At 40.6% G+C, this 144,179-nt stretch overlaps 2 protein-coding genes across 4 annotated transcripts; both read left to right on the top strand.

Annotated features, from left to right (window-relative positions):
• Positions 1-10,772: 10,772 nt before the first annotated feature.
• Positions 10,773-84,775, top strand: LOC119894006 (voltage-dependent calcium channel subunit alpha-2/delta-1). Of its 3 annotated transcripts, XM_038706483.1 has the most exons (38): positions 10,774-11,067; positions 18,666-18,747; positions 19,013-19,129; positions 40,967-41,026; positions 41,719-41,754; positions 42,696-42,825; positions 47,433-47,564; positions 48,589-48,658; positions 49,085-49,135; positions 49,348-49,447; positions 55,071-55,229; positions 57,682-57,786; positions 58,315-58,393; positions 58,863-58,912; positions 58,989-59,078; positions 59,216-59,290; positions 59,393-59,473; positions 59,708-59,782; positions 66,083-66,154; positions 66,446-66,517; positions 67,088-67,149; positions 67,594-67,670; positions 70,474-70,534; positions 70,629-70,720; positions 72,834-72,915; positions 73,527-73,589; positions 74,183-74,286; positions 74,816-74,905; positions 75,006-75,073; positions 75,176-75,214; positions 75,409-75,480; positions 76,697-76,849; positions 77,795-77,847; positions 78,211-78,266; positions 78,413-78,542; positions 79,313-79,425; positions 79,949-80,031; positions 82,711-84,775. In XM_038706483.1, the coding sequence occupies exons 1-38, from the start codon at positions 10,979-10,981 to the stop codon at positions 82,819-82,821; spliced, it is 3,234 nt and encodes a 1,077-aa protein (XP_038562411.1). In that variant the 5' UTR covers positions 10,774-10,978; the 3' UTR covers positions 82,822-84,775. The 3 variants fall into 3 exon arrangements, with proteins under 3 accessions (XP_038562412.1, XP_038562411.1, XP_038562413.1); XM_038706484.1 differs by lacking the exons at positions 70,474-70,534; positions 70,629-70,720 and having other exon boundaries at positions 10,773-11,067; XM_038706485.1 differs by lacking the exons at positions 10,774-11,067; positions 18,666-18,747; positions 19,013-19,129 and adding an exon at positions 38,724-38,845.
• A 12,090-nt stretch (positions 84,776-96,865) lies between these two features.
• LOC119893453 (hepatocyte growth factor) lies at positions 96,866-118,729 on the top strand. Its single transcript, XM_038705623.1, is given in 19 exon segments — positions 96,866-97,024; positions 98,579-98,611; positions 98,614-98,737; positions 99,025-99,137; positions 99,776-99,890; positions 101,697-101,845; positions 103,319-103,439; positions 104,466-104,584; positions 106,969-107,134; positions 107,239-107,372; positions 108,228-108,321; positions 109,526-109,656; positions 110,380-110,409; positions 111,000-111,105; positions 115,150-115,224; positions 115,475-115,624; positions 115,719-115,825; positions 116,253-116,395; positions 116,942-118,729. Coding segments are annotated over 19 exon segments (2,139 nt in total). The 5' UTR covers positions 96,866-96,975; the 3' UTR covers positions 117,122-118,729.
• Positions 118,730-144,179: the final 25,450 nt, after the last annotated feature.

Consider the following 144,179-nt stretch of genomic DNA (forward strand, 5'->3'; position numbering starts at 1 on the left):
AAAGGTTTTCTTATTTGTGTGTAGAGTTTTGCAAAAATAGCCAATAGTTACAAAAAATGTGCTTAAGCAATCAGAAAAAACTGTAACTGATGACATCAGAGCTACAATAGTGGACCATGTCATCAACCATGGGATGACCCTGAGGGAAGCTGGCTAACGGGTTCAGCCTAATTTGAGCCGCTACACTGTGGCAAGCATCATTAGGACATTTCGAAATCAGAATCGGTAAGTACTTTGTAGCACTGCCATACTCTAATGAGAAACACAACAGTACCATACATGCAAAAATACTGAAATTGTTACTTTACAGAATTGCTAGACGTCCACATGTTGGGGGCAGAGGAAGAATGTTCACTCCAGAGCAAGAGACCCATATAGTGAACATGGTGATTGCCAATAATGCAATAAGACTGCACGAAATACAGCAGCGCATAATTGATAATGACACCATCTTTCAAAATATACACAGTGTAAGCATTTCTGCACTAAGTCGTGTACTTGCGCGCCACAGAATAAGAATGAAGCAAATTTACAGAGTTCCTTTCGAGAGAAACACAGAACGTGTAAAGCAACTGCGATATGACTATGTGCAGGTAAGCTATAGTGTCATTGGTTCTGAATTTGGAAGTGCATACTGTAGTGCTGTGCATGGGCCTGATGTGTTGCATTTGTTTTGTCTTGTCCAGAGAGTGATGGAACTAGAAGCAGATGCCATGGGACATGAGCTACTTTTTGTAGATGAGGCCGGTTTTAACCTCAGTAAAACCAGGAGACGTGGCAGGAACATTATTGGATACCGTGCCATCATCAATGTCCCAGGACAACGTGGTGGTAACATAACCATGTGTGCAGCTATAAGCCAAAATGGTGTTGTTCACCATCATGCAACCATAGGCCCATACAACACTGCACACATTATTGCATTCCTGGACACCTTACATGACATGCTCACTGTTCAGAGACCAGAGCAGACCCAATATGTCATCATATGGGACAATGTTAGTTTCCACAGGGCTGCTTTGGTCCACAACTGGTTTACAGACCACCCATTCTTCATGGCACTCAACCTCCCTCCATACTCTCCATTCTTAAATCCCATCGAGGAGTTCTTCTCTGCCTGGCGCTGGAAATTGTACGACTGTCATCCTCATCAACAGGTAGCCCTTTTACAGGCAATGGAGGAGGCATGTGGAGATATTGACCAGGCATCATGTCAGGCCTGGATACGGCATTCAAGGAGATATTTTCCCCGGTGCCTTGGACTGGAGGATATCGCATGCGATGTGGACGAAATTTTGTGGCCGGACCCAGAAAGACAACATGATGTAGGCTGATTGTCTTTTTTTGTGAAATTACTATTTTGTGTTCTGACTTTATCTTGGTTTTGATGAGTGTGAATAAACACCAATACTTGAAGTTTGGATCCTTGTATGTTTACATGACACTATGACAAAAGTATGACCTCAAATTGACATCTGTACACAGAGAAAGCAAAAGCCAGATGTGTTTTGTATTCATACCATCAGTGTGTAGTTGGCACACTGCGTGCTTAGTAGATGATGGCTTGTGTTTACTGTTTGATACGAAAACACCATTTTTACGAAGGTGTAAAGAGTTAATCTAGCTGTGTTCGCTTTTGCAAGAGAACTACAATGTTTTGATAATTGGGTGAAAGGTTTTCTTATTTGTGTGTAGAGTTTTGCAAAAATAGCCAATAGTTACAAAAAATGTGCTTAAGCAATCAGAAAAAAACTGTAATAAAAGCAGTTAACTCCGAGCTCCTCCCGCGAGTAAACGGTGTAGAATCCGACCGACTACGGGTGTTTATTTGTTTAGCAGCTCTCAGACGGCCAGCAGATTTTCAATCCCCAGCTCTGCCTCGCGACTCAGCGTCATGCGACTTTCTCACTTGAGTTGAAAATATTCAACTCATGCAGATTCCTTCGCGTTGCTGGTCCCGCCCCCACGCTTTGCTTTTGGTCTGAAAGCACCATAAGAGTCAAACCCAACTTTAGTTTTTTACAATGAAATTTGCAACAATTTACAATTTACACAAGATACACTTGTCACTCTAGAACATTGTATGGGAACGTGCACATAAGCCTATGAAAAACAAAAGAGCTTTAGATTTAAAACGACAGTGTGTAAATCCAATAATTTACTATTATGGAAAAAGTGTTTGCCATTTGATGCAAGTGCTTCATTTTGGGATGTGTTTATGGTATTTTGAATGCAGTGTTTCATTTTGAAGGACATATGAGGCATTTTGCATTTTGTGTGAGCAGTTGTGGGAATTGTGTGTAGAGTTTTAAAAAAAGGAGACATAGTTTTGAAAATGTGTGTAAGCAGTTGTAAAAAACTGTAACAGAAAACATAGGGCCTACAACTTACAGTTGCAAAGTCCAGTTCCAAACACGGGTGTAAATGACTTCCTTTATACCTCTTTCAAACCACCAATCCTCTGTATCTAAAATGTGCACCTAGTGGTCCTCAATTGAGTGTCATTCATCCTTCTAATGTCGATAAACTGCTGAGGAGTTGGCCCTTCTGTGTTGGGCCATGCGTTTGTGTTGAACCAGTCTCTGGTTATAGAAGTGTGAAATACTTACTTAAATACTGTTCTGAATCCAGCAAAGAACAAAAATTCAAACAAAAAGGGTGATTTAACATCCAAAATCCAAAAACATGCAGACATCCGCACTCGTCATGAATGACGACAGACTGAACAGTAATGAGGACTATACATAGCTTACACATACAGGGGCAGAGAGGAACAAACATGCGAAACACATTAGGGACTAATCTGACTAAATAGGAAACAATTCTGGACATGGACAACAGACACAAGCCGCTTTCACACAGAGATTCCGCAATAAGCGCGGAAAGAATGTCCACCAATATGCTGCATTCGCTCATTCATAATGAACAAAATATTGCCCGCACCCATGTGTGCTTTCATGTAGCGCTCCGGCCTTCTGGGTTACCTCCACTGAGTCCGCCTACGGCGCGGCTGCGGGAGCTCATCCGGTCAATTTTCAAAATAAAATAGCCTGTGCAGATATCCGATTGTAAAACAACAATAAACACTGTAAAAACAGACAAAAAAGAAACCATTTAACTACGTAGCCTACTTAATCATAGTAGAAGCACAAAAGCACTGATTTCCAAATCAATAAAATCTTAACATGTCAGCAATATCAGGAAGGCAAAATGCTGTTATTCTGAAATGCTCCCTGTGGATATGTAGCCTGAAGTTGATGTGATTGAGAACAACACGGGAGCAGAGAGCGCTGTGGAGAAGGTAGTAGAAGCAGCTGTAGTCGGTGGATTTAGACCGATAAAAAACAAGACCGCGACTGGTAACACAACAGTAACGTCACTCCTGTTCCGGTATGCCGGCTGTGGCTTTTCACACAGACATCGGTCCGCCTCTGTTACTACCAACATTCCCGGCTCAGAGGCGGATCAAATCGGACCCCCTTTCCGGCTCGGTACCTTTCAACCAGTGCAGCGAGATGCCATATTGGCATAATAATAAGCCCAGAAAACTGGGCAATGTGAAAACGCCTACAGACAACTTCAAACTAAAACAGGAAACAGGCAGACACAGACCAAAACCGTAACATCCTTGCTCATATGTCTTGTTTCCCACTGATAGCTCTTGGTTTTATTTTATTTGATTAGGATATGATCTCCTCTTGCTATGTTATCTGTTATAATGATCACACCAATTAATGTGGACACCCCACGGGTATCTGGACATCCTGCTTTTTTGCTATTAAATATTGGATATCATTACATTTTAAACATCTATCTAGAAAGGTAAACACCCTATTAAGATGAAATGAAGGCAAATTAATAAACAAGAAGATGCTTGGTAGTTAACTTTAACTCATAATTTAAATACTGAGCCTCTTGCTTACTGATTCTGTACACAGCAACAACAGCTAATGAAAGGGAGTCCCCTAACACCAAAAAACGACTGTCACCCAGCACAAGACAGACTCCAACACAAGCTCCATGTGCAGATAAAAAACAAAAAAGTTAAAGCCCGTCAGGCCAAATGAGAATTAGACATCAGGCGAATACACGGTCAAAATCAGAAAAGCGTTTGAGTCATGAAGAGACCTCTGCTAAGTTTTGGAAATGAACACTGACTCTGAGTTGGCTTTAATCCTATTGGACAGGTAAATTAACATTACTGCAAAACATGTAAAATATATTGTGATTTTCTGCTTTAGTTGGCTCACGTTAGATAACGTTAGCTTGGCGGCTAACACCAAGCAGTTGCTAAAGTTATTCGTTGCAAAATACTACAGTTGTAGCTTTCCACATTACTATTCTGTGTACAGGTATTATGTCAAAGTGTTGATTTTAGCCTGCAAGAAAGTATGTACTGTAGGGCTGTCCTCGACTAAGGATTTACATAATCGAACAGAATTGTCAAGTCTTGCCTATAGAGAGCCTAAGTCACTCGCTTCCGCTTCCAGCCCATGGGACCTTATTTCATAAAAAATATGTATGACGAGAGACAACTTATTTGCCCTGAATTACACACATGATGTTTGTCCATTTAAAAGATAATTTTGTCCGTCAAGAAAGTTGCAGTTTGTCATAAAACAATAAAGCTACATGTCGTTTTATGTGAAAACAGTTCAATGAACTACATCTCTCGTCTCGCACCATATACGTCACCAACATGTTAGCACAGTAATGCTAGCTAATGTTGACTTTTGCGTTTGTGGTCTTTGTAATTATGTATTTTCATGGTCTTATACCTCTACAGTTTTACATCAAACTGCAACTTTCTTGACTTTTAAATGTATATTTTAAATTGATCATCATCATATGTGTAATTCAAAGCACAATTCAAACAGGATCTTGTCCATGCCATTGACTACCATATATTTTTTCTGAAGTTCGGTCCCACGTTGGTCCACCGGAAGAAGAGGGCTCTTTATAGTCGACTGATATGAATGAATCATATGTGTTTGTGTGGCAGCGATTGTCGGGGGGAGGGTACACACTGTAGCTCCACTGAAATTGTGAGAAGCCTCACGATGTTTCACTGGTCTTGTGCTGAGTTTTGCGTGTGTCATGCACTGACAACTGCATGCACGACATACTGTTTAAAAACTATATAATATTCTTTGTGTGGTTCATCAATGGTGATAAATGATGCGAACGTCCCACGAGGCATAACACCGGCAAATTCGGCTCTGTCTCTTCAGCCACTACACACATACCAACACATCAACACACACACAAACCGACACATCCACACACATACACGCTACGCCCACACATGCACATTGACTCCCTTCTTTAAGCGTTAGGGTTACAATTTTAGATTTATTCACACACTTTAAAAACATTCATTAAAACCTTCTTTCTTTTGACATTTTTATTTACAGCATCATACAGTATGTCAAAATTGATATCGTAATTGGCTGTATATTAACTTATTGGGATAAAACTGTAAAATCAGACGTTGAGCACCCCCATATTGCCAAAATGGTATGATCCTCGTTTCATTCAAGAGATTTGAATGAAACAGGCTCTGCCCATCAAAGCGTCAAATTGACTATTCGGGTTCAGCCCTAATGTACCGGTACAAAACAAATGTCGAGCAATTTGTTTATACAAGCCTACAGTGATGCAAGCAACATTATCATGGTTCTGGTGTTGTTTGCTTCCTAACGTTCAATTTAGATTTATTGTCATCTTACTGATACTCACTGGTACACAGCTTTTTTGCCAGTCTCAGTTGCTGTAACTTCCGTGACCCACATAGAATCAGAATCAGAATCAGCTTTATTGCCAGGTATGTGTACACATACAAGGAATTTGACTCTGGATTGTACAATGCTCATGATGTGCTTAATACAATAAAACAATAATAAATATATAAAATCTAACACAGGCTACAGTATAGAAAACATATATACACACTATAAACAAAAACAGACAGATTGAGACAATAGTGCAATAGTGCAATGAGCAGAGTGCAAAGGAAGCAGGAGAAAATTATTATTACCATTAACGTTATTATTATGTACATGTTGGAGGTAGGTGTGGTACACAGGTGCACATACAGTACAAGCATAGGCTACATGTACACAGTGTGATGAGTGCAACGAATGCTAGAATAATTATTATGTGCAGGTGGATTTGGTATACAGTATCTACAATATGACAATATGAACAGTATGAACAGCTTTGAAATGGAGAATGATGAATAAATAAATAAATTGTAAGTGGTAGCCAGTAAATAGGAATTATTACACAGGAATGGTTCCTGACATTGTGAGTCAGAGTCAGCTGTTCATCAGAGTGATGGCTTGTGGGAAGAAACTGTTCCTAAGTCTGTTGGTTTTGGCGTACAGTGCTCTGTAGCGCCTACCAGAGGGGAGAAGCTGGGACAGGTTGTGTCCGGGGTGAGATGGATCTGCAGTGATGTTTCCTGCCCGTTTCGTGACTCTGGAAATGTATAAGTCCTGAATGGAGGGCAGGTTGGCACCGATGATCTTTTCTGCAGTCCTGACTGTCCGTTGTAGTCTGTCCTTGTCCTTTTTGGTGGCAGATCCAAACCAGACAGTGATGGACGTGCAGAGGACAGACTGGATGATGGCTTTGTAAAAGGTTGAGCTTCCTGAGCTGGCGCAGGAAGTACATCCTCTGCTGGGCCTTCTTGATGATGGTGTCAGTGTTGGGCTCCCAATTTAGATCCTGGGATATAGTGGATCCCAGAAACCTATAGGATTCCACAGCAGCCACAGGGCTGTTTACAATGGTGATGGGGGCAGAGTTGGGGGGCTCCTCCTTAAGTCCACGGTCATCTCCACAGTTTTGAGCGTGTTCAGCTCCAGTTTGTTCCTCCCGTCTGTAGGCCGACTTATCACCATCCCGGATGAGGCCAATGACCGTTGTGTCGTCAGCAAACTTCAGGAGTTTGACGGATGGGTTTCCTGAGGTGCAGTCATTGGTGTAGTGGGAGAATAGCAGGGGGGGAAGCACGCAACCCTGGGGGGCGCCAGTACTAATAGTCCAGGTGCTGGATGTGATGTTCCCCAGCCTCACCTGCTGACTCCTGTGAGTAAGGAAGTTTGTGATCCACTGACAGGTGGAGGCTGGCACAGTGAGGTAGGTGAGTTTGGTGCTGAGGCTGTCCGGGATGATGGTGTTGAACGCCGAGCTGAAGTCCACAAACAGGATCCTTGCATATGTCCCTGGAGAGTCGAGGTGTTGCAAGATTTAATGCAGTCCCAAGTTGACTGCATCATCTACTGACCTGTTAGCCCTGTAGGCAAATTGCAGGGGGTCCAGCAAGGGGCCTGTAATGTCCTTCAGGTGGGCCAACATCAGTCTTTCGGAGGACTTCATGACTACAGATGTCAGGGTGACAGGCCTGTAGTCATTTAGTCCAGAGATGGAGGGTCTTTTGGGGACCGGGATGATTGTGGAGCATTTGAAGCAGGAGAGAATTTCACACAGCTCCAGTGATCTGTTGAACACCTCTGTGAAGATGGGGGCCAGCTGGTCTGCACAGATTTTCAGGCACGATGTAGACACACTGTCTGGGGCAAGAGCCTTGGATGTTTAGATTATTGGTTTTATTAATATCACTATCAACTTTATTTATATTGCACACTTAAAACAACCAAGGTAAAGCGATAAAATATTAATTAGAATAGACAGTATATTATAGACTATATGATATATAATGATGATAAAATCTCTTAGGATTGGTTCAGATTGTATCAAGCGTGTATAACGCCAACCAGGTGAGGAGTACAAAGACAAGTGTGTCTTGCCTACAGTCAAGCATGGTGGTGGGAGTGTCACCACCATGGGGCTGGGGCTGCATGAGTGCTGCCATCTCCGGGGAGCTACAGTTCAGTGAGGCAACCATGAATGCCAATGTGTACTGTGACATACTGAGGCAGAGCATGATCCCCTCCCTTTGGAGACTGGGCTGCAGGGCAGTATTCCAACATGATAATAACCCCAAACACACCTTCTAGACGACCACTCCTTGCTAAAGAAGCTGAGGGTAAAGGTGATGGACTGGCCAAGCATGTCTCCAGACCTAAACCCTATTGAGCATTTGTGGGGCATCTTCAAACGGAAGGTGGAGGAGTGCAAGGTCTCTAACATCCACCAGCTCTGATGTCGTCATGGAGGAGTGGAAGAGGACTCCAGTGGCAACCTGTGAAGCTCTGGTGAATTCCATGCCCAAGAGAGTTAAGGCAGGGCTGTAAAATAATGGTGGCCACACAAAATATTGACACTTTGGGTCCAATCTGGACATTTTCACTTAGAGGAGTACTCACTTTTGTTGCAAGGGTTTTAGACATTAATGGCTGTGTGATGTGTTATTTTGATAATGTGTTATTCAAGCTGTACACTCACTGTCACAGCGGATGTAGGACAGAGCAGGTTGGAGGACCCAAACACAGGACAGAGCAGGTTCAGTTCGTAAAGGTTTATTAACAAAAAGCGAGTGCACTTACAGGCAGTGGCTGAGTCCAATGATAAATCCAAAAAGAGGCATGGGTAAACAGATCCAAGGTACAGGCAGGGCATGTTACAGGTAGATATCCAAGGCTGGCAAAGTACACAGGAGACTGATCATGGCAGGCTACAAACCACAACACACTGTAATGACCAGGCACAGACTGAGGAAAAAAGCGAACATATATACACACACGGGCTAATGATATATTATATGTGTGTATTTAAAGAGCATCAGTCTTTAACAGTAACTGACAACTGATTCCTCCAGATGGCAGTATCCTCTATCAAATAACCTCAGCCTCTGCAGTACAGTATAACTGATCTATAACCAGTAGTACTTTAAAACATTATTACATTATTGTCAGTACCACAGATGCCCATGTCTACTGGTAGTTTTACCGTAAGTCAGGATTGGCCTATTTAGCCGATATTTAAAAAGGTTCTGTGATCATTAACCATTACCCATTATGTTTAAATAGTAATGTTTACATTATTATTTTGAAATTCACACTTTGTGTGGAGTAAAGAAATACAGAACTATAGTTTAGGGCAAACCAGGTGATTGGTCTTATATGTAAAACTGTTGCATTGACCATTTTTGTTTATACAAGTGAAATCAATTTTATAATTGTTGTTAATTTGAGTCACATAACTGTATAGATTCCATGGAATGCATCAGTGTTGTTAAGTGTCTTAGATGGAGATACACTGTCTGCCAGGGTCTGTCTGACAAAAGCAATTCGTTTTTATTAAAGTCTTTTACTAATATCCATTTTTTAGATCATATACATGATGAGAGATGTAGCGGTGCAGGCATTAGTCTGACACCTCTTCCTATTTGGGATGTAGTGTAAGATGTTCCCAATTAATGAAAAAGTATTGAATGTGGATGTCTGCAGAGGAGGCCTCCGCCGCTCCATCCTCTCCACCCTTCTCGTATTGTGTTCCTCCAATTCACGTCACCTCTCCAGTTCTCACCATTCACTTACTTTTCATCCATCCCATCAGCAGGCGCATCTGCTCCTCTGCTGGGGGAAATGAGTGTGAGACAGGTGTTGTGAAAGAAAATGTGGAGAGGGTGATGTGACAGGGGAGTGAAGGGATGAGAATAGTGGAGAAACTGAGAGGGAAAGAGCAACAGTGCAGTAGAGTGAGAGCAGGGGAAGAGTTGGGGATGGGAGAGACAAAGAGAGAAAGGGGATGGGGGGAGGGTGAGAGGACACAAGAGATGGTGTGTGGTTGCCAAGCAACGATTGATAACCAAATCCCCAAGCATCCTGCTTGTGCTGCCCTGCCCTCCCTCCAGGCCTGAGGTACACACACATACACACACACACACACACAGTATGTTTATGTTCTTGCTTTCTTATTCAATTATTCAATTAATTCAGTGTTAATGATCTTTTATTTTCAAATGATGATCAAAACTGTGATTTTTACATACTGCAGTGGTGTAGAAGCTTCTATATCTCCTATTTTCTATATCAAGTTATATGTTAACATTAGGATGCCAGCACATAGTCGCAAATTCAATCTTATAAAACAGGCGTGATTGATGGCACTGAGATTTATTGGGCTTTTACTGTAGGCCTACTTTGCTCATAGGATTTTACACTCTGTGTGGAATCAATAGATCGTTCACACCAGCACTGATTCCCATGTGGGACAGTTTCTCTGCTTTCTGCCAATCATGCTACCAGAATGACTGATGGCAACTGGCAAAGATTGTGCTATCACAGCCAGTAAATTTCCCAGTGCCTCCAGGTTGTAGGGACTGCAAGGTTGTAGAGCATTTTAAAGAGCCAACCCTGCATCTGTATTCAGTTTGGATGCACTTGTGTGTGTGCTACCTGTAGTACCTGTGTACCTGTGTACCTTCCTTTTAGCAGGGATTTCTTTATAGCGGGCAGGTAAAAAACTATTTGTTGCTCCCAATATGAAATGATGTAAAACTGGAGGGAAGGAAAAAAAATAGAGAGATGCTTTTTGTACCAAAAAAAATATCACAGGTTCTTATGAAATTTCAGACCTTTCACTGTTTTGGTTATATTTTGTAACCCTACCACTAGAGGATCTTAATAACATACAAAAATTGGGATAGTTTAAATTGCATTAGGTCAAGTCACTACAGAGTATTACTGACAATGAAAATTCATATTAGAACATAAAAGGAGCCGATGTGATTTCTTTCGCTAGGTTTAAAAGGATGTGGGGGGGGGGGGAGCACGAGAGGAGGGGAGAGAGAGACTGAAATATCCAGCTTCAGTACCTGTTAGAGCGCTGGATGGCCGGGTGATCAGATTAGAGGCGTTAGGGTACATTAATCTGTGAGGGAGCGACAGACTGCCACTCACGCTGCTCTGCACACCGCTCCCATTAATCGGCGGCGAAGGGGAGCGGAGCACATTTGGTGTTGACACGCGTCGGGGACTTACCTCCCCCCACCCCTTTTTCTTTTACAATGGATACCTGCAGGGTACGAGCCTGGGTGTTTCTGGTCCTGTTGTGCCAGGATGGGTCTTTGGCATCGCAGTTCCCGACACAGCTCATGTAAGTATAGCCCTTAATCCAATTTCCAGCAGTAGCCTAAATGTTCTGGTGGGCAGACTTCTTGTTTCAAGTGTTCGTCGTTTAGAGACAAGTAGCCTATTATACATCTAATGAGCCACTCACGGTGTGTAGTGCCTTACAGTAGGCTACGTGCGCACCAGAGGGACAGGTCTTTTCATTCATGTACCTAGCAGTGGTCATGTTCTGGTAGACACGTCTGAGGGTAGACAATATTTCAGCTTTTCTCTGGCAGCACGCTTTCAGGCAGTGATTAATGTTGGTTACCATAATGGGTAGTTTGTCGCCAGTGGATGGCTCCCAGGGAGCGCCGTGACAGCTCCTCCATGAAGTTGTAGAGGAGTTTTACAGTGGCTTTAACTAGTCCTTTTTCCTATGTAAAAATGACAAAAGTTGGACATCGTGTGGCTCTTGCGAGTTTGGAGTTTATTAATTCCCCAGTAATAATACAACAATGTTCTGCCCAAATATGACAAAATAATCGTTTTATTAAATGCAAAGTCAGAGCTATTGGACTATTATGTTCCTTTGTGTTTTAGATTTCATACTGAGTTCTCTGGAAATCCATTACAGGTTCAGGATGTTTGCATTGTTCTCCAGAAAAGCTAATTCAGAGCCACCCGAACAGTCATTTTGTGACAATATACGTTTACGGTGTTTTCATAATTGTCTAGTTTGAATCATAGAAAATCTTGCTGTGTTTACAACAATAAACATTACTTTTACAGCATCAGAAAAGATTTCACTGTTTTCGAGTGTTATAATACCCATCAATCCCTTTTGGACAGGTTTTAATCATGTGGGAGTCTTGGTGGGGTTGAACCTTTATTTAGGCCTACATTTGGATAATAATGCAGATAACCACAAATAAAGACTTTTAAAAATGTGTTTAATATATTTTGACAACCAATCAGGACAAAGAGCCAGCACTGCGGATTGGATTGCTTTAGCAGAAAATACACATCTCTATATGTACCCTTTGGTATACACACAATTAGCAAAAAATACCTGCATTTGTGCAGCCTGATGGTGAAAGCAAAGAACTAGCCTACTCAGTAGTTAACAGCTCCTAAATTTGCTTGATGCTCAGTGTGAAATGCATCCATCATTTTACAGGTGAAACTGATTCAGAGGGTATAGGGTACAATATAAAAAATTAAAACACCATTTGACTGCACCTTTTGTTGCTACACGTTCTCACTCCTAATGCCTCGTGCAGACTACACGACTTTCAGCGTCGGCCGATGACCGTGCTGTTCACACTTCACAACTTGCCGCCTTGTGACGGGAGTCTTGAAGTTGTTGTGTCGTTCACACTACGTGGCTGATCGGTTTCAGGGGGTCACACACTACACAAGCTGACAAGGACTCACCCGACGATCTCCAAACCACGTTAAGAAAACACACATGAAATGTGAAACAGGAAATGCGAACCTACACACGAAACAGCTGTTGTTTGTTATTATAAAGATACCAATTATAAAGACAAAAAATATGGGTGAAAGAATGGATTAGCACACACAGGTAGCAGGGATTGTCTGTGCTACAGAGAGCTGGAGGTGAGTAAAAAGTGGTTTGCGGTGAAAAGTAGCTGCCTGCTATGCCAGCTGCCTGCTGTCATTGGCTGGATGTGGATGTCGAGTCGGCCGACTCTTCCAGATATTTAGCATGCTAGATATCTGGCAGATGTCGGCAATGTGTCAGAAATGTGTGTGGGAGCCGTTTTGATGCGTCGTTGTGAAGTTCACACATAACGACTGCCGACCACCAATCGACTGCTGATTTACCCCGATCACAGCCGGGCTAAAAATCGTGTAGTGTGGCTTAACTCGTCAAATACTACCACTTGGTCAGTGGCCCTTCGCTTCAAAATTTGACACTGTAGGTAACCCTCTCGCATTGTATGCAATGTCCAATTATACTTTCAAAATTAAGTTTGCATGGTTAACATTGTGAAACAGTCACACTTACGTTAGGTTTAGGGACAAAAACTACTTGGTTAGGTTTAGGAAAAGAGTTACGTTACGTACCTGACGCAACAAAAGTAGGGTTAGGGTATGTTCACTTATGTATGTTATTTAAAAGAAATCATTTACTTTTGGTTTCACACCGTTATACAGCAGTCTCCTGGGTTAAAGTCCTGTGTTTGCTTATCCCATCCATCCATCCATCCATCCATCCATCCACTTGACTCCATTCCTCAACATGCCAGAAATTCCACTATAGGGGTACCTACAGGTCATATTTTGAAGCGGAGGGCCAAGCGGCAGTATTTGACCACTTGGGAGTGAGACTGGGTTGTAGTGCTTCTATTGGATTTGAGTGCGAAGAAAACTTGCAGATCCCTGCATCCATTCTAATTGCACATTACACTAAGCTGACAGTCTGCCTTGGGTTTGCTATGGCAATGGTGACCATTCAATACGACCTTTCTCACTACCTTTATATTTCTGTTGCTTCCCTTCTGTTTTGAGTGGTTGCTGAATTCAGTTTCTCTTAGAAGTAGAGGAGGTTGTAGGAGGCTCTTCTTTTGAATCCTGTGCCGAGTAAAATCTGCAGTCCAGATAGTTCCTCTTGTTTATCACTTTTGCAGTAAAAAACAAATATTCCTGAGATATATATTCCTTAATGTTGAACATGTAAATGAGAAATAAGAAGCAGTAACATTATAATAATAGTATAATAACAGTTTTTGTTTGGACTGTGCATATTGATGAGTGTTTGAACATAGACATGACTAACATGAGCCAAAATGAATTAAAATTAACTGGACACAAAACTCCACTCCTCAAGCGCATTCTCCTGGAATACAGTGATCAAATGGATGGAAAGAAAAATAACTACTCTCTCTAGTGCCAAAGTGATGGTACCATAGCATCTCTCTCTTTCTTGTATTGTCTCTCTGCCTCTCTTTCTGTTTTGCTCTCATTTGCTCTTCCTGTGTCTGAAAAACAATGTAGGGCAGTGTCTGACCCAGTTGCCATTTGTATGTGAGTTTGTCTGTGTGTGTGTGTGTGTTTAATTATCCAGCGTTGTACCAGAGGCTGCAGTAATCAAAGCCCAGCAACCAGAGCAGAAAAATTTTGCTACCTCAGCTCAACAACAATGACTTTATTACTGTTTAGGCATCTTTGAATCACCATGTTACTTTACTTTTTTTTTACTTTACCATTGAAAAGTGCTTCCATTGTACTGATATCAGTGTGATGAGTTTTTCCATATGGCCATTTAATGCCAATTTCACAAGAAGATGTGACTGCAAAGGTTCATTTTAAAGTACACAGTGAAAAGTCTATGCGTTCTATATTGAACATACAGAATAACACATGCACACATGCACCAAGGCCTGAGAGTTTATTTTACAGAGACTTGTACTGGTAGCAGTAGATAGAACAGAAGCTAAACTCTGGAGAGATGGCCCTCTGCTTCTCTGAATGTCAAGTCCCTCGAAGCACAAGTGGCCTTTCAGGCTTTGGGGTCCAAGGTCTACTAAAATACCTTACAGTCAGTTTGCTGTTTGTAGATTTGGGCATAAGGAAGGGTGGGGCCGATGAGAGGAGAGAAGAGGATCAAAAGAAGAAGATAATTTAAGAGGAGAGAATAGAGTCAACGAGAGCCGAGAAGGGGAGAGACATTTTCTCAACACATCATGCATAGTTGTAGTTAGTTGAACTACTTTGTAGCATGAATCATAAAGAATTTAATTTACTGGCCAAGCATCATCACATATAAGTAATCTGACTGGTTCTGTTGCTCTCAAATGCACATTGGATGTACACGTACAGTACATGTATCCGCAACAGACTAAGCACAAGTAAATAAGTGAGTAAGTGCATTTTGTAAAATATAGCACCTTTCGCAAAGAGGTCACAAAGGGCTTTACAAGAGTAAAATATTAGAAACAAGACCATGAAAACAGTAAAGAAAAAACAATAAAACATAAGCAACAACACCATAAAAAACAGTAAAAAAAATTAAATAAAACAAAAAAACATAAGAAATAACAGACCTTAAAAACTCACAAGATTACGCACATTAGACAACACAAGGCGAGACAAAGACCAGTTTGAGTAAAATGGTCTTCAGAAGAGACAGCAGAACTTATGTCAATAGGAAAAGCATTCCACGGTGTGGGAGCCGCCACTTCAAAGGCACGATCACTTTTAGTTTTTAGTCGAGTGGGAGGAAGACCTAAGTGACTTACTGATGATATAATAGTGGAGCAGGTCAGAGATAATGTATATTGATATATCATTATTAACAATATCAATTGAGAAAACAATCTCACCACAAGGTCTATTTAGTAGCTATTCTGGGGCTTTTGATTATATCATGCAATCTTCATGGGAAGATAGAATTTGCGATTATGGACTTGACATAATGGAAAAGACAACATGCATGAGAAGTGTTCAGAAGAAATGAAAAATTAAATATCTAATAGTCAAGAATGAACTTTGATGCTCAACATCCAATCAACTGCAAACCAGTGTATTAGGATCAGAAAATAATTGTTTTTATTTAATATTAGTTGACTGGTGTGCTAGTTAGATAGTAGCAAAAAAGTCACAGTCGTATCCACCATATTAAAAGCATAATGTGAGTGATTTAGTATAAAATTTCCATGATGAGAATTGGAGCAGCAGAGGTGTATATATCCTGACTTTTAGTTGCTAGTTTGGTTCAAGCTCCAAAAATCCTGAATCCAAAATAATCCCCTCCTAATACAACTCAGTTGGGTCTTTTCCGATCCTCCCTTAACTTCCACACCTTTCAAACTCCATGCTTGAGTTTGCAACACATGGGTTCTAACCCTGGTGAAATCACAAATGTATCGGCTGATATTAGCTTATCACTAGTATATCAATATTGCGGTATATGTTGGCCAATAAGTAACAAACAACTGAAGTACAGAAACAAAGATACGTTTAAGTTAATTAGGAAACAGTGTCATTACCTAGTTTGACTTCCACAGAGCACTGACAAGTTTTATTTTCAATTGTAAAATTTTACGGGATTCTCGACAAAAATGTTGCATGTTGGATGGAGTATGCGATTCTAAAGAAATCCAATACCATGCAACACCATGATATAGAACAAACCACTACACATCAAGTAATATCACTAATGTTAGCTAAGTTCTGGGTTACCAAACTGTTGCTACAGTGGCTGCTGCAAAGCTAACATGCAGAGAGGATGAGATGGTTTCCCAGAGCCAGCACAACAGCTTCAGCTGCTACTATAGCTAACATCACAACAACAGCATATCTTGGCCAAACTAGAAAGTAAGTTTAGTGTCCGTGGGCAAGTCATTTAATGTTACCTGACACACAAATTATGACTGGAATGGGTGGAGTAGCGTTGTGTGGCTCTGTCCAACAACAAATATTGTGAAATATCAATACTATCTGTCTAGAAAACAGTATTAGGCAATATTCCCCACTCTTGTTTCTCAGATGTTTTAGAAATGGATAAACAAATCTCATGCTGCCTTTATGGTTGCGGATAAGCTGGTTGGCAGTTCCTGGTCAGCCAGCACCACTGGTACTTTTGTATCTGTTGGCAGCTGAAAGATGAGTACCCATACCACACCATAACATAAAGTACTACAGTAGCTGGACATCTATGTTAGTTTTCCTTCACATAGCCATAACGTTCTGCCAAGCCCCAGTCTGCAGTGTTGTCCACAAACCCTAAACCAAGGGTTGGCAAATAAGTGTGGCATTGGGCCAAATTTTTTTCAAGTCGTTACATGGCGGGCCAGGGCATAAGTTAGTCAAATTATTTCATATCCTTAAATACCTATGTGTACGTTTATCTCAGTTGGTAGGAGTGGGGCTCCCGTTGGGAGGGTTGTATGATCGATCCCAACATACGGTGGATATTGTTTTCTCCCTTGTTAAACAAATTCATTATAAGGACACTTTCACATGCTCGCAATAAAGCATATGCTGCAGTGTGTGTGCGTCCCAGCGTTTGATCCGCATTCATAAACCTATGGACACTTCATTTCCCTGAGGAAATTAATCAGGGGAATCCAATCACACGTTTACTGACAGCTTTTTTAGAGGTTTGTCAAGCAAGCCAGAGACTCTTTTGAATGTCCTTCAGAAATTTTCAGTTAAGTAAAAGCTCTCAATAAACTCAACATAAAGAATTACTTAAGAAGAAGTGATTATGTGAGTAACTGTAGCTGTCATGACTGAGATCTATTTCAGCACCAGCTGCTATCAATTTTTAAAAGTTTTTATTTTTCTGCTATCAAAGCAATCTGCCCGTGGGCCGCCTATTGCCAACCACTGACCTAATCATTAAGGGGTAGCAGCTGAATTATGGCTGACCCTGCTCTAATATCTCCACCTACCCTTTCTTTTCTAAAACAATTTCACACTGTGCTATCCCCTCGGGTATTCCCCCTCTTGCAAAGCGTCTCATATTTTTCTGTAAGCGTTCTTGCGCCAAATTTTCCCCATCCACTGTTTATTTTGTGTCCCTGATGCATCTTTTCCATTTCTTTCTTGGCTTCTTGATCTTCTGTATGTTTTTTTCTTTGTTTGCATCTTACCCACTCCCTCTGCTGTCTTGCTTCAGAGTAGGTACACATACTGTAACTTGCATGACAATCATTGCACTATTGAAATGACAATTTGTGAGGAATATTTTCTATGTATGCACATCTGTTTCTCTATGCTTATTCCAGTTTGTATATGTGAGTATAGTAATAACAAAGACGCATAAGAATAATACATCTTTGCCATTCAGGAGGATCATGGCTGAGTCTGCATTAGTGTGAATTCATGGCAATGAGAGCATCTGTATCCCATGCCAACCTGTTATCATTCTCATAAAATATTAATGGCACTGTCTCAGTGTGCAGTGTAGGTGTGTGCAAGCATGTTCAGCTATATGGTGAATTAATGCATCCACACGCACACAAGTAGTTTGCTCCTGCAATCCTCTCATACCAGGTGTGCTTCAAGATGAGTCAGCCAGGTCTTTGTCATTCATCTCTCGCCTATCTCTATCCATGGCCACTGTGTTCAAAAGGAACAGACTGACATACTGTGTCAGTGTATTATAATGCATGCTGTGAGCTTATTGTGGTTTGACAAGATGATTGGAGGATGATGAGAGGAAGGTATAATCTAGTGTGGGGCACCAGCAGACTGGACTTGATGTCCCTGGAGCTCTTTGATATACAGAGAAGCACGTCTGTCCTGGCCATTTCCCACCTCTCGCCTGTCCACTCACATCACTGTCTAGTCACAACACTGGCTGACACTTATTGGTATTGGTTGACTTCATGTTTGAACTTTCAGAAAGTAATCGTATTGGTTGACATCCAATGACATGTGTTTGATTAGATGTTCCTGGTGGTTCGTTTGGTTGCCGTTTTGCTTGACCTATCAGAGTGATTCTCTTTGGCCTTGTTTGTTTGTTACGCTGTGATCATCTTGTTAGATGATGGATGTAAGATAGCTTGACTGACAGTTTAATTGCACTGTGAAAAGTCTGTGATGCCTCTTCTAAACTGGTTACATCTCAGTTACAAGATTGGTTGTGTGCATTGCTTTGTCCCATAGGATTAAAGAATGGGTTGATCAGATGCAGAAAGAGCTTGTCACCCTGGCAGACACAGCCACAGCTGGGAAGAGACTCACTCAGGTATAAACACTACACACACATGCATAAAGAGAGAGAATAATCCAAATTGAACACTTGTATGGACCATCACATATATCAGTGGTTCAAAGAAGTTGCACCATATCTTACTACTATACTATATATACTATATATCTATACTATATATCTTATATATCATACTCAGTTGTTATACAGGTAGATTTTTTGTGTGAAATAAAACTGATCATCATCATCAAATCATCAAGCGTGTGATTTTATATGTTCACTACTTTCCATTTCTGTCTAGATCTTTCTGAGAAACCAACATCTGTACAGTGTGGAGCAAAATGATGCGGAGGAGCTGGTGGCCAGAGCAGCCACAAAAATTGAACAGCTGCTGCGGAAGAGGTCTGCTGCCTTGGAGGTACGACTCACCCCACTTAGAGGAACCAACTGACATTTAATATAGTACTATGGCTTTTTGTGATATGGTAATGTTTGTGAACGTCTAATCATACAAATTTAATGATTAAAACAAATTATATAATTATTTTCAGTGGCTTTATTGACGTGAACAAGCCAAGTGCATTTAGCTTACATGTGAATTTTGGTGGACTGACAGTACGATTACCAGGCTCCTGGACAGATAGAGTAAACTAAGAAAAGATATTTAAATGTTCAGACTTTCCACTGGAAAATATGCCTGTTGTTCTCAGCAGTTTGACATCAAAAAAGGACAGACCTGGATTGAAACCACAACACTGAGCCTGAGGGCTTTAGCTGCAGCATACAACTCCTCTGATAGTTCAGTGTGAGAGAAAAGTTGTAATCCAGAACTCTAGTAGATATTAAAATTGAAAACATCTTTTTTAATTTTATGCCTCTATTTCTTTATTTGGTCTTTTTATATTTTGCATTTAGATAGCAAATGTACAACCCATTGGACTAATCATTGCTATATTCAGAATAGATAAGAGTAAATTAAGTTGAGTTGAATGTCTATTGGATATCTACTGATCTTGTTATGGTAAGTGGTGTGGAGAGGCAAGTTGGCAAGGTTGGAGGACCCAAACGCAGGACGCAAGGCAGAGGAGGTACAGTTCAATGGGGTTTAATACAAACTAAAGGCGAGCACACTTACAAGCAGAGTGGTTGATCAAAAACAGGTTATCCAAACAGAAATCCAAACAGGTGAAAATCCAAAATCCGACATGAGCAGGGAAACAGAGAGACACGACGAGGAAGACAGGCAACAAGACTTAATACTGGGGAATCCACGCACAGAAGGTAACACGAACATCACGGTGGCCCAGCCGGTTCCTATTCCTCGTGCTCCACCGGTGGTCCGACCGACTCCTGGTCCCTCGTCGGTGGTCAGGCCGACTCCAGCTCCTCGTGTCCGGTCCATGGTCCCCAGCCCAGCTGTCCAGTCGGTGGTCAGGCCGACTCCAGCTCCTCGTGTCCGGTCCATGGTCCCCAGCCCAGCTGTCCAGTCGGTGGTCAGGCCGACTCCAGCTCCTCGTGTCCGGTCCATGGTCCCCAGCCCAGCTGTCCAGTCGGTGGTCAGGCCGACTCCAGCTCCTCGTGTCCAGTCCATGGTCCCCAGCCCAGCTGTCCAGTCGGTGGTCAGGCCGACTCCAGCTCCTCGTGTCCAGTCCATGGTCCCCAGCCCAGCTGTCCAGACGGTGGTCAGGCCGACTCCAGCTCCTCGTGTCCAGTCCATGGTCCTCAGCCCTGCGGTCTCGCCCGTGGTCCTCAGTCCTGCAGCTCAGTCCGAGGTTCCTAGCCCAGCTCTGCCTCCTGAGGCCCCAAGCCCTCTACGCCGGTCTCCTGCCCGACCTCTGGAGAGGTCTCATCTTCTTCGACCTCTGGAGGATCCCCGCAGTCATCTGCGACCCCTGCCGAGAACCCCGGAGAGCCGCTGGCCACCTGCTCAGCTTCCAGAGAGTCCTCGCTTTCGCTGCCGGCCTCCAGGGAGGATTCGCCTTCGTCGCCGGCCTCCTGCTCGGCTTCCAGAGAGGTCTCATCTTCGAAGGCCTCTGGTGGGCTCCCACCATCGCCTGAGATCTCTGCTGAGTCTACTAGGGAGGTTTCACCATCAGTGCCGACCTCCCGTCTGGCCCCCAGTGGGTTTCCAGCCCCATTCTTGGCCTTCCTGCCGACCCCCTGAACTCTGCCTGAACTGTTCCTGCACCTCTCTACGTGTCCTGCATTTGGGTCCTCCAACCTGCTGAACCCTGTCTACCACCACTTACCGTGACAGATCTTTGAAACTCCTGCATTAAAGGGACTATATGTAAGTTTTTCAATGACATTAATCAAATTTTCATTGCCTTATTGTCAATGGGCTCAAAACTCACGCCTGTTTTCTCCGTTACTCAGCCACTATTCTGCTTTTAATGTGAGGTCACCAGGTCAGATTCAGCCCTGTGCTTGCTCCCAAACCTCTCTCGTACTACAGCAACAACACAGCAGCTAACGACATGTCCACTAACACCATAAAATAACTGGCTCACACCAAAACACAGGCTCCACGTAAGGATACAAAACAACAATAAAGTTTTATGTGCCATCAGACCAAACAGGTTCAGATGATGTCGAGTAAGAACAAAGTGAACATTAGTAAAGCTAAAGAAACACAGAGAAAGTCACGTTAGCTCGCCGGCTAACGCCGAGCAGTTGCTGATGTTATCTGGTGCAAAGTTATTTCCACATTACTTCACCAACTAATGTGACCCATGTTACTTACATCCTGTGTACCACTGTTGATTTAGCCTGCAAGAAAGGATGTAACGCAAAAAGCAAATGTGGAGCAATTTGTTTACTAATGTTAGCCTATAGTGATGCAGCCAGGAGCAGCCAGCTAACGCTACGCTACGTATTTACCAATACTCAGGTACACAGCTTCACCACCTGTCCATCGCTGTAACTAACGTGACCCACATAACATAAAACACTGCAGCAAAACGGTCACAACAACACAGAGCAAGAGCCATCCACTATCACTAGTTGCAGTAAAGTTACTTACTGCGGTCTAACTGTTATAAAGTGTGACACAATCTCATTATAATATATAGCTATTCCAGCTCACTAGCCGTTTCATTATCATCCAATACATGTAGCTGTGCTGATATTGCTGAACCTCCAGTGACAGATTCACAGATTGTAAAGATGGTTACTGAAAAGTAGCAGGCGAGCTAACGATGTAGCACGTCGGCTAAATGCAATAAATGTAACGTTATCATGTAACGAGCATGGATTATTTCAACCTACAGTTGATAAAACTATTACTGTAACGTTGCAGTGGGAGTTTACCTGAGTTTCCAGCTCTGTCTGTTCTCCCTGTCTGTCTATAGCCGCTGTCACTCTATTGTGGAGTATTGTGCCGATATGCGGCTGGCCGCGCTGAATGAAAGGTACGGAGCCGGTGTTGATCTGCCTCTGAGACGAGAACGCTAAAGTAACAGAGCCTGAACATGTCTGAATGAAAAGCCACAGCCTGCATGCAGGTGTTCCTGCGTTTATTGTTGTAGTTCTGCATGAAAGTGGTTTCGTGTTTCGGATTACGCTCGCTCATGAGTTCAAGTGAGCACGCGTACAAGCACACACCTGGTTGCAATCATAGAACCGCACCGCTAGTGGCAGCTGAAAACTACATAATGCCCCTTTAATAAAAAAATTGGGGGACAAATTATATATTATGCCCATTTAGGTCAAATTGAATCGTAGCTGTAAATAGAAAACTATTATATAAATAATTAATTTTAAATTAGCTGATTCACAAATTATTAACCAAAACATAAAGCATCCTATTGCAGATACACCCCCATGTGGCTATTTATTTCTTTATTTATTTGTCTGGTTTCACACCAGTGTAATAGCTGTGGGTAGGGTGGACGTCATCCTTTAAATGGAAAATATTTCACTGATCTTATGGCAACAGGATCCCTGGTCACATTGTTATAAGCTATTGTTTGAATATATATATGTGTGTGTGTGTGTGTGTGTGTGTGTGTGTGTGTGTGTGTGTATTGTGTGACTTTATGAATGATAGCTAATCATGGTGGTTGAAGCTTGCACAAAAAAAGAGTAGATAGCAAGAACTGAGATCTTCTGTAGGATTCACTGTGATAATGAGAGCTCTAACACCCCCGCCCTGAAAGTGGGTCAGAGATGTTAATGTATATCAGGAGAACTGTTTTTATCCAGAGGGAGTTCAGAGCACCCTTTACTCTGCCTTTATAAGGCATCACCATTGTTGTCTTATTAGTAATGGAGAGGGAGTATTTATGAATGTTCATAAACACATCCCCTGCCAAGTGTCTGTCTTGTGTATGTTAAGTAAACACCCTGGTGTTCTTATCATTTTTCCGAGTACTGGTTTCATAAGATGCGTAAGCAGCAAGGACAAAATTAGCTTCAGTGCATTAACCAAGTGAGAGAGATGGTTGCTCACATGTTCATGTGGATTCGTTTTAGTGTGTGTTAAGGGTACGTGGGAGGTGGTAGGTGGGGGGTTAGCTAGTCCGATACTGACAGTCCTTCCAACCTCTGGACATGGATCAATTCTCGCTCTTTTTTGTGTCTTTTGTTTCATCCTCTTCTATGACTAACCTCAAGGCACCCTGATATTGAATTCTCTGTCCTAAGATGACTGGATGAGGAGATAAATGGATGAATGGATGATATGACAGAAGGGCAAAAAGCATGAACATGATGGATGTATGGAGTGATGGACAGACTGTGCAGAGAATGGTACAGTGAAAGAAAAAAAAATTCTTTGAGCTCAGATTGTAACAGATTTCCTTTTTTAAGTGTTTTTTTAGAGTCAATCAGAACATATACATACAGTGTCCCAGGAGATTTTATAGTTGTGCTTTGAGCTGATTTTTGCTGACCAACCTTCTAAGTTAAATGAAGGGATTTGGCTGTAAAGTTGATCAGACAGAATACAGGAAGAGAATCTTCATTGCAGGTGGGAGATCCTTTCTTGTACAATGCCTTTGATATAAGGTTGGGAGTGACTCTCAATGTCAACATGATTGGAGATAGCCCAAGGCACTTGAGCCACTTTCACTTAGTTGTCAGCTGCTTTCAAACTTTCATCGTCCCTTTGCCTCTCTGTCTTTCTCTCTCTCTCGTCCTCCTTGTCTCTCCGTCTCTGATCTCTAACTCTGCATGATGGATGACCTTTGAAAGGCCACAGTTTACCTAGCCACAGGTGTGTGAAAAAAGTATGTGTCTATGTGTGTCTACTCATGCTTCCATAAATAAGCGTGTGGCAGAGTGTAATATGCATTATTAATGAGTACTTGGCTGCACACTGCTTGAAGAGATCACTTTATCAAAGGTTTTACAATGCATACTGGGTCTTGATCTCAACAGGAAACACTCGCTGACACTCACACACCTACTGGGACGTGCACACACAGTGGCTATAGTGTCTCAAGCCACTTCCCCTTTTCTCTCTCTGGCTAAAGTGCCCTTCTTGACCTAATAATCTTTATAATCACCTACTGTAACCGTTTCCTGTGGAAAGTTAAGGTTAATGTAGCTTTATGCTAAAAAGAAAGTAATGACAAGTAGGGTGGTCCAAAAATGGTTCAAGTAGTTCTACTTGTTGACCTATTAGCTTAATCTGCATATAAATACGTTTTTATTAAAGAGCAAACATAGTATGCATATTTACTTTACCTGAATGTCCTCTCTAACTCAGACCACTTACTGTAAATTTCCAAAGGCCCCTACTCTGAATTATAGTTTTTACCAGACCAAATTAAGTTACCATTGTTATTAAAATAACACGCCATCATTTAAGTAGGCAATTATAACAGACAGTATAGTGCACATACTGTATACATACTAGCGACATGTTTACTTATCCTAAGACAGTATGGAGCTGTGCAGAGGTCATTTGAGTCAAAATGTTCTATTACCACTTAGAGAGAGAGACAGAGCTGCACTTTCTAACCTCATGCCCCAAATATAAAACACTAAGACAAAAACACTTTGCAAACATTTCCCAAATATACCCCGAATTCGAATTCATATCAGACACAAACTCCCCTATTTACTGGGAGAAATGCCCAAATGTGAAATAATTGCTGCAAAATATGTCTCCTCATGCCATGAAGTGAGGACAACCAGTGGAACCTCAGACTGATAAATAATTGTACAGATTTTCAAATTATTATTTTGATCGTTTGATATTTTAGTAAACTCACGGGACATTTTGCACTCCTGCGTTAACATCTTCTTACAGCTCATTGCTCCAGTTTTGGCTTTTTTTTTAAATGTATTATTATTTTTTAATCAATTAATTCTTTTTTGTCTATTAATACACACACACATGTTACTGTTTCATTTATTTATTTTATTTAAATTTTTTAATATATTTTTATTTTTTAACACACACACACACGCTTACTGTTTTATTTATATATTTTATTTTATTTTTTTTAACACACACGCTTACTGTTTTATTTATTTCTTTTATTTTTAATATATTTTTATTTTTTTAACACACACGCTTACTGTTTTGTTTATTTATTTTATTTTTAATATATTTTTATTTTTTTTATCACAAACACACATACGCTTTGATTACTTTACGCTTTAATTACTTGTTTAATGAAATGTATGGAGCTGATTTTTCTTATGTAGTATGTATGATGCTTTGGCAATATTGTTGTTACACATTCATGCCAATAAAGCTATTTTTGAATTTTGAATTTTGAGAGAGAGAGAGAGAGAGAGAAAGGGTGACAGAGATGACTCTGGAAATGTTTGTCAAAAGTAGTTGACCATATAGTGAAAGCGTGTGATGTGCTCCAGGCTAGATCCAGTTGCCACAACACATCTCTCCGTCCCCCATCCCTTTCTGTTGTCCCTTTGTCTTGCTGTCTGTGTGAAATGCAATTAAAAACTAAATTATTGATGCTGCAGAACTGTTAACGCAAAAGGCAGACATCCACGCACGCTCACACATCAAGGTACGGTCCACAGTCTACCGCTTTCTCTTGCAATCAGCAGCTATGTGTCCCCCACAGTTGTTTGCTTTAGTCTTAACAATCTGCTTGCATGTGCGTGTGCAGTATATGTGTGTGTGTGTGCCATTCCCTCTCTTGTCCTGTGTTGAAGGACTAAATCCAGTGGCTAATGAGCCAGTCTACAACATTACGTAGAGTAATACCTCAACCAGCACCACTAAAACTCTAAAGGACACAGTTGGTCTAGTCTTTTTTGGTTTGTGTCTGTGTGTGTGTTCAGTGAAGCTGCCATTTATGCACTAGGAAAATTTTACTGGATTTGTTTATTAAAAATGGGCGTGAAGTAATTACCATTGTTTAGTGGTGTCAGACATCTGCAATTGTTACTGCTCGTGTAATGGGGCTGCCCCATGCCTTCATTTACGCCAGTGGTAGCATTGGTCTTAGCATGCTAAGCTAACATTAGCATTAGTATTAGCATAGGACTTTTAGCATTAGCATTACCTTTAGCATATGGGCTAGTATCAATGGACACACATGGCTTGTAATTTCATGGTATTTCATTTCAGTTCATTTAAGTACTAGTCAAAAGAGTAGAAATCATGATTAGATAATTACAACACATACACAGTTAATTTCAAGTCATTTATTTTAGGTTATTGGATTTACCCAAGGTCATCCAAATGTTTGCATGTTTCATTCACCTGTTCTCATCTTCAAGCAGAGATCTGGGTCGAAGTGGCAAACAGGAAGTGATGGAGTCTGGCAGGGGCGGACTGGCACAGGAATTCAGGCAGGGAATTTGACTCGACCCCAGGCCACCTTGTTCACACAAACCACCAAACTGCTAAATTTTGTGGACTAACCTTTTTATATATAGTTTATGGAAGTCTGAGACTGGGGAAATGCCCCCCCCCACCCCCATCTTTAATTTACTTGGTAAATTTTGCTCAATTCCTGTATGTCTATGAGATCATGATTATGTTATCTTATCCCATAGACACTCAACGTTCGAGCCAAAATAGCTGTCTGCACCAAATAATTGTAAAAAAGTAAGACCCAGCCTGTCCTCACGAGAAAAATGACTATATTTATATTTAGCTGACAGTTTTGCCCAAAGCGACTTACAATTGCTATTCATGTCAGAGGTCGCACACCTCTGGAGCAATTAGGCATTAAGTGTCTTGCTTAGGGACACAATGGTGGATGGGTCCCAGTGGGAATCAAACCCGGGTCTCTCACACCAAAGGTATGTGTCCTATCCATTACGCCATCACCTCCCCTAAAAAGGTCTGTCCTAAGCCATTTATTAGTTTCTGATTCTGATGTGGGGCAAACAGTTCCCAAAAACTACTGTATCGCTGAACTCTCATGTGGGCTATTCTATGTGATCTCCTTTTGATAACTAACGCAATAAGTAATGTAATATTGTTTCATTCCATTCACTGAGCCTCCCCTGAAACTGGGAGGCCCGCCTCACACTTTGAAAACCCCTGGTCTATGGGACTAACCCTATTTGTTGATGTAACAGGTACCAAACCAGGTATAGTAATCATTAGGTCCCGCTGGCTACCATCACGTTAATTATTACCGTTGGCTGGAAAGAGGTTATAGCTTTATTATTGATCATGTAACCTTACAGTTTTATTTAGTTATAATGTTACAGTGGTTTGAGAGTGGGGGAATGTGTTGACTTACAGTAGTTTAAACTGTCATTGATTGCATTGCACATTACTTGGTTGTGCTGTGTAAGTTAAAAACAGGTTACAGTTTATTGTTTTGAGAGTCTGCGGGATGTGTTGACTTACAGTAGTTTATAAGCTGTCATTAACTGCATTGCACATTGTGTGGATGTGCTCTGTTAACTATACACTGGGTTTGAAAATCAACAGGGTTTGTTGACTTACAGTATTTAATAAGCTGTCATTAATTGTAGACGCATTGTATATTAGGCTACATGGTTGTGCTCTGTAAGTTAAAAACAGGTTACAGGTTTATTGTTGATTATGCAACGTCACAGTTACACTGGGTTTAAGAGTCTGGGGAGTGTTTTGACTTACAGTATTTAATAAGCCGTCAATAATTGCATTGTACATTACATGGTTGTGCTCTGTAAATGAAAAACAGGTTACAGTTACAGAATTCCTTATAGCTATGCAGTTTTATAAGCAACCTTCATTGAACGCAGCAGGTGATACAACATTCGTAATAACCACGAGAGACTTGAGACTTGACTTGGACTCTAGCTCAAAGACTTGAGACTTGACTTGGACTCTAGCTCAAAGACTTGAGACTTGACTTGGACTCTAGCTCAAAGACTTGAGACTTGACTTGGACTCTAGCTCAAAGACTTGAGACTTGACTTGGACTCTTGCTCAGAGACTTGAGACTTGACTTGGACTCCAGCTCAGAGACTTGAGACTTGACTTGGACTCCAGCTCAAAGACTTGAGACTTGACTTGGACTCTAGCTCAAAGACTTGAGACTTGACTTGGACTCTAGCTCAAAGACTTGAGACTTGACTTGGACTCTAGCTCAAAGACTTGAGACTTGACTTGGACTCTAGCTCAAAGACTTGAGACTTGACTTGGACTCTTGCTCAGAGACTTGAGACTTGACTTGGACTCCAGCTCAGAGACTTGAGACTTGACTTGGACTCCAGCTCAAAGACTTGTGAGCATCTCTGCCCTCGACTCACTGAGTCTGCCTGTGTCGAGGCTGCTGGAGCGGATGGCAGCCATTCTAGTTTGTCCTCACACCGGAAGCGCTGCAGTGCATCCTAGAAGTGTCTCCCGCTCCGCTCCAGAGAGAAGCAACCAGTGTATTTTTGCGCGGCATCCGTCAAGCAGCACAGAGCAGATGAACCGGGCAGGAAATCAGACATAAAACAGCAAGAATCTGTTCAATTTTCAAAATAAAATACCCTGTACAGACTCCTGCTTGTATATCAACAATAAACACAGTTAAAAAAGACAAATAAGAAACAGTTTAACTAGATAGCCTAATTAATCATTGTAGAAGTGCATAAAGCCAGCACTCATCACCAAATCAACAAAATCTAAACATGTCAGCAAAATCACACAGGCAAAACGCTCTTCTGAAATGCTCCTTGGACAAAAAACAAGTCATTAACGTTGTGCAGGCTGCACACTCTGCTGAAATGCTGAGGGGCTTCCAGTGGAAGTTGAAGCCGGTCAGAGGACAGAACTAAACCGTGGTTCACATGCTGCCTGTGTGAGTCTGGGGTGATAGGCTAGGATAGTCCGCCCCTCAGACTTCCCATGATGCATAGCAGTGAAGGGAGTTTTGTTAAAATTTGCCAATAAGTTTGACATTTTTTGAAATAAAAATGTTACTTCATGATTGATCTATTCTTAAAACGTGTCTGCTTAGAATATAATGTTTTTTGTAGGTAATTGTTATTGTTGTGGTGGTTTACCACTGAAACCATAAGTGAAGGGACTGTTTCATTTCATAAGAAGAGCTAAAACTCAGGGGCATTTGTAGAAATTCAATGTAGTGTGTGTGTTTAAGTTTGCTATATGATGTTCTGTTGTTGTTTAAGATTATCAATGGCAGGCTACTGGGATTTGGCCTAGTTCTGCCAATTGGCCAGTCCACCCCTGTATTCTGGAATAATTTATAGGGGGAAGACCTGGAATGATCCAAGTATAAGCCAGTACGGAGGGGTGTACTGGAGGACCTAAAGTTTTCTGTTTTGAGAAGCTTGTTCAGCATGTAACATTTAATTTCTGGTTTTATAGTTATATATATATATATATATTGATATAGCCAGAAGTGTTTGGGAATGTTGCGGTAGCGTAGTGTTGTTTGATTGATTTCCAATTAACTTTGGTTTGTCTTGTAGGAGGGGCTTCCGGTATAAAGGAGGAAGGCAGAGGATGCTCTGAGTAGAACAGCTTTGGCCTGGAAGGGCAAATGTGCTAGTGTGCAATAGTCAGGGCCTGATATATTGTTTTTTTGTGTTGTTTAATATCACTTTGTAATGATAATTTGAATAGTTTATACTTAGTTTCCTCGTTTGTTTTTAAATTTTTGATAAATTTTTGCAATAATTCACCCTTGCACTACTGCACTTTCCACATGTCTGGTGAAGAAATAAATTGAAGCACCAGGTGAAGAACTTCTGCGATGGACTGGCGACCTGTCCAGGGTGTACCTTGCCTTTCGTCCGATGTCAGCTGGGATTGCCTCCAGCCCCCCCGCGACCCTGTACGCAGGATAAGCGGTTGACGATGGAAGGATGGATGGTGAAGTACTCCTGAGTCCATGTCTCCTCCTTCCACCATGGGGCTAAACATTATAGCTCGATTTGTACAATCAGCTTGCATTGTGATAAACTAACATACTATTACTTTGAAATCCTCACAAGCATATCTGCCTTTTTTGCTACGGTGTCTAGTTCAACCACATGTCCTTTAATATTATACACTTTAATTTTACATTAATAAAAGGCTTTAGTTGCCACCATAGGATATTCCACAATAATGCCATCGACATAGAACAGTGTCATTTTTACAAATCTCATGTTAACGTCTGCTTTAATGTCTATGCTGCTTGAAAGAAGGTCAGTATTTCTGCCATACTTGATTAGTGTTCACAGGCACTATTTTACTGGACAGGGTAATATGATTATCAAAAAAACTATTATAATTCTAACTATTGTCTACAATATCTAAATTAAATACCCCATTACATTACCTGCTGAAACATAAACAATCTAATCACGCTTAATTAAAAAAACAAAAACATTGTCTCTCTTCTAGATATTCAGCATTACATTTTTTACCTCAAGAACAGTAACCGATTCCCCAGCTTCATCAAACATTTTGTGTTTGTGTGTTGAGTTCAGGCTTACAGGATCTCGCTTTGCAAACTACATCTCTTTAATGCACAGCATGTCATAGTCATCAAAAAGCTCTTCGAAAACAAGGCAATCTGTTTTTATCACACTGTGCCTTACATGCATATTAAATGGCACAACCAGACTTTTATTTGTTTTTTTCCTTACCTCTTTTCTGTTCTTTGTACCACTCTGGACTGTACTAGGCGCTAGGTGTTCCATTTATTTCAACTTGAAATGCATTAAAGAAGAACATGAGGTGAAAAACCTGCTCCAAGCAATTCTGCAAAGATTTACATGAAACCAACATGTATTGTGGTTCCATGTAAAAAAAAACACACTATGACAACTCTTCCATCTCTATAGATTAAGCATATCAGTTCAATTCACCAGTTTTTATCTTTATCTTTATTTAGCGGTATGTGCTTGATGTGTTATTTGTGCATGTGTTTAATGTGCCCCAGGTGTTGGACCATATTTTTATTAATCTATTGCCTGCTGTCACAGTGTTGTAATCATGAGCACAAGATGTGACATTATGATGTTTTCATGTGAGTGTGTGTGTGTGTGTGTGTGTGTGTGCCAATGTAATGCAATAATGAACAGAGACTATGATACGATCAGAGATATTCCAGTCTCCAGAGCAGATGTTACTCAACCTCCCATCTCCACACTGCGCTGATCATATTAAGCAGACAAGACGTATCTGCATGTGTCTGTGTGTGTTCATGTTTGTGTTTATGTGTGTGTGATAGACAGAAAGAGAGTGGGAGGGAGCAGTGCAGATGGGGAATTCTAACTAGACTTATGCTGGGCCTGGAACAAGTGTCTAATACATTCATTGAGAACAAACGGTGTTGGTGGATCACAACATGCTCGCAGTTACATTTGAATACTTGATTTGGAAACAGTTAAGAACTTTCACTGTCAAGATCATCATGAAGTTTTCTTCATATCTAATAATAAGCAACTTTAATTAATTGTGATGGGTATTAGTTTTCAGAGTCAGTGTTGTGATTCTTTGATATGATTACAGTAATTGAAATGTGACAAGATAATTAGTAGCCTCTCTCTTACATCAGTTTGAGATAATCACAATCTACATGAACTTGATTGCCTTCTGACACTGTTGCTACTAGAGATGTAACAGTATGGAAATTTCATAGCAAGATTATAGTGGCCAAAATAAAAATAAAATTAGTAACACTTTGCACGTTTTGTTTGCATAAACATTAAAATAATAACAGCCAATACATTATGTAAACATATGAAAACGATATCAAATGTGCATTAACATTAAAGATGTTATAGCGTTATACAGTATATGACCCCATGCAAAATTTACATAAATACAAATGAGTATAAAAGGGGCTATATGTAGTTTTTAATAAGAAATGTACCACTTTATTGACTATTTGTGAGTAGGTTGTAACCTCACATAAAAATTAACCACACACCTGCTGTTTCATTTGCTTGTAACGGACACTGACGGACAGTACTGCTTCCTATGTGAAGAAATCAGGTTGGATTTTCTGTGAAATCCATTTCTTGTCGTAGACTGTGGCGTTCTTGCACGCTCAGCAGCCTCTTGCCTACTGATTCTGAACTATACATAGTGACAACACAGACCGTTCTCATCTCAGGGTGTCCAATACCAACTGAAGATACCCTTCGGTGTCTGTGTGAGACGCCTTGGGGCGTCTCGTACAGACTGGAAGTTTTAAAGGTGTTGACAGTCCCCCAAAGCCCCCTACCCTTACCATAACTATCAGACATGTTAGCGCCTAAACCTAAGCAGGTAGGGTTAGCCTCTTTTGTGTTGCTGCGACGTAGCAAACTGTGGCGTTTCATACGGACACTAAAGGGTACCTTTAGCGTCAAATAATTATGCTTTGTCACACTGTCTGAATGCGTCGTTAATGACGCACCGAGATGAGAATGTGTTGGACAACACTGCAGCTAACGAAATGGAGTCTACTTACACCAAAAACTGACTGACTGAACACAAACTCCACGTAAGGATAAAAACAACAAAAAGGTTTAATGTGCCCGTCATGCCAAACGAAAAACAAATCGACGTTGACATGCAGAGCCATTGCTGGTAGCAGAGTAGAAGCCATAGAAGCACAAAAAGGACAAAACAACAATGTGCTCAGCTCCTGAAATGCATCTGAGATGCTTCCAGTGGAAGTTAATGCTGTGCAGAGGACGGACAAAACCATGGTGCAGCAGTAGCCACAATCAGTGGACTCTGGGTAAAATGTTATTTATATTTTACTTCTAGGAGATGATGCACTTTAAGGACTAGTCTTATTTTGATGCAAAGATTTGTACATTAGCAGAAATGCAGCACATCATGGATGTGAAAAAGTTGCCTGTATGTAAGTGGTTCCAATCTGAAACCTCACTGCTGGAGGCTACTGAAAACTACACATGGTCCCGTTAAGAAAGAGATAAAATTATATGAAAATTTCATATACAGTTGCCAAAATTATCACAGTTGAAAGTAAAATGTGCTGAAAATTATTGAAATGTACCAATACACACACTGAAACCATCTGGAACCAAGTTTTACATTGAAAACCATAAATAAAATAAAATGTGTTTGCATAAACATTAAAATAATAACAGCCCATACCTTTATATATAAATGCAATAAGCCCATGTACAATTTACATAAATACAAACAAGTGTTGAGAAGACACTAATAGTAATTGCAATGAGCCCAATAACTGACATAAATACAGAGGAGTCTTGTGACCCACACTAGTCTACAGTGTTTCTTCTGTTGGAACACTTTTACAACTAATTCAATGATTGCCGGATTTTAAATGAACAAAATATGTTAGTTGTGTGACTAAACTGCATAATGTGTTGTCACGTGCAATGTGCAAATAGATTCTGCAGACACATGACACGTATAGCAGTAGAACAGCCTGTTTTTCTAAGTAGGTAACACTGAGTGCTTCAGTTTACAAGCTGTTAGACAGACAAACCATGACATGTTCCCTCATTCCAAAGTCTCCACTTCATGCATTCACTTTAAAGCTATTTTCTTCAATCAAGTTTCCCTCAGCACTTTTATGAAAACCAAAATAATGCTTATTAATAAATAATTTACAAATCCTATACAGATCAGTTTAAATCCATTAATTCCAACAACTTTTGAGCTGCCAGATAAAAAAAAAAAACTACCACTTATTTTAAGAAAATCGCTACCAATAACCCGGATAAAGATTTATAAAAAATCCATTTATTAATGATTATTTATTGAGGTGGGTAAAATCAACGTTTCAAATGAAAATGTGAAAACAATGAGAGTGTGTTTGGTGTAGTGATGAACCTACAGAGAAGCAGCACCTGAATCTGCAGTTCCCTACAGCTTTACAGAGCTTTATTGTTTAAAGTCCACAACTTTACTGTTTTGGTTTATTCTCACTGTTCTCATAGCGTTATTTTCAGTCACAGCAGGTAGCTGTTTTCAGTGACAAAGCTCTAAAATCTAACTGTATACTACCTGCTCAGCACCAAATGTTAGACAGACAAAGTTAGCAACTAGCTGGTGAACACAGTGGGGCATTGAGCATTTAACGACCCAGATATTTTCCTCAAGAGTTGGTAGAGACCAAAAAGTGGATGATGGATGGATTATTTCTAAATGCATATTTACACCACCATGCATGATTGATTACATTTGTAATATTGGCTTATTGAATTGCTGAAATTTTATTCATCCACCACATGATTACACACTCTGATGACAAAATGTGCTTGAATTGTAAAACACACATTCTAGACAAATTTAAACAGAAACAGCAGAATTTTGGAAAAAATAAATAAAACGGAATCAGAAAACAGATTTCATAGGGCCCTATCCATGGTCACGTTGCTCAATATGCGAATGTAGCATAACTGTAGCTTCAGGAGGTACTAGATTTAGCGGTAAAAATGTAAAAGAGGAACGGAGAAGATGACGAACCTAAACAGGCATAAATTAGTGTGCCACGTCTTTGACGGCACCACAGATCCGTAACTGCTCCGCGACACTAGTAGTTTCGGGGGATCTACCACCCCCCTTGAAATAAACCATAGGGGAAATACTGATATTGTTGCACTGTAACGGCTGGATGTGCAACATATCAAATTAAAAGGTAAGGATGATTTGTCCATGTTGTGTTCACACATTGTTATACTGCCCCCAAGTGGCCCAGAAAAACATGTTACGGCAAGTTTAAGGACTTTTTTATGGCTCATTAAAACCAATGAAAATGTATTAATGGATTTCCCATTTATGCAACTATATGAATGACACATAGCATATGATAAACACTAGCCAACAGGATTTATTACAACCTGGCAACTCAAAATATGAAAATATGCTCCTGTTACTGGCTTATAACTTATCTGTAAGGATTTGAAAATTAATTATTAATTATTGTTAAATCCACTAGTTACAACTAACCTTTATACATGTCTTTCTGGAAAGTGGTCCCTTTGTCTTTTTGCCTTTTGAATTAGACGATCAGGACTCAATGTTTGCGTTGTAAAGTGGATTCTCTTTAAAATCTGATCAGGTGACAAACAATATAAATTCTCTGAAGTGGACAGTAGAGATACACACATCTTTGAGATACACACATGAGAGCAAACAGCTAAAGACAGCGAATGAGACATGGAGCAGCTGTAGATTTACTGTTCCCATGGGAGGGTTTGGCCTCTGAGAGAAGCCATGTGGAGCAGCACGACTCTCCCCTGGGCTCTCACAGCTGCAGATACCTCTGCTCTTTCTCTCTCTCTCATGCTCTCATTCTCCCTTTACTCACCTCCTTCGCCTTCGATCCTTGTATCCCTCAATTATTGCCGCCTTCGTTCTCTAGTCAATTCTCTTCTGTGTCCAGCCCCTGACCTTTTGCCAGGATTCTTCGTCAAATTGGAATTTGAAATCAACCTTTCTTTATCTCTTCTGGCCTCTGTCTCTCTCTTATCGTGGTCCTTCCTTCCTCCTACTGCATGTCTTCTCTCTCTCCGCAACTCTCCTCTTTAGTCTTCTGTGCTCTTTTATATTACTCATATCTTACACTTTTTCCTGTCTTCTCCCTTCTTCTATTTGACGCTGTCTGTCCGTCTGTCCTGTTTTCCATTTCTTGTTTTCTTAAGTTTCCTCTTGTTTCTTTGTCATCTATTTTTCACAATAACTCAAAGTATTTATCAGACATGCACAAAGCAGGGTGCGTTTGTTTGCCCTTGTCCCAAAAAATAAACTGAAGAATTGCTTTACTGAACAACCCCCATCCACCCTTGTGTATATCTTTCTTTATCATCCCACTGTTTATTCTCATGAGCTACGTTTTAATGAAAACTACAAAGACTGTGATCATGCTGAGTCGGAGTATTGTTTTTCTCTCTTTGGACTGTGCGTTCTGTGAATCCATCTGCTCGTAATGCCCTTTCCCCCTTCCCTTCTCTGGCTCCTCTCTTTTCAACTTCTCATACTGACCCTTCACATAACCCCCATTTTTACTTTCTTGCCATCCCTTTGAACTGAGACTCATTATGGCGAATAACAGGCATTCATAAATGCGGTCATGTAGTCAGAAATGAGGAAGGGAAGACTGGATGTGGGTGTTAATGATCTTTTAGACTGTTACTACTCTTGTGAGTATTGCTTTGTTATCTGCGGGAGAAGGCAGTGTGCTCTGAATGGCCCATTGATTTCAGGCGTGTGGAGCCTTTACACTTACATGCGCACAACCGCATGCACGCACATACACATGCGCATATATACTTTCTCTCTCTCACACACACACACATACACACGCAGGGAGTCTGGGAGGCTCTGTGAGGTTTAGTAGAGCCTGTCTCATCTTCCCTGTCTATCCTTTAAGCTGTGCTCTGCTTTCTCACTAAATGCATGGTGGGCTGCTGGGCTGCCCTGGCAGAATGACAACTAAGACTGGTGAGAGCAGGGCAGAAATATCTCTCTGTGGGGCTAGCAGGTAGGACTCCACTGCCATTCAACACTCAGGCCGGCTCCAAATGTTTCTGTGCTTTCTGTGGCTGCGGTGTAATGATCTCATACATCAGTGTGCATGAACAGTAGAAGGTGCATGAAATGAGAAATATTATATTATGTGCCCTATTTGGCTGTTCGAATATTGATAGGCACAGCAGTTGTTGCAGCCATCATTAGGCTGTTTTTATGTTGAACTGGGATTAAGACATAGCCAACCAACATATATCAGGCATGCTGCCTGCAGATAGTATTGGATGTTTTTTTCCTCTTAATATTAGATTTTATTATTCTTATGAATTCCTTCTCCTGTTTGCTCCTTTTTCTCATGGAAGAACATCATTCCTAAACCACTCCACTTCCATATCTCCATAGAATTCCCAGTCTCCTTGTATCCATTCTTTCTTTGTCCCCCATTAAGGCTGCAGAGATGCAGTGGCTCACGTCAGGTCTCAAGTGGTCTTCCAGTGACAGAGTGGACTCATTATGTTGTGGAGCTGGAGTATCTATACCACAATAACTAAAAGGGAGACAAATGAGCAGTTAGATCAAGCAGGGGAGTGTGTCATGCACCACCATTAACTAAACCGTTGTAGTGCTAAATTTGTGTGTTTCAACAGAGATACGCTGGCTTCTAATCAATTGTCAGAGACGGCAACTTGCAGTAGCTCTGTAATGAACTGTTATGCCAATTGCGAGAGGTTAGCTGTCACTCAGGGAGTAGTCTAATCAAATCAAGGCTTTGTAGTTTAGAGTTGATTTGAATGTGTTATTGCTTTCTTTGGGTAGCCCGATAACCTCTCTCTTTGTACGTGTTTTGCAAAGAGAAAGTGTAGAGAGATACAGAGAAAAAGAGTCAAAAGAGAAGGGTAATTAGGTATCCTTCCTCACACACCCCACCATATCTCCCAGAGGGGAGAGGAGCCTCGTCAGAGCCCTGTCATGAATTTTTAACAACCCTGTCGGTCTGCTCTCTTGTGTGTATTTGCGGATTTGCATGGGTGAGTGAGAAGGATATACTGACACAAAATACTGTAGTCCTATATTCTCTATTAATGTAACACAAATTGCTTGAGTATGGCGTATGATGTATCAAGAATTAAACAGCTGTTTCTGTTACTCCTGTATCATATTACATACAACATCATGCAGAGAGAGAAATCCTGGACCCAAGGAGAGATCTGTAATCAATATATCCATATATTCATGCACTACTGTAGGGGTGTGTTTCTGCATGCATTTGCATTGCTAGAGTGTCGTACATATGTAATTTAACAAATTGAACATATTGTGAGATATGGTCTGGATGTATGAAACTTGGTTAGCTCAGATTAACATGATGTGATGTTAACATTGACATTAGCTGACATTAACCTAATGACAAGACCTCCTACACTTGGCCTTTTCATCATTGATATGAATCACTGTTCCCCCTTTCCCCCAAGTGGCACATTACTACAGTCTTAATCTGATCTTTTATTTATTTTATGAAACACTTTTTGAATGAAAATGTAAAGAACCAGATTTTTGTTTTGAACGTTGTCAAACCTTGGGTGTATTTGCAGCTGAGGTGTCACAGAATTTAATTTTTAATTAGAAAATATTAGGATTTTATACCACCATCCAGCTCTATGTGGGTTTTCTGTACATATTTTTTTTTTTTTAAACCTCTAATAACACAGATAAACACTGGTAAAGCAATCCCATACTGGAACTTGCTTTTGCAAGTTTACATGTTGTTGGTGCAAGTAACATTGGCACAGAGGCTTGTATGAGCAGCAAATGACTGTAAGTGAAATGGAGCTACTGACCTGTGCCACGTATAGATTCTTACAGTGGATTACAAGACACCAAATACCTGTAGGCATTATGCGGCTCTAAATCAGACTTGTTTTCAGGTTACTGATACAATTATTACACTTTATTGGAGCTATTGATTCAGATGTAAATCTCCATAAGGAATCACTAAAATAGTCTAAACACAACGAAATGTCAGCATTCAGAATTTGATGGACACAATTTATATATTGAAAACATATGATTTAGTACTTGATGCCGTGATGGAACTTGTTATTTTTGTACATGGTGAACATGGTGCTAATAACGTCATCCTAACTATTTTGTGTTGGTGTGTATGTGTGGCTCAGATGTGTATAATTGGCTGCTGACAGACAGTGCAGAGGAGGTGGAGACACGTCTGGAACAAGCCCAGGACTGGAGGCCAAAGATATGGGACTGTTGATCAAGAATGGAACCATTGCCGACAGCAGACACATGGTCATAGACACAAATATACACAATCATACCCACACTCAGTAAAAGCACAGAATGCCATATACTATTAGTGTTTCATCCAGTTATTGCTCATGCACAGATCTGACATGCCTGATGTTATACTTTCCTACTCACAAACTCCAACAGATGGATATCAGAAGGAGATTCAGCTATATATGCAATCTATTTTAATCAATTCTAAATGCTTTAATTAATTCAAAATACATCCCTGAGTGGAGTTTCGCTATGGTAACCTTGCTGTTGTGAAGGAAGTCAGTAAGTCAGACAGGTGGGTTTCTTTAAGGGCAATCCTTTCCTCCACAGGGCTGTCATTATCCAGTACAGTTGGAGAAGGGCAAGACAGAGCCAGGCTAAGTTTTGATCCGTGGGGATTTGCCTCGGTGAACATATCCACAGTCTTGTGCAATAGTGTCAGTTTCTGTTTGTTACTGTTCTGTTTGCCTGCTGTGTCCCCTTTGATCTCATGTCAGTGTTCTTTTATTGTAACCCCTTACCTTTTCCACACTGCAGAAATGCATTAAACGTGAGATAATCTTATATTTAGATTTAAAATGTATGATTGGAATATCTAGCGGTGACTTCGCAAGTCAGATAATTAATTATCAATAAGGATTTTCACTCAAATGTCCCTTGCCTTGTCTTGTAATCCTCAAAATTTCAGTCCTGGTTGATTTGGTGACACCTGTGGTTAGTGGTGGTAGGCCTAACGTCTAGTGCGGTTTAATTATAAACTGACGTAGCTACTATCTTGGGACAAAATATTAAATTTAAAGCTTTACACTTTTGATCGCATGAGTAAATTTTTTTTAACCTGCCACATTCCATTGATAACAATAGTGCTTCACATCATTTAAATCCCTGGTACAGCTGGTACAGATTTGAGCATGTACAGTGAAGTTACAACAACTTCCTGTTTCATGGCAAAACATTTATTTTTGATGCCACGCCACAGGCACGCCCTTAAACGAAAAAGTCACAGCACAGCTGTTTTCATCACCAATGTCTTTAGATTGGACTAATGATGACTGATTACTGGCTAATTCTCTTTGTTATAGTACATTACAATAAATAAAAAAGGGCTGACTTCCTTTTGGGTTTAGGGCATCGCTTCAAGAGGCTTTGTTGTATGTCTGCACATGATACAACCGGCGAACATTTCGTACATGTCGGAGAAACCTGTTGCAGAGGCTGCATTTGCCACGCCCATGCCCGAGACCCATATGACAAGTAAATTTTCGCCACTTTTTCAGTACCTTTAGGCCATCACAAGTGCAGTTCATTTCGGAGAAGGAACATGATTTCTTTAGGTTCAATAGGGTCCTCGCACGGCTGGTGCTTGAGCCCCTAAATATGTCTAAATATCACAATACTCACACAATTAAAGTGTAATTCTAAAGTCATGATGTTTCAGTAATGAATAAAGACAATGTCTACAGATCAGTTAAGGCAGTCATTTGTTCCCAGAGTGATAAATATGTGCTGTTTAGTTTGTGCTTGCCCTTTTTACTGCTTGTACTGAAGAAATTTTCTACTGAACTTCTCTTACCACTATTCCCTTTTTCTTTATCGCTTCTTATTGTGTATGTGTGTGTGTCTGTGTTTGTTAGAGAGATGTGTAGAGCAACGGTGATTAGATTTATATCCTCATGTCATTTAGTTGTACCCAATTTGATTGACAGCTTCTCGGTAATCCATTTGCACTTGACTTTATTCAGTGATCTGCCCCCCCCACACACACACACACACTTTTTCCCGTTCATTTCTCTTGTCATTCCCCACTCTCTCTCTCTCTCTCTCTCCCTCTCTCTCTCTCTCACACACACACACACACACACACACTCTTTTACAGTACAACCTTTTCATCCTGACAGTATGATACTCTGTGGTGTGGCCTTTAACGGACAGTGCTGTAAGGCTGTGATAGCCCTGTGGTTTGAACTCCGCAAGTGAGATCATAATCATTTCTCTGTCTCTGCTGGGCCTCCATCGTGCCTTTTAACGTACTCTCTTTTGCTCAGGTTTTCTATAATTAGACTGACGCTGTGAAGGAAGCATACCTTGTGCAGTTTCCAATCTAAATCCCTGTCATACTTCACTCCCCAGAAACTGGCCACAGCTGCTGAGAACTTCCAGATGGAGCATCAGTGGAAAGATGAGTTTGAGGTAACAAAGGGAAACAAATATACAGACACACACGCACCCATTATATACAGTATATGTGTGTATATTACATACTGTATGTGAGTAAAACACGGATACAAACATTAATGGTTATGGAGGTAGTCTGAATTTACTGGCCATAAATGAATTTAATCGTCTGAATAAGTTTAATCTGTTTACATCTGTGTCTTTTGTGTGTCATTAGCAGTAATTACAGCTCCATTAGTAAATAGGTTTAGTGCACATTATACTGTGTTATGACGCATTATACCTCTAATTTCAGATGATAGATACTCTGCTTTTTAAGACCCAGATTGGCAGATAATTATAACTCAGAGTAAAGCGGTGGTCAGGACAGAGACAGTTATATATGTGTCTTAAGCTGTGAATTACCTTATTGCTTTCTCAATGGCACAAAAATGCTTTCCCTGGAGTATTGCAGATGGCTGTTGACACACACACAGATGTAAAAAGAGGAACACACTTTACACCAAGCTTAACTCATACAGTATTCATTATATTGGTAGCACCAATTAACATTAATGTACTAATGGAGTTGCCTACAATAACAATATAAAGACCTGTTTAGAAATGGATTAGCTATTTCATGATTTCATAAATGTTACGCTTCTTTGTGTGACACCCTGAAGCATATTGTGAAGTGATATTTGTGCTTTTGTGTCACTTGTTTACAGGATGATGAAATTGCCTACTACAACGCAAAGGACAATGTGAGCATGCTTTTTTCCTTCTGCCTGTTTTCTCTTCTTCTATTTTAGCCACTGCAAAACACACAGGTCGCATTCAGACGTGGGCAAGCAATATGGTTTTGCTACACAGCACCCTCTCTCTCTTGTCCTCCCTTTCACCTCCTCATCTTTCCTCCTTGCCTCCATTTTCCTTCTCCTATTCACCGCATTCATATCTTGTTTTTTCAGACTTGCTTTTTTCATCACCATAGCATTTTACTGCAATCCCTCCCTCTTTTGCCTATTCTCCAGGCTTTTCTTCCCATGTAGCTTCCTCTCCATCATCCCTCCTCCCACCTTCTCTCAGGTGAAGAGGTTTCTGCCATGTTTCTCCTCTAATTGACGGATGAGATGTATGAGCTGGCTACGCTGTTGCTTTATTAGGAAGCAACTGTTCACACTTCCTCTCCCTCCCCCCTTACTTTTTTCTCTCTCTCCACCTCACTACCTCACTCCCTTTCTACCCTGCATTCTTTCCTCCATATCTCATCATGCTTTTCTTCATACATCTCCCTGTCTGTACTGCTCTCATTGATGTAAATTGGTGAATGCACGGTAGGAGTTATAAATCTCCACAAGGGGCATAGACAATCTGGCTGTCTCCTGCAACCCAAGTGAGAATGATAAGAAGGAAAAAAGCAAGATATCGTTAAGCATATAGTCAGTGATGGTGTATTTTCTTAAACGAGCCGGGAGGGTGTGGAAAGTGCAGCGATGATATTATCACGTCAGACAGGAGGTAGTGAGGATGTACAGTCAGACTGTCTTTAAGGTCCTGTGCTTTTAAATAAATGCATGCAATGATTCTTCAGCAAATAGAAAAGAGGACTTGTGTGACACATCATAAACCTACGGTCTGCGTTACTGTCTGCATCTTGATTTTTATATATGTATATAGTATAAATATATATTTTTTCCCTCAGCTGGATGCAAATGAGACGGAGGGAAGAAAATATAGGATTCGACCTGACTTCACAGAGGACCCGTCATTTAAACGTTTGACTGATCACAACCACACGGCTGTCCACATCCCCACTGACATCTATGACGGCTGTGAGTACACTCACACACACACACACACACACACACACACACACACATACAAAAACTGTGGTAACCACGGATACAACTGACACACCAGCCCATTATGAAAAGTTGTTTATAGATTGCGCCTCTAGCAAATTTGCCCATGGCTTAATGATGTTTTTAAAAAGTGATACAGCATAATAGGACTGTCTCTGGCTAAGCTGTGTGTCCTTGGGATGTAAATGAACAAAGGGTCCTCTAACTGAAATAAATTTATGTATGCTTTTGGCCTTTGTCTGAGGAAACCTCCAAACATGAGTGTGACAAGGCATTCATTTCATTTTTTTATTTTATTTTAGGAAAGGTTTTGATAATGCGTTTCTTGATTCAACTTTCTCTTATGGTTCGCGGCTTTGAATTAATAGTTTGTAAGCAAAATCATAAATTAAATGTTTGGCTGATGTGAACTCTAACACGTGGTCCCATTTAATATGTACTATAAATGAGAAGAAAGTTCAATTTGGAAATGTATCTTTTTTTCACTGTATAATGTGTTTATACCTATGCCTATTTATACTTACTGCTTAAACTTTATACTGTGAAATTAGACAAGATGGTTAATTGTTTTCCCTGTACTACATCCATGGTTGTGATTATGAAAAAGTAATAACAATATGGAAGTAAATCAGCATGTTTGTTCCCATTAGCATTTATACAAAAATAGAATCTGGCCTAGCTTTGTGTTCTCAGTTGCATTGGAATTGTCTGGCATTGAAGTTCATGTGCTATGTAAAATAATTCAAGATTATAGTGACATAACATATGTGCATCTGTTACATATTGCATTTGTCCCGTTTGTTACAAAAGTACCTTTCTGATCATTTCATCATCATGAGGTGACATTTACCTTGAGTGGTTCAGAATAATTTGATTCTCTAGTGTCCCTGTGACATTAGCACAGCTCAAGTTGAATGTCAATGACTTAAGGATGGTCTGTTGAATATCTTAACTGCAGTCTGAATTATGTATTATATTTGAACAGCTTTCTTTTCCTCTATTTTTACATTTTAAGCACTTGGTTGATGCTCTTATCATACTGTGACTTACAATGAGAGAGCAATAAAGCGTTCAGTGCTCTGCTTAAGGATACTTCACCAGGACACATGGTTCATGATGAGTTTGAACATGAGTCCAATTACAGGATTCTGAGCTGCACTGTTGCTGCTTGGCTTGTGCTTGTGTATTTTTATCTGCGATTGTGTGAGACTGGGTATCTGTGTGTATGTGTTTAGAAATTCAGTAATTAGCGTGTGGTGGGATGTGATGCGTCAGCAGTGACTTGGAGGGAAAGCAGAATGGAGTGACTTCCTCACCATGGCCCTCAGCCTGCTGGGGAACCGTCTGGCCCCAAGGTTAAACACATCACCTTTTTAGTTGACCCCAGGCACAGGCAGAAATGAGGGATGGGCACACACCGTTGTCAGGCTCTGTTACCTGTAAAAGTTCAAGCCTGGTTTATTATTCTATTTGAACAAGTTGTGACTTTGTCGTTTTTTTTCCCCCTGAGACATCTCTCTGGCCATAATCTGGGCTGGATGCCAGACTCCTCACGCTCCCTTTCTCTTAAGGATGCTGTTTATTGAGAGCCTGTAATGAGTATGCATAGATACGTTAAGCTGCTGGGACCTGTCCAGGGCTGAAGTCTGATCTGAGTGAGATGAAAGAAACTATTGGTGCATGTGTGAATGTGTGTGAGGACCCAAAGCTGGTAGCACACTTACTCTACCTAGTGGGGAACATTCTCTGTTATGAAGACTGAAAAGCCAGGCCCGCAAGTTTATTTTGAGGTTGAGACAAGGTTTTAGGATTTAGGTTAGAGTTAGAGTAAGGGTTGTGATTGGGCATGTAGTGCTGATAAAAAGTGGCTAAGGAATGAATGTATTCAAAAATGTGTGTGTCTTTGAGTGTACACACGCTCATATACTATGTCAGATATGGGCGCACGTCCAGGAGTTTGTATTTGTATGCTTGGAGAGAAAAGAGACAGAGGATCCATACGTTATTGAGGTTTCAACAGTCCAATTTGATCTTCACCCTATAAATGTTCCAGGAATAGCCTTTGCTCAGATGGAGAAAATTGGATTTTCTGGGAAAAGTGGGAGGCACGTTTATGAAATCACCTTCTATAGGCACATCACCTGTGTGAGACGAGTGTAGGATAGGAAATGGAGACATTGAGATGAGAGAAAGATCACAAAAGCCACTGTTGGTCCAGTGAAGGACAGAGTGCATGGGATGGCGGGAGAGATACAAAGTGACAGACAGAAAAGGAAATGGTTGAATTCAGTGGTGCTGCTTTTGGATACAGAAGCTGAAATGTCATGTGTACAATATATATGACACCCCAGGGCTGGACACAGTAATATCATTTTGAAGAGTATATATGATATTATTTATTCTTAAGGGTTCCATGCTAGCTAGAAGTTTTTCCCTCAAAAAAGAACAGAACAAAACAACCCACAAGACAGAAAGAGCCATAGAAAGAGACAAAGAGTTTTGAATGCATAATGACATTTAATGTATTTAATGTATGAAGAATCTAAGTTTTCCATATTCACAGAACAAATTCTTTTTTTTTATCAGGCCGATAAGGTATGACATCCCCCAAATAGTTTCCATATAAAATCTAAAGTTTTATAAATCCATTATCAATAGCCTCCAAACGCTCCCCCTCCAAACGCCTCCATGCCATGTCCCAGTCCTACACACCAGCCAGTGCTGTGTGTGCTCTACCACTACGGCCTTGCCTGCAACTTCACGCTTCCCATGCTCCATTCCTTGCTGGTTTCCTATTGTAGCCTTTCCATCACAGGCAGCTTACACTTTGGTGTTTGTATGAATTTAACAAAGAACATATATAAGATGTTATGAGTTTAAGCGGTGCTGTCAGGAGGATTTTGTTACATGTGGACACAGCCAGGCTAACAGTTTCCCCCTGTTTCCAGTCTTTGTGCTAAGCTAAGCTAATGGTTGCTGCATCAAGATAGTGCGTAAGAGAGTGGTATCGATCTTCTCAAAATGCCACATTTTGGGAAATACTCACTGTCTCTTCTGGCTCAAACAAATCAGAGTGAGATCTCTGCAGTGGAGAGGCAAAGCAGTGACACATAATATACTATTTAATGTTAAAAAAATATCATTCATGTTGTATTTGTTAGTGAATGATGTTGCACCCCCAATATCCCACAGATAAAGTCATCACAGGGTGTAGATTTAGTGTGGCATCAAAGCCATGGAGTGTGCAGCCAGGGAATTCATTAGTGTCAGTGGCAATATGGGCGACTAGAGCAAACTGCATCCCTTATGAAGCAGCAGTGGAGTTTAGCTTATTAAATATTATGACTAACTCAGGAGTGTTCAAAACCAATGAAACATTAACAAGCTATATATTACTACTGTGTTAGATGTTTTTGGTTTGCTTGTTTAGCACTGCATTTTGGTTTGTTAGCTTAGAGTATGTGTTTATGTGTATGTGTGCATATCGTCTGTGTGTATTGTGTCTAAATATCAATGAGTGGGCCTGAGTGTAGTTGGCGATCTACCTGTCTGTCTGTCTTTGTCAGTGTTTGCTCAAAAAACACACATGCAGTTTGTATTTTTCTCATTATCTAACAAGGGCTGTTATTTTCTCTCCCTTTCCCTTTAAAATTCTACACTTAATGAGGGAAATACATTATTGTGCACACACACTGCATGTTCTCTCTCTCTCTCTCTCTCTCTCTCTCTCTCTCTCTCTCTCTCTAATAAAAAAACATGCACTCCTGGCAACCAGGGCTTCATTAACTCTTCCCTCTGGAGGCATGCATGCAAATGAACAGTGTTTGCTTTGCACATCAATGAGCCACGTCACACTCAATACAGGACACCAATCTCTCTCTCTCACACACTCACACACACACCACACATACACATGTAGATGTACAGAGTCACAATCAAGAATGTATGCAGTGCTGCATTAGTATAAAGAAAGAAAAAAGAAACAATGATAAAGAAAAAGAAGAAGACTTGAGAGACAGAGCAAAGATAGAGTTGGGGCAGCATGTGCAGTGTCTCCATCCATCATGGTGAGTGTTATGTGGCTCTGAGCTGTCTGGGTGCTGTGTCGTTATATCCATAATGCCTGTTGCCTCTCACAACACATTCTATCAATCACACACATGCACACATACAAACACACACACACACACACACACATACACACACACAGACACACACACACACACAGGTTATAGGATGTTTAAGGAAAACCATTCCTCAGTATTTATTACTAAATACCGGCAATGGCTGGTTGAGCTGGCCTAATATTTGCTCATGTATCCTGCTGGGCGAGTGGGCTGACCCTGAGCATGTGTATGAATCGTAATGAATGTGTGTAAATCTGAGATATCTTGGCCTGCTTACCTACCCTGCTATATCCTTTGATCATTATTGCAGAATGCACACATGGACATGCACACATTTGCACATTGTGGAAAATCAAGATGTGATTGCAGTGATATACTGTATATGTTTTGTGCCAGCGTGTCCCAGTACATGTTGTCCTAGTAAATGTGTGTGTCTGTGTGGATTTCTAGCCACCATTGTGCTGAATGAGCTGAACTGGACAGAGGCATTGGAGGAAGTGTTTAGAAAGAACAGAGAAGATGACCCGACCCTTCTCTGGCAGGTGTTTGGTAGCGCTGCAGGTCTGGCTCGCTACTACCCAGGTAAAATAAAAAAACACACACATTTAACATTCAACACAGAGGAAAAGCCCTGGTTGATTATCCGAGCCCCTTAGTTGTTTGTGTATCTGTTTATATCACACTGAAGCTGTTTGTGTTTCCTTCCTTATAAAATTAGAGGTGCACTCATCAGCTGATTATTATTTGGTTAACCTAAGATACAGAATGTTGTGTTTAATCATAACTATAAACAGCCAGACAATATATTCATGAATATGCTTTCTTTACACAGCACTAAGCAAATTAACTCAATAAATAATCTCCTTTGCTCAACATTGCATTGATTTTATATGTGATGCCATACATAGGTAATACTATGTTTAACTTATTTTTTTTATTAGTATTAGTATTAGTCTTGTGCTGCTGTCTACTGTGAGTGTTTTCTCTGCCAAGCTACTTCTATTTATGAGTTTCTCTGTCATCATAGACTCTGTATAGCTTTATGGGAAAAGTTTATGTCCAAAATTCATGAATTTCAATGGCACTGAATTTATTTTGTTTCTTTTGTTTTTATCTCTTAGCATGCAGTCACATACTCTCATACTGGCTTCTTTTCATGGTGCCCCTAACTAATAGCATACAGATAGAAAGCAGACAATTATTGTCAAAGCCAGTGAATACAGTGCTCCACACTTTGCATCTCAGATGAATATTTATTATCGTATTTCCCTGCTGTTTACCTTGTCATGAATAATTTAAGGAAGCATTAAACATTAATATTATAATGTAGATGGTGTAAAATTGTGGCTGTCTTTATGGCTCAAATGTAAGCTTTTTTTTATACATTCCCTACATGCATCTTTTCTTATCTATACAATATGACCGACAGCGACTAGACACTGTTCTGGGCTGAATTTGACACTGCATATTGCCAGATATTTGCAGATTAACACTAAAGTCTGACCGTCAGATGTGTCAGAAAACAAACCACAATAAGAATTAATGTTTTATTTCCTTTAATTATGAGCAAATTATAATCAACACATAATCTAATCTCCTCCTAAAGCCTCTCCCTGGATGGATGCACGGAAGACTCCCAGTAAAATTGACCTGTATGACGTCCGCAGGAGACCATGGTAAGAACACTGCTAGAAAAAATACTAGAAGCATAACATTTATTCAACGTTGGTCAAAATGCACCACTTCTGTTTCAAACTTTATGTATTCATGTGTGTATATGATGGTCTACTTTTATGGAGTTGCTTGTTTGGCTGTTTTAAATGTAGGTGTTTATGACAGGACATATGTGGCTTTTAGTTATAGTAAGTGTATTTAGGCTTGCTGTACAAAATTCTGTTGTTTAACTAGATATGAATTCAAGTTATAATAATTGTATTATACAGTTTCAAGTATTAAGTAAGTATTAATTTCAGCAACATTGTCCAACACTGTATGTAACTCTCAGTAACTGTATAAGTAATATTGTATTCAAGGTAAATCATTATGTACTGTAAGTCATTGGCCGTGACAAGCTGGTCTTTCATTCATTAATGTCCATCTAGGTACATTCAAGGAGCTGCCTCTCCCAAAGATATGCTAATCCTTGTGGATGCGTGAGTAACTTTATAACCTCATTGATCCATAACCTTCCCATATTAGTCATGATTTCCCCTGATTATAATTCATGCCTTCCTAGATTTTCCACATAATGTAATGCATTTCCCATGGCAGAAGCATTTCTAATTACACTGAGTAAAATCTCACAGGACAAGAACTGAGCTGACAGATTGCAGTGAGAAGCTGTCAGGTTTTTTGCTGTTTGCAGAAGCGGGAGTGTGTCTGGCTTGACTCTCAAACTGATCAGGACCTCCGTCAGTGAAATGCTCGAGACGCTGTCTGATGACGACTATGTCAATGTAGTTTACGTGAGTATTAGTAAACCTTCCAGTTGCTAAACTTGGGTGGACTAACAAAGACTGAACAGAAATCCACATACAGTACATGGAGTTATTGCACACATGCCCACACATACCGCACATACACAACACAAGACCCGCCCCCCCCCCCCCCACACACACACACACACACACACACACATACACACACATACAGTGCCTTGCGAAAGTATTTGGCCCCTTGAACTTTTTGACCTTTTGCCACATTGCAGGCTTCAAACATAGATATAAAACTGTAATTTTTTGTGAAGAATCAGCAACAAGTGGGACACAATTATGAAGTGGAACGAAATTTATTCGATATTTCAAACCTTTTTAACAAATAAAAAACAGAAAAATTGGGCGTGCAAAATTATTCAGCCCCCTTAAGTTAATACTTTGTAGCGCCACCTTTTGCTGCGATTACAGCTGTAAGTCGCTTGGGGTACGTCTCTATCAGTTTTGCACATCGAGAGACTGAAATTTTTGCCCATTCCTCCTTGCAAAACAGCTCGAGCTCAGTGAGGTTGGATGGAGAGCGTTTTTGAACAGCAGTTTTCAGTTCTTTCCACAGATTCTCGATTGGATTCAGGTCTGGACTTTGACTTGGCCATTCTAACACCTGGATGTGTTTATTTGTGAACCATTTCAGTGTAGATTTTGCTTTATGTTTTGGATCATTGTCTTGTTGGTAGACAAATCTCCGTCCCAGTCTCAGGTCTTTTGCAGACTCCATCAGGTTTTCTTCCAGAATGGTCCTGTATTTGGCTCCATCCATCCTCCCATCAATTTTAACCATCTTCCCTGTCCCTGCTGAAGAAAAGCAGGCCCAAACCATGATGCTGCCACCACCATGTTTGACAGTGTGGATGGTGTGTTCAGGGTGATGAGCTGTGTTGCCTTTACGCCAAACATAACGTTTTGCATTGTTGCCAAAAAGTTTGATTTTGGTTTCATCTGACCAGAGCACCTTCTTCCACATGTTTGGTGTGTCTCCCAGGTGGCTTGTGGCAAACTTTAAACAAGACTTTTTATGGATATCTTTAAGAAATGGCTTTCTTCTCGCCACTCTTCCATAAAGGCCAGATTTGTGCAGTATAAGACTAATTGTTGTCCTATGGACAGAGTCTCCCACCTCAGCTGTAGATCTCTGCAGTTCATCCAGAGTGATCATGGGCCTCTTGGCTGCGTCTCTGATCAGTCTTCTCCTTGTATGAGCTGAAAGTTTAGAGGGACGGCCGGGTCTTCGTAGATTTGCAGTGGTCTGATACTCCTTCCATTTCAATATTATCGCTTGCACAGTGCTCCTTGGGATGTTTAAAGCTTGGGAAATCTTTTTTGTATCCAAATCCGGCTTTAAACTTGTCCACAACAGTATCTCGGACCTGCCTGGTGTGTTCCTTGTTCTTCATGATGCTCTCTGCGCTTTAAACGGACCTCTGAGACTATCACAGAGCAGGTGCATTTATACGGAGACTTGATTTCACACAGGTGGATTCTATTTATCATCATTAGTCATTTAGGTCAACATTGGATCATTCAGAGATCCTCACTGAACTTCTGGAGAGAGTTTGCTGCACTGAAAGTAAAGGGGCTGAATAATTTTGCACGCCCAATTTTTCTGTTTTTTATTTGTTAAAAAAGTTTGAAATATCCAATAAATTTCGTTCCACTTCATGATTGTGTCCCACTTGTTGTTGGTTCTTCACAAAAAATTACAGTTTTATATCTATGTTTGAAGCCTGCAATGTGGCAAAAGGTCGAAAAGTTCAAGGGGGCCAAATACTTTCGCAAGGCACTGTATATGCACAGATAGAGAGATGGATGACAAGTAATGAAATATGGATTTCTCTCGGGTCTGGCCACTCTGAAACAGACTTTTAATGACATTCCCATTGCTGTATTTGGTGTACAGGATTACACCTCTGCACTACATGTGCTCCCACCCCACCTCCTTACCAGTGTGTGTGTATGTGTGTGTGTGTGTGTGTGTGCGCTCGCCCCCACACGCTCATGCATGTGCGTACATTCCCACTGCTCCTAAAGGTATTAAAGCTGCACCTCTGACTGGAGTGAACCCCAGGAAACACTCAATCATCACCCCGTTGATCTCTCCATCACTGTTTCCTTTCATCATTGAGTCATGCAATTACTCGCAGCGTTTCACCATATACCTCCATTCATGTCTTTGTGTCAATACACACTCTGTATCTCCTCTTCTATATAAAAAATCGCAACTTTCCTTCTTGCACCTCCCCCACTTTCTTTCCCATCATTTTTACCTTTCTCACCCACCAGTCTCTTCCATCGCTCTCCCCCTCCACCTTTTCATTCTCTCACCATATATTCTAGGCCTTCCATGCTTGTGATTACAGTCAGGAAGAGCCAATCAGGAGACTGTGTGGTGCGTAGATGGGTGACTTTGGAGGTGTTTATTGAGATGGGTCTTTTGGAGCTGTCTTCGTTTTCTTTGCACGAAGACAACCATTCAGACTGTTTCCTCTCCTCCGGGGACCCTTTGTCTCAGGCACAATGTATTCTGTTTCACGGTGGTCTAGTGATTCTGCAAAGATGTGCAATTATCGGAATCTGTTGTGCTCTGTGTGTGTGTGTGTGTGTGTGTGTGTGTGTGTCTAAGAAAGTGAGACAGAGTGAGAAAGATTAGTTCAAAGAGTGATTTTCAACTCAGTTTTGACTTTTAACTTTTTTTGTTTGTTTGTTTTCCTATTATCCTCTAAAAATACAGTGGGTGGGTATAATGCATTAGTGGTCCGAGGAACGTTTAAGGCACCCATTAATGTGCTAAAAGGGTCATTTAAGTTTATTACAAATTTCTTATATTTGTAATTTTGGCTAATGTTTCAATTAGTTACAATAACATTGTCCTTACCAAAGTCGTTTCTGTACGGTGTATTGCTGCCATGCCAGAAAAAGGATCAGTATCACGTTATAATAATTGTTATAATTAAATGTTTTTCTTGTTTTATTATGATATACAAACTTATCATGTCATAATAAGAAAACTTTTCTGATTATACAACAATATATTATTATTTATCCCATGTTACAATGTGATAACTTATTGTTTTAACATTAACATTTCACATAATGTGATAACATAAAACATTTCATGATATAACAGTATAAGTTGTCATATTATAACGTGAAACATTAAAATACATAGTATACTGTTATAACAAGAAAAGTTTATTGCTATAATGTGATAAGTTTGTATCTTGCAATAACGTGAAAATATCTTGTTTTAACAATAAACTTTTCAACTTATAAAGTGATACTGATCAATTTTTCTTTTTCTGATGTGGCGGCAGTACGCTTCTGTAGCTGGGAAATATGAAAACATCGCTACAATGAAGTTCAGCAGCAGTTACACTGTCAGACAGGTTGTGAACAAGCAAACAAATTAGCCAGATTATCCAAACCATCTGTAAAACTGAAAGTGCGTGCACCCGAAATGTTGGCACTAATCCACTGCTGCACAGGAAAACTGTGTGTGCACAACTACAGGTAGTATAGGATGTTAAAGTTGAGCCATGGAGGTCTGCAAACTATGATACATGTTTACAACAGTTTGTGATAAATTTGGTTAACCTGGTGCTTTGTGAATAATGAAGTGAGGACAGTGGTATTATTGCAAACAGGACGGATTAACAAAACTACAAAAATAAGACAATAGTAAATTACAATGAATCAGAATTATCCCATAATTACCTTGTCAGTTGCCAACACTCATTATTCTTTCTCTTTTTCACCCTCTCTATCTGTTTCTTTCTGTCATTGACTCACTCACTCATACACACACATGCCTTCAGTGCCCTATGTCTGGCCTTGAGGGTGTTGTAATCTGACACTAAATCATTAATCTCTGATATTACCCATAAATCCCTCCTCATTAACAGTAGCCCAGGGACTAAGTTGGCATTTGGTCATGGAAGATGCTCACACACTTCCTCAACAGCTGTGGTAGATCAGAAGAATGCTGATGGCTGTTCCTTTCGCTCATTCCTTCCCTCTCTGTCCTCATCCTCTCTATTTTTACTCTCAGTTGTGTACTCACTTGCCCTCACCCTCCCACCTCACTGAGAGCCTCCGTCACTTTTATCCAGCCGTTCAGCCGTGTTAGCTCCTGGCAGTGCTGTTAGCCAGTGTCAGTCCAGTGGGCATGCCAGAGTACCAAACCAGAGTATGAGAGAGTCCAGTGGGATTAGGGCTTGAAGATTAGCCTTCTCTCTTGTGTCATCACTAATCCGCTCCCAAGGCCTGGGCCATCTCACACACACACATACACACACACACATACACACGGCAGTTGTAATAGGATCACAAGGGAACAGTGGAATTTGTAGTAGATTGTATTCACATTTGTTTGCAAGGTCAATAACACTATCTTACAAAACACAAATATGTTTTTTTTGTAATTACACAGTAGTTTTTGTATTGTATTTTTTTATCTACAAAAATAGTGTCTTTCTTATCCCAGTTTGAATGATGTGTCACCAACACTACATGAGCTCGTTATTTCTACAGTATACAGTAGGAGATACACCTTCTCACTTTCCTGCTTCACACCCTCCGCCTTCCCTTTTTCAGTCCTCTTCCTGTCACTTTCTGCTCCTCACACTCCCACATTCCCGTTTCACCTTCTTCACTACTCCTTTTAATAGATTGTGAGATAAAAGATCTCTGTATGCTCTATTGGGGCAATGTGAACTTCCATTGTGTTTGTGCACTCGTGAGCTTTTTGTGCGTTTATGTGCTGTCGCCTTGACTCAGTCTTCTTGTCAAACCACAGCAGTTGGGATTTTGCCTTTCGGACCAATAGAGACATGTATTTCTGTCAATCTAAAAAGGAACTTCAAGGCTGCACACACTTATGCACACCCACACACACATACCGTCAGGGCTCTTTTTGCCTCCTTGCTTGTCTGTGTAGATCAGTGTTTTCAGCCTCCCTATTGGTCATCTCATGGAGACATATTGATTAGTTGAGATCGATGAGGGGCAGTATTGTTTTGGAAGATTTCTGCAACACAATAGATGTACCTGTTTACTACTCTGCTGCCCCGTGTCCTTCATATACTAATATTATATATTCTGTTCTATTATATAATTTATGCTGTCATTTGTACTTATTGTCATTGTGAGCTCTTTGAAACTGCCCTTTCTGTTCACTCCTGGACAATCTAAAAGGTTCACTTCAGATATTTAACAATTCAAATATGGACCATGAGTTAGACTTGGAGCACAGCTCAGTATAGAGGGAGGCAGGCTTTTGGTTAATGTTGGGTGGAGTGTGTGTGCATATGTGTGCTGTGGGGTGGGAATGAGGAGGTGTCACCTTTGAAAAAAAATGGTATTGTTGCTTAACCTCGTTCTTATATAGCAGAATCTTGTTTCCATGGGTACCAAATCGTTGAGCTGTGAGGATGTGAAGCAATTAGTGGGGCTTGATGAATGTGTCTGTTTTCCACTGCCTAATAACATCCAAGGCCAGGTGTGTGTTTGTGTGTGTGTGTGCGTGCAGCATTTGTGTCATGTCTTACATATACACACATGTCCTTGTATGAATGATTTGTGTTTGTGATCTGTTCCCCAGTTTAACACCAGGGTGAAGAAGACGGCGTGTTTCGACCATCTGGTTCAAGCCAACGTGAGGAACAAGAAGCTGCTGAAGGATGCTGTACAGAACATCACAGCTAAAGGAATTACAAACTACACAAAGGGCTTTGAGTTTGCTTTTGAGCAGCTCTCTGCAGTAAGATTTTCCAGTTTCCTGTTTTTGTTTATGAAAAAACACGTCATTTTGTCACACTTAAGTGTAATGAGCGTTTTGAATGAGTGTTACCTTTCATGCATCCATATTGTCAACTGCAGCAGAGCATTGTCTTTCACTGCCATCTGCTGGTTGAATGTGTTACCTCGGCTCAACTGGACAGACAATGAAAGAAATACTAGATTGTTGCAGATGAATGACCACACTGAAACGCAAAGCATTGGAAGTGGATTTGTTTAACAGATCCAATTAAAGTAACATGGGTGATCCACAGAATCATGCCTATACAGTAGGTTAAGAAATGTGCCTTAATATAAAAAAGATACTTATCTTAATAGGGTATGATTTGATAAGAAATGTTAAGAAGTCTGAGGCTGAGCAGTTCCTAGAAGCTGCACTGTTTGTAACAGCCCACAGTTTCATTGCTTTGGATTGAACAAACAAGGGTGGCACTAGAGGAAAGCCTGTTGGCCCATCCAAATAAAAAGGTTATTTCCCTTGGGGGGCGTGAATGTTTCTGAGGTAGAGATAAAACCATGCATATTTACCTTACCTTAAAGGAACATGTGTAATTCCTGGCCACATGCCTCAAACAAATAGGAGGCAGTGTTTCACCTCCTCCTCCCCCTTCAGCCAAGCTACTCTCTAAGTGATTCTGCTGTTGTACTCTTTTCTAATCACATGTAATGTTAGAGCATATCTTTACAATAACCTCATAAATTAAGCTTTTTATTATGCATTACCTGCATTAACAGGTGTCGCTTTTTCTGCAACAAAGAAGTTAAAAAGTGCATCACTTTGTATGATGATTGCCTGTGTGTGTCTGCACCTCTCTGTCACTCTGTTTAGACACAACTGACAAATGTGTGGAATAAGTACTGAATTTAAAAAACACAATAACAAACAGCAGTGATAATATTTCTAATAATTATAGTGGATGGGTAGATTTTGATATTTCATCATGTGTGGGGAATTGAAACTCCAGAATAGCAGTGAGAGGGACAGATCAAAAAGATTGCCAAGCATGGGATGCCTATTTCATCATTCATCATCATCAGAATCAGATAATTTATATAATTTACAATATCTCATTTATATCATTAATAGTAAGTTATCAGTGTGTTTTTGTGCCAGATTCGCTTATGGCTCTTCCTACACCTCGCTGTGTCTGAACAGCCTGGTTGGTTAAAGAGGTGGTATTATGGTTTTTGGCTTTTTCCCTCTCCTTTATTGAGTTATATATCTTTTTCGTGCATGTACTAGGTTTGCAAAGTGAAGAAGCCCAACGTCCACCCCAAAGGGAGTTCCCATCTCCCACAGAAAACTCTGCTCTGAACTGCCTGAAAACAGCTCGTTTGTAGTCCAGCCTTTACTTCCCTTTCTTGTGACGTCACAATGAAAGTACGTGTCATAATGCTCGTCGAGCGACTAGTCCGACACGCCCTCAAATACACCGGTGGAAAAACACTGAGCTGCAGCACACCTCTCCTCTCCCTTCCAAACACTAGCTACGCTCCAAGCAGTCAATGGACATGAAGTTGTTACTGTGATGTAGAGACAGAGGTCAGTTAAAACTTTATGGATGAAAGATACTTTTGTTACAGATTAATAACTCACCATTCTGAAACTCTCGGCAACATGTAGCCTACAGCTGAATCAAAGCTGTTTACCGTCTTTTTGCTGACCCGCCTTTCTCTGCTTCTGATTGGCTAGTAGTCCTTAACTAGGAACTGCGCATGTGCAACTCCCAACAAAGATCATTTACAGACAAGATATATCACTCCATAGCTAAAACGAGGCGTTCAACACAGGGTGAAAAGAGGAGCTGCAGCAATGTGCAGTATGACAAAAATATTAAAAATTAAACCATGTAAACCTGTTCTGGTACAACCCCTAAATAGGATTTTGAACCTGAAAATGAGCATAATACCACCTCTTTAACATCAGTTCCGAAAGGAAGCGGGCAACACTTCAGGGCACAGACTGGAGAGTATAGTGACTCACTATCGCATCTTGAGGCACAAGTGGTATTTCAAGACAGGACGGGCCACGGCTAGTGGGTTAGCATGCTAACTTTAGTAGATATCTCTGCAGCACAATAAATAGACGTCTTTGACATGATGTCAGAACAGTCACTTCTTGATCACGTTAGTTCATTTTAGTTTAAATCTTTTTTTTTTGTTTTTAAATTCTGGCCAAATCTTACACTTTGTACCTTTAAGTGTTGATTAACCAGCGTTTTGACTTGATAATGACACAAGACGAGGTCACCAAAACAACAAGTATGCAAAGTTTTATGAGAGTGTGAATAGGTGTTTCACTCTGGGCCAAAATTTGATGGGCCGACCAAAAGTCTTTTCATCATACCTTGCAACTGCCTGGTGAAAATAAATTATACATTCATTAGAAAATCATCTCATTTTCTTTTTACTAGACTAATGTGAGCAGAGCAAACTGCAACAAAATCATCATGCTGTTTACTGATGGAGGAGAGGAAAGAGCTCAGGCAATTCTGGAGAAGTACAATGCTGACAAAAAGGTATGTTGAAAACACACACACACAGAGACTGGGGCGTATGATATTGCAGTGTGAATGGTTTGCTTTTGTCGACGAGGATGTGCCCCCGTTGTAGTTTTTATTAGACTCAGCTTTTTGGAGCTCCCTTTGGATTACAACTTCCATGTGCATATCCTCCCTACCCAAAAATGTGTGCAAAAGGCAAATGAGGTTCCTACATATTGTGTAAAACAAAGAACTACTCTCTCACATGCACACACATGCACACCAACACAGTCATGCACATACATGTGTACATGCACGAGGTTGAGAATATGAGCAGGTTAAACACACATAACAACGTCACTGTCAAAACAGTATATACAGTTGAGCACTTTTTTTATTAAAATGTATCACATATTTTGACTGTGACTTTTTGAATGTTAATTCCAGTTGATCTGAAATATTATGACTATTATCATCATAATACATTAAAACAATCATAAATATTAAATTAAGAGAAGAGGATATGTCATGATACATAATATTAAATTTAATCCTATGCTCCAGGTGAGGATCTTCACCTTCTCAGTAGGACAGCACAACTATGATAAAGGACCAATTCAGTGGATGGCCTGTTCTAACAAAGGTACAGCACAGATCACGGCACACACCAGTCCAGTACTGAGTGTTGGAGTTTTGTTTCAATTCTTGCATTAGATTAAGTTGTATTTAACAGTAGACTAGATCTTGGCAGTTTCACTACATTTATACTTTGTTTCAACCTACTCCAAGGGTAGTATAAAACAATTCCTCAAGTACAAGAATGGTTAAAGAAGACAGTGTGGTGAAGTAATAATGATAATAATTATAGAAACAGAGGACCAGCCTTCTTATGTCTTTGGCCAAATGTTTTTCTGTGCCTGACAACTCACCTGACCCTAAACAAAGAGACATAAAGCAGTAGAACACCACTCTAGTATTTCAGGCTGTATCCTCCCTCCTTACTTTGTGGTTACTGGTATGTTGTCGTCTTTATTCCTCCTGTTGTTATGATATCAATGTATGATTGAAGCATTAAGTTTTGGTTAAATGACAGCATCTGATCATTTGTCCAGGTTACTTCTATGAGATTCCTTCCATCGGGGCCATCAGAATAAACACACAGGTGAGAACATGATTCATTATTTTTCACATTCATTTAGCGCTTAACATTTTGACAGCATGGTGTTTGTTGAATTTAGGAGTACCTGGATGTCCTGGGAAGACCAATGGTTCTGGCAGACAAGCAGGCCAAACAAGTCCAGTGGACCAATGTATACCTTGATGCTCTGGTATGACACTTTTTAGTCCTATAATTCATTTGAAAAATGCTCAAGTTAAATGACACAGACATTTTGTTCCTGTCATGTTCATTTTAACGTGATAAGATTCCTGAGTTGAGAAGTGTGTTTGTTTGAATCTCCATCAGGAACTGGGTTTGGTCATCACTGGAACTCTACCTGTCTTCAACAAAACAAAGACCAAAGATGACAGGAATGGGGAGGTGCAGTAAATAAATGCTTAAACACATAACAAGTGGAGTCAGTAGTAGCAGGACCTAATGAGTATGGTTTTCCTCATCCTTTTCCTTCATACTTTCTTTTAGCACCAGAACCAGCTGATTCTCGGTGTAATGGGGATTGACGTGTCTCTGGATGACATCAAGAAGCTCACGCCACGCTTCACGGTGAGTTTAACAGCCAAATGTGATCACATGCATGCAGACAAATGTATTTATGAAATCAAGTCTTAGGACTTGCTCAGGTGTGAGGAACTTGCACTTGTCATCAATTACGGTCCTTTTGTTTTATGTTATACTCTCGTTTTTGGTACCCTAGAGGCCCTCTTTTACATGTTTTGTACAGGTTTTCTCGACACAAATATTTAATTTCCTTCTCCTCTGTTCATTTTTTTGCTTCAGATTGGTCCAAATGGATATTACTTTGCCATTGACCCCAATGGGTACGTCTTGCTGCACCCCAATCTCCAGCCAAAGGTATGGCATCTGGCCATATCACTTTGTGTGGCTCAACAGGTCCATGTTTTGAAGCATTATATTATATTCTGACTTTTCCACATGGATGTTGAAAATCCAACTGGACTTGGTTGAAGATACTCAAAGAAGTTTCGCCTCCCATCCAAAAGGCTTCTTCAGTTCTTGGATGAGAGGCAAAATGTCTTCAAGTATCTTCAACCAAGTCCAGTTGCCCTTGATTTTTAACCTTGCTTGGATGACTGGCAACCTTCACAGACATTCCACATGGTTACACAATAACTGCTTACACTCACTGAATAATATGCAGGCTCGCAGATGGTGCAGCCTCTTTTCAAACTTTTCCATGGGCCATCACCTCATCAATCTTTGTAAAGAGAATATTTCCCCAGTTGGAGTATGACTTGATATCATCAGTACTCAGATGTCAGCTAGAAGGTCGCTCATTACCATGTGAGATAATAAAGATGTAGACTTGGCAGCAATGTGGCATATATGTTTAAGAATAAAGGATAAAAAGAGGCACTGTGGTGTACAGTAGAGATAATTTGTTTGAAAGTTAAAGTCTTACACCCCAGAATATAATTTAATTTGTTCCATCATGGGAATATATGAAGCTACTGCTGTTTGTATTTCTTATTTACATAGATTTGGTTTTGTAAGATAACTTTAGATAGACTTTATAGTTTTTTAACTTGCTTTAAGCCAGTTCAATTTATTAAACATTTTTGATATGATAACATGTAATAAACAAGGCTCAATATTGAAATAATATGGAAATATCCAACAACTCAAAAACTTAATGTCACTTACTTTATCAAAGGCCCTGCGTAGTCTTACAATTCCTCAAATAAATGCAGCAGGACCTGTAGCCACTGGCAGGTATTAGGATGTGTCCTTGACCCCACAAGAGGTTTCAACGCTGCCTTTAGCCCAAGGCGAGCAGGTTCTGACCGGCTGTACATTGGCCATGTGCTGCCCAGGACTGAGTTCTGTGTTCACGGTCATGATATTCAGAGTGGCACCTCCCTGGATCTTTTTTTTTCAACCTGTCCTGCCCAGCAGCCTGGTATAGAGTATGATGAGCTGGATACCATATTGTGCCAGACAGATTTTACTTTAATAAGAGAGTATTAATATACTCCTCTGTCTGTTTTATTATTTATTTAATTATGTACTGATTTGTCACTGGGCCGCACAAACAGACAGCACAGAGACAGGACAACACCTGCAAGAGAAGGGGGATGGAAGGTGGGGACAACAAGGAATAGCAGAGGGAAACACCAATTACAGAAAGCAACGAAACCTGCAATAGAACGGGGAGGGGGGCTTGGGGAGTAGAAAAACAACAACAAACAAACAATAAAAATAATAATAATAATAAAAGGCAACCAGCCGAACAGCAGCAATAAACAGCTGACATAGTGAGACAACTAAGAAACAGTAAAGCACAATAAATAAGCAACACAGCACAGGCATGAGAGCTGGAATAATAACAATTAATTTAAATAAGTAACTGAACGAAAAGCATCAGGAATAATTCTACCAGGGATAACCTAAATTTGTTTGTGTCTATGTGTGAGACTGTGTGTGTCTGTGTGCGTGTGGGTGAATATGTCTATATGTGTGTGTGTGTACATGTGTGTGCGCATAAGCCTGTTAAAGAATGTTGTTGTTAGTGAGAGCGGGACGCCACGACACACACACACACCGACCCCAGAAACAGGCAGGCAAGAACCCCAGTAGCCAATACTGAAACACTAGATCTACATTAAGTCAAACACTTACGGATAAAATTATTTGGATCCTCATTTTGAGTTTTATTGGCGCGTTAATTCACATGTTGCTAAAGCACAATAAATCAAGTATTGGTAGATAACTATGACTCTAGGCTCCTAGACTTGAAACAGGAGGAATGAGATGTTACTCATACAGAGACAGTAGGAAAAAATATAGTGGTCTATAATAGTGAACAAGAAAGAAAATAAGGTGATTGTGTTGTTGATTACGGAAACTAGACATGCAAGATATTTATAAATGTTTATATGTTTATGTCCTTCTGTTTTTCCCTTTTAATGCAGTGGTTAGTTAGTTATTAGTTAATTGTGTGTGTGTGTGTGTGTGTTTATGTAGAAATACTTTTCAAAATGGTTACAGCTGGGAGTGACCAAATGTATGTATTTAAAATCATGATTGTATGTGGACTTTGTCACACTGTGACATCATCCCTGTGCATCTTTTTATAATTTTCCTAGAAAAGGATCCGTAACAGGAAGCTCAGGCTCAGTTATAAGTATGCTGTGACTTTTCACGAGGTGAGACAAACTAGAACTAGTGTAGAAGTAGTCCCTAAAGGTAGTGATGTAGAGTTTTGTATATTGTGGCCCCACAGATATAATATTCAATAGACAGGGGAGAGCGGGGTAATTTTTCACGTGTAAGTTGTCACATTGTTAGTAACTCTAACACTAGAGGCTCTAAATCAAATAGCCTTTTTGTGTGACTACTTGTTCTGTCGTCAGCTTCCTGTTAACATGAGGTTAAGGTAACTCTAATCTGAGGTGAGCACGCTTTCCTTATTTTTTCCACTTCAAAAGTAAAAAAAAATAGAGGAGACAATAACATGTCTTTTGATACTCTATCTGAAGGGCTTTGTTGAGTCAGTTTGTGACGTGTCAGTTTGGGCAAGTTATCACATGTGACAACTTTCCCCAGTACTAACAAACACAAAAAATCATTGTGATTTTATGTAATTAGCTCTCACAACAGTATTAAATTATACTATAAATAGAACATTATAGCTACAGTTTATTTGTAATCGCATTGAGGAAATATTTTGAAGTTTTTGAAGGAAGGAAGGTAAGAATGGTTAGAAATTAGCAACGAAAGACAGAGCATGGCAGCACACCACCTGAAATAATGTTAAAGGCAGTCAGCCAGGTGAAGTTTCAGAACAAATTAATCAGGAGTACAGCAAGGGATTTAGACAAAAAAATTACCATTCTCTGACTCGTTTCTGTCAAAAGATTACCAGAAAAGAAACTGAAAGTCAGACAGCCATGCCAACAACAATGGTTGGTTATACTACACCACGGAATAATTTTTCCCCTGGTTTGGAGAAGCCGTCTGTTGAGTATATTACCAGGTCTGACATTTATTTTGATCTGTCGCCAAATAAGGTCAGAAGATTTGCCTATCGGTTTGCTGCAAATCAGCTGAAGTTCGAACCTATGTGGGCAGAAAAACTACCCTTCTCAACTGAGAAAATGTTAATGCTTTCTTGGGCAATGTAGACAATGTGTTAAAGAGATATGAGTTTGGACCACAAGACATATGGAATGTTGATTAAACTGGGGTGACCGCTGTACATAATCCTGAAAAAGTGGTGGCCAGACGTGGATTCAAACAAGTAAGGGACACTGACCTCTGCTGAAAGGGTCACTTCTCCCCCTTGTCAACTTCCGCAATCATTTCCTGATCAGTGGGCCGTCTGGCAAGCAAATGAGAAGCAAATCACCTAGATGGATGAAAGATACTTTGTTGACTTCCTGAAACATTTCAATGAACATGCAAAGTGCTCAAAGGAGAAGCCCTGTTTACTCTTTGTATCAACAACGAGTTGCATCTGTCCATTGATGGACTCAATTATGCCAAAGAAAATGGCATAATTATGCTGTCATTCCCTCCCCACTGCTCACATTGACACCACTGATGATGACAAATTATGTGCCCAAGACTTCCTTCTTTCATTTGGTATGACATTTATACCATTGTGTATGGTGCCCAGTAAATGCTAGACAGTGTGAAGTGTGACAACATACCCCGCTCTCGCCTACACCAGCAGTCACTGTAGGTTCACTAACAAAGACCATGCCAATGTGAGGTATAAAAAGGTAGTTTATTCTAATGAGAAGTATTTATGATGAAGGGGTCGAGAACAGAGGGATGAAGGGGGTTGTTTAGGGTTTGGTTGCCAGAGCGGCTAGGAACCCGGGGGTCTAGACCCAGGGTGGGGGCTCATCTCGATAAGCAGCTTACTTATCATCCCCCTGTGTTTCCTATGGTAGAAAAAGAACAGTTACTTGGTGGAATTTATTAACTCTAGCTTGCATGTCTTTGACGGTGGGAGGAAACCAGAGCGCCTGGCGGTAACCCACTGGGGGAACATGTAAACTTCACACAGAAAGGCAAGTGACAAGTGAGAAAAACAAGAAAGAAAGGGGTTAGATGAGGTTATCTACGTATGTGCAGGTGACTCGGTTAGGAAAGCACAGATGGAGGAATTAAATGAGGCGCAGGTGGTTGAATTAGTGAGAGAGAGAGAGAGAGAGAGGCATGGTCTTGTTCCAGAACTTTATTTATATAACTTTATGTTGAGGGTAATATTATGTATCTATTATGTGATCTATGACATTATGTCTGACTTCCCTAAACTGAAGTGACATTATTCTGCAGCTTGTAATGAAGACTGTGGTCATGGACATTTTTTCAGTTTTGTAATTGCTAGGAGAAAGTAAGTGACAAATCCTGGTGATTTGTCAGTCACCTATAGTCACCACCATGGCTTGCACCTAAATAAGGGTTGGCAGTGATCCTTCATGGTCTATTTAAAATATTTGATGATTCAGCATTAATTACTTAAAAAAAAAAAAAGAAATATACAAATGGTTACGTTAATAAAAACTTTACTAACTGAAAGAGTACGTTTTTTGGGATGTTGTTGATAGTTTGTGTGATATCACACACAAAATCATTATCAGAATTTCAGAATATCAGTTTAATTTAGTATTATTCAACAGCATTGCTATAATTGTTAATTTCCCATCAACTCTCTGTAATGCGTGTGTGTGTGTGTAAGGCTCGGAGGGCAGCCTGTCAATCACTCACTGTCTCATTGAATCAGCCAAATGGGAGATTTTGTGAATACTGATGGTGAACTTGGGCCCTTTGAACATTCTCCTTGTCTCCCTCTCTCTAGCTCAGCAGTGGCTCTTTCTGTATTCCATTATGTTTGTACATGTTCCATATTCATCAAATAAATCTGCCATGTTGTAGCAACTTTTTTATTTTGACCTCACACCTCAGCTCACCTTAACACATCTCTTGCTAACAGTGTTCTCTCACTCTTTAATATTTTCTCTTTTAATCTTGTTGCTCTTCTTTTCCCGCTCCTCATTTGATCTCTTTCACTTTGCCATTCACGCCATCCAGTGTTCCCAGTTTTCATTCTTTTCATAGTCTCTCCCGTCTTTCTTGTATGGTTGTTTGATGTTTCATTCTGTATCACACAAGTGCTTCACCTCTTGATCTTTTATTCTTTCTTTTCTCATTTTCATGTTGAGATGCTTCATCTTAACCATCTTCCTTTGCTGCTCCATTTCATTTCACTTACCATCAAATGTAAGGAACTCAGCTCATGACATTTATTTGATTATTTTGTTTATTGCTTTACTTGTCCATCTGCTGATTCACACTTTATATGCTAATATCCCCTGCAGTTCCCCTGCAGCAAAGCTCTATTCCTCAATCTCTTGCTTCCTTTAAAGTTAAAATTGTGATTATTGATTTTCAGAGTAACTGATATATGTCAAACTAAAAACAATGCAGAAAACACTGTATTAACACTGGTATGCATCACCCCACTTTTTGAGACACAGAATGAACAAACGCTGTGGAGGACAGACTGGTATCAGATTCCATGTACTGCTGTTTTATGGAAAGCACTAGATTACTGCTACCATTTTATACTACCATAAAGCCACTCAGACGTATAGGGTTTTTAAGAGAGGACATTAATAGGGTCCAGTGTCACTTTGTATCAAATCTGGTTCAGCTGTGTCTGGTGTCACAGATATGTTGTCAAAACACTGCCATATGGTACTCTCTATCTTTTATACCATGGATTTGATTAGATTCATGTGTTTGCTTGGCAATGCTTGGCAATGCTCCTGACATAAATACAAAAGGACACTGTGGGTAAAATAATTACCGTCCACTATATGTTACTCAATGCAGTGGGAGTACTAAGATGCAGAGGAATATTCTTACTATGGCTGATTGCCATAGTAAGAACCCATCTCTGAATAACAATTGTAAAATGGTCCACCGCTTTTTATAACATTTTACTTTATCATCTCAGCAGGCTTTAGATAGAGTGATATTAAAGTAGGTTATTACATAATAAACTTTGCTTCCAGCCACATGAAAAAAGCTTAAACTAAAGGGTTCTTCTTCTTTGTTTTGTTCACATCAATCATGTTATGTGTCATCACACATCGTACTGAAATATCATCCTTTCCACAGAATCCTAAATTCCAGGAACCTGTTACCCTAGACTTCCTGGATGCTGAGCTGGAGAATGACATCAAAGTGGAGGTAGAGTGTGCGGATACATGTAAATCCCCCCATACACACAAACAAACACACACACCACACACATGCTCAAACCAAAGTACAAACACATTCAAGCAGGTATTCAGATGTCAGATGACTTATGACTCTTAGTAAAGCTATCGTGATCAGGCCCTGCACGTTATTTACTTAGTGTCCCTAACTCTTTAGTATGAGTTTATGAGACAGAATGTTTTCAAATCTGCTGATAGTTAATCAGATCCAGTGACACTCGAACTACATGCTTACTGTCTGTTTCTTTGTCTCTCCCTATAGATCAGGAAAATGATGATTGATGGTGAGACAGGGGAACGTACCATTCACACTCTGGTGAAAACTCAGGATGAGGTAAGAGAAATACTGGAAGGGGCCTAACATATTACACTAGAGTATGTTGGGGAGCTTTATTTCTTTGAATGCTTTTGTAGCAGTCTCCTATCATGCTTCTGCATATTCTGCAGTGACGCTGCAGAGATGTTCTCAGACACTGTAAAATAGACACACTGGGGCAGAAATAACAAAATATTTTCAATGCAACATTGTATCTACCATCCAACATTTATCAGGCTAATTGACTTCATTTTTGAAATGCACGCATTATGCTTTCCACTTGCATTTCGTGTTCCTACATATTCAAAGTTGCTCTGCTAGATATTGTTTTGTTGTTTGCAGTAGCTAAGGTAATCTTGCAGTGAAGATAGCTTAGCTTATCTGTCCACTAATACAAGACAAAGAGAAACAGAGAAAAAAAACACAGATGAGCTAATGATGTGCCAGACGTCCTTATTAGAGCTGAAAATTGTCTTTTTATAATCTCATTTTCACCTAGATGTTATACAGATATATGAAAGAAATTACTTACATTACCGTTACAAAGCAATTTTGGATGTCAGTTCTTGTGTATATCATCTTTGGCAGAGGTACATAGATCGAGGAGTCAGAACCTACACGTGGGCACCAGTCAATGGAACAGATTACAGGTGAGCCATCTCAGCATTTTTGTAATATTTCTTTATGGTTCATTAAGCTCTCTCTGTGTCACTTAAGACACTTCACTGCCACCAACTACTGAGAGCACTCCAGCTGATGGAGGACACTACTTAACCCAACAGGGGTCACTCTCTTGTTTCTAAAATCAGGCTCTGCTTGGTGAATGGGAATTACATTTAATAGATAATTTTTGCATTCCACTGAACATGCAGAAAAGCATGGCTTAGAGAAAAAAATATTTAGATACCGTATAGAAAAAATCGTCTTTCATTTTCTCTTTTGGTTGATAGAAATTCAATATAAAGACATGCCGTATTTAAAAGCACTTCACAGAACATTTTGGAAATGTCGCATGCTTTGAATGATGATGAGTTTCAGTTTCCTAAAACAAATGACAATGACAAATGAATGTGGTGTGACTGTCATTTCTGCAGCCTGGCTCTTGCTCTGCCTAAGTACAGTGAACACTTCATTCAAGCTAAACTGGGGGACGACATGAAACAAGCTATGTGTGAGTATAGCATACTTTATTTATTTATTTAACCTTTTGAACAGGAAAGTCCCATTGAGACACAGTCTCTTTTACAAGGGAGTTCTGCATACACCCTCACAATAAACAGTGTGCAAACATATCAGTCAGATTTTATTTTGCTGGTGCCTCACAACCAACTCCCATGCATGCTTTCTATGGGTCATACTCTCGAGTATCTCCTCTTGCTTTGTATCACTCGCTCCTAGCTGGAACCTCAACCACTCCTTTGTATTTGCTTCTCAGATCAGCGAATCCCCACAGGGCTTTTCTTTTGTAGTGTAACCCACTGGTCAGTCGCCCTGCACTCCCACACACACTCATCCACATGCTTTCCTTCTCCCAGACCCAGTTCAAGCACTAGCTCTTTTGATCTTGTCAACATTTTGCTCTTCTCTCCTTCTTCACTCCCCTCTTCTGGCCCTCCTGCTGACTTAGGAGAAGACGAAACCTCCCACACCTCCTCTCCCTGCTCATTATCGCCTCTCCTACCAAACATCTTCGTCTTCACTCCACCCTTTTCACAATGTTTCAGTGGCCAATTCCATCTCTCTAACTCCCTGTGCCTTAAGCCTATATTTTCCTTCCTAAATTTGTCATGGGGTAACATGGTATCCAAAGCAGACAGACATTACTCTTTACTTTTGTCTGTCTTTCTGTTTTTCTCTGTCTCTCTGTCTAACCTCTCCTCACCTCATTCTCTGTATTCCTCCTGATATCCCTCCCCTCTCCCAATCTTTTCTTTTTCTTCAGATATTGTTTTTTGCTCTGTTTGTGCTCTCAAGGCTGTCTCAGTCTGTGATGCACTCTGCTTCTCCTTACAGCTCAGAACATAGCTAATAACCACAAGGACAAAACTCATTCGTATACACACAAACTATATTTGCAACTGTCACTTTTCTTTGCATTTTGATTCTAAAGCAAGTTATTCTGTCCTGTCCTGCTTACACACTGGAATTTTACAGCTTCTTCTTGGGGCAAGTACTTAATTTTCTCTGTCCTCTGTCATCCTCTTGGCGTATGATGCTCCTCCACTGCATAAGCATGTTTGTCTTCTGCATGTTTGTTTGATTACATATGGATGTATTGATGGTTGGATGGACTGACTCTGACTCTGAGGTATGGTTGGACAGTGTAGATGCATGCGGGGGATAGTCGCTTTGATTAAGGGATATAATTAGTAGAAAAACACTGGAATCAGCACATAACCATCTGGCTTTAGTGGATTTTTCATAACTTTTATGCGAAACCACACAGCATAAACAGCTAATGGTACAGTTATTCCAACAGATGAGATTTTGAGTGTTTCGGTCTCTGTATCACTCCCTCTCTGCCATAACGAGTCTGTCACTGTGCCATAAAGCCTGTCAGAACGTTTACAGGCCTGTTAAAGAAAGTAACACACCATGCCTTGCTGCCATAGACGACTCCGATAGTGAGTTTGGGACTCTAAAGTTCTCTGTACAGCCATCTAAAGTTTCACACTGGAGCCAGACCTCCAATACCTCGATCCGTCTTACCATGTTTCTGCAGTAGGTGGTTCCTGCAGCCACTTGTCCTCTTAATACATTAAGGAGGGTCCCTAGCCGAGGGTGTGATGGATGAACATAGATTTTTTTTTCCTCCATATAGCAGGAACGCTGCATGCATTGAATCAATGATCTAATACTGCGGTTGGAGAGATGGTGACAGAGAAGTAAAGAGCCAGAAACAAGAGAAAGAATGTATGGTGTGGAAAACGATTGGACATAGAGACACCCTGCCCCGACTATAGAGACAGAGGGACAATGAATCTGCCTGTTGTGTTTTATGTGAAGGACATTGTTTCATCCTGCACCAGATTTCCATGACCCCGAGGAAACTCGGTGCTCAGTAATTTTTTTCACAGACTGCGCCACACGACTCAATATATCTTAAAGGCAATGTCCAAAATGTCTCCATTTTAAGAGACCAGTGAATGATGGCCGCTGATGCCTGTCATGTCATTTATGAGATACGAATTACCAGACAGTATTTTAAATGGAATCCAGAGCCAGGGCAGACAAAGCATATAGTGGAAGGAATTTTCTTTATTACTGCTGCATGTTTACATGTTGTTTCCTTCCATACCCATGCTGTAGTCCCAGATCATGTCCTGTTCTGCATTTCTAGAAAGTGCACAGAATCTTTTTTTTTAATATTCAGACTTTGCCTGTTAGAGCTAATATTCTTTCATTGTAGCATTGTATTTTATTACATACCGTGGGAAATATCTACAATTTTCAGCATATTTTACAAGGTATGACATCATTTGTCAGATGATGAATGCATTTTTATCACCATTTGTCTTTACTACTTTCTCCTCTCCTCATCTCTTTCTCTCTGGGGTCACAACAGGGCAAGAAGGCAAGTATTTCTCACTTAGTTATTCTCTCATAGCTCCCCACTGCACCTCCATCCACACTCTCTACCTTAATCTATCACCTCATATCTGTCCAATATTTTATGTGTCTCTGCGTGTGTGTGTGTGTGTGCATGTGTGTGTGAGGGGGGGTGCTTTCACCTAGAGTATGGACACTGCTGTGTCCGCGTATTGCTCACTGGTTTTACTTAAAATGTGACATGACCATCGACTTGTCATGTGTTTTTGGATTCAAGTAGTCATCTCACAGCACAAATAGCAGTGCATTTACACTATTTCATAAATCGAGATCACACTTCTTAGCACCTAATCCGCAGTGTGGAATATCCACCATCTTATCAATTATAGGATGAGTCTAAAGCAGGTGTTTTGTGTTTCCAAAAGCCATGGAAACTATACAGCTGGAGAAGTTTGATGACTTTGGTTACACCTACATCGCTCCAAGGTGAGTGATCCCGACACTACTGTACAAACCCACTTTCACTATACAGGAACAAACAAGAGGCTGAGATTGAAACTGATCAATACTGTTTCTTCAGGGAGTACTGCAAAGAGCTGAAGTTGTCACTCAACAACACCCAGTTTCTCCTCGACTTCAGCCAGTACATTGATAGAAACACTCCAGATGCATGTGAGTCATGCATCTTTTTCACTGTTATTTCATATTTGCACTGGTTGTGATGTCAGCTTGCTGCACTGTTTGTATTCATATGAGTATTATAATACCACTGACCCCCACAATGTCACCTAAATCAGTATACAGTGTGTTGCACTGCTATGTGTGCAATAATAAGAGTGGAAGTTTGTGTGTATGCAAACATGCATGGTATGTTTTACTGTTAGTATGGTTTTCACTCTGACTTCACGTAAAGATCTACATCTGAAGGTCAGAGCATGACTTCATTAGAATAGTGTGGTCTAAGCAGAGTGACATCAGCCTGATCAACTGAGTTTCCTAGAAGCCTGATGCTGTGATGCTACACAATGGCTTATGATGTTTGATTAGTCATCGTCTAATGGCTCTTCCCCCTAGTATGGCTTACCACCATCATCCAGGTAATGGATCTTGGTATCCTCGATCCATTTTAACCCAAGTTCAAGCCATATACATTATTATCATTAATGCCCTTCTTGTTGCTGTTGGTCCAGTACTTATGATACGTAATTTATTTTGAGTCAGACCCGGGTTGTGGTCAGATAGTTTTTTTGCTTAGTAAGGTTCTTTACTGTGTGAGTGAAATGACCTGGGTGTATCTAAGTGGCAGCCATGATAAAGTATGTTCAAATTCTCTAATTGCTGGGGAAATGTGCTTCAATGCTTCCTTTCATATGTCCTTTAGCATAACCTACACTGGACCATCCTTTACAAAAAAAAAAAGGAGATAATGCTAATAATAATGTCCCACAATTCTGTGTGACAGCAACATTAAAAGCGATGCACCATTCGGGCATTCATGAAGAGAAACTTTCAACACGACCGACATGTCCAACTTTGGAACTTTGTAGTTTCACCACTCCATTTCCAAATGTATTGACATAGATATTAAATGCACCTTTTGTGGCACTGAGGCATTTATTTTGTCACTGGCCCTTGTCATCTGTGATTTAGAGGGACATAGAGAAGTTTGTTTAGAACGAGACTGGACATTCTTTAACAATTATCCTTGAAGACATTGCTACTCACTTCAAATATAATAATAAACCTTTAAGTTACCTGACAGATCTTTTACTTGTAGTTGGTAAAACAGACAAAACAAAAGGCAAGATTCTCTGTCCTACCCAAGCCTTGGTATTTTTCTGGTTGTATTCAATTTCTACATAGATACATTAACCCTTATGACAAACAAAACAAGTGAACACACACTGTTATATTTGAAAGATTTTTGTGTGGAACCATGATATTGACTTTCATTGATGTTATTGTTTATTTATCATGTTTAGACACTTTTTTGTTATTTAATTTAATTTGTTTACTTCCTTTTCTTCGATTGATATCTAATGTGTTTTACACACATTGGAATCTTAAAGAAGAATGTCCAATCAATCTGTCTACCAGCTGAATGTCTGTATTTTTATAATGTTTCAACACAGTAGACCCACATCAATAACATCCGCCATCGCATCATTATGTAGCCTAGTGTAAGTGCTGCCAGATTCTCTTAGCACTTTATGAATTCTGCCTTACATCTTTCTTTTACCTTGTGATGTTTTCCATCAAGGCTGAATGTTTAGGAAAAGACATAGAACACCATTTTTTGACTATTGGACTGGAGTCTTTGAAATGACACTCAAGGGTAAGGCTGTATTGACTATGTGTGCTAATATTATTCCTTTCTGAAAAGTACTTGTAATGACAAAACTCGGTACCTTGGCATCATCTCTCTCCTAAATCTCCAACATCCAATCCCTCCTTCAAAGTACTTCCTGCTGTTTGACTGTCTCATGGTCACTCAGAGAAGACCTACAAAAACACGTCTCTCTGCTGGATGATTTCAACAAGTACCATGTCCAGGGAGAAGATTTGGCAGAACACACTTTTTCATGCTGACTTTCACACTTAATTTCACACTTAACTGAAAACAATGCTTGGTTAAGTACATTGCTCAGTGGCACATAAGTAGGACTTTCCTGTGTGAGGCTGAATGCATAGGATTTGTAAACATAGACTGTCATTGCTTCCATTGCCATATTTCCCTACTAAGCACTGTTATTGTGATGCCGTGTATCTTGTCTTTAATCCATAGGTAACGTGTCCCTCGTGAGCAGATTGATCCTGGATGCAGGTCTGACAGCTGAACTAGTTAAACTTTGGAACGAGCAGACAGTGTGAGTGCCAAACCTGTCTGTCCTTCTCTGTTTGAAGCAATGCAAAGATGGAACCTATTTTTCTATCTTGTGTTATTTAACTGAATGTGTTAGAAAAATAAGGTTTTTCTTCTTGTATGGAAATCTGTGTTGCATGTGTCCTCTGTTGCTTTGTACTACCATAGCTGATGCTTATTTCGTGCACAATTTACAGAATAACTGAGCCAGAGTTTTCTTTCTTTCTTTCTTTCTCTCTCTTTCTTTCTTCTGGGTGATTTGATCATGTCTAACTTGTGAAACATGATGAAAGCAAAGCACAAAATGCATATCACACCCCACCACACTGAGCTCTGCCAAGACATGCAGTTTTGAGAGGAAAATTATAATATCAGTGTGTTTCCTTTCATGGTATGCCCACTTGTCTGAAACAATCTCAATAGACACTTACACACACTACAGGGTATCTGTTTAACATTAGGACATATAAGACAAGTGACTGTGGGCATAAAACAATTTGTGTTGTGTCTGCAGCTTGGTCTCACAGTGTGAACTGAGAGTCCAACACTTTTCCTAATATTTGTCAGTGCGATTGACTGTGATGTTTGATTGGCTGTTGTTTTCCATCCTCTCAGGGATGGTATAACGGCCAGGTTTGTCGCCACAGATGGAGGAATCACAAGAGTCTACCCAAGAAGGTACTCTCCCCTCTTAGTTTACTTCTAGCACTCTGGCGTTGTGAAAGAGCACAGCAAGCTTTGCCCAAATATCTGGTGGTGTAAATGTGTGAAATGAAAATGGATACAGACTGTAATACTCTTAGGTTGAGTGCTTTTGGCTGCTTTACTCACCTGCTCCACTGGGTTATTTTCCAGAGCATAGAGGATTAGACACTTTCAGCTGTACTCCCAGAGCTTGCCAGGGCCAGAACAGGACATGGGTCAAATCCACAGATCCAGCAGCCAAATGCAGCTCATTTCCCTCAATTTCCTTGCTGCTACTTTTGTCTGAACTACACTTGTGGGTCCCACTCGGTCAGAATATAACATTCCAACTGAAGATGAATGCATATTCCTCCTGACTATAAAACATGAAATACAATCAGTTATTGCTTTTACTGGATCATGCCCTTGACATATATCAACCGCATTGGGTGTAGCTGATTTCGATGACTAACATTTGGCCGCGGATTAGAATATAAATTGTTCTGATAGATCAAACACATTTGCTTGGTGTTTTATGTCTATAATGGCCCATTTATAAAATTACGTGACTATATTAATGTTTTCAGTGCTGGAGAAGAGTGGACTGAGAATCCTGAGACATATGAGTCCAGCTTCTACAAAAGGACCCTGGACAATGAAGTTTATATTTTCACAGCTCCATCTTTCAACAGTAAGTTTCTGAAAGGTTTGAATATGTGTATGTGGGTGCGCACTTCTCTGTGCATGAGTATTTTCCGTGTGGCCTGGCACTGGGCCCATCCTGCTCTCTGCCTTTGGACGTCATCCTAACCTACTGGCAAAGATCACACTCAGGCCTCTGATATCACTCTCTTTATCCTTCTCCTTTTCCCGCTGCGTCTTTCAGCGCACATCACCACCCTCCCTCCCTCCCTCCCTGTATACTTCCTGTTATCTCCACTGATCTCTCTAACAGACTTTAGGACAGGCAAACGTCAGTGTAAATGTAGCCGTGCTTACACTTGACTGGATTAACACATGTACTGGCTTCACAGACTCCGCTCCACTCACATAAATTAGAAGCAGCTAAAAATGTATAGATTTTCACACAATAGGCAGCAATTATTCCCACTTAAGTGTGATTCACATTCTGAAATGTTCTCTGCCATGTACTTTTTAACATGATTTCAGTTAAATTGCTTTTTGTTTAACTTCCCTTGTGTATCCTTTCTCAATTGCAGCAGAGGGCAGGGAGCCTGTTTCTGAGTTGGGCATTCTGGTGAGCAAAGCAGTAGACCTCACAATTGACGAAGTCACGCTCAAACCAGCGGGTCAGTCTTGCTAATACCAGAAAGATTGCTTCTTGTGATGCAATAGAAATGAAAGGACTCAATAGCTGTTCATCAACATTGTTTGTGTTTTCTTCTGTAGTGGTGGGAGTGAAACTCAATGTCTCATACTGGATGAACATTTTCATGAATGCTACACTGAAACTGAATGTAAGTTGTGTTAATAAAGTGCATTTTATTGTATGTATTATCTTTGACACCTTTATTTAATAGTGTACTAATTTCTTGTCTGGTTCACTTTTTATCTTTTAGTGCAAGGACGAGATCTGTGGCTGTCTGAGGAATGATAAGGTACATATTGTTTATTGTCTTAACAGACTAACAGCCTTACACAAGAAAGCCATTATGATAAGAGCTTTACCTGCAATGTATTTATATATTTAAGCTTGATTAGTAGCTCTTTTAAAAATATTGGCAGATGATTTCCACATTTTTACCACTTGGACTGATTGCATTTCTAAAATGTTTATTTTTAAACCCTGCAGCATGTAGACTGTGTGATCCTGGACGATGGGGGGTTTCTTCTCATGTCCAATCAGGATGAGTATATCACCCTGGTGAGTTACCAGCAAATTTCTGCTTCACCTGATCTTGAACATGTATGCTTCACTTATCCATTGTCTTTCTCCAAAAGATCAGTAATTGATAAACCATCATATAATAAAACATCTTTAGTCACATAGTTAGAAAATTGAGCATTCAAATGTTGTTTTTTAATTTTTCTCTACCTTTGTACATACCTGGCTCCTCTTTCCTTTGTCACTGGGATCCATCAATCTCATATAGAGGTCAAGTAAAGGGCTTATGACTCAGCTAAGTTATGAGAATGGCCTGTTAGTTCTGAGCAGTTTGAAAGCTCCTGTAGGAGAGCACTAGATCCACGTCTCCGGTGAAGTAAAAGTCTAGCCACTGGAGAGGATCAAAGGGAAGGTTCTGATGGGTTTTAGTCAGTTATGGAAGCTGTAGTGATGGGAGTCCCCTGTGTACGCAAGAAGTCAGCTCTGCTCTGTTAACTCCACTCTTTCAGGCTTCTATAGGCCCCTGTCTGTCAGTGGGAAGGTATACAGTGGGTTTGGAAACATTTCACGTCAGTCAAGACAGGACATCTGCTGCCTTTGATCTGTTCTACTATCACAATGTCAGGCATACAGTTTATGTTCTTCAAGCATTTGAATAAGCACCCCCTCTATCTCTTTTCACTTCTTTTGATACATTTGGTGTCCGTTGGGGTCATGCAGAATGTTTGTGCTGTTGTAGAACAAAAGTTACATTAAACATCATCAGGGCTAAGCCAATCCTATTTACATACCATCTTTGTATATCAGCTCATCAAACATTTTCATACAGGTTATATGCTCGCCAGTTTTAGCAGGATTATATATGGAGCCCTTCATTCTATGTTACGCAGGCTTCACCTTTAAACTGGTCTTATGGTTCATAACATAACACACGCATGACTGACTGTGTAAGGGAAGTGGGAAGAGTCACACGGAGACTGACATCTCTTTACTGGGCTGCCACAAAACGGTTGATGGGCTCATCCTGACTGCCTCAGTTCGTAAATGCACATTTTCTGTGCACTAATGTGAAATGGTGAATGGCTAAGACTATAAAGCCATGTCAGAGGAAATAGCACACAGCTGTTTGTTTTGTTTGTGCAAACACTCTTACACTGCTTTTATTAACTCTTTTGTTGTGTGTGTGTGCGCGTGTGTGTGTGTGTGTGTGTGTGTGTGCGTGCGTGTGCGTGTGTGTGTATCTGAACACGTCTAGATAGGTCAGTTCTTTGGTGAGGTGGATCCTGTGCTGATGATCAACCTGGTCAACACCTCCCTGTACTCCTTCAACAAGACCTATGACTACCAGTCTGTGTGCGACCCAGAGAGAGACAGCAAGGCGGCAGCAGGACCACGCTCCGTCTGTGTGGTGAGATACTCATAACAGACAGCAGTCACTCTCTTCTCTCTCTCTCAGATAATTGTTTACACATTTATGCATTTACAGTAACTTAGCCTTTATTCTACATGCTGGTAGGGATGGGACTTGGCAATAAAATGTTGATACAAAACTATGTTACATTTATTTTAGATTTCTATACTCATAAAACAGTGATACACCTCTTTTAATGATCTATCCGGTCTGTCTGGGTCAAATTGATCACTAATAAGCGGGTGATTATAATAAACCATTTTTTGGGTAATTATATTTATATTTTGGTTATTATATTTTTCATGCAGATTACCATCTAACTGGCATTTGTATATTTATTACAAGAATAAAAAGTAATGAAACGGAAAGCTTTGGTATTTACTGAATTTTTTTAACTGTTTCAAAATACAGTACAGCTGTTTCAAATTAATGTTCAAATTAAATGACTGTACTGTGTATTATTCAAATACACTATACAGTAATACAATACAGTACAGTACTCTATTTAAAATGTTCCTTACTGTAGTTAAAATTATAATTAGGCTATAGCCTAAGACAGTGTTGTGCTGTTTACAAAAACAGCACAACAGTGCATTTTCAAAATTTGAACAGCCCTGAAAATAAACTGTAGGCTATCAATGCCGAACTGGTGCCAGAGCAAAGGTATTCATAAAATATTCAGATTTTTTTAACACTGTAAGAGGGCTACTTGACTGCTATAAGCACATTATTTAAACTTTTGAATAGAAAAAATTTAGTCCCAAATTTTTTGATCCATATCTATATAAGTGGTCAATCACTTTAACTGTGATCACTCTAAGTTGTTTCCACAGTAGTAATATAAAATGGCCAAATCAGGATTCATGACTGAATTGACAGTTTCCCATCCCTCTCTGCTTTGTATAGAAATTTACATGATTTTCTCTTCTTATCTTTCTCCAGCCTACCATTGCAGACCTGCTCAGTGTTGGCTGGTGGGCCTCCAATGCTGCCTGGTGAGTGTTCTGTTTCTTCCACGTTTCAGAGTGGGAGTATATTTGTACTTTAGGGTAGGAGTTTGTATGGCAGTGGGCTTCTATGTTGTTGAGGGATGAAGCTGGCTGGGTCAGTGTAGGACAAGGGCAGTTGCACAACATTATACTGCATCACTATCTGCATGACTGTCCAACTGCAATATAACCTGATCTTAAAATAGAATGACTGATACTTCCCATGACATTTACATCACCAGTGACTCTAGCCTTGTACAGATGTGTGGCTGTTATTAAACAGTTTTTGGTTGATCAGTGTAAATAAGTTAAAGATGGTCTATTGACTCATCCATGTGACTCATAGTGTTTTTCTCTCTCTGTGTCCAGGTCGATACTCCAGCAGCTCTTCTTTGGTCTCATGTTCCCCAACCTTCTAGAGGCAGGTGAGCAAAAACAACTGTGATTGTGTGTAATGTAACCATCACCCTTATTGGCAGCCTGTCTCTTCATTTGATCAAATTTAATCCCGCTACTTTCTCACCAATCCTTTGCAGCATTTTTCTTTATTTAACCTGTCTCTTATTTCCAGTGGAGTCTGCAGATGAAGACATACCAGATGCCATGTTTAAGGAAAGCTGCATCACAGAGCAAACTCAGTACTTCTTTGACAATGATGAAAGATCCTACTCAGGCGTCCTGGACTGTGGAAACTGTTCCAGGTGTGTGGGTGTTGCCTCATGTGTGTTTCTGCGTGTTTGCATGTGTGTGTACAAATCTGTGCTCCCTGTGCACTTGTACTGTAAATGGGTTTGCTTTATTAAAGAATTTCCACCCTTACTGTGTCTTCTTCCTGAACATCCTTCTGTTTAATGGTCTACAGGGATGGGTCCAGAATAGTGTTAGTTGCCTGGCCTCTTTCTGTTTTCCAGCCTGATTTCAGGCAGCTGTTTTCAGATGAGTTCTGATCAGACACAGATTACCTTGATCTGCCAGTGAATTGCAGAGGGAAGCACAAAAGCTCTTTTATCTGTTCTTCCTTCACTATCTGGCTATACTTCAAACTCACTAATACACACATCCACAGACCACTGTACATTTACTTTGCTCTACCCACCTTTTGTGTCAATTTGGGCTGTCGGAAGGGGTTAAATATGGCTGTAATTACTGGTTGTTACGAGTCCCACGTGTCTGGTGCTTTACTCCCCAATGTTAACGACTGTAGACAAAGAAACTTTCATGACTACCATAAAAAGCCAATCCCAAGAGGAGAGAAGAGGTATATGTGCACAAGTGCACACATACATTTGTGTGTATGCGGTCTATACAGTATATTGTATATGTAAACGCAATCTATTGTAGATAATTTGTTATTGCATTAAAATTGGAGCTGCATGATATTCTTACACCGCAGGTATATTACTATATGAATACTACATAGACTGTTTACCAGTGTGTGTGTGTGCGTGTGTGTGGCCATGTGGGCGTCTAGGATGTATCGTGCCGAGAAGCTGCCAAACACCAACCTAGTGTTCCTGATCACTGATGCCAAGGCAACGTGTTTGTCGTGTGACCCCAGACCACTACGACAGGCTGAACAACCCTGTATCCTTTCAGTCAACTCGTAAAAATCGAACATAGAGTTACACTTCCTTTTTACTTTCTAGCCCTCCATCCATCACCCTAATGACAGCGGGGCTTTAAACTCTCAATACAAGGACACACACCTAAAGGTTTGCAGTAGGTCCCCCCTGAATGTTCACGGGTGAACAGTAAACCATAAACCAGATGCACAGCGAAATGAAAGCCTGTCTCATATTACCCTCATATTAGATTTCTTTGTTTAAATTCATGTGGGCTGCATGCTGCCATCAGGTTGAATTAAGGTTAAGAGCAGGGGTGTGTTTATGTGGATGTACAATATGTATATAATATATATATATAGATCTGTATGACAGATGTGTCTTGAATGTAGCTTCCTGCTGGTGCAACAGTGCAGGTGTCGTCATCATCAGAGGTCACAAGGGCTTTTTGACACGGAAATTAAGAGTCAGCACATCATTTAATTGTTGTTGTTAAAAGTGTACTGCTGATGGATAATAGTTTTTTCCTGAGAGTGTCTGTTCAGCTGAAGGTCCAGATCCGTGCGAGCTGGCTCAGAATCCCAGATACCGCAAAGGGCCGGACGTGTGTTTTGACAACAATGAAAACGTAAGGCCCAACCACATGTGCCTTTGTGCAGAGAATATTGCTGGAAACAGCTCTATTAGTGAGGCTTCACAGTTGGCCTCAGTCAATTTCTGTGTGGGTTTCATCATCATTCTGCATAGATTCAAAGCACTTGTTGGCTGCCTGCTCTTCCACTCTGATCCATACCTGAGTTATTCATTCATCTTATTTTTTATTTATCAATTTTATAATATATAATTATTTCTATTGCATTTTTTATGCATGCAATTAACACTCTGTTGTTTTTATGTCTCTTGATTTTTTTCACTCATTTGCCATTCTTGTTTTATAATTCTGCATCCCAATGGCTGCTGCTCTTGACTGGTAGGATGAGCCCTTGTGCCCAATCAGCAGAGGTTCTACATTGTGCCCTACAACTGTCTTGTTTGTACTGGTGCTAAGTTTATGGTCAGTGTCCTCACACAGATTCAAGCAGCTTCATTACTGACTTATTAATAACCACTATGATCTTTACTGTTCTTTGGCCATCGCAATGTGCTTGGCAAGGGCAAATCAGGCCCAACAATGGCATTGACATTTGGTTCCATGTCATTTAAATTTTATATTTATTTCTTTGCCATTCAATCTCCACGCTTCCCAGTCACATGGACTCCAGACTTAAAACATTACGATTCTATGGTTGTTTACTCAAGCTAATTGACCTGAATAACGCTCTCACAGACACATAGATATATATGCAATTACGCATTATTTCCATATATTTATATATTTTAGGTTGCATTTAGCATTTTTGTTGTTTGTTTGGTTTTTTTTTTCCAAATAATTTGATAAAAGAAATTGCCCACTGGAATAAGTAAATAACAAACTGTAATAAACAGTTGAGATTTATTCTCTGTTGCATTCCTATCTCCCTAATATATGGCTACATCTTTTTTTGGCATCTTGTTTTTTTTTGTTGTTTTTTTCTGTTTTTTACTTCAACAGATGGAGAGCAGATTGACTCTTGGCAGTGGAAAGTGTTCGAAATGAATTCAATATAATAGCACTACACCACCATCATTCAATAATAGCAGCACAAAACTATGTATAAATATATCTGCAGCCATCTTTTTTATTTAGCATTGATAAATGCTTTGTCAACCAAATTTATTTCAGAAATATGTAAGCACATTTGGGTGCATTTTGCAGGTCTTTCAGTGTTTCAGGGAGTGCAACGCAACTGAAAATGTATTGCACCATTTGATCTAAATCAGTAAAACAAAGGAGCAAGGTGGGAAAGTCATGTGTGAGATCATTGTATCACCACCCAACTTTGAACAGTTTATAAGACGTCTAAATATTTGGAAAAATTATTTCCCATATCTTTGTGAACTCAGCCTTTCATTGTGTTTTGAAGGCGTAGATCACACACATAACAGGCCACTAATTCATGTGCCTGCATGTTTATATTGTGGAGAGGCTGTGCTGGGAAGGGGAGGAATGGCAGAGGAAGTAGATGAACAGAGTAAAAGTAGGCCGCGTCCCTTTTCCTCTTTCCATCTGTCCCATTACTTCTGGCTCAACTCCTTATAGGAAGACTGATGTAAACAGAGGAAGCGTCACATGGCTTTCCTGTCCTTTGAATACAGAAGACTCCCACCTCTTTCTCCCAGGACTTTGGCATGCACGGATATCCTGAATACTCCCATCAAATGCAAAAAAGCCACACACTTTCTTAGGCAGGTGCATGTGCGTACACACACATGCACAAAAAAGCAGAAAGACGTCTGGAACACCTTTATAACAGAGCATTTAAATGAGTTGTTCTTTTGGGGTTATGCTTGTTTGCTTGCTTGTTTGTTTGTTTACCAAGAGTTAAATGAGAAGATTTATTCCCTTGTACAAAGACTGGAAATGGGGAAACAGCCAGCTTGATTCAGCACCCAGCCGGCCCAGGCATAGTCAGGCTCATGTTCCCCATAAAACCATAAATTGTCATTTTTACATGTCAGTTTTTGTGGGGAATAAACAAATGAGATATAATGTGTTCATTAGTGAGCCTGAGAGAGCTGCTGGTAGGAGGATTTTCTTACCAGAGTCAGGCAGGCTCCCTGTTTCCAGACTTTTTGCTAAGCTAGCCGTCTCCTGTCTCCAGCTTTATATTTATGACATATGAGATGACAGATATGAGAGTGATATTGATAGTCTCATCCAATTCTCGGCAAGAAAGTGGATAAGGATATTTCCTAAAATATAGAACTATACCTTTAATAGGACAAGTAGGATTAGGCATATGATAAGCTACAACACAGTATGATATAATATAATATAGTAGAATTAAAAAAATTAAAAACCTCTTACACAAAAAAGTACTTAGCACTGTGTATTATCTTTGCCTAGATATCTTTATTGTCTACCAGCAAAGGCTAACCTACCAATTTTGAGTGCTTGAAACGTGATCTATTGACATCCTTACTTTACCGACAGCGATCTATTGCCTTTTGACTTTCTTTTCACAAATGTGCTTATTGTTGCTTTGGACAAAAGCATCTGCTAATTGCCCTAAATGTAAATGATACCACAAGAAAACATACAATATGACCATGAACTGCTCGTAATTGTTAGCTGCAGGTGTAGTGATGATGGTGGTAGTTGTAGGAGAGCTACTGGATGAGGACAAGACTGTTTATCTAATTTACTGCCAACTGATTTGTCCAACAGGAAGATGATTCTGATTGTGGGGGAGGGACCTGCCTAAGCCCATGTCTTTGGCCAATGATTGGGCTCCAACTACTGCTGCTGTGGCTCATCACATCTTTACAACACTCATGACCCCTACACACACACACACACACACACACACACACACACACTGATCATTATCTCATTTCACAAGAAGCCAGAGGACACTCCAGTTATGCCATCCAGAATGTATGCAGAATATTTGCAACAATATATTTTGATCAGCATTTCCATTTTCCAATGCCAAAGGGTGCTCATTCATGTCCTATTTGTCATTTTCAAAAATAGAGACACATTTACTGTGCTCAGCTGCACTCATTTCCATGATATACTCCTTAATACTCTCCTATGGTGCAAGAGTAAGAGCTAACCAAACCCTTTAATTCTGCCTCATTTGTTTCTCTGATTTCTTTAGCGGAGGTTTGAAGAGTGTTCCCACTATGCCAACTAAATATCATTCAAAGTCTGTATGTGCACTGACAGCGTTGATTTGTGTAGTTGTCAATATTGTTTGTTGCTTATTATATTTATTGCATATGAATCATTATGCTGTAATGATTGTTTATTTTGGCAACCAGTGCAACTATGAAGAATATTCCTTTCATCTGAGTGTTTTTTAAATGTACTGTAACTATCTATTTATCTATAATTTTGTTTTGTACTCAAAATCAACTAGCATTTTGTGACTAGCTACTAGGTGTTGTATTGTAGCAGCATGTGGTCAGTACAGAGCTAAAGACAGCACCAATACTCTGACACCAAAGCTCCACACAGTACTAAGGACCACAGGTACACACAACCCTACTACAGAGAATCTGCAGGCTGGTTTATTTTAAGAGATTCCTCAGATGTGGGTGTACATCCGTAGTCACTGCATTAGCTAGATAGATAGATATCTTAGATACCTCGCTTAGAAATAAGTGAGATCAGAAAGCACCCATGTAAATCTATTATCTATTAAATCTATTAGGATAATACCATTTCAAATATGTTTGTACTTGGTCTGACAGCTTTGGTTGTCTTCAGTTTGAAGCATCAAATTCCCAGTGCCTACATAGTAGCTCAAACAGTCTGTTATCTGAATGAAGCAATGCATCAGAGTTGTATTCTTGCAATGTATGCTTCTATGCTAATGCTTGCTGCAGTATAGCAGAGAGGGTAGCCCTTCCAGTGAATATGTTGTGAAAGGGTCCAAATCTGCTGCAGTTATTCTCGTTTATGTGGCCCAGTCAACAGAAGAAACAACCAGTGATTTTGACTATGGGAAAGAAAATAATTTTCCCCCACGGTCAAAACAAACCTAAAACAGACTTGAGCCTTCTCTTTATTAGTCCTGTTTCTGTTACGTTTCTGGATCACCAGACTCAGGAGCCAAGATGACTTGTGAATGAGATCAGCATATCGAAATGACTGTTTTAATTGTTTTACTTCTCCTTGCTGTTCTCCTCTCCTTATGCTTGTTTCCTCCTTGTGTTGCTCTATAAGTGCTGTGAAGCAGATGCTGAAGGCTCAGTGTCAAACCGCTGCAATGGGATGAGCTTGTTCTGTGTTTGAATGCTGTCTATGCCCATGGTCAGCATCAGGGCCTGTTGGAGAGAACTTTGACAATATACTACCAGTGGTAATTTTGCGTTGCCTTACTGTACCATAAGTCAAGATCAGTGTTGCAGTTTTTCTTTTTTAGCTATATTAAAAATTACATTTGAGTTCTTTCCACCTCGCCTTAATGGTGACCTGCTGGTGTTGAGTGTTCAGGTTATGCCTGTCTATCAAAGTCGTGTGTTGATTCGTGTTTTACCCTGGGGGTCCCGTGTCTATGTGCAGGCATGTGCGTGTCCCTCCGATATCTGATTGTGCTTTAATACTGTACACAAATTACTCTTTTGTGGAACTTGACTAGCCTGAATAATTTTGTATACATTTGTACACTAATCCTATTTACTGTATAAAAGAGAAAATTAAAGAAAAGAAAAATGTTTATAATATGGTGTTGATTATTGTGCAAATATAATATATTCACAATAAAAGTGTTGTATTGTTATGACCTGGGGTGCTCCTTTTTTTCTGTCACATCTGGCCAGTTGCTTTGGCTCCACTAGGAGACCGAACATGTCATCCTTCCTGCAGAAAGAGACAGCTGCTGAAAAAGGGGAGAGCAAACACATCTGTGTTTTACTGTGTCTGTTTATGAAGTAAGTGTTGGTGATGTCAAATAGTCCTGTACATTTAGATAATTTCTTCACTGCCTAGTAATATAAAATCATTAAAAAACAACAGCATTAAAGAGTAACTCAACACCAGGCTGAAAAGCAGTGTTTCACTTCTCTCTCTGGTTGAAAGTTTCTGTTTTTTGTGTTTTTTACAATTTTGCAATTTGTAGTTGGGTGTGGTCAGAAATATGCAATGTGGCATATGTAACCTCGCCCAACAGTGATGTCCCGGTGTACTGACACACTAGGGTACACTTTTACATCACTGCAGGAAGGTTTGAAGTTAAACTAATGCAATTTTTTAGGGGTTAAATTACCCTTCATTTAGTTATTAATATACTTAATGGGCTTACTGCTGATTGATAATTAAATTAAAGGTAATGTGGATATGTTTGCGGTACTTTTATACTTGGCCAAACACAAGTTCATATAGTGCATACACACATTAATGTACTGTAGAAATGGCCACCCAGGAGAATACCTAATTGCTCTTTTGAAACAAATCCATGAACTTGTTATTCTGAAACTAGTTCTTCCATCTTGGATTACAAACAAGTACACACATGCATTTTCACATGAATACCAATGTGAGAAGGATGACAGAAGTTCCTACAAATGCAAAGCTTAACTGTATGTATGACAGTATGGCCAAGTGTCTCCCAGTGAGTTCTGACTGAGTCTTATCCGTTTGTTTCTATTTTTGTGACACCTCTGGCAACTTAATTGAGACAGACAGCTCTGCCTTCTCCTGCCCGGAGCAGCAGTAGGAAGCCAGATGCTAACACCAGAGTTATGGAGTAGTTATACATTATGTGTGTTTTACTTGATGGTATTTGTGTTTATCTGATGGTAATGTTAGAATCAATATGGCCACAGTTTGGAGAGTGCAGAGTATAAAAACGTTTGTTTTCCTTTGAGATGTGTCGGACTGGGAGGTCTTCGTATGTGTGCTATATAGCGATATAGAGAGGGGAGTTTGTAATTGGATACTCTTGTAAATGGGAACGAGGTCGTACCCTTTAACATGCCTGGCTTAAGAAGTTACAGACGCAGGAAAAGCAGGGACAAGTTCTACATCTCTTTTCAATTTGTAATTTGGAAGACTTCATAAGTTAAAAAACCACAATAAGAGAATGAATGAAGTCCATAATAAAAGTTTTTTTCATTGTTATGTTTTACAACTTTTGTCTTATTTTTGTAGTTCTGGGCCTCAATTCTTTTAATTACGACAACTTACAAACTTCATTGCTGGCATATGGGTCAACTGCTAATCACAGCTTTACTGAGTCAAGCACAGCTTCCCTTTTTCTCTGTTCTATTCTAACTTCTTATTTTTCCTACATTAGATAGTTGGCAGTCAAAAGAGACAGGAGACATGGTTGGAGAGCAACAGGGGATGAAAAGCAGTAAAGTCTGCAGGCCTTAAGCAAACCATGGGATTGCAGTTATGGCATGTGTCTCCGACCACTGGCCAAACACAAAACAAGTCCATATTTTTTCCATGTTATTTAAACCATTTGTTTGGAAAAGAAAACAAATGAGCATTAAAATAATTACCTAATCTGTCTATTAAACATTCTTTATGTTTTCTTTTCTAGTTTAACTTGTTAAGTTAAATGTGTCTGCACATTACAAAACAAAGGATAATCATAATGAACAGTTTTGGCTCACCCTTGTTTTTGCATCTAAATGAATGGTTTAGATAACTGGGTTAAATTGGGGATTTGTTTAAAACTCGTCTGATTGGAAAACTCCGTTCTCACTTGTTCTTTTCATTCAAGATTTTGATGCAATTGTTCTGGTATTGTCATCATGTCAAACAGAACAATGACTCATACAATAGAGACATTCAAATTTGAGTGACGGGTATTCTTGTAAATTATTTTTTAACCACGTTTTTTTCTGCCCATCAGCTTTTCTTTTGGTCTGCTGATCCAACACACGTATTTCTGCTGAACACCATTAGTGTTGGGTTCCCCAAGAAAAAACACTACACCCAATCTAAAGTCTTCAGACCTGGAACTGTATGACTCATTGGTGGTAGAGTTAAAGTCTGAGAGTGGCTTTTTGGGTTTGTTCCACTAATTGCAGGAAGTGACACATAAGATTGATGCTGCATCAACAACATGACCCGTGACTGGATCTGCAAGGATCAGTGTGCCATTAGTAAACCCCTCTAAAGTTCATTAACATTATTTTGATAGTAATATGACGTCCATTTGCGTAGTTTTACCAGCAAGTGCTATTTTTGGAACAGTATTGCAACTCAATGACACTTTGATTGTAACATTAGCACTAAATTTAGCCCCAACACTCTCAGCAGCCTCTGGGTCATGACACCCCCGGGGCACTCAACCCAAGTCTGAATAAACTTCCCTTAATCTGGTAATTATAATGTGGTTTACATTAGCTGAAAGATTTTTAATTGGCACCGTTTGTTTTTTTCTAATTATGAAAAAAGTGTACACTTCCTGTAAGCAGCAACAGAGAGGTCACCGTTTTTCCGTCACCATAAAACACACAGGGCATAAGCATCAGGGTCACTAAGGTTCTGTAGTGTAGCTTTGACATCCAGTAAAAAAGCTAAACTAATCCCTTACTGTGCACTGAAGTCTTTAGTATTGTCAGTGACTGCTGCATGACTGAGTGCATGGGTACATTTACTGTGTGTTATCCTGTACAAGACACATACTTCTACTAGAAACAATATTTGTAAATAAATCTTTATGTTTTTTTATGAAACTCCAACTCCAGCTAAAGGAAAATACAGATAGTGACAAATACTTTCTTAATCACAGATAAGGATACTAACTAGGCTTCAGATATTTTCCTGTGATTGTTCAAGCTTTTTGGCACCTGTTCTTACAAACCCTACTCAATCTGACAACAACGTAAGCCAAAGAAAACCATAAAGTATATTTGCAAAATGGAGAGAGAGAGAAAGATGGTGTTAGACAAACTGGGGTTGGAAAGAACACAAAACACAGACTTGGCATGGATTATCAGGAAATGCCACAGGCTTTTCCAAACCCATAAACATGACCACACACTTGTCTGTTCCCATTACCTTGGTTTTTCTCTCTCGTCTTCTCCCAGGTTGTAAGCATGCTGTGCGTGTGTCTGAGTGTGTGCTCAGTGTGATTGGCAGGCGCAGCACTGGAAAACTCTGTCCAGGTGAACATTCTCAACGGGACACATTCCATTCCAGCCCAGATTGGGGATTGATTTGTGGATTTTCTCTGTTTAGAGTGGGGCCTAACATTAACCGGTAACATGAGGTGTTAGATTTGTGCGGGGCACGCACATTCACCAGGGTTAGAGAGTATATGTCATTGTCTTCATAGGACGTGGTATTTTGTTAAGTATGCTTATTAATATTTTTTTGTGAACATGACATTAAAACCACAAAGTATTTTACAGATACTCTATGAGTTTTTGAACATAGTAGCACGATCAAGTAATGTTCTTATGAGTGGGTCCACATTTTGTTTGTATGGTGCATACACATGAGGAAGAACATGCGTGTGCGTGAGCAAGCAGGAGAATAGATAATAGATCCTGCTGCTGGTTTCATGCTTTTCCACTGATCGATAGTTGGTGGCGGTAAGGTTGCAAAGCAGGAAGAAAAGATTGCAAGCTAGTAAATATGCATGTAAATGGTGCAAGACTTAAAATATTCAAAGAATTGGCCTTGTAAATATTTTATGAGAAAGCAAATGCTCTTTAGACACTTGTTAGGCTTTAAAACTGCTGTAACAAAGAATGATCAAACCAGAACTGCGTTTTCAGCAAAAGCAAACAGTTGTTTTCTGTGAAAAAGCACTGAAAAAAGCCACTGTACTATCTACTCAGCATCAAACAGCAGACAGACACAGTAGCTAGCTGGTGAACATGGTGGAGCATTTTGCAGCTAAAGAGCCACATATTTCCCTCGGGAGGAGGTAGAGACCAAAAACACAGGTAAAAAGAGTCAATATTGAACTTACATCCACCAGGTGGACACAACTCCAAATTAATTATAATGTTGCTCCATAGCTGCTGGATGTGTAAATAACATAGACTGTATATAAGAAATGGACGTAGTCATCGTGACGTCACCCGTTGGTATGTGGACTGCTGTTTTGAAGTGCCAAGTTTGGCTGATAGGCCGCCGCCGTCAAGTTTTTGCAACCAGGAAGTGCCCGGAAGTGACGATGGAGCTAACGGCCGTGTGCGGAGCTAGCTAGCTTGCTTAGCTAAGTGCAACTGTAACTCACGTTAACTGTCATTTTAACAGGGCTGATAACTTTGTCTAGCGAACAACAGTCTTAAAACTAAATGTATTCACCAAAGAAAGTGAACAGCCGACTCCTAAAAAGCTATTTCAGCGGTGCAGGTTAAATTTACACAGTGCCGAGGGTACGAGTCGGCTCTAGCCTGATTGACAGGTCGCCATGGTAACGACTTGTCAATCATAGATAATCCATAATAATCCCGCCCTGAAACATACTCTGCTTTGTGGTCTATTTTAAAATAAATGAGACCATAATTTACTAAATGAACATCATTTTGTATTGAAGAAGACTTGAAACTAGCGACTGAGACCATAAACTCATCAGGAAAGTGTTTACTGGGGTAATTATTCAGCTCAGAAGTAGGATAATTTTCCCATTATTTCTAATGGAGCCAGACTTCTTTTCGCAACCAGTCGCCCCCTGCTGGATTTTCAATAGAATGCAGGTTTCAGGGACTTCCGCATCGGCTTCATATTGTAGACCGGAAGCTTCCTGCTTGGTAAATAAGCATATGTTTGCTAACAAGTAAGACGCGGTCATCTTATTTACAGATGGGCCAACATGATAGTCAAGGGGCGGGGTCAAGTCAGACGCATTCTTTCTGTGTGAGCTTCCTGTGAGCTTAGACTGATCTTGTGGAGTTTGCAAAGATGTGATCGGGAAAAAGGTGGTTCCAACTTTGTGCAGCCGGAGAAAAAAGCAACTGTGGCTCCCACTAGGTTTTACTGTCATGTGACATGGTGACGTTTTGCAGCGCCGGTGAAAGTTGGACAAAATTTCTAACCAGCATGAAGCAATGATGCCAATGATGACTCTTCTGGTTGCAAAAATTTATTTAACCTTTATTTAACCAGGAGAGTCCCATTGAGATTAAGAACTTATTTTGCAAAGGTGACCTGGAAAAAAGAAGTCCGGCTCCATTAGAAATAATGGTAAAATAAATTACCCTACTTCTCAGTTGAATAATTACCTCTGTATTACTCTGTAATTACCTTTATGGTCTCAATAACTAGTTTCATGTCTTCTTCAATACAGCATGATCTTCAATTAGTAAATGATGGTCCCACTTTTGTCCGCTAACTAGTCCCACAGCTTTTGACGTAGAAACTCCGTTGAAACTCGAAGTTGTCCGGCTCAATGACTATTGGGGTGCTATTACTTTTGTCATTGATATCTTGAATACTTTTCAAAATATTCAAGTTTTCCAGGAAAGTTCTCCCATTGTAAGTGAATGGAGAGACTGTCGAAATCCTCCTCATACCTACTCCACTTTGAAAGCTCACCAGTTCAGCATACTTTCAGTTACAGACTTGATTTAAACTGTAAATTGGTCACAAGAAGTTAATCTATCAATGATGTATTCAGCTTTTGTGTATTGCGTGAGTTAGAGTGGGTGACATCATCACTACAGTGTAGCAGGCTTGTGAAATCGTTTTAAACTTTTCTCTTTAACTCGCTGGCTTGACCACAATTTTAAGTCTTCATGCATAATATTACCAGAAACGTAGTAAATTTTGTTGTGGATCCTTACATGGGCTTTTTAAATCCCTTGGAGTTATAGATTGTCTCTGTGTCCTTCCAAAGACAAGAATGACATTGTAAGTTCAAGTAAGTAAGTTTCAACTCGCCAAAGTGGTCACTTTTTTCAACTTTATCCAAACAAAAAATACATCATATTGTTCACAAATGTCTTCTGCCACTCCCGGTCAAGTCATTTCGTCGATATACGACCTATAGTTTAGTCTCTGGGGAGGTTGGTTTGAGGCAAAGATTTAGATAATTTCAGAGGGATATTCCTATGTGTCTCTGTTGTAGAACTGGTTACCTTGTTGACGTAAATTAGCTGATCAAAGATCAAAGGACTGGGTCCTCTGTTCTGATTGGTGGACTGAAGTTAAGCTATTTTCTGAACACCTGTCTGTGTCCTCTTCACTGAACACATACACACACACTTTAATACACTGAGACACAGCGCACACACATACACAAACACACAGAGCCCTCAAAACATGGAGCTTTAAGCTTTACTGCATTGGAGAACACATGTATGCATAACTGTGCGTGCGCACACACACACACACACACACACACACACACATTAAAGGAGACTTATTAGGCATCTTATATTTTTTGTCTTATGTATAATGTTTCAGTGTCAGATGTTCATGTTAAACATGGCCGAAGCTCTACTCTTGACTCTTAATGATGTCACACAGAGCTGGTTTTCCATATATGGAAATTTGTCTGCAGCCTAAATAAAAACTGGCAACTCCTATGCTTAGTCTGTCTGTACTGCTGAGCGGCATAATCATCCTGCTTCAGGATCTCGGCCAATCAGAACACAGTGGGCTTTTGGGGGGGGGGGGGGGGGGCTTAAAGAGACAGGAGCATCTACTGCTTGTTTAAGAGATAGGCTGAAATGAGAGCTTGCATGGAGTTTAGCAATCCAGTTTAGCATGCTAGCTAGCTCCACACATTGCCGTTAGCTCCACCGTCTCGTCCAAATACAGTCACATCCGGTGCCGCTGGTTGCAAATATCTCAACATGGCCTATCAGCCAAACTCAAAGCTACAACACGGCAGTCCACAAACCAACGGGTGACGTCACGATGATAACGTCCACTTCCTATATGCAGTCTATGGCATGAAGTCAAATGCCAAAACAAATCAGTTATTGCTTGTTTAAGGATACATACAATGTGTTTTTGTTGAATAACAGTGAAGGTAAAATTATATTTGTGAAGTGTGAAGGTTCAGGTATCACCTGTGTGAATTGCTATCTAGAATGATAATAGCAACAGTTTTATTGATATTTAATAAATTATTCATAACATTTTTTAGTTAGCTCTTTAGTTCATTCAATAACCAGTCCACCCTCCAATGGACAATTAACCACAGCTAAGCCACTTAACTTCTGGAAAAGTTCTAGGCACAAAATCCAATAACTTTTTAACATATGACTTGATCACTCATTAAAAAGTGAGTGCATCAACAAGTTTGATGTTGATATCTACAATAATTCAATAAGTTAAATTGCTGGAGAAGGATACACGCCAGCCAAGGGGATTTTTGCCAGCCTTACTGTACTAATGGCTATTTGGTTTCTTTGTTAGATTTTTGGCTTTTGGAATTTTTGTTTTGTGGGATGTCCCACATAAACATGCTCACAAAACTGACACAAAAAGTGAGAAAATGAAATATACATGGAAAACAAGATAGAACAACAGATGCTAGAGAGAGGAAGTTAAAAAGGTCACCTGACTGTGGTGGTAGACACTGCCTCACTGTCAACTTTGCTGTGCAGGACTTCTATTAAGAGGGGTAGAGCGGTAAAACTTTAGCAGCTGGCTCCTAAAGACCTCACAGAGCATATTTATGTTTTTGGTGTGTTTTCATGCTTTAAGTTACCTGTGTGCGTGTCTGGCGAATCATTCAGGTCTCTGAAGACCCAGGCTGCACGCTGTTCCGCTCACCCTACGCCATATTCACCATCAACATGTTAATTACAAGTATGAGGTCTGACACAGACACATGTGGGATGAAATGTACCTGCTGCCAGAGCAGCTTTTTTCCCCTCTGTTCTTTAATTTTACTGACCACCCGCTCTCCCCTGTGTTTCTCCAGTTCTATGTGAGTCATGCGGGGGTAAATTAGCAGTAAGCAGCAGACAAGACAAGCTGACTGTTAGCAGATGTGTAAAAAAAATGAGGAAACACAGGTTTAGGCACTATTTAAAGAATTGCTCTCCCCTTTCCCCTTGTCCTCAGGCAGTATTTGGTTTCTTATCTTGGCTTAATTTTGTGACCATGCGGTAGTTATTCTTTTGAAGTGATAGATGCTTAGAATTTTAAAAAGTTTTTCACTTCAAGTGATTTTTGAGAACCTCTTTTAGTTAAAGTGAAATGTTTAAACACTTTACTGTATTAGATCTCTTCAGTGATTATGCTGGATTTTGTGTAGTTAAATTCATTGTGTGGGGTTAGTGATGAAATTTCTTTTGAGTGATTGTCATTAAATTTCAAGCTTATTTAACAGGTCCCAAAGGGAAGGGTAGGTACTATTAAAGACTGCTTTGTTCACATAATTTTTTTAAAATAAACACTGGTATCTAAAAGCAAGACAATAGTACGAAATTGTCCTTCCTTTACAATATACACTGTGTATGTAAACATGACCTATTTGGGTTGTTTTCCAGTTTCTTTCAGTGTTGTGCACTTTTGAGTGACGGACATCTACTGTCAAAGGGCCGGCACAATAGAGTGCGTGTGGGATATTGATGTGTTTGGGCGACACGCTTCATGTGTACCATGCTAAAGGATGTGTCATTTAAACAGTTATGGTTTGTATGGATATACAAACTCAGCAGGCCATTTTGCTGATGAATTGTTCCAAGATTCTGCCTCAAACGTTCACATCAACACCCATAAACACAGGAGGACTGACAGACAAAAGGCTGAATAAGGACTGTGTGTGCGTGTTTTGCTGAATTGAAATGGTTAGTGTGTCTTAAGACTCAAGACCTCTCAACATAATAATTGTGTTGTTAATGTCTGTGAGGTTGAAAAGTTGCTGTCTAATGTGAAACTGACTGCAGACTCACAATATTTCTTGTAATATTTCTTTGTTTTACTCACAAAAGGTTATTTTCTCGAAAGTAAAATCACTTTTGCAAAAAAAATAAAATAAAAAGATCCCATGCAATTTCTGAGACCTGTATGACATGATGACATGATATACAGTTTTTAATTATTCACATAACGGAGACGAGCCATTGTTAGTTTCAGTATGTCAGTGATGATGACAAAAGCAGCTGTCTGCTATTAGAGAGTTAATTATCTGAAAGAACAATCTATTGCATATCGAGTGGTTTGTATCTATTATGGTCCTCTGATCCTCTTTAAAGCTACTTCTGGGGCTATTTTGGTGACTCATTCTGCTATTATAATGAGCTTATGTGTTAAAACTTCAGTTTTGTATTTCTGTCCACTGCCCACTCTCCACTCTTTTTTTTCCACTGTCGCTATCTGAAAAATCAAATGGAAATGTGACTTGAAGGCACACCACTGGGCTGCATGGAAAAAAAAAAACAAGTCTGGTTTTACACACGTCTTAGAAGAGGAGGCATATTTTCAAACTGTTTGTACGGACAGATTGTTTGTGTACGTAGTAACTGTCAGCAGATCTCAATTACGAGCAGTGACTACAATCGGACGCACTGACAACAGGAAGTGTGTGTTTGTTTAAAGGAGGATTTCTTGACACAGTATCTGTGTTTACAGCATCTGGGCCCACCACTGTCATCACTAACCCCCACACACACACACACACACACACACACACACACACACACACAGTATGTATTTCCTTTCTCATTAGAGTGAAATACCTGAGCCACCTCTGCTCTGCACTCCCACACTTCCTAACTTTGAGTCCCTTTCCACACTCCCTTATCTCTCCTTGTCTAAGCCGAACTATCACATTGTCTGTCCTCTGGTCCCCTGTCATCTCTTCTTTCAATTTTCCATTCCACTTCTTCTCTTTTACATAAGGTCATATGGCTGAAATCTGGAGGACAGGCTGGAACGATTAGAGGTCTCAATAAGTTCTAGACACACACACACAGAACTAATACATGACTCACACAATGCACACAAAACTCCCAAACAAATCTGCAGGAAGTCTATTTATACTCCACACACTCCACAAATATGCACTCAGACAGACCAGCCTGGAGTACACTGGTCTATATGTACCTCCCTGCTAGAGTCAATTTATTTCGCTCTTCATCAACACTCTCTCAGTATCAACTTCTTCATTCTCCATATCATCTCCATCTCCCACTGAATTTCCTCCCTCCATTACCAGCTGCATGAAGATATGAAGTTTCTGGCAATAACCAGCCACAGATGTGAAGAGTCTTGGATGGTGCTCATATGAGCGAGCAGTGGGCTACTGGGTCTCTCTAATTTCCATCTTCTAGCAGAAGCGGTGGCTCTGAAAACACCCACTGGATTCTTGCTAGGAGAGTCAGTAATGAGATTGTGGTGATGAGGGCTTTTTGTTGTGAGCTCAAACTGATGAAGGTTATCCTGTCATCTGCTGCTCGTTATGTACGGGCATGCAAATCTGTGAACGTGAAGGGAAAAACTGAGGAACAAGCGTGCATGTTGTATGTAAGAGACAGTGTATGTGGTCGCGTTGCATGTGTATGTACGTAAGGGAAGGTGGAGAAAGACAAAGAAAGAGAAACAGAAAATGCTCCAGTGAAAGTATCTGACTCATGGCTGATTGTTTATTATTGCGAATGACTCTGTGGTCCTCTCAGGAAGCCGCAGGAGCATTACTCATTGAACCAGAGAGAAGACAGAGATGGAGACTGTCTCCTCCTACATATTTATCCATCTATTCCTCTGTTTTGTTTTGCGCACATGGTGTGAGTTTAAAGAAAATACTGGGAATCCCCACAATGCACTAATTCTCAATCTGCACTGTACTAAATAAAGTGATTTCTATTTACCGTGCACCACACCAGATTATCACGGGAAGACTGGAGCGGCACATCAGAGATGTGTCGAGAAAATGCTGTGGCCAGCACAGTGTCACGTCTCTTATCTCATGCTGTCATCGCTGGAAATAGAGATGACACTTAGGAGATTGATTGGGATGTCTTGTCATCCACATCCAGCACCCCCACCAGTAACTTCACTACTTATCTGATGGGGGGGGGGGGGGGTAGCAGCATAAACAACAACCCCACACACACCTCTCCAATCTCTTACTTCCCCACAGAGTTCCCAGTTGCTGAGAAGTACCTCCTCTATCTGTTTCATTTTACAGCTTGGTGATCTTGGGGGTAAAAAGATAAACAAAGATGAGTGGGATGCCGCTGTGTGACAGGAAGATGGACACAGAATCAGCTGAATAAATACATTATTATTATTATTATTATTATTAGTAGTAGTAGTAGTAGTAGTAGTAGTATTACCTCCCTCTAATTTATTCCACAGGGGTTCATAGTGTCTGTCAGAAGGGCATCTATAATAACCTTATTGTGTTTCATGGGATGTTTAAATTTGTGTGCTATACATGTATTGAAGATCTCTGACCAAATGCTTACCTGCAGTAAAGAGATGCTTCATATGTTTTTATATTGTATATATAAGTTTGTTTGTGTAGCAAGCTGTTTTATAGGTTAGCTATATGTTTTGAATGGGGTAGATGGAAAGACAGGACGACAGGGGAAAACAGAAAGAAAGAGAGAAAGAACCACAATCTACTTATTATAGGGGGTCTTCATTATGGAACATACAGTATGGTAACACACAATAGGTAATAGCCTTAACGATGACACACATACACATACACATACAGTACACAGCCGTATCATATAGCCTGCTGTACTTAAAGAGCATTGAAATGATTGTGCCATATTTAACACTGTCACCAAAACTTTAGCGATATTGCATGCGACATTCAGGCCAATAAAGAACACTTAGTTGAAACTTGAAGGGAATGAGGATGGATAGAGAGAACGAAATATACAAAGAGTTAGACAGAAAGAAAAGGCGAGAGAGGAAGAGAGCGATAAAGTCGCACACGCACAATGAGGGAGGGAGGGAGGGAGTGAGGCGAGGAAGTACTTAGAGAGGAGACGCATCATCTGTGCAGTGGTGGAAACAATATCTCCTGGTTGCAGTCCGACAGCGCAGCAAGCAGCATTTCCACTTTGTCTCAGAAACTGCTGTTTTTGTGACGAGGCGATGTGGATTTACAAGCTACTTTTCGGACTCTTCGTCATTTCTTGTTCTGGTAAGTTTGGCGAAAACCATTTCCACCTACTCGGATTGCTCTCTAACGTCTGCCAATGGTCTGGAGCTGGTGCTGAACGCTTTGGTTTGCGCTCTGTGCAACACTTTAACAATATAACTTTCTTACTTTATAATATTCAGTTGTATACTGTGCACTACACCGAGTAATCCCTCTACCTGTCTTTGCAATGTATAGGCTAATGTTTTGTTAATTGGAACATTTTATCTCCTTAAATAATCAGTTATTTGTCGCATCTACAAGATAGTGTAGTTTAAGTGTTTCTTAGTGTCAGAACATATGGGAACATTTCCTAAGTTGGGCATTCCTGGAAGAGATAGGACAGAGATGAAAACGAAGCTTTTGCCATAATTGACGATCCAGCAGGGGCTTTTTAATCTCGACTCTTGTACCGCTCTGTGCCAGAGCGCATTACACCGCATAGGGACGCATCGAGACATCAAGTGAATAGATAAAAAAAAAACTATCGGTGGCCGGTAATAAAATCAAATTAATGGTTCACTCTTTCTGTAGTAATAACAGAGTGCGATATTGCGGCTCATTGCTCCGAGGCACTCGAGCAGACACACCGCGGAGACCGTGAACTCAAGTTGAGGATTGGACACTACTTGATCTCTCTGCTCCCCTTTCATACTCAGATTGCTCACCACATCTCCCGAACACCCAGATATAGAATTTGAAACACCAACTCTGATGCCTGATGTCTTTCTGTTGTTTACATGATAGCCTACGTAATTCCAAGAACGATTGCTTTCCTACAGAAGCCACCATGAAGTTTTTCTGTGTTCATACAAGCTGTTGAATCGACTGAAGTGCATATAGGAAGGAATTAGGTAGGAGGAGAGAGGAGGAGGTAGTATGTATTTTCTGTCTAAATGTAAATGTGTAACTGGCTGTCGGATTGTGCAGAGATGCAGAGAAGCTGCCAACAACTGAGGCAACATACAGACACAGCACTGACTCGCCTTTCTCTCTCTCTCGCTGTGTGTGTGTGTGTGTGTGTGTGTGTGTGGGTGTCAGCCTTGGTCTCGTGTGAAATGACTGCGCATCCTATTAGGTCCTGTAGATTAATAATTCTGTTGCCCTGTGTTCTCAATTTAGCTGGGCTCATTACCACACTATCCACACTGTCAACCAGACCACAGAGAAGGGTTTGCAAGGGTGTTTGTGTGAATGTTTAATAATAATATAAATAATAATAATAATAATCAACATCATCATAATCATAATAATAAACCCGGCATATTATCTTGTAAGTAAAATTCAATTTAATTTTTCTGCTCACATTAAAATAAAATAATACATATATAAAGTAAAATAAAATAAAACAAACCAATTTATCTGTTGTAAGCCATAGGCCTGTCAGTGGCACAGTAGACAGGTGATTAGACCAATTAGTCACCAAACCATGAAATGTTTGGTTTGATATGAACAGTTTCACTCCTACCTAATGTATTTGTCCAATTTGCAAGTATGTGTCTGAACCTCTAAAATGTAAATACTGCTTAATGGACATATTATGTAATTGTGTATCAGAGGGGAGGAGAAATGCGCTCCAGGACTACCAGAAACTGATGGTATCCGACTGGTTGCCGTGTCTGCTGATTCCTCCCACATGACCAAAAGCAAGAAGCTGAGTATGGCCAAGTGTGCCAAAGCCTGCAGCCGCAACAGAAGACTCCCCTTCACCTGCAGGTGTTTCTGCCCTTTCAGTTACAGAGGGTTATTTTTGGTAACGTGGTAAAGCAACTAACGTTACCCCAGAATAAAGTGGTGGTTTCTTAAGCTCCTTAATTATGCTTTTTAACAGATGGAATTTGCATTGTTGTCTGTCAGGTTTAGCAGGCCTCCTAACTGCTTTGTATACTCGTGTAACAGCTGTGTTAATTAACCTGGGATGACTTTTACTTCCAGAAGTTAAAGAAAACTAATCATTCACTATTTCCCTGTTCTCTCTTCCTACTTTCCTCCTTATTCTCCAGAGCATTCCTCTATGATCATAAAAACAGGAAATGCCAGTGGCTGTCGTTCGACTGGAACTCAACAGGCGCTCAGATCCAACCGGACTTCAACTACCAACTCTATCAAAAGAAAGGTGACTTCTATTGTTTCACATTTTCTTTCTACCAGCTGATAGTAAAGCGGTGTCTCTTTCTGTCACCATATCTTTATATATATATCTTTATATATAAAGGCTCTACATAGCCATCACTTCCAATCAGCAACATTGCTTTGGTGTACTCCTTGTGGTTTTAAAATATATAGTAAAATTATTTTTATAATCGGATATCTATGAATAACTCTTGGACTAATAACTTGGAATGATGGCATCCCTCAAGAGGAAGACAAGGAAGGGCTAGGACCATTGTTGTGTTTATTGTGTCGCAGCACATTACAGTTCATTTTCTGTCATTAAGGAGTGTTTGTATAAACGGTGGAAACCCCCACCTCACTTGATCCTGACGAACCACAAAAGTGCACATGCAAGCTGTGTAGCGTGTTCTACTTCATCCAAATGTTTTGCATAAGATTGGGAAAACAGATTCGGCTTTTGGCATTGTCTTGTCATTGTTAAGATCAGCATTATAGCTGAACATCTCCTTCTGTCTGTTTTCTTCATCATCCACACTGGCTGTGTGTGCACCACACTGTGATCAGGTTGTTGGCTCATCCCACTCACTCACTCTTATTTACTGTCTTTCCCCATCCTCTCTCTTTCTCTCTCTCTTTCAGACTATGTTAGGGAGTGCATTGTGGGTACAGGTCAGAGCTACAGGGGGCAGAGGTCGGTGACAATGAGTGGGATCCTGTGCCAGGCCTGGGCCTCTCCCATTCCTCATGAACACAAGTAAGACTTGGATGTTCTTTCCACCACAATGTCCAACAAAGTAGTGTTAAAGCTAACTTACTGTTAGTGCTGGCCTGTCAGTGATGTAGTTAGCTAGTAGCCAGGGGCTAGCATATATGTGTGTGTATGTGTCTATGAGTATGATATATTAGGGGTTGATTAGGCTCCTGGGATGAGTCATTCATCAGAACTGACCTCATTGTAACACTTTACAGAGTCACAGATCATTTCCTGCTGTGGCCCAAATGTTTATCTAGGTGTGTGTGCGCGCATGTGCGTGTGTGTTTTACTTGGATTAGAATCATATCTAATATGCAGCCTTTGGTTAAGCTTCAGGTACATCCCCCTTTAATTCCCAGATAAAGCTCATTTTTCAAAATGCAGGCATACCTTCTGATACAGCATAGCTCCCAACAGAACAAAGAGCCAGTTAAGTGGAGTTTAAAAACAAAAGATGCAAGTGAAGCAATGGCCTCTACAGGATTATGACACTTATATTAGCACTGATCTTTAGTAATTGGCTAATAAGCAACAAGATAGTTGCCTTCCTTTACATATTCTTTACAAAAGTATCTCAGTATTTAGTCTTATATTTAGTCTACTGTAGATGTTGTCTGTCTTAAGTGATTTGCCATCATGGTTTATGAAACAAGACAATATGGCACTAACAATAAAAAAACACATTGCATGACATCCAATTAAAGGTGTTCAAAAGTTTTTCTTTAGAAAGGAAAGAGTATTTTATCTTTTCCCATCATATTTGTTTGAAAAATATTTGGTTCTATAGTGGCGATGCAGGACAATATCTGCTATTTGAAGGGAGGACAATGTTGTAAAAACATTAAGGAGCACTGAGGGGAAAAGGCCAGTAGAATAAAGACAAAGTTTATCATGTGCAAGATATTAATAACCATCAGACAGCCTTACAAAAGACACATACACCTTATCTTTGAACCTCATGCTACCTCCTTCCTTATCCACTCCCCTCTACTCAGAGGTATTAAATGACTTTGAAAGCCTTTGTAGTGAGTTGTCATTGCAGCAGACGAATCAAAGAGGGTAGTGTACATTTGTACCTCCAGTGAACCTGCTTTATCAGACTGCTAATAATGTTTCTGTATATCAGGTAATTAATACCAGGCGCTTTGTATGTTTTATCAGTTGGCTTACAGGCATGTGAAACTCTGACCCACACACACATGCATACACACACACACACACACACGCACAAGAACAAATTGCTTTTTTATCAGTGAAATGCTTCTCCTCTTTTTTGATTGCCCAGTAAAGGCTTTCTCATTTCTGTACCTGTCATTACCCACTCCACAGAAAGGCTACTTTGCTTTATCTTTTCATCATCACGTAGAAAAACACAGCTTGACTCAAAGACTACACTATGTCCATCATCGCAGTTGGTGACCACAGCCATGTGCTTGCCTGATGTAGAAGATATGAGTCATTTGTCATTGTTTTCATATCACATTCAGAACCAGCCTCATGGAAAGCTAACATTATTAACAACATCATGTCATCGGCAGTTTGTCCTATCTAGGGTTGTTATTGATTATTTTTACAGTTTTTACACAATTTTCACTGGTCATGTTTGCAGCCAGGTTACAGCCATTTGAGTTAAGCAGCAGCTCTTTCATAAATGAATATAGGAGTTTTCATTCAGATAAAAAAAAAAGACAATGGAAAATGTGGCCTTGGTTGTTTTTCATAAAGAGGCTGCTATGCATGCTAGCTGAAATATTTGGCAACTAGTCTTGGTGTCTGTTTGTGTAACTGCAGCTGTACTCCTGACAGATTCATGTCTAAGAGGTTCAGGAAGAAGGATCTCCGAGAAAACTACTGTCGCAACCCAGACAACTCCACTGTTGGTCCATGGTGCTTTACCACTGATCCTCGACCACACCTCAGACACCAGGAGTGTGGCATACCACAGTGTTCACAAGGTAGGCTACACACACACATACACACACACAAAATATGTTTTGTATCCATCTGAGCGGACATGTTAAAATAATGCCCATTTCGCGTTGCAAATTGCCTCACCAATTGAGGCTTGATAGTCTGAAATGAGCTGAAGCAAATTAGGCAATCACACAGTGCCTTGGACTAAGCAACGCTGGCTCTAACTGAGCTCCACTCTACATGTGCGTGTGTGTATATGTGTGTGGGGCACAGGTTTTCTGTATTTGCTGAGGCCAGCTGCAGTTGTTTCCAGGTGTGTGGTTCAGTTTATGCTGTCCTCTATCATTCCATCAGGTTCAGGTTTTGTAAATAGTTTGAACCGAAGGTAGCTGGTGTTGGAATCTAAGAGGATATTAATCCCCTGTTGTGTCCTATAGATAAATTGTTATTTTATCCATCGCTGTGGCACTCATAGAAGGAAATTGTTGAGTTTGAGTTATGGGTCTGTAGAAGTAAAACTTGAATATTTATCCAGTTGTGATGAAGAAAGTTTCAGCCTCTATATTATATCACACAATATTACTGTCAGGCATTGATGTCTCCCTGAAGAAGGGGATGATAATGACCTCTGTTATCTAATCCCTGAGGATTCATGCTGTCAGAGAGGTTGTTTCCTCTGCATGCATGACACTAGATCACGTTAATGAGGAACCAGGCTGTGGTTTGATAAGACATGATGGGAACCCTTCTCGCTCTCCAGCTCACATATGGTGTCCCACTGTGTTATCACAAGTTGTACAACAGAGATAATAACTTTTCATTTTTATAGAAAGTCTGCATTCATTGTGAAGAAAATGACTGGAAGGGTTTCTCCAGAAATTAGCTGGTCCTAATAGGAAACATACATACAGACACGCAAACATGGCGTGCGCAAACACACATACGCACACAGCCAGTACTGGTATTAAATGTGCTCTGTCATGACTGGAGTGGACTCATACACATGTGTTTCTAATCTGCACACTCTCTGTTGTTTACGCAAAAGTGTGTAGGACTCACCATGCAACAAATGGTGCCTGTGCTACATCAAAGTGATCATCACCTTCATTAGTGTGACACATAATATTAAGGGCTTCCATACATTAATTGTATGTGTAAAATGTCTGAGCTTAAGGGAGATCTGTATTTATGAACGGTTTTATTGCAAAATGTTAGACAAGAGTTTTGGGACAGAATTTCATGACCTAAAATGTATTAAATTGGATGATCCTCTATGTTCAAGTTTATTGCTTTGTCAACCCAAAGCTAAACTACTAAAAGTATCATGATTTATTTTACTCCTGTGTCTTAAATCATTTGGTTGGAGGTTCTTAATTTTTTTGTTAAGTGGTAAGTGTCTCATTCTGAAAGCAATGTGTCACTGATACATCACAGAGAGGATACTGATTTCCTGTTGCTCTCATTTCTGTGTTTGTGAATGTGTGTGTGCATGTATGTGTGTCATTGCTGCATAGTTGAGTGTGTGAACTGTAATGGGGAAGATTACAGAGGACCTATGGACCACACAGAAAGTGGAAAGGAATGCCAGCGCTGGGACCTGGATGTACCACACAAACACCTGTACCACCCTAAGAGGTAAAACACACACAGTCATACGCACACATGCATCTGCACCACTGGGCATCACACTAAATTGTGCGTGCTCAATCACACTTAAGCCCACACACATGGAAACATATCATTTAATAGCAAAATGCAGGAGAATACTTTATGTAATAATAAGTTCATACAGTAATTCCATGTGTTTGTGGTGCACTAACTCTGATAAAGTGATTTGGAGTCAGCCAGTGTGCCTTTCCCTGACGGAATGCCATCAGAATCCAGAGTGTAATTCTGTGTTTTTTAGCAACACTATGCTGGGAAAACGTTTCATTCTGACTTAAATGGCTTAAATTCCTTTAAACTCTCAGTAGATTAGAAGCAGACTTGTGTCCAGCCGTAAGATAAGCTTATACCAATTTCAGGGAGGCCATATTTTTTAGTCTGTGTTAGTATTCTTTACGTGATCATTGTTTGTGTATGTGCATCTCTGCATTGTGCGCATGCGTCTGTGTCAATAGAGTGTTCCAGCTAGTCGGATGGCAGGTGTTCTGGATTAGCGAGGACTCGTTAACACATCCTTAATCATCCCAGTGTTTGTGTAAATGAGGCCCCAGTCTGCTCATAGCACTAATGTAATGAGAGGGTCCCACAGCCTGATACTGCACGCCTGGAGGCTGGAGGCCTGGAGAGATAGGGGGCTTTGGGATGACTTGGTGTAGAACACCTGTAGTGGGGTAGCCTGTTATCTTCCTCACTCCCCTGAGCTTTGAACAGATTCACAGATGGAGTCCTTGCACCATTCCAGTTATTAATGCCTCAGTTGCATGCAATGGTAAATTGTTTCTCCACTTATACTCTGTTTTCCCCTGTTTAGAAGGAAAATAGAAATATGATCCTCTTCTCTTATGTGACAATTACTGTTTTACGCCACTATTACTTAACTTTAGGGCAAGGAGGTGTGCTATGGGTCATGCAACAGTGTGATAGTTGTTTTGTGCTATGCTCTTTTATAGCTTTTGTCAGTACACTAAGGTTGTTATACTGCATGTTTTGTATTAGGTACCCTGACAAGGGACTGGATGATAACTATTGTAGGAACCCAGATGGACGCCACAGACCCTGGTGCTTTACCACGGACCTAAACACACCCTGGGAGTACTGCAACATCAAAGTTTGTGGTAAGCATGCTTACATGTTTGTTTGTGTGTGGTTGATGCATTAGCATTTGTCATGAATGTTGAGTGGAAGTGTATGCATGTCTGTGCAGGGGTGTGTTTGTGTTCCGTATAGACTCACGGAGTGTGACTGACTGCACCAGAATTTACAACTTCCTGCACCTTTCATTCACCTCTCCTTTGCCTCTTTGGCTGATACTATGTGAAACACACACACACACACACACAGAGTTCCACTCTTAGGTTTTGGCTCACTTTAATGTCTTCTCTGATAGCCACAATGTTTATTTTTCCCCTGCGCCACTGCCCTGCTGTTTATTGTTCTTTGCCAGCTCTAAATGTGTCATGTTCAAACTGCACAGGGCTCAGTTACTGCTCCACATTAACCTCCTGACACACATACAGACACAATACCAGGGTCACAAACACTACAAGAAGATTGCTTTCATTACACCTCATACATGTCTGGATTTGTCTTCTGTGTGTCTGTACACTTATTAAGCTAATAAAGCAGCAGATACTGTATGCTTTTAGTTGACCTATAATCAGTGACAAGTCACGGAGACCACTGTGGTCCTGAAGAACATAAAACAGAGAGAGCACTGGTGTTATTGTTAGGCTCAGCGTCTTTCTCCCGAGTCTGTGAATGCCCTGTTTGCCTGCTAGAATCATCAGCAGTCCTGGCACCATGTTTACTAGATGGCACATCTCCATGTGGACCCAGTGATTCACTGCCCCCCCTCCCCCCCGCACTCTGTCCGTCTCTCTCTCTCTGATATGGGAGTATGTTGGGAACAGACCAAGTTTACGACCCAGTTAGTCTTAATCAAAACAAGGCAGAGAGGAGAGAGCAAGAGACAGAGACAAAGTGTTCCTTTGTCAAGGCCTGCTCTTTTGTTTACTGTCACAACTAGTGCACATCTATTTTTAGACATATTGAATGGATAGAAAATGTGTGTTTTAGAGTCATGAAGAGATCTGCAGCTTTACACATTGTTGGATACAATCATGCACAATCTTCTGGCTAATGAACTTGTGTAAATACGTGTGCGTAAATAAGCAGGCCTTCTATAAAGAAAAGTAGAGTGGATAAGATTACCTACTTTGTTTTTCCAATTTTGGCCATATCAGCCTCATTATACTGTAGCTCTTCTAAACCCTATTCTTTGGCTAGCAGGTGGCCAAGACACTGAGGCTGTTAAGCCATTCATCGTGTCAAAGGCACTGTCACTCTGAATATCTCTGCAGTGCTAAATGATTTACTGTTCATTATTGTTTATGCTTGATTGTACATGTACTACAACAACCTGATTATAATCAAATAAAGGGAAGTCTTTGCAACTCTCATGTAAACACTGTAAGACCTGTAAGACCTGAAGGTCCGGACACGCAGGAATTTTTTGACCAACTGATTTGGTCATCACTCCTATTGAAAGCAAATTGTCTTTTCTGCATTGTGTGACTTTTACGACTGGAATCAAGACCTCTAGATCGTGTGTGAGTGGGAGAAAAAACAATAAAAGGGCAGGCAAAAGGGGAATATGTGTGGTGTGCCATGCGTGTCAAAGTATTATTATATAATCTATAGTCCAATTCATCAAGTGCAGTTCATCTGAAGTTTGCCTCGCTCTTTCAAAGTTCACTCACCTCCAACTCTCTCTGCAGTTCACAGTCCCTGTTTCCCACATCTCTCTATCCGCGATTTCAACCAAATTTGGCTTTTAGTCTTTGCCTTTTCCATGCAAATCACAGCATACCTTAGCAAGATAAATTATTTTTTATAAATGTCCATTTGTATTTTGGTAGAATCATGTAAAAATTCATGCTGTTGTGGAATTTGGGGGTTGCCTTAGTGACATGACTTCAGTCATAGGCCACCTGTTATTTAGTGTGTTATCCTGCATTTACTCAGTCATTCTGTATTTTGTGAAATAAGTCAGTGTGGGGAGCTCAGTCTTTGTAGGTCTCAATATTGTCTTTTCAATTTCTCTTTCCATTTATCCTATACACCTCAGTGTGATTCTTATCAATGTTTTCATTCTTTAAAGGCCGTTGAGTGGATGTGTTTGAGAACAGAAGGGCATGATTAGCAAAATGAAAAATATAAAGCTTGTTTTTGGGGGTGATGTTGAAATACCTTTCATGTTGCAACTACATCACCACAAGGTCTAGAGCCTGAACTACTATACTTGTTTGTTTTTTTATTACCCTGTAAAACTGGTAGTAAGTTTAGGTTGTTGGAAAAGTCTTTTAGTACTATGTTAAGACCTTAATGAAACTTTCCATAATCTGGGTATTAACACAGGATATTTCAGTGAATATAAACATCTTGTATGCTACTTGGATCAATGTCACCCACCCATTAATATATTTTTTCTCTGTCACAGCAACACCTCATAAAAGCAATGAGGTGGAAACAACTGAGTGTTACCAGGGCAGAGGAGAAGGTTATAGGGGGACAGTAGATGTGTTGCCCACCGGACTCACCTGCCAGCGCTGGGACTCTCAGTATCCCCATAACCACACATTCATACCACAAGCCTACCCTTGCAAGTGAGTCTTAACTCTCACATAAGACATGCATCCACTCACTCACCCACCTGCATGCACTTAAATCCAAGTAGACTACAGAAAGGCTTTATCTGTGTTTTTTCCAGGGACCTGCGAGAAAACTACTGTCGGAATCCAGATGGCCAAGAATTCCCCTGGTGTTTCACTACAGACCCAAGAGTCCGCACAATGTTCTGCACCAACATCCCTCAGTGCGGCACCCAAAACAAGCCCGCCAGTGGTGAGAAACTCAAAAGCTTTGTTTGACGTTAAAAACAGCAACTGAAAAGCTGATTTTCTCTACATCCAAAGCAGAGAAATAGAATTAATTTGTTATATTTTGTGGACAAAGGAGTTCACATGAGACCCTGTAACCACATATACTGGTTTGTAACCACGTTTTTCTGCGTCCCTGCGGAGAACTGTAGCCCTGTAGGACTGTGGGAAGGACTGACCACCTCGCCTTACATAAATGAACTCTGACAGCAGATCAACTCTGTCAGGTCTCACTGGACAGTAAAAGGATTAGTGCTGGATGGGATTCTTTCTGGGGTAGCAAAAGATTTGGAAATAAAAGATGTAGATATATGGCTGAGTAGACAAATGCAAATTTCCCAAAGGATTTTAGGGATATGTCTTTGAGATTATGTGGTCTTGCATTTGGGATTATAAAACCTCTCTAAGGTTGTGTCGTCGTCTACCCTTGAGGGTTGAATTCATTCCCACATAGAAATGAGATGCAGGGCATCAGACAGCTTCAAAATCTTATTTATGACCAGTGTTTTTCTAAGACACAATGGTGGACAATGTCTTTGTTTTCCCAGCTCTACAATAGCTCAGAAACTAAATTTTTTTTTTATTCTTCTGTGTCTTATTCGCTAGTGCTAACTTGTTTATGTTTCTGTTTTTTTTATTTATGTACTACAATAATGTATGGCAAATAATGCACAACAACTATTGTGGTGATTTTAGAAGCTTAGTATTGTTGAATGTTGACTATTGTGCATGTTTTTGTTTAAAGCTGTATGTTCGAACAGATGAAGTATGTGTCTAGAATACTTGTCTCATTTTATTTCCTATTTTTGTCCAAATACAGACTGCTATGTCAACATTGGAGAGAATTACCAAGGAGAGCAGTCAAAGACTAGATCAAAACTGCCCTGTGCTCCCTGGAGAGACCACAGCAACAGGTCGGCCCACTTGATCCCTGCTACTTTCTAACCTAATAACTTTCCCAAACTCCACTATGATGTATAAAACAGACCTGCACCATCAATAAACTGCAGACAAGTGCCTCTGCCTAAAATAGAGATCATGATGTCACACAGCTCTAGTACACGTAACCCATCAGAGAGAGTGTCACATAGTGTAGAGGTTTTTTAAAACCTCAGTGGGGTCAAAGGAAACGACTGATAATGAGCAGAGAATATATACAAATTTCACTGGTTTCAACAAGAGAATCAATGCTTAGAAAAGGGTATATCTTTGTGATATAAGCTTGTGCATAACAGCCTCAGTATGCAAGGGAATCTGTCTGTGCTTTCCAGAACCATGTGTGCAAACCTGAGTCGCGGTGGTTAGTGCGGGGAGGCGCCCTATTACTGACCTCTAGTTAAGCCGTATTGTTGTTAGCGGATCAAGTCAGGCCTCTTGTTTCTCAGAGAAGAAAACGGCTCCTGCGGGGGCCGTGACTAGCCTCTCTAGCATCTTCTAATAGCTGGTGAAGTGTTTCCCTGAAGATGACCTAACACAGCAGGAATGGCTCACAGTGATAACTTGGATGGGGGATATACACTTCACTCCTCACCTTTGACCCCAAACCCTTCCTTTGTAGGAACACTTCAAAGCCAATCACCTTCACCACTTGGCTCCTGCCCAGGGGTCAAAAGTCAGTGTTAGGGAGTTATAGTGAAAGCTGGCTCCTATGCTAGCTTCTAGAAATACACACAAACTGAAACTCTGGATTGCTGTGATTTGGTATTCCTCGCCTATGTCTCCCTTTTCCCTTACGGTTTTCCACCTTATCTGTCAAGGAACTCAGTGTGGGAAAGAATTCTGTTTGTGGTTTAAAAATGTCTGCATGAGCATATATTAGATATTAGTGAGTGTAGGTGGATGCATTCTGTCTCAGTGAGTAATTCCTTTGCAAATCACCTTCTTATCTTGTCCAGAGGGACAGAGCATACACAGCTGTGTAGTTTTACTCTCCAGATCCTATCTGGCTAAAGTCATTCAGCTTTTACTAATAAATCATTGGCAAATCCTTTTTAGTTTCATCAACAAATAATCATCTGCTTAAAAGGGGAAAATGTCCTTTTGTTTTTAAAACAAAGCCTTATTGAATGGTGGTGAAAGATAAGTTATTAGTTTTTTTATGTATGTTTGTTTGTCCAGTGGCGAGAGGGGCATGCTGGTGCCTGGCCTGGAGGGAAGCTACTGCAGAAACCCGGATAAAGACAAGCATGGTCCCTGGTGTTACACCAACAACTCTGCCATTTCCTGGGACTACTGCGATGTAAAACCATGTGAGTGCATGGAAGTGTGTGCATTCAATATGCGCATAAAGATACACAACTAGGATATGTTTAAATGTTTGTGGTACTTCATGACAGAGCTAGTGTAGATTTGTTTTGTTGTTTTGTTGTTGACTCTGCCTTGTTGTGTGTGTGTGTGTCTCTCTTTTTCTCTCTCATACCAGTGATTTTGCATGTTACCTATACATTGCTAATACCTTCCACCAAAGCTAATCATTTTGAAACAATGCTGCTGTGTTTTAGAAATGTGGATATATTTTGTCTACATCATCTTGTCAAAGATGTGAGGAAATGCAGTGCAGTCATGTCTGCATTGACATGCAAGAATAATGTAATATTGACAACAAATTAAACTTCATGTTCACTGTGATGCATTAGACAACATGAGCAGATTATGATTTTCGTACTGTATGGAAAGTAAACCAGTTGCAAGCCTGGAACTATTGGAGAAGTATATTGAAAAATCAAAAATTGTCAGCACAAAGGTTAAATAGCTACAACTTACAAACATATAACACGGTCCTTGAAGGCTTGTTACATTTATTTAAAGCCCTCCAGATTAAATTTTTTTGTGAAATGACACACAAAGACAAGGACTCTGGTGGCCGTGGCTGTATTGCCACTGTGAAATTTGCACCCCTGTGTGAGGTTGCTTCCTAGCTTGTATCAGCTAATACTCTCTGATCCCTTGTTTGTCTCCTCTGCTTTCTGCAGGTGATGCTTCACAGAACACCATTCCACTGGGTGAGAGTCTCTGTCAGATCGTCTCTCTGTCGGTGTTTGCAAGTGGCTCAGCTGCTGATTTATATTTGATAGCTTCCAAGTCAAGTAGTGGTGTTTTCAGAACTTGTTGGGCCTTTTTTTATGTCCAGCTATTATGATTCATGATGCAGGACATTATTTTGTCATGGTGGCATCTGTTTCTGTGTATGTGTGCATGTGTATATAAGAGTGTGTATGAATGTGTTGGTCCTCATTCTTGTACACATAGTAACTGAGGATGAAGCCCTCAATCATTTGATATATGGAGTTTAAATTATACCCATGTGTTATATGAACATTTTTAAAGATTACCTTAATTAATGGCCTCATCAGTGTAACTGGTTATGTTGTATATATAATGATGGTTATGGCAGCCTATTATGCAGGTAATATGCCTCTTGTGTTGCGACTGTGTCAACATTATGTCACAATTAATTACATAATGTCTGTGCCTGTGAATGGATATTTATGTCTTAAATTAAATGTATATTATATAGCATGAGTATATTAAAAGGTGTGTGTGTGTGTGTGTGTGTGTCTGTGTGTGTCTGTGTGTGTTTCTGCTTTTCCAGATGGGCCGCCCTTTGTAGTGTGTTATGTCCATAAGAGAACCAGGATTGTTGGGGGTGGTCCGGTGGGCATATCAGACGGTAGCTGGATGGTCAGCATACAGAAAGGGTACACCGGTGCATTTAATATTCTACACATTTTCATCTACCACAGAAAAAGAACGTCTCGGGTTATGTATGTAACCCTTGTTCCCCGAGAGGGGGAACGAGACACTGCGTCGGTGACGACACTATGGGAACGCCTCTGGACATGGCAGGGCTGAATTATGAATGAAACTACTCCAATTCTATTGGTGTTGCTAGAACGGTAGCGTGTGACGACATAACTGGAGGCGTATATAAGCATGCCGGCACACAGGACACATTAGCTCTTTGCTATGAAGCAAGGCATTCCAGGCGGGGTGAGGTGTGGCGGACCGACGCAGTGTCTCGTTCCCCTTCTCGGGGGGACAAGGGTTACATACGTAACCCGAGACGTTCCCATTCGAGGGAACTCGAACTGCGTCGGTGACGACACTATGGGAACGAGATACCCACTAGGCCGCGCTGAAACCCCCCCCTGCCCCCAACGTGCAGAAACCTGTAGGCACGACTAAGAGGAGAGCGCACGGGTGCCAGGTGCAGAAGGAAAGTCCAGACTGTAAAACCGGATAAAAGTGGAGGAGTGAGGAGTGGCCCAGCCAGCTGCCTCACACAAATCCTGGAGCGAAGCCCCTGCGAGGAGGTCCCTAGAGGCCGCCATGCCTCGAGTAGAGTGTGCCCTCACGGCCATAAGTGAAGGCAACCCATGCACCTGATAGGCCAGGGAAATAGTCTGAACGATCCAGTTGCTGATCGTGTGTTTAGAAGCGGGGAGCCCAGCCTTGGGGGACCCGAAACACACCAGCAACTGGTCTGCTTTCCTCCACTGGGAAGACCTCAGAGTGTAAATACTCAGCGCTCTGACAGGGCAGAGTAGATGAAGTCTCCCGTCCTCCGCCGTCACATGAGGTGGGTAATGAAACGCCTGCAGCACCGTGGACCCTGCCAAACTGGACGGAACCTTAGGGACATAGCCCGGACAGGGGTGCAGGATGGCTCTGACCCTCCCCGGAGAAAACTCCAGGCATCGAGGAGAAACCGAAAGTGCCTGGAGATCCCCCACCCTCCTCAGAGAGGTGATAGCGAGGAGAAAGGCCATCTTAAGGGTCAGGTGCTTGGCCTCAGCCAACTCCAGGGGTCCGAAGGGGGCCTCAGCCAGTGCTGTGAGAACCACTGCCAGGTCCCAAGTGGAAACCCTGGAACGAGTCATGGGTCTCATCCTCTGGGCTCCACGGAGGAAGCGCACGACCAGTGGAAGCCTCCCCAAAGGCCCATCCCTCAGAGGGGCGTGGAACGCTGCAATGGCAGCCACATGCACCTTGAGCATGGACAGAGAAAGGCCAGCAGAGAAACGGTGCTGGAGGAGCTCCAGTACCATAATCACCGAGCAGGTAACTGGGTCCACCGCCCGTTCTCTACACCAGGTGTCGTACACATTCCACTTCAGGCCGTACATCCTTCTCGTGGACGGGGCTCTGGAGCTGAGTAGCGTCTTGACCGCTTCTGCTGTCAGGCCCGCCTCGAGGAGCGATATTATGTCCGAGAACCACACTTGGGCCGGCCAAAACAGGGCTACTAATACTAGGCTGACACATAGGCTGACAGGGAACGAAGGCACCTGCTCGTAACCCGTATCAGACGGAGCGGATTTCCCCTCGGGGAGAATCCCTTGGATTTTAACCACCACTGCAGGGCTCTCATGTGCAGCAGGCCAGAAGGTATTATACTGGACGCTGCTGCCATGAGACCCAACATCCTCTGAAAGTGTTTCACAGTGATGGTGCGGCCTAGTTGCACTCTCGTCACTGTGGACAAAATGGACTAGACGCGTGCAGGAGACAGGTGGGCCCGCATCGTTGTTGAGTCCCACACCACCCCTAGGAATGTAGTCCGTTGGGCGGGCGTCAGGTAGGGGGGTGGTAGTGGGCCCCCCTACTCGAAACCTCTTTCCCCGGGCCTGCCGAGACTGAATGATGGTCCTCAGATCCGTCGTCTAGGGGGGCTGTGGGTGAGAGCGCCGCCTCGCGTCCCGGTTGGTTGAGGGGGACCACGGGAAGCGACGCTTCGCTTCTGGCTCTGGCGGTAGGAGCTAGACGAGGGCTGAGCTCGTCTCTCCTTGGCCGTTGCCGTCCTGGACCCAGACCAGCAGGGGAAATACTGCTCAACGCCTCTTCCTGCGTTTTTATGTGCTGGAACCTGCTGACGACAGTGTCCACTGCCTCACCAAACAGGCCAGTAGTAGTGAGGGGTGCATCAAGGAGGAAAGCCTTTTCCTTCTCTTGGATGCCCGAGGGGTTGAGCCACAAATGGCGCTCCGTAGCCACCAATGCTGCCATGGAGCGGCCAATGGAACGGGCCGTCTCCTTCGTGACACGAAGTGCTAAATCCGTAGCTCTACGGAGCTCGGTTAAGTCCTCCTCAGAGGGGCCTCCCCCTTGATCACAGTCCTTGAGTAGATCGGCCTGGTATGCCTGCAGGATGGCCATCGTGTGCAGGCTTGCACCAGCTCGACCCGCCGCCATGTAAGCCTTGCCCATCAGAGCGGATGTTGCCCGACATGGCTTGGTGGGCAGTGCCGGCGTCTTGAGGGGTGACGCGAGGGTGGGAGAAAGATAGCTTGCTAACACCTCCTCAACCCGAGGCATCACTCTATAGCCATGCTGCTTAATTTCTTTCACGTTGCTGTTATCCAGCAGAGGGGAAGTAGTCAGCCGTGCAGAGAAGAGTCTATTCCATGATTTACACAACTCATTGTGCAAATCAGGAAAAAATGGCAAGGATCGGTGCGTGGTGCTGCAGAAAACGCTCATTCAGTTTACTGCCGGCCTGTGGCTCCTGCACCGCCTGTGGCCAATCAATGTTCAGCTTGGCCACAGCCCTCGTCACCACCTCCAATAACTCATCGTAGCTGGGCAAAGACTGATGACGTCGGCCTGGCTCCCGGAAGTCATCCTCCATGATGCTAAGCACATCTATCTCCTCGGAGTCAGACTGTGCAAGCCTCCCCAGACTCATGCCTCAGGCGGGAGAAGCCGAAAAACAGGCTCCCGACCGGGGAAGAGGGGTTTCCCTAGGCAGGAAACACACATCTCGTGAGTATCCCCAGCCGTGATGTAGCGCGGGCAAGGAAAAACACACTGTCGGAACTGTTTACCAGACATGATCTCTCCTGCTTCGTCGGGAACTTCCAGGTAAGACGACTTTTCAACTTCAATAGTGGAGCTTTTAGACATACTCAGAGTGCCTGCTGAATAGAAAAAAGCTAATGTGTCCTGTGTGCCGGCGTGCTTATATACGCCTCCAGTTACACCGTCACACGCTAGCAACACCAATAGAATTGGAGTAGTTTCATTCATAATTCAGCCCTGCCATGCCCAGAGGCGTTCCCACAGTGTCGTCACTGACACAGTTCGAGTTCCCTCGAAGGGGAACAGTAGGCCATCCTGCCCAGACCACAGTTGAAATCTTAAATATTTCAGTGGAAATGTTTTGTTTTTTTAGTTTTTGTTTTCCATTGTTTTCCAAGTTCAAATGTCAGTCTTAGAGGCCTTGGAGGGTTTTAGATACATAAGCAGCCTTGATGCCAACCATTTATAAACGAGAAATTTATCGAGAAATAGAACTTACCTGTTTGTAAAAAGCCAATTACCTGTTGTAAAGTGCAATTGTGAGTTGTGCAAAGCCCACATTATCAATTTTAGTAAGTTCAGATAGAAGTGTATAACACACCTACTTCATCTCCAAGCAATGCAATAATACAGAAGCAAGTGAGATTTACAAAATCCATTAATCTGAAAGCATGGGTGTGTAAATGCTATACATTACTATTTCCACTAGTGCTATAAAGTTTCTGATGTGTTCAAGGCTATTTTGTGATGTGTTTGCATTTTTTTCATAGTGCTACTGTGCACCCCTGTTCTCAAAGTTTACATATAAGGGAAAAGACTGGATTTCTGTGAATAGCAAACATACCGTTTTTAAGAATGACAACATGATTTCCAGTATGGTATTCACAGCTTTTGATGTCTTTGATGTCTTCGTTGATATGTCATTTGTGTGTTGCTCTCTTCAGGTCAGTGCACTGGTGCGGGGGTTCACTAATACGAGATGAGTGGGTACTCACAGACAGACAGTGCTTCTCCTCATGGTAACTTTAATGCTCGCTGTCTGTTACTGCCATTTCTTTGCTTTTCCATTAACCTTGAACTGTCAGTGCATTTTGCTTTTATGCCAGTGTATTAAATGTAAGATTTATCTGTTCAGGTCGAATGTATTTCTCTATATTCAAGTACCAAACTCTCTATAGTTCCTACTGTCTGTCCTGATCAGGCTGAGGTTCTAGAGTAATAAATGTGGTATGTTTTATTAAGTCTTAACTATTTCTTGTGCCTCTCCAGTGTTCCAGACCTCAGTGAGTATCGGGTATGGCTGGGAGTCTCAGATATTCGAGAGGGCGCTCCTGACTGGTCCAAGAGACAGGAAGTCAGCATAGCTCATGTGATATGTGGTCCTGAGGGCTCCAGTTTAGCCCTCATAAGGCTGTCTAAGTGAGTACCTGGAAATATATTTATATATTGATATATATGTATGTGTGTGATGGTGATCATACCTTGTACTTTTTGGATTGTTTTATATGTTTAGGCCTGCCCTTCCTGCAGACAGTGTCCATACAATTCAGTTACCGGTAGATGGATGCTCCATCCCAGAAGGAACAACATGTAAAATGTATGGATGGGGAGAGACCAAAGGTATTGATATTCTACATTCACTGCAGCTGTTGTATACATACCTACTTTCCAGTCTCCCGGGTTTGCATTTATATTACTTTTCTCCTCCAGCATATATGTTGGAGGGGAAAAAGTATATTGTAACACAGTCCTCTCTTAAATAATTGGATACTGTATAGCTTAGGCCATCTGTTTTTTAACCCCAGGTCAGTACTGCTTATTGGGTGGCTTGACACAGACAGGATCACAGAAGATTGATATTTTTAATAAAAGTTCAAATGTGCCATGATTTCTGTATAAGCCATTTAGACTTTCCTCCATTCTTTTGGAAATAGAAATATGCTAAATATGATATATCACCATGTTGTATCCACATATATACATCATATTCTACAACAACACCAACAACAGAAAAGAAGCAATAAAGTGCAACCTTTGACTCTTTCAGGCACTGGCCATGATGACATACTGAAGGCGGTCAACCTGCCCATTGTCAGTAATGAGAAGTGTAGAGAGATGCACAGAGGGAACCTCCACATCACCAACACCAAGATCTGTGCAGGAGGCAAGAGGAATGAGGGAGTATGTGAGGTAAACTGTTCATATTCTTTTTCATGTTTGACATGTTTTACCATTTAAACATGAGGCCAAATAACTGTTTAGATGTTCAGAAGGAAAACTCAACGCTAGAATTCATATGATGATGTCTGTCCTGTTGGTAAACAGGAACAGGCCTTTAGACATTTGGCTAAAGTAATTGTTCCCAGTGTGAATTTGTGAGAAAATTAGTGCCTTGATTCAACACAGCGCTTTCAAAGCTCAGTTTGATCCACATCTCAAACAAATGTTCTTTGAATCCTTGGGCTTAGTATTCAGTCCGTTGTAAACAGAGCAGCTGGAGACTGTTGCGCTAAATTTCATCAGCGATCAAAGCCTTGGGTTTTGTGGTTTCTTTGGAAGAGAACTATCCATGTTCACAAATTCTGGTGGCGCTGTCTGTCACTGAGAGCGAAAAAATGCATTTTACTTTTGTTCAACCCTGTCATATAACCCTGTCATAAACGAAATCAGTGATGATATAACCATTTCTCAACCAGTGACATAGAAAAAATGTGCTATCTATTTCTTCTTTTGCAGAGGGATTATGGTGGCCCTCTTGTGTGTCAGGATGGTGACATCAGGGTTATTGTGGGAGTGAGTGTCCATGGCAGAGGCTGTGCTCGGGCCAACCAGCCTGGCATCTTCATCAATGTGCCCTTCTACACACAGTGGATCTACAAGGTCTTCAAATATTACCCCAACCCTCAAATCGTCTAGAGACTCTATAGGGGATAAAACAGCACCAGGGGACGAAATCAAACCTAGAGCTTCTACTTCTGTAAATCCAGCGGTGCACTCAGGACACCTAGTTTCTATGTTGTTCATACCTATATAGCCTACAGATCAATAAGAATCTGATATGAGGATGCTTTCCTACTAGAATGGATGGTGAAACATTGTGATGTGAGATTTAAACACATCACAATCAGATACCATACTGATTCCTAAAGTCATTGATGGTAATAATGAAGAGTAAAAGTTGATACTGTTCGTATCTTAGACATAGGAAATGGACTGCTGAAGTGGTTAATAGTAAAAGATGGGACCCAATACAAGTTGAATGTTACAGTAACAAATTAGAATGTCTTTGACTGACCTGGGAGCAGACCAGACAAACAAACATTTGTTTTCATCCATTTTCCATGGGCATCTTTTGGTAGCAAATCCACCAGAGTGGTATGTGTGCATGTGAATATTTTTGATTCCTGGCATTACTTGAATGTTTTGAACACCAAAGTGCAGTGGTTCAGCAGCTCCCTCAGTAGAGTACATCAATGGGCCACTTACAAGACTATCCAGTGGTAGGGCAATGTTAAGGGCATTAATACTAAGCTCCATGCATCTCCAGGGGCTTAGCTAAAGTGGTCCTTATTGTACATAGTATTTTAATGAGTGTATTTGTGACACTCTAAAGGTGATTTGGGTCTTATAGATCTATGACAAGAGAAGTGAATGTCGTGGTAGTCAGATAAATCCTTTACAGCGTGTTATCTACATTTCAGCTTTCAGTCAAGTTTCTGTGTCATAATGATCAATTTTCAGTATTTTAATGTTATCACAAAGCCACTGACTGTAAATATGAACATGCTCTTTGCATTCTGTGTAGATGAAAGGACTATATGGCTGCTCAGGCTTTATAGGTTTTGAAAAAAAAGCAAAAATGTAACATTAATCTGTACACACAAGCCGTATGTGTTAATTCATCGTGGGTGTGTGTATATGTTCTGTGTGTGTATCTGTTTTGTCTGCAGCAGTGTCATTATGCAAAAAGAAAACTGCAGAAAGAGAGACAGTGTGTGTGTGTGTGTGTGTGTGTGTGTGTGTGTGTGCATGTTTGAGCCAGAGCTGAATGAATTATCCTCTCCCTACACTCAGACCTTGGCAGACCTCCAATTTCAATCCACTCTGGATATTAGCGTCACAAAGTCTGTCACTTCAAACTTTGTCATGGAAAAGAAGGGATGGTCTTTCTAACTGCATTGTCTGTAAAGGATGTTTCACTGAAATGACTGAATGGCCCTCAAAACAAATTAACACATTTCTTTTAGCAGTGTAATGATTGAGATGGCTTTATATTATAACGACATTATGTGTTTATAAGAGTGAGAGAATGTGTGTGTGTGTGTGTGTCTGTGTGTGCGCGCGCACTGAAAGATGCTGCAAGCTGCTATATTAAACAGGTTGTACAGTACTGTCTTATGTACATACATAATACATTTTCTGTCATCGTATCCCAATATGCTAAATGTTAAACCCAATTTCAGCAATTATTTGAAATGTTTTATGATGTCTGTCACTATATTAAATGCCTTTTTTATTCTATGAGTTTAATTTTCTTTTCATGTTTTAAATGTCACATTCTTTGAATGCCCTATTTGAGTGTTCTGAATGCAAATGTGTATCGTCTCAGCCAGTTCTCCTGTCTTGCTGTAGAATTAAGTCAAGGCTGTTGTGCTTCCTACCAGAAGATGGCACCACAGTAGCACAGAGACTTTAAAGATGTGTTGGTAATCTTGCTAGTCTCTCTCTTTCTCTCTCACTCACACGCATACATATTCCCACATCTAAAGTCACACTCTTATCCACTTACATGCATACAGACCTACACAAATACACATGACACCCATTTCAGAGTTGCAGCTGATCTTGGTCAAATACTACAACAGAATTGCAGTATTCTGCTGTCACCCCAAATAGACAGGGAGGGAAAGATAGATAGGAGGGGCATAAGAGTATATGTGAGTGTGTTTGTGTGTGCGTGTGTGTGTGTGTGAGTGAGAGAGAGAGGTAGGTGAGAAGTGGAGTGAAGGTGAAAGAGCACAGGGACTAAGAGCTGGAGATTAATTGTGAATCCATTGATGCTGTATTAAGGAACTTATGGAGCAAGCAGAAAATACATGTGGATCGACATTTTCTGTTGCTATGCACACCATGAGCGCTGATGCTGACACAACCCACACATATACAGTACACACACACACACACACACACACACACAGTTGAATAGAGCGCTCTGTGATAACAGATACTGTAGAAGCATCAAAGGGAGATGAAGTGTAAGAAGTTTGCTTTCATCTGCAGATCAGCAAGATGGACAGAAAGACAGAAAATGTAGACATAAACAACACGACAGACAGAAGGACAGTTGCGCACACACACGCACACACAGTGGCTGACTTGACCCTGGCTCAGTGCACCGTGAGATCTACAGCGTACATGAGGCTAACGATCCAGAGAACATGTCTTGTGTCAGGGCTGTTCAGGCTGTCGTGAAAGCATTTGTGCGTGTGTGTGTGTGTGTGTGCGGGGGAGTGTTAGGAAGAGAACAGACTGAGAAATGCACATTCACTCAAAAACCAAAAGGCTCTGTCTTTCATGTGTTCAGATGAATGATTACATGATTACAAATATGTTTAAATTTACACACGTGTGAATGATTTATATGGTGAATAGTAAAATGTATTCTATTTTAGGATTGAACACCTTTAGATGTCTCATTGCTCATTGGAGGGGGTCCCAAAATAAAGTAATTAAACATTTTATGACTGAGAACAAATCAGTCCAAACAACTCAACTATCAATATCAAGACAGTTTTTGGCAAAGGGAGAAAGATACAAATGTTTTCTGCAGGATTACAACTGTGAATTTTGTGTGAAGTTTAAGGTTGTATTTTTTTCCTTCCCGTTTAAAACTGTAAGTCCAGCTTGTACCCAAGAGCTCGCATGTCCTGCTGTTCATGTAAGGGTGCATGAACAGATTCAGACTGAGTTGGTGTTATGGATAAATGTGGCATTTCCAGATAAATTTCAAATTAAATCTCTAGCTGGCTGGCAATTGAAATTCAAACAAAGTAGTAGGGCACTCTCACATGCTGCCACAGTTGGCTGATGATTGCATGCAGAGATCTAAGTGCGACTGGTGATGTCTCAATCCCTTTGTATGTGTGTTGCACGTGTGTGTGAGGGAGTGAGAGAAATAGAGAGAGAGAGAGTGACTGAGAGAGAGAAAGAGGGAAAATGAGAGAGGGACTGATCATTCCAGGGGAAGGCTTTTATAAGCCACAAGACTCCCATTACAGATCATTGAGTTTCAGATTTAGTTAGGAATATCTTTCATAATCTAATTGGGTTGTCTTTATAATGTCATTTAATGCACATTTCCAAGTGTCATGAGTAGGATTACTACAGTGGAGACTATGTGTGGGATAAGCTTTTAAAATTATCCTTCCCGTATCAGTATTTCATCCTGTAACTTGACGCAGTATTCTATCCTCACACTTAGTTTACTGTCAAGATGATTCTCACTTTTCATAGTATGTTCAGTTAAAAAACCCCAGACAGTCAAATGCAAGAGAGTAGAAATGTATTGCCTTTTCATACACTTCAGAAAGGAAAGATACTCTGTTTGACTTTGACAGTGACATCAACTACATTAAATCGTAGCCTTTCTCTGCAGACTTACAAATGTGTATAGAATTTTCTCACAGCTTAACATGTATTTGCAGACAACTGTGCCTGTTATTAAGATTCCCACCAACTCACAAAAGAAGATTTTATCGATGTTGCCAGAAATTGTAACAATCTATGTGCAGCACACAAAGTAGAGCAAAATGCTCATGAAATTAACTGTCCAAATCAAACAGAGTGTTCAATAAACGTCTGGACTGCTAGAGATTGACTGACTGGCGTCTTATTGTAGAAATGCGCGTTTGAAGAGGCGTGCCGCAAGCAAACTCTGGAAGAAAATGCACAGCATATCATCATTAATCAGGTGTGGTTAATGAGTTCCTTTTGGTAGTTTTCTTCAGCTTTTTCTTTGGAGTATGCACAATCTCGTTAGTCTGTTTAGTATTTATTAGTTCATTTCTGATGTGGAGGCCTAAACAGAACTACAATTAGTGTGAAAATTTAAGCTATATTCGCCAGGTGGCTAGGCACACAACTTCCAATGAATGCTAAACACCATTTTTAATTCATACAACAGTGCAGAAATTATGCCATACTGATAATAGAAGTAGGTAAGAAGGTAAGACAGGCAGAAAGAAGAAAGGGAAAGGGCAAGAAAGAGTCAATTATATCTGCAGAGATGAAAGGAGAGCAATAACTTGTTTACAACAATCGGATGTGTAGTCGCAAACATTAAGCTCCCATCATATTTGAGGGTGTACATGTTTTTCAATACTGTAGCAGCTTGCTTTCCAATCATACAACTAGATTGAACCAGGCCTGCCAAGGCCTTGTTTATATTCATTTGGAAATCCATTTTTTAACTTTCCCACAAATCAACTCCCAGTTAATAGATCTTTAAGGAACAGTGATAGGTTACCTCAGTGTGGCATTATCCTGATGTTCAGAAAAGCTAAATTGTATACAAAATATCTCTACTTCATTATTTCTGGATTTAAAAAATCTGGCAGAAAGAAGTATGAGTAAAGTGCTCTATCTTTGCTTAGCAACCACTTTGCAAACACCCTGGAGAAAAGCAGTTCATCTCCAACTTGTCAAATGAAGCTGCTCATCAAATTGACATTATATTAATACAGGGCAGCAACCAGGTGTGGATACATATACAATCCTGGGATAAGACTTTATTTTTCATAACACACCTGGTTAAATAAATGATTTAATTTCTAATGCTTGGAACTTGGATTGAAAAGTTCAGTCTTGGGCAGTATTTTTGCCAGTGCACACAGAAGTTTGGTTGTCAAGCTCGGATAATTTAGTCTCACAAAACCTTGCCTGCGGTATAATCTCTGTCTTTTTTTCATGACATCTCAAGGTCTGGATCAATGGGTACGGTATATCAGTCGCTGTGGCAGTGGCTGTGTTGATATTAATCATTAGTTATTCAATCAGGGCCCCAGGAGGCAACACGACAGACAGGCAGGCAGGCAGGCAGACAAACAGCAGGATGAATCATCGGGGAGGGGGCAGAAGTCTTTCTCACTTCAAAAATTACTGTCCATATAGAAAATTTGATGCATTTTTATTTGATGATGATGATGAGATTGTCCCTGATAACTGCACACTTGTGAAAAACTGGTCCAAAACATGCTGTGGATATGTACACGTACAGAAAGATACCTTTATGCATTCCTTTACTCACGTGTGGAAACTGATTTCCGACTTAATACGACACACTTCTGTACCACAGAGCCACAATGTTTTTGTGTTTGATTTCTGCTGGGACATCATGCTGCCATCGGCTGCACTGTCTGTCATGTAATGTAACTTTCGATACAAGGATTTGCCAACTTACATGTTAATATCTTATCCATTAATGCTGTAACATGCATTTTTAAAAGCTAGTGATCAGCCATTCCACCAATCTTTTGTCTGTCAATCTGTCTGACAGTTTTTCTGCCTCTTTCCCTTTCACCTTGCCACTATCTGTCTGAGTCTTTCTATCAGAGACGCAGGGATGTTTTATCTGGGTAAAGTACACCACAGTGCAGTAATATCTCCCGAGACAGCCAGGGAGCTGATAGGTATCACTCTACAAACAGGCTGTTCCTCCCAGGACTCTATGCAGAGATAATGTGCTGCTTTCTCTTCCTCCTATTTTCCTTTCTGTCTGTCTGTCTTTGACTCTGTATCCGACCGTCTATCTGCGTCTCTCTCCGCCTCTCTCTGTATGTATCTCTCTCTCTCTCTCCCTGTTTCTATCTATCTCTCTCCGCCAGGATGATCTCATGGGGATAGAGGTGTGTTACCTCTCCCAGTTGGAGATTCTGCAGATATTAGCCTTCTGTGTTCTCTCTAACCCAGGATGGAATTAGAAACACCACCCCCATGTGAGCGAGGCGTTAGCGCTGAATGCAGGTACAGTGGAATTGCACTGGTGCGGATAAAGGTGCGTTTGCGTGCATATGTGTTGGGTGCCAGCTGTCCTGCAGTGTGTTTGTGTCTAGTGCGTCACCCTGCTTTCTCCGGCCCAGGTTCCCAGCTGTGTTCGGCATATGGTAACCATGGGATACAGGCTACAGATAAGGCTATGTATACCACCAACTACTCTTTGACGTCATAGACCTCCTTTACTCTTCTCTCCTCTCATCCTTACTCATAAACCCTTGCTTTTTCTTAACCCTTCTATTGTGTTGAACAAACATCCGGATTAGTTGATGAACTCCTGTCAGGAGATGAGCAAAACGGAGAAGAAAACATGAGTCTATAGACCAGTGGCGCCCCCAGAAAATTTTCCTAGGGGCACACTAAACCAAAAGCCATAAATTCTGCACTATATATGAAACTACGTAAAAATATGAGTTAAGGAATCACAGACTGAATTACTTTGGTGTCTTATTTTACAGTTAATTTTAGGCCTAGTAATTGTCTAATGTCCATAGACTAAAACCATTTCAATTAACATTCCATAAAAATCTTATATATAAAATAAAAAATAATTTTTTTAATGTATTAACTCCATGTGTTAGGCAATTAATTGTTCTTTAAATAGGCTAGTTGACCATACAAATACAGCTTTTATTTGTAGGAGTGTATTGACGGGGAGGAACAAAACATTTGCTGGGAACAAGTCTACTCAAGATTACAGACATCATGGAGCTTAAATACATATGTATTTTTCAATTCAAATTGAAATATACGGTACATGTCTGTATAGAGTTGTGTTTTTTTTTATATAGTATGTTAATTATTTATTAACATACTATTTCACAAGTTTGGTGTTATTCTTGTTACAAACAACTACGATAGTTATGCTTGAAATATCACACTTTTTAACCACCGATTTGACCAGTGTCATATTTATATGTAAAAATAGTGGGGCACCAACCATTTCAAAACATAAATACCAGTAAAACTACTATACTCTCTATTGCTACTGTGTTTTTTAACATGTCAACAAACAGTGTGGCTCCAAAAACCTTAATATGAGAGAGAGCTAGAGAGAGACGAGTGCATTGACACAAGTTACAGTATCACTGTCACAAACCTAAATTAAGAATGCAATATTTAAGCCGACACAACCAAGCTCAGAACAAATGAGCCTACAGGGCCATAAGCAAACAGCAGTGAGCTCAACACCACTGAAGTCAACAAGGACGCGCACAGACAACGTTTTAGGGATCCAGAGATCCTGCAATCATAATGGAAAGAACATTCGCCAATATATATCCCATTCCCAGCTCTGTACCTTTAATACAGTGCAGCGAGCCAGCAAACTGGCCTAATAATCCCGAATAATAAGGCAATATGAAAGTGGCTGTATGACAACAACATTATGACAACAACCATAATCCGTAGCCTAGTCTCAACTGATCCAGCACAACAATTTGCCCATGCAGGGACCAGCAGCAGAGTCAGGATGATAAAAGATGCTTCCGCTCACCACAGAAAGGTGGCACAGCAGTCTTTCCTCTGGGCTAACTTCTGGGTGACTCTGAAGTCCGAGACAGTCCGCCGACTCGTTGTGCCCCCGCAGTGTTTGCGGCCTGTTGCGATGTTTACTCTTCTAAGTAACGTTGAGCCCAGTTTCACAGCATTGTCCAGATGACTCCCGCTGTTCTCACGTTTTGCAATCCTCTCAGAAAGATGAAGATGAAAACAGGCACAGGACGGTCTCCCTCAAAGTATAACGTTAACAGCTGGTCACACACGGTGCTGGGTTGCTGTCTGCAGACTAATAGCTCTCACACACAGTACAATCCACAAAACTGTGTAGCAGTATGACAAACTTATTATAAACTAGCCAGGCTACTAACTGTCTCTGTACATTAATTAAATTAGACTTTTCTTTCTTCTGCAGCTTGTCACTACCTCCAAAGAAAACACACACATTCGGCACAACACCGGTGTACTCCGATCCGCTCTGCGTGTTCGTCCCGCCCTTAACCAGTCACAATTTTAGAAACGTGATTACCATCTACATAAACGAATCGAAGGCCTTTCCTAAAATAAACATCATAGTCTGTCACAGTTCAGTGTCAGAGGTTACCCTCTTAAAGTGACAGAGCCTAATATGACAACGCTTGTTTGCTTTTGACTCAAATGCAGGGGTTACATAATATTTGCAGTATATAGCATTTTATACATATGCTCCGTGCCAGGATTTTCTTAGGGTGGCCGTGGCACCCCCTCGCTCCCCCCTGGCGGCGCCACTACTACAGACAACTTTAGCGGCTCTGTGAGGCTGAACTTAGACCCAGCAGTGCTTTGAGCTAGATTCTAACATCTAATAAGCACTAAACACAAATTACAGCTGGATGTGATATTTGGTCATAAACTAAAATATTGGACAACTTACAATTTTGATCTGATGATGGCACTAAGGAGGGTTACAGTAATCTTACTCACATCCATTATTTGCAGAAGGTATTTGACACCTCTTTATCATTCTTTGATTAGACTCAATCTTCACTGACTGCATTAATTGGCTTTCATTTAGTATCCAGAAAAATTAAATGCCACATATTTCAATTATATGTAATTTGAATTTGCTCAGATAGCTGTCTGTATGTAAATATGTGTGCGCTTGCACATTTGCGTATATGCGTTCTCACTGAAGATATTTTGAACTCTACTCACTAATCGTTCCTTTTATATAAGGTCAAAGAGTGCTGGCCCAGCACTGCCCTTTGAATTGGCTCACGGCAACACACTTAAAGTAATTTGTGTTCTGCTCATTTATCGAACAGTGGCACAGAAACTACTTCCTCTTGTTCCATTCTTTCCCCTCTCCGTCTCTCTCTCTCTTTCTGTGGCTCTGACTGAACCCTTAGCTCATATGAATAATGTTGGTTGGTGACCTATGAACTTGAATAAAGAGAACTGTGCTCTGTGACAACTGTGTGTCCTGCCTACCACCATAATAAGTATGAGTCCTACTCATCTAGCAGAGACTGGCCTCCCTAACATGAGAGCTTGGAATAAACTGCTGGGCTGAAAGACTGACTGAAAGAAAGACAAGACCATTGCAGGGTCTTGTGGTCACATGGCTACATCTCCAAATAAAGCAAAGGGGACATGCTATGGATCCAACTGCTCGAAGCCATTATGCACTTTGTCTATCCGGCCTCAGCAAAAATTAGCTCAATGATTTTAGCTGTTAATATGATAATCAATTATACATGTGTCAGAACTAATGACCCCGGCCAACATAAAAGGACATCAATGTTGAACTAAAAGACGAAAGGAATTATTAAAGGAAGCATTATTTCCCAAGGATACTAGAGGATTAAACTCCAGGGCTTGTGGGAGACTGGAATTGTTTTTCCTCTCCCTGGGGTTATCTCAGGTAACAACTATTCAAGTATTATTAAAGAGCTAAAAATGGCCCATACAGTTATAGCAACCTGAATTCAGGTGCCATGGAGTATTTGCCTGTGCTTGTGTATGTGTGTGGTGTCTGTGTGTGTGTGTGTGTGTGTGCGCGTGTGTACGTGCATGTGCCGTGATTGTGCATGTGCCTTTGCATGCATGTGTGAGAATGCCCTTGGAGACGTGTGTGTGTGTTTGTGGTGATGTGTGTGCTGACGGAGGCAGTTGGTAGTTGGGATATGTGTCTAAGAAGAAATCAGGGTTAGAAGACCTCCTTAAATGTGCACAGCTCAGCAGAAAACAACTTTGGCATTTGTGCTGGAGCACGGCAAATAAGCACCAGATAAGTAGGTCTAGTTTGTCACTGCAAACACTGCATATATTCCACTGTGTTGAGCAGTATTTACAGTGATATTTAGTTTGTTATGCATTCGGAATGTGCAATCTGTTCCGAGTGTGGTTTGTGTCTGTCACAGCACATGTTATCAATTCAACTCTTTTTATCTCTCCCTCTGCAGTTTTTGCACAAAAACAAAAACTTACTAATTTCATTACTGTGCCACTTCTTCATGTTTTATATGTAGGATTTAACAGACATGTACACAGCCACACTCACACATAGACACACTAAGTGACAATACCCCACCACAGGGCATGTACATCCAGAATGCCTATATGTGTGGATCAACCTCTTTCTTTTCCTCTCTGCTCTACTCTCTCTTTTTATAGCCCTCCGCTTTTCATCCAGGCATTCAGTCTTTTATTATGGCATTGCCTTTGCTCTCTTTAATTGTAAACAAGATTTAATGTCTTTTTATGTATGTTCATGTGTGGTGGTACTGAGAAGCAGAGTGCTCTGGACATGGGGAAAAGCAGGTCAATCACCAATACTGCTCATTATCCTTCACTATAATGGCAGACATCCACAGACATGAATGACATTTACTGCTATTCCAATGATAGTTAAGAGAGCACAGCAGCTGTGTCTTTGTGTCTGTTGAAACTCGTATGATCTATTAAGTGTCTCTTCACATAGATGGCTATGTCCTTGTGGACATACGGTATATACAACAGTACAATAAGTGGCTGCATGTCCCTCGATCTGTCTCATGCTGGTTTGAGTGAGCACAGTATGTGCCTGCGCTTTTGCATGCATGCATATTTACGTGTATGTATGTCTTCCCCTTCAGGCCGTAATCTCTGTAATCTTGTCCGTACTGATCTGATCCTTATTGAGTGCTGGTGACCTTGAAGAGCTTCACTGTCGACTGAAGCTAAACTTGCTGGTGGTGTGACTCAAATCTCAGCCACATTCGTGTTGTTTGCTAGTTACTTCCCAGGTCTGCTTCAGGTCTTCCATCCAAGGCATCAACATGAGACACCACTGTATATTTTGTGAGCCAGTGATCCTTCGATTCCTAGATACAAAGGCTTTGTATCTTGTTAAAAGTAACCGTATTTATTGGTTTTAAATGAACAATTTATTACAAAAAATAAATATCAGCTAACAAATATATACCTTAATTGTGGACTCTCTTCTGAGGCAGGAGGTGCACATGTGACTGACTGAGTGCTGACTGTGTGCCACTGAAGTTGATGTGAGTATTACTAGACAGGTCCACAGCTACCTGTGTTCTTGTCCCTTTTTCCTGGCCCGTTCCCTGGTGAGAGCCACTGAGTTCACCTGAAGTTCGCTGTACTCTTAAAATCTTGCCTGTTAGCCTGCCAGGCTGCAGAAAGCTGCAGGCCCTTGAGTACTTGACAGCACTCCAAATTACCATCCTCTGTGTTACTTTCTACCCCCCCCCCCCCCAAAAAAAAAAACACACACACACTCACACTCTCCACATCCTCTTATAATGTTAGTTCTGGTTCCATTTCTCACAGTGTGTTTGTTTGCGAGAGGGTCTTTTTGCCCGCGGTGAGACTGTCAGTTTAGTTCATACCACTGATGGGTTGGAGAAATGCCAAGTTATTTGTCTCTCTTAGGGAATGGGTGAGGAGAATAGAAGAGAGATAAGCAAACATTGCTTTGATCTAATCATTTTCATGCAAATCAGATCAGCGGAGATGGTATCTCTGAAAAGGAAATAAATGGCCGTATCTTTATTTATTCTGCATCATTCAACGTGATAAGTCTTGAGTGTCAGTGCTGTTAAATTTGTATTAGGTTGCAAGTGGCTATAACATTGTGGTATCACATAGTATTGTGACATTTCTAATTGCATACTTTCGAACACATTTGTGTTTCCACTCAGAAAATGTAAGGCAGTAGAGTTACCTGAGACCAAAACTGCGTCCATTACACCAACTAAGGTTATGCACTGTAAATCTTGTACAAGGAAGCCCTCTAACAGGTTCTGTACAACAGGACAGGCCAATCCCTCCTGATGTTGGCTGTTTAAATGGCTGTCATACCCAAATGAGGGCAAATGTGAGGCCCTGCTCTCGCACCCCTTTCCACAGTTGGGCAAGCAACAGGCAGACCCAAGGTGCTTATGTAATAGTAGAGAGTAGGGTGCTCTGTGTAAACACACAGCACCCGTAGCAAAACTAGACGCGTTACCATCTGGCAGATGAGTAAAATCCCAGGATAGCAAGTGGTCGCCAACACCATCATGCTGACAAGTAGAGAGGTGGAGACTTTTTTTACTGTACCATACTCCCCAGTTAGAGTGTGCTCTTTTTTCAATCACAACAAGTATCTCTGCAAGTGTAAAAACATGGACTGAGGTATCACAAGTCTCATCACCCACCTCTAGTTTGAAAATAGCAGTGAAGGGCCTGGAGGAGGATCCAAAAACATCCTGCAAGTAGAAGCAAACTAAGGGACAAGGCGCACTCCAGATCACCACAACTTGCATTCAGCAAGGACTGCTGTTGAGGCAGCCTTAGATTTCACCTTCAATACAACTGGTGAGGTGAACCAGCTCAAACACATGTGAAATGTAGCCACAGAATGAGTCCCTATTTTGACAGAGGCTGACCATGCTTTCTGTTACTGTAACAAATGAACAGCTCCTCTGAGCATCTCATGGAGAATGCTCCACTTAGCATGTTCAGCATTGCTTATCTGTCATTTTAAGTTCAAGTGTGGATAGACCGAGATGTGAATGCATAAAATCCATTTTTAGAAAAGAGGTTTTAGAAACAGAGATCAGTCATCACAAGAACCTTATCACAGCTTCTTAGAGCACTGTACTGTATATCAAAGATAAAATGCTCAGTACACCCACGCCAAACTGTTTTGCTTCTTTAAACTGTGCACAGGACCTAAAACTAAAATGTGAACGTGAAAGATCAGCTTGTCATGTTCCTGGACGATTTGATGTGGTTGTGAAGGCAGCTGTGCCTTCTACTTGCCCTTTCAGTCACCTTTTCGCAAGAATCTCTTTATCTCTTTGCGTGTATGTGTGTGTGTTTTGTATCTGTCTGTGTATGTCTGTCTCTGACTTTGTAGTCTGTCGACTGGGATTGGGCAGTTTTCTCACTTTATGCTTATCATTGTGTTGTTCGAGAACTCACATTGGCCCACTTCTCTCCTCTGACCAGCCTGCACCCTGTTGACCATTTCCTTCAGAACTTTCATGTTGAGTATGTCTCTGCCTCTCAAAATAAGCCATTGCACTCTCCAGACAAGTTAGAATTTAATGTGTTATATAATATCTGTTAAAAAAGACTAAATACCACACTCACATGCAGCTGACCTTCAAAAATACCAAAACAGAGAGTGTTGGGATCTGGAAAGGTTTGGTCATTAACAAATATCAAAGATATTTAGAAATATTAATAAAGTTATTAATAATGAGTCCGTTTCGATTTCAGGTTCCAATAACACAGTTATAAACCTATCGCAAGTTTCTTACTTGGTAGTGATGTAATGCGTCAGTCCATTTAGGTAATGTGGAAGAAGCCTTCGGAATCTGACGATACCCAGGTTACAGCATTGTTGCGAGTTCAACGGCGCCCTGATCCTTGGAGCAGCGGAGAAAACAGAGGAGTCGACTTAGTGGACAAGGCATCCGAATAAAAGAAGACATAAGCTGTTTCTTTTTTCTGCAAGTCAATATGTTGTGTATAGCGATCTCCTTCTGGATCTAACATGAGTTTGGTAAACACAAAACAAAAGAGAACAAGTTTAAGACCTTGACCCTGACCTTGAAGTTCACTGCTGAAAATGGGTTTCCTTCTGTAGCAACTGCAGGTGTTCTCTTTGTAACAGACTACATATAGGCTGCCTTGTTATGGCTTTTTCCTTACATGTAGCTGCTTCTTTGTTTCCCATAATGTGAGGACCCCAGCAAGAGGGAGATGGTTATGCAGGAGATTAAGAGATAGAGAAAGAGAGAGATCTATTTGGCCACTTTAAAGCGAAGTTAAAATAAGGATATACAGAGCCGTGTAATTCTTTAGAGTGACACGTACAACTGCTTAGGCCACGTTCAGACCAATTTTAGCACTGCATGACACAGAGTCGGGGCTGTTTTTGGTCTGAATGCACGCTTACAGTAGGGGAAAATATCTAACAATATCTTTTGGTCAGGCATCACAGAAATGTTTTCCGAAAAAAACATCACATCTCACTTCTAAGTCCAGAAATACAACAGGTATCAGACCTGTTCAGATGGAACACACTACGTGACAGTGTGAATTGAAATACAAGACCAAAATATTTGATGTGTCTAATAGAACTTAATTCTTCAAATTAAAAAATCTGAGGTAAGGTGAGAATACATCAGCACACCAAATCTGTGTCAGCTCCTGGGGTAGTATGATTAGGAGGGATACGGTTGGCTGCAGCAGTTGCCTAGTAACAGTGTCGTTGATCCAGGGCGTTTGTGTGTGCTGGCGGGGTGTGGTCGGGGCAAGCTGGGGGTCAGGTCATTGAGACGAGTGTGCTCAATACTCTTTACTGTATCAGTCAATTCTTGTCAATTACCGCTTATCCACAAGGAACATTTCTATTGAATCACAGAGATATGATTGAAAATTTTGGGAAATGTTAAGTGTTTTTATTTTTGATCACATCAACAAAGAAATTAAATATTTCTTATAGAACATCAAAAACATCTTCTTCCACACATTTAGGACATTCTTGCTGATAGTATCTATTAGTCATTCGATACAGTATATTGAATTCCCTTCATAGCACTGTGATGACATTGACTCAAAAATATGAGAAACTGTTAGCTCTTCATTGTTCTATTGATGCTTTAACTTGACAAAAGTCAATACATCATTCTTATAATACTAAACATTGTTCTCAAATGGTCTAGCCATATAGGATCAACACTTATCCCTGGTCACCCCTTTCCCCAGAGATGATTGGGGTCGAGGGCAGGATGTGGGGAAAAGAAAATTTATCTTTCTCCTGTTACCTGTTTTGTGGATACCTTGTATCACTGCTGCTCAATAAAATATATTGGGGAGTTCATCCCTTTAAACAAAACAAATCTAATTATATTTTGTAAAACAAAATATGCAGGGAAATACAATGCAGAGACAAAATGCAAACAAAATAATGAACTAATAGCAGACAGATCTAATATGCCATGTCCAATCAACAACAGGCAACCTCTTCAATCAGTGACTGTATTTTCTTGGCTTGCTTATAAGAAAAGGTCAATGCCATTCAAAACTCTTGAGAAAGACTTGCATTCCAATGAATTTTCATGTTTTTCATGGTCTGTTTTTGTCCTACTTGTGCTCAGTTGTGTACTAGGCTGAGAGGTTGTTTTTTTTTAAAGCAGGATCATACAGCCAGACAACTGCAAAAACAATGATACTGCTGATGATAGAGCATATCCTGATGCTCCTGATTTGCATCTCTAACACAAAATGTGAATATTAGCTTTAGGAGTATGATTCAGTCATGCATATTGATGGATGATAATAATAATCTTGATAATTTTGCTTTGTGAAATACCCCCTTGGGGATGCTATGATTTCTCTGGATAGGCTCACGGTTTTGTTTTTGTATGCTGTTTTAGCTTTGATGGTTTCATGCTATTATGAGACTCCTTGCAATTGCAATGCAAAAATAAATGCACTCAGCCGGTTTTGTCAGAACAAAAGCACTTTGGTTCTATTCCACAAATGCTTTAGCCTTCCCTCTAACAGACTATACATAGGTTTGACCTTGCACTACATGTACTGTACTTGCCCAGCAGATCCGGATAAGCCTTTCAACCTTACAAGGGCTGACCCCATAAAAAAGCAGTCCTCATTCCTTATTCACTCTTCCTCAGCAACTCCAACATAATGGACAACCAGCCTTAAAATGTCAGGATTGGAGAGATCTGGTGGACGCCTGCTCTCGCTGGATGGATCTTTGGTGCCTTTATCTTGGACTCTATTCACTGGTGCCAGAGGCTGGAGCTGGATTCAGCACAGCTGTGGCATCATCTTTCCTTCACAGTGAGGCCCCCATATCTCCCTCCCGGATCCTTGTACAATGAAATCACATGACATCAATGAAAAGCAAAGAGAGGCACAGCATCCTCTATTTGGCTGTGCCTCCCATTATGGGTTCCAATCCACATCTGGCTAAATGCACACCCACCCTGATGGTGATGAAATTGGCAAGGATTAAGGCCATGATAACTGGAAGGAACCAGAGATCGCATCACCACCTCACCTCACAGTTTTGGGGCTTCTCCAAACCAGCCAAGCAGAAGACATAATTGTTTGTAAGATGGCCTGTCCCTCTAGCCAGTATCCTCTAGTATCCAGCTCTTTAACTACACTACACCAAACATTGCCTCTGACTGGGAAAGCTGGGCCACCATGATTCAACTGCCCCAGCTTTCCCACATGATTTCAATGATCAAACGTCAGAGGGCAGCACACAAGACGAACTATCTAGTCAGCTGCTGTGATAATTTCCTTTAAAGATGCAGCTCTATATGATCTACTTGAAGTGAAACCTTGTCCCCACTATTAGGTTGCAAGCTACCAGTTTACAGTGATGGATCAAAGAGATCATCACAAAAAGAACATTTGTTAAACTATGAACACCACGACCATGGCACCAACACTTGCAAAAAAAGTGATTTGCCTGTGGAGCCACCCAAAAATAGATTATTGTGTACTCTTATTTTTTGTCAGGTGGTTCAGATTAAAGCATCCTCTAAATGGCTTGCATTATCATAATCATCCACTCTTTTCTTACCTTCCTTTGTTTGTGAAAAGTGGAGGCACATAACACATAAAAGGAGTGTTTGTTTTCTGTGATCAAATGGATTATTCTTTAACAAGTAATAGCTACAAAATCTCTTCAGATATACAGAATGTCAAGGATGTTTACAACAATGATTTACACTGGTGCATGGAGTCAGTGCTTTGACTCTGAGATGCTGAAAAGCCATTAAGATCAGAGTGACTGCACTTTAGGCGTCTGTACATAGAAACCTGGTTTGAGGCTGAATCTATATGTCCTTCACTCTGCCGTGTGTGTGTGTGTGTGTGTGTGCACAAAGAGTGTATCACACTCAAAAGCCTATTGACCTGACACCTCTGTAAATACTGTCTACAGCCTTTAGTGTTTGTGGGTGTGGAAACATTTGTGTTTGAGAGGGTAAGCAAGTGTGTGTGTGTGTGTGTGTGTGTGTGTGTGTGTGTGTGTGTGTGTGTGTGGGTGTGTGTCATTGGTAGAGGTCATGTCAGATAGGTGATCTTTATCTACTTGTGCTTCTACCTGATCATGTCCACTAGTCTCTGTTGCTGTGTCACAATTCAAGATAGTGCCTATCTGAGCTAGGGAAGACAATGTGGCTCAGGCTGCATTTAGAGGACACTTTAGATTTATCACGATTTCAAAAATTTACATAAGCCAACGTTTAACCTTGTTATGTCTGACATGACAAAACCAGTGCCCTGGGCAGGAGAAGCAACATTTTAGAGTTAACGGTTCAGACAGTACATCACAACAGTGAAGCTGCTCTGAGATTGAAGAGTTGTCCCAGGAACACACATATACACATGCCAATAGCAATAACAGCCCTCTCTTTTTGGAGGTGTGCCTGTGTCTGTCTCTGTTGCAGGACTTCTCATGTCCTTGTTAGCAGTAATGAAGAGTTATGAGTGTGTGAGTGGCACTAATAACCATCCTACAAACATGAATGTGCTATTAGGCCACGAACAAGTATAATATGAATACAAATACAGCCATCAGCCTCTTGTTGTTACAATGTTATGATGATGAATAATCATATTACTACTATATTAAAGAGACAGCAAGCTGCTCTGTCTTCATCAAGCTGACCGGATCTCAATGACCAATGTGTGAGGAGTAAAACTCATTATTATTCACAAGAGGAGAGGTCAGCTGGGGCCACAAAACACACATAGATAGTGAGAGTGGGTGGAGGGACAGTGAGAGAGAGAGAGAGAGAGAGAGAGAGAGAGAGAGAGAGAGAGAGAGAGAGAGAGAGAGAGAGAGAATGTTTTGAATGAAACAGAAAATCTAAATTGCAGCTGAGCCTTAGAGTCTGGTGAGTCATATATCCTGACAAATACAGCAGGAGAGAAATGAACAGGGGAGTAGACAATGAGAGTAAAGGGGAGAGAGAGGAAGGTGGGAGGGTGGGGGTGGTTTGGGGGAGGAAGGTACCCTGTGAACTTTTTAGAAATACAGGCACAGGTTTTTCCCTTGGGCAGCATACTGTAGAGGTACTCTTTTTACAGATCCAAATGGAGAAAACAGTCATGACAAGTAAGCCGAAAATAACAATGGAGCAGAAGTATACACACACACAAGTTTTCTACCCAACCATTTTTAGATCACTGGAAAATATGATCTGTTTTCTGAATTTGTTCACTTGTCACAATTACATTCATGTTTGTTTGTACATTTATGGATTTTTTTTGCTGCAACTGCAAAACTATAACAATTCATGCGAAAAAGGCTTGGACAGAAAAATCTGCAACAACTTTCACATCCTTTTGATAAATAAAAATAATAATTGACGGTTTCATACATGTCATTGTAGTTGTTTTTTCCCTACCGAAATACCTAAAATACACTCACCTCTGGGATAGACTATTGGAACTAATTCCCTTAAATTGTTCTGACCTAGCAGCTGGATTTATAATGTATGGGGGACACAAAGTAGTGGTAAGGTGAGGAAAAAGAATCCAGTGTTTATCAAATCGAAAAACAGGACAAAAGGACAGTCAAATTCTAGTTTGATACATATCTAGGTAAATGACAATTCCAGGCAAAAAAATGATAGTGATGGTGATGATGGTACCAGGCTGTTTGACATACTTTGACATAATTATGCAAGTCAGGTTCCACCGGTTCCTACATACATACCCTTCATCTTTTTCAAATAGGTTGACAGAATAGTAACTGTGGTAATTATTTGAGTTGAAGCCATATTATATAATGTTCTGATCTCAGAGACATTGTCTGTAGTAATAAATCTTTGTTTTGGATTGAGTGTTCAGGTGTTGCTCTTTTCATCTGTGCTGTTTTCCATTACCCATTTAGTGTTTCTGTAAAAATTGCCCACAAATGTGGTTGCGTACATTTCCCAGTTTGACGATGTGTCAGTCTCACAGTCAGTGATGGAGAAAGGAGGAAGGAAGAGAGTGTGATTGATACTTAAATACTTGATTTTTTTATGTAGAAGAAATGTTATTTCAAATGTAGTTAGTATTGGCAAATAATATGTTTCTATTTACAGTGAAGTTCAGATTGTTTCCAACTGTTACTGCAATAACCAGCAGACTCTTTGAAAAAACTGAATTATGAGACCTGTGGCATACACCGCAGCTGACACAAGAACTATGGCTCTGTTTTGCAATTGTTTTGGATGCAACTTTTTTGTTGGACCTGTGTGGAATGGTGAATCTTGCCTAAAATGAGCAAACGTACTGTAATATTGTCTGATAATGAACTCAACAATGACTGCAGTAATAGCTGAACAATGATATTTGTGCAGTTCTTAGCTGACTACAATCAGTTTACGTTCGCCAGCCATATAAGCTTGGAAAAAACTGATACATTGTTATTTCTAAACAAATAGTAGTCTGGGGTTCCACAATTCTCATTCCTGTTAGCATTACTTTTTCTTAAAGATCCTGTTGAAACTCCACCTATCTTTACACACAACGAAACAGTTACAGTACAGCTCAGACCAGCTGAGATATTCTTTATAGTCTTGGGTTGAAATATTAGTTTTACAGTTTTATCCTGTGACTTAAACTTCACATCCAGTATACCTATGGTGTGGTGGCTAGAAGAGCACCAAAAGGCAAAATGTCCCAGTATGATTTAGAGTGTGAGTATGTGTGTGTGTTTGTGTGTGTCTGCATGTGTGTGCGTGTGTGAGGGGGGGAGGGGGGCAAGAGATACTATACTACTATAACTTACGAAGATATATGTGAAATATGAGTAAGAGTTACTTCGTGCTTTCCTATCGCTCTCTGTCTCTCTCTCTCTCTTAGTGATCGTGACTGTACTGACAAAAGCTCTCATCTGGGGAAGTTGGTTGTTCTCCATGTGCAGACACCCTGGTTGCCGGGGAAACCAGTCTAAAGTTGTGAGCAAGAGGCGGCACAGGCCTCTGCAGTGCAGCAGAAAAACAGCAGCACAAGCCTGAACTTGGAGTGACGGCATACACACCAGCACTCATCACGATACACACAGTCACACAGTTCTCCAAACTCTGCATCTGAGTCTCTCTTTCTCTCTGTCTCTCTCTGTCTCAACTGAAGAAATACAGCACACACTCAACAGTTCTAGCTGGTGTGTAGGTGGGTGGCTGGAGCTGTTTGCTGGTTAACATCAACACGTCACTTGGAAATTAAAGTGAAAGAAACTCTTAGAGTAAACACTTCATGTTTACTGCTCAGTGTGTAGCCGGAGCAAAAAATGTGCTAATAACCAAGAGCTAAGCCAGACAAAAAGTGACAAATATACAGGAGACCAGATGTGGATCAACAGTAGGGATAGACAACAACAAACAACATTATTTCAAGGTTCAGTGTGTAATAGTGGCATCTAGTGGTGAGGGTTGCAAATTGCAACCAGTGGCTCATGGTGCATTCAGATGCTCCTCTGATGGTCCCATTGCCCAAGTCGTTCTTCCAAATTCAGTGTGTGTTCATGTGCTCTTAAGTCGGAATGTGGAATCAACATGGATGCTACCACAAAGATTTGTCGGATTAGCATTATCAGAGCGTATAATCAACACACAGACATCTAGTTCACTCTACATGGACAGCAAACTAACCATTAAAACCATATTGCAAATTACATGTTTGCAAAATACGTATATGCAATACATGATTTTGCACAAATCAAAGTTCTGTATACTTCGTTATGTCCCATGTACACTTTATTGCTCTTTTTGGAATAAATTGTGATTATTAAGACAACACATGAATGCACCGCTTCAGTCACTGCTCCTTTTCTGAGCACACAGGAGAAGCTATGGTGGCTCTTGTGCTAAATGATATGTTTGCCTCCATTTTTTCAAATTTCTCTTCTTTTGTTAGTTCTAATAAACCAGTCGACTCTGCTACTACCAATGTTACTTTTTCTTTGTTCTTTGAATGTATTCAACATAGTGATGAAACATGCTCTGTGGAGGAGTTTGTCCGTTTGGGCTACTGTAGAAACATGACGGCACAACATGGCGCTTTCCTTGTATGTAGACAGAAATGGCTCATTCTAAGATAATAAAAACATAACTGTTCATTATGTAAGGTCTTTAAACAGCACTGAAAACATACTTATGTATATTATATTGCATTTCTGTCAATAGATCCTCCAATTTATTACACACTGAATCTTTAAAAGACATAGGGCCAGATTTACTAACATCCCAAATAAAGAGAACTAAATTGCGTGTGCATTCTAAAATATTGCATGTGCAATTGTAGTACCTGTTATGGGTGATTTTATTATGTAGATGACAACAGGAGCAAACACAATGGAGGTGGCGGTATTTAAATGAGGGTTTTGCTTGTTTTAATGGTTTCCGCCATGGAGAGTCCGGAGGGAAAGCAGCCACCACGTAAAAACCTTGGTTTGTTTCCCTGAGTATGTGGAAATCGTATGTAACTGCACATCCTGCCTAAGACTGCGCTATAAGTACATGGGACAGCACACCTGAAAAACTGCTCTGGGAAACCCCAGCAGAAACAGATACAGTATGCTGGAATGACCAAGATGCGAGGAAATGCCAGCAGATCGTGCTTAATACAGCCAGACACCGACTATCAATCACAGACTGTCCGCACCGTGCCCGCGATCTCCTGTCCCTGGCCCAATACGCCCCATTCCATCTACGATACCTACAATGGATTGTGTTGCTGCTACGACTGGTGTGCTCTGATCAGTTGGTAATCATTCCCTCTGGCTGGATGAATTTTAAGTGTGATCTTTGCACTGCAGCTGGGGGTTCTCTGCAGTGCCACGCAGCTTTCTAAATTCTTCCATCTCACGGAGAAAAGAAGTCAGGTCGAAATTAAATTTTCTTTATTGGCATGGATGTTAATACAACAGTATTGCCAAAGCTAAAGGAAAATACAAAAACACAATTCAATTCATGGAATAAATAAAATAAACAATTGTATTTCTATATATTGGATATAGAATAATATTATCTAATATTGTTAATTTCTCTATGTTTTCTTTCATCACAGCTGTGTCTCCTTCTGGCAACAACAGCAGCCATCTCTGCGCAACACTTGGCGGTTTGCACCTTCCTTTCAAACACTCACATGAAATTGCGTTTAGGCTTGTTAGATTGCATTGTGTGTAGTAAATAAATGTATTTGCATGTTACCCTCCCACTACTTACACTGCACAATAAAGTTGAAACGCCCCAAATTGCATATTCATTAAGGCAAAAGTACTAAATCAACAGCAGGTGCTATCTTGCACTTTTGAAAGACTTCATTCTGCGTGCACACCATTAGTAGATCAGCTTATGTGTTAATTTGCAGGTGATATCAAGTTTTCACATGTTTTTACTCAACAGGTATGTATATATACATATATATATATATATAGGTGTATGACTTCAAAATCCATCCTTTAGCTCACAAAATGAAACATTTCACTCAAAACCACAAATGTCAAGCTTATGGTGGCGCAAGGGGAAAATCAGAGCATCACCATTTCAGTTGGATTCATCATCTGGAACCATGAATGTGTGTACCATATCAGTCTGACAATGACAACAATGTGAGTATTATGCATTATGACCAGCAGTAGCAGCAGATGTAGAAGCAGTGTATGCAAACTGGGCACTGAAGCAGCAGCATAGGCATGCAGTTTAAATGAGTGAGCGGTGAATGTCAGCTTCAACACACCGCCTTATTGCCAGCTATTACTGTTGCAGAGTTTGTCACCTGTGAGTGTAGCAGTGCAATCCCAGTTGTCTGCCTGAACTGGCCTCGCAGGCTTTGGTCAATTTATTGTTGTTTGACTGGGCAAACTGCAACCACACAAACCTTATTTTTCTGTCCTCGCTGATTTTGATGGCAGTAATAGTTTCATATAATCATATTTAATTACATGCCATAAACAGCCTGATGTGTGAAAAATGAAATGTGACTATGCAACTCTTAAATTCAGCCAAATGAGTCTTATGATCCTGCGCAGTCATGAGAATCTAATGTCCTACTTAGCATTTTCTCAGGTTTCCAGGTTAATTTTAGCTTCTTGGAAGGTAATGTACTCCAACCCACTGATGCAAAGACTATCTCTATGGAGAAAAGTACTACTTACAAGAAAATTGTGTATGGAAATGGTTTATTGCAATATAGTAAACACCTAATGTGGCTCTAATAAGTCATGTGCTTATTAGATGTACTGATCTGGCCCATTTCTTTTTCTTCTGCTTGTCACCCTAAACAATCTCAACAACAGTCTTTTGTCAGTTTCATATTTGACTATTGTCAAAGGTTTGGAATCTACTGTCTGTCATGGGGAGAGAAAAAAAAACTCACTGGAATAGTTATCATCTGTTCTGTCAGCAGTGCATCCATAGTGATGTTCAAGTCCCCTTTTACGAACGAGAGAATCAAAAAAAAAAAAATACTAACAAATTTTTTTCAGTTACAGTAGCTTACAGACATAGTGTCAGCTAAGACTCAAGGCCTCCTCTCCTCCTAATTTCTCCTCCCTCCCTGCCTCTGTGTGTGTACATTGTATTGGGCTTCATAATGCTGACGGGCAGAATGAGAGCAGAGGGAAGCTCACAAAATGAGAGAGAAGAAGAGACAGAAGAGAGGGGGAGAGGATACAGGGAGGCTGGGTCGCCTGTCAGTCGAGCCCAAGCCTTATCATTTAGAAAGAGAGTGAAAGAGAGAGTTTGAATGTGTGTGTGTGTGTAAATAGGTGAGAGGAAAATTAATAACAAGAGTTGCATCTAAATTAAGTCTATTTGTCAGCAAATGCCAGTCATTGTGTGTGGCCCCTGGAATTATTGCGAACAGCGTTGGCTTGCATATTTTAGCGGAGATTGATATTGTTTTCGGTGATTGAGATACATGAGCCTTGTTAGCAAGGTTGTCTACAGTGCATGTGGTGTGAAGTTTGCCTCCCTCTCTCCCTTTCTGTCTCTTTACACGATCATTCAGCTAGACAATGAGGAACACAAATCAGAGGGAAAAAGAGAAAACTACAGGCGTGATAAGATAAGAGCTGCTCTAAGCTGGCTTTAATAAGCTGTGTGTGTGCTTTGATTAATGGATCAGGAAACTCAGACATGTATCAGCACTTTTCATTGAAGAAGCAAAGCTATGCACGCTCACTTCGCAATGATGTTTGCACCAGCTAAAACACAAGCTCAAATCTCATTCAAGGTGAAAAAGCATTCATTTATCTGCCAAGCTTTCTCTGTATACACACCCCTCAAAAAATCTTTCTGGTGCCTGGCTGCTGTTTGCAACTGTTAGCAATTGTCGTCTTTCTGCTGAAGGTGGTTTGTGGCCTAATCAGGGCATTAGTGGCTGTCCTTGACCTTTTCTTGCCATTAACATCCTCTCCTCCTCCCATTAATGGCAGAGGAACGAGCTGGAAGAAAGGGCAGCTCAGGGGAAGAGAAGTTGAGGTGTGGGTGGATGTGAAATGAGAGAGAGAATCTGTGTGTGTGTGTGTGTGTGTGTGTGTGTGTGTCCTGCTGATCAGCAGTGTTCACTCTGTAGGAGTCCAAAGTGAACAGTGTTGCCTTCAGGAGCAGAGTAATATATTCAGCTGATGAGCTCTGCTGTGCACTGTAAAGTGTTCCCTCCGACGTGCTCCTGTGAGTTCTCCCAGGGTGCTACATGAATAAATACTCCTAGGGCTCCCATGACTCTTCCTTCCAGAGGCTGAATATTTTATATTGTATTGTGAGGGGGGGTGTAAATGCTAATATGATCAGCTGCAGTTTTAGATAATAAATATTACAATAAATATTGAATATAGCAACTCATTCAGAGTGAGTGGGAGAATTGTGTGTTAGCTGTATGGATGCATTGTGTGTGTGCGTGTGCGCGCGTGTATGTGTTTGAGAGACAGACAGACAGACAGACAGACAGACAGACAGATAGAGGCGGGTACAATGGCTGGCTGTGTTTCATGAGCTAGTCCTTATTTCCTGAATGTGGCAAGCAGCAACTTGGAATATCAATGACTCTACATTCCCCACAGCAAAAAGTGCAAAGAGAATAAGCTTGTGTGTGCGCGTGCATGTGTAGTATACTGTACATTATTCAGCTCTAGCCTGCAGTCTTTGCCCAGCTGCAGCCATAGGCCAGACACCAGTTTACAGTTTATAAACAAAATTACACACATACACACTCTTGCTCGGGGCGAGCTCTTAAATTGGATTGAGACTAAAAACTGATCAAAGCAGTTTGTAGCCAGATTGATGCTACTGGGAGTCCTAACCTGCTTACAAGAAAGCTCCCCAAACTCAACCTACCCACCCCACCTGCCCTAAACACACACACACACACACACACACACACACACACACACACACACACACACACAGTTTGCTAGAATGTTCTTTTCAGGACTGTGTTGGCGTGTGATTCATACACTGTCTGCACAAAGACTTATACAGATAAACAAAAAGGAGAGTGTGTGTGCTTGGTGATGGTAATGATTAATACTCAAATCAAGGACGATGATGTCTAACACCTTGGGTGTGTGTAGGCTTTTGGCTCTGTAAATCAGTACACGTGTTACTTTATGTTTACATCGATTAGGGTAATGCTTACCTAATGAAGTTGCCTGCTCAGTTAAAAAGTTTGATGATCAAACTGTCATTAATATAAAAAGTAACAGCTGGATAATTATGTATATTACAGACTAAAATAAGATCAGCATCTCGTATAAATATGTTCTTTATTTTTAACACACCGACCTACCTACAGATACACACAGGTAAACACATTATACACACATGTAATCTCTCTTTTGTTCATTAAAAATACACCTTCAACCCAGCAATATTGCGATGGTTATGGCAACTCTTATCTCTGTCTGCCCACCCAGACAGCTGTTGACATCTCAGCAGTCATCATGTAATAAGTTGCCATGAGGACTACTCTGATGAAAATTCCTCAAGCTCACATAGTATATAATGATATGATGGCACAGAATGCTGGGTATACTGTATAAATTTATAACAGGCTCTGAAGTGATGCCATTGGCCTGATTTCCAGTCTAATTCTAACAGGCCCAAGCCAGCGACTCCCCAGAGAAACCTGGCCAGATCAACTATGAGAGCATGAGCAACAGTTAGCCTCTGTGGCATTCTGCATGATTCACTGCTAAAGACTTCAGCTCAGCTACACAGGCTTAGGAATTATGTCAGCGTGTATATAGTGACACTTGACATGTTTTCAGCTTAATGATTCAAAATTTCTATTCAAGCAATGAGGACAAAACAAGTCACATTCCCTCTGTATGGTGCTTCAGTGCAGCATGGCGATGGACACCAAGGAAACCTGAGGAAATGAACAAAAAAAAGAGAGAGGTGAGGTACAATGGTAGGGCAGTCAGATATTTGCCCATTTCTAGTCAAGATCATTCTTTGTGGCCAGTTTGCATTTTGCTGTCAAAGGATAAGTAATCACAAAAAAGGCATTGTTTTTGTTGTCAAAGCCTAACCACACCACAGGACCCCCCACTCTTTAGTCCTGCGCTTTGAATGCCACCATCCACCCTGAGCACGTCCCCACGGCTTGCGTGCAGTACAAGAATATAGCACTTCCCCGGCTCGACAAAAAATTGGCTGGGAACATATTCCAGGTAGCTATTAGGTTAACAGCCTAATTACTAATTATTAGGGAATGGAATATGAACAATTTCTAGAAGACAGTGTTGGCAAAAAAAAAAATCATCTGGTTTCACAAGGATATTTTAGACTCGTTTGGTCTTTATTTTGCTCTTAGATTAGTCTAATGCGAGGTAGACACTTTCACAAAATAAACTGGAACTAACTAACTTCCATGGCAGCCATCACTGACACCTGGCTTAAAGTTA

This window comes from Micropterus salmoides, unplaced genomic scaffold (assembly GCF_014851395.1).
Source record: "Micropterus salmoides isolate LMB-PRFRI ecotype aquatic unplaced genomic scaffold, ASM1485139v1 Ms_hic_scaffold_8, whole genome shotgun sequence".
Classification (NCBI taxonomy): domain Eukaryota; kingdom Metazoa; phylum Chordata; class Actinopteri; order Centrarchiformes; family Centrarchidae; genus Micropterus; species Micropterus salmoides.

What these genes read in the sequence shown, in the direction of transcription:
- LOC119894006 (XM_038706483.1), top strand. Translation starts at nt 10,979, where the DNA reads ATGGATACCTGCAGGGTACGAGCCTGGGTGTTTCTGGTCCTGTTGTGC. An exon ending in CACTGACATCTATGACGGCT is followed by an intron (nt 42,826 to 47,432) that starts GTGAGTACACTC and finishes GTGGATTTCTAG; the next exon opens with CCACCATTGTGCTGAATGAG. An exon ending in GTCAATGGAACAGATTACAG is followed by an intron (nt 67,150 to 67,593) that starts GTGAGCCATCTC and finishes TCATTTCTGCAG; the next exon opens with CCTGGCTCTTGCTCTGCCTA.